The sequence below is a fragment of the Strigops habroptila genome, chromosome 4 (genome assembly GCF_004027225.2).
Source record: "Strigops habroptila isolate Jane chromosome 4, bStrHab1.2.pri, whole genome shotgun sequence".
NCBI lineage: Eukaryota > Metazoa > Chordata > Aves > Psittaciformes > Psittacidae > Strigops > Strigops habroptila.
In genome coordinates, this window is record NC_046358.1 from 33,145,734 (window position 1) to 33,259,513 (window position 113,780).

The window sequence follows — 113,780 nt, forward strand, 5'->3', positions numbered from 1 at the left end:
TAGTTACCTTCCTGATGTAAGCCTCCTCCTCAAATTTGCTAGAAAAGCTCCATTATGTTGAGCATCTCATATAAAAATTTTCTAAATAAGGGAGAGATTCTTTTTCACTTTCATGTGGGAACAACTGAACATGTTTGATAAAAATCTGTGGTAATTCATGCTGGTTACATTTTGTAATTGATCCTGAATGTTCAGATTCAAGTCAGCAAAACGTCTGAGCTCCACCTAGGAGTTATTAAGGTATATTTCAGGTGATGTGATATTTTCAAGTAGTGCAAAAACTCATGGCCCATACGTTTTAGGATGTCACTTTGTCCTTTCCTATCACCTTCCACTTATATATCACATATCTTATCACCTTCCATATAAATATCACATAGTCCTTTTCAAATATTAAGAAATTAAGCTATCTGAAGAGTTAACTGAAACAAAAGACTGTACCTCTCAGACAATAAGAAAGCTAAGGCAGCATTAAATCACTGCTTTTGAAAAATAGAGACCCAGCTGAATGTAAGTCTAATGTCCCTCCATTTTTCCCCAATCCAGAAGAACATCTTCCTTCAAGGTCCTTAGCAGACTTACAGCATTTGTAGTGTGATCTACCTTGAGTGACTCTGCTCCGTGCCCTTGTATTCTTTATTCCTTAGTAATATACACTGATACTAATACAGCACATTGCCTGCCGCAGCATACAGAAAGACATGTGAATTGTGTCTTGAAAGACATAGCTGGAAAGTGGTCAGGAGGGACCTGGAAATTTGTAGCAGAGGTCTACAGTAATGGAAAGAGAATAAGCTGCACAACTTAAACCCTATCGCTGGTCTTCTTGCTTTGGCAGGTCTAAAAGAAAGCGCCTCTGTAGTTCTGCACCACTGTACTTGGTCACATTCTCCAGCTTCATCTCTAATTTCAGCTGGCTTTGGCAGCAGGGCAAGGGACTGGCTTTGACGACTCATACATTTATGTAACTGTCTGGGTGATGTGGATATATTATCACTTTGGCTTTTGAAGGTACTCTCAACTGCCTCAAGTTAGATGATACCCATCAGCACCTCCTTGGCAGCTGGCCAGTGAAAACATTCGCGGGGGCTGAGCCCAGCCCCATACAGAATCTGCCAGGGGCTGGCTGCAGCAACAGCTAGAACTTTCAAAAAACCATCCCTGGTGCCTACAGAGCACAGAGCATAAAAGCAGTGTTGGGCCCTTGCCCTGTACCTGTTAATACTGCGACTGCATCTGGCCAGACGGGTCAGAGCATGGATCAGTCCTTCCAGCACAAATGCAGCTGTCTTAAAACTCTATAAACTAGAAGTGCTGTTTCCTGCTCATCACGTGCTCTGTCCATTACAAACAGGTGCAAGCAAAATTGCAGGTATAGCAGGTGTGATGGGATGCCTCACTAGAAATGTTTTCATTCAACAGAGACACAGAAGTGCTGACTGCTAATCTGCCTAGAGTCAGTCTGTGGGAGAAATGAGATGGCTGACGACAGTAGGTCATATTGCAAATCTAGGAAGATTTATAGTGGAAGATGATGCTTAAGATGGAAAAACAATCTTTCATCCAAAGCAGCAAGAGAGGGGGTAGGAACAAGGCAGCTGAGGGAAATGTGAACTGTGGTCTGTAAGTGCAGCTTCCCATTTTTTCATGTTTGCAGCTGTCAAAATCTTGGTATGCCCAAGACTCCCAGGTTGCACATCATTTAGCATGAAAACCCAAGCAGAAAGGAGCTCTGGAAATGGGTCATAGGTTAGAAATGGCAATTAATGCCTAGGGTCCTATAGCTCCATTACAGGATGAGCTGGGCTGGCTCGTTCCTGCTGTTTTGCTTTCTCTCAAAGCCAGGGACTCCAATTGCCCAGCAACCCTCACGCTAGCACAGGTTTGCCAGTTAGATAATTAGCCTCAGCATGGGAACTGCACATTGACTGCTCCTATGCCATAGGTTGGCCACAACGTAGTTCATCTTCTGTGTTCCTCTCTGGGAGGGCTGAACACAGCCAAAACTTAACTGGAGCCATTTCCTGCAAATTCCACCCAGTTCTGTGAAAAACAACCCTAGGGGGGGAAAAAAGATATTAAAAAAAAAAAAAGAAAAGAAAAGAAATCAAAGATTCGTCTTGTCTGCCTGATGCCTCTCATTGCTGGGTCCCAGAGGGGACATAAGATCACCTCTGAATAGGCTGCAATGTGTAGGGTAATCCCATGCTTTTTCCATGAAAGGTGTAGCCTCTTTAAAGCAGCTCTACTGGATCCTCAGCAAGTCGGAAGCTTGCATGATTTGCAAGGACACCCACTTGGCCACAGAGGAACAGACTACTAAGCAGGAGGCAGTGAGCATCCAAAGTGGATCCTTCCTTGCACAAAAGCTTTTTTAGTTTATGAACACGTGAACGTGTGCCTGCAGGACAAACCGCTGAGTAAAATACACCACAGCACATCTCTGCTTGGCAGTGGCTGCCTGTGTGCAGTCTCCCACCCTGCCAGCTATGTGAGGGAAACCGAGGCTACACATACACACGCACTCCCAAAGGAATCACAGGGTTATCATGCACACAGACCAGCACTATGCCGTAGTTATATGCTGCATATTTGTATTCTGGCATACTCTAGGGTGATTACTTTATCCTAAGTGACAATGTGGTGCCTGAGGTATGTAAGGCTTGTGACGCCACACTATGGATCATTCTGTGCAAATTTTTCTCTACGAATATTTCACTCTCCAATGCCTGTATATATCAGGAATAACTTTGCTGAAGCTAATTCAGTTTTGCTGTGAACCTTTGCACATCATAGCTACTGGCTGGAATGTATGGCAGTAATCAGTAAAAACATTTATCAGCATGCTAGGTAAAACTTTGCTTTAGATCAGTAATGTAGGACATTATGTAGGACATGAAATGTCGGTGTAGGTGGCTCCAGCAATACATTAATCACCATAACTTAAAGTTCCACTTAGTGTGGAGACCCAACAGCAATGTGTAGCAACTCATGATGTCCCAGTGCAGCTGAGCTGGTGGGTTTATTCAGTCTCAAAATAAGTGGTGTTTACTTTGCAGCTCCTGTGCAAAGGTGATCTCCTGGCTTCTCGCCTTCCACAAGAGCTCGTCAGTATTCCGGTATCCAGGGCCAAGTCAGGCAGCACGTGCACTTCAAGAAATTGTAGAGTCTCCTACACGGTATTTTCTTTCAGCACAGTTTTCAAATGGTAAACACCTGTAGTTAAAAAACACCACAAAACCAAACCCCCAAACCACAATACAACATCGCCCACATTTTGGGTCTAAAATGGTAAATCAATTCAAATGTTTCCAAGTGTAAAGTGCAGAGAACTGACAAGAAGGTTTAGCAAATTAAGTTAGCAGGAATCAGCAACCTGGTCTAGTGGAAGGTGTCCCTGCCCACAGCAGGGGGGTTGGAACTAGATGATCTTTAAGGTCCCTTCCAACCCAAACCATCCTATGAATCTATGGTTCTATGACATTGTGTGTAGGAAGACTAATTGGTATTTTAAGTGTAGATTTTTTGTTACCTAACTTCTTTGTTGCTTGGCATCATGGATCAGAGCCAGTAGTATTTTGGCTGTTGTCAGAACTTCATCACAGTTGAGTAGTTGTGATTCATAACAGTTGCAGTCCAAGTGGTTAATGCTGCTGCTTAAAAAGCACTTAAGCAAGGTAGTACTGACAGAATGTGTAACTTGAAGCTACTCCTTGAGCTCATGCCCTTGCAGAGAAGCTCTAACCTTCAGAATTTTAGGGGCTTTTTTTAGCTATTTAAGAATCAGTACTCTGTATTCAAATTATGATTAATTCAGTCTGTAGAGACCTAAGCATTAGGTCAAACGTATACACGTGAAAAATAGGGGTGGTCTCTGCCCTAAGACCAATAATCTTCCTCCTACAAACATTAGAGCTTGCTTACAGCAAGTGGGGTGTGCATTTTAGTAATGGCCAATTCTTCTTCAATAAAAGGAAGCTTGGAGACTCTTCTACATGACAAAGCATTTGGCAACGATGTTGTTTTGAAGCATTTCCTCTTCTGGTCACTTATTTCTACTCCTGTCAGCTCTTTCAGTCTCACTAACACATCTTTTGTGGGGCTGCCCGACGAACCAGATCAGGAAACTGATCCAGGTTAAAAATTAGCCAGCACAGGGGAATTAAAAAAAAGTCACAGCCAGGAACTGGCACAACTGCAAAAGCAGAGCACGATGGCACAGGCACAGAACGAGGACCCAGTGGTATGGGAAGGAAGTGCAAATGCCTGAAATCCTCATTATCACTGAATGCATGGGGGTCGTGAGAACCACGGGGTCAGTGTCTCAGTTAAGCTTTGCCAACCAGACACACGAGAAACACAAACTCTGATGGACAAATGTGTGCCAGCAGAAACCTCTGCTAAGGTGTAAATACATGCAGCACATGGCAACAGCCTAGAAAAGAGCTTGTTGCTTCCTCCAGCTGTAGCTGATCACTTACTGGAAACAGCTCTTCCAAAGACCACGGTGCAGCTGTGTGAAGTGATTTTTTGAGGGGTGGGCTGAATAAGGTTAAGGAAAGTCAATCCTCTAAGCAGAGGAGGCACAAGTGGTGCCTAGAAAATGAAATGCTGCAATATCTGACATGGAGTTTGTGTATAAAAGAGAGAGGGAAGTGCAATTCTGCTAGAGGAGAAGTTAGAGTGTTGAGAGAACAGGGCTTAGTAGTTAGTGGCAGCTTTAGAAGAAAGTCTTCTGACAGGCGTACAGGCCACTGGGTTTTGCAGTGGTGTTCCTTGGCCTTTGAAAGCCTGAGAGGTATGTTGGAGATATGTGGGGACAGGAGTTACAGTAACAAAATAACTATAGTAGCTGGTCACCTGCTAATGTAGTCTTCTGTGAAGATGTGACTTCTGTATTTTGTTTGGAGGAGGGAAGATGGCTTTCTAATGTTGGTAGTTATGTGGCTTTGACTGTACAATTAAGTACATAGTTTTACTGTCCTGTTTAGACATGCCCTAATGAGAAATGTGTATGTTTCAGTTGTTTTCAAACAACTATATGCATCCTAACAGTAAACAGTCTTAATCTGTATTAAAGAAAAACATTTTGTGCTTCCTACTTTGCTTGAGTAAGCACTTGGTAAGAGCAGAGCAAGCCTGAGGCTCTAGGAGTCTAATCACGAAACAAAGCTTCATGCGTAGCAAGCTACTCTGAAGGCCTTGCCCGCTCTAGCACTTCAAGATGAGAATTTGCTGAAGCATGACTGTCTACCCTTCAGAAGGTCGCTAGAGACAAACCACACTGCTTGAGGATGACAAGGTTTGGTCCTCTGTGGGCTGTGAGGTAGGCAGTTGAGTTGTGCATGTGTTAGACCCTTAAAACCGGTGTTAGTGTGCTTTAGTAAAACATATTGTTGTGCTTCAAATTCTAAATGTGAAGGTAAACCTATCTAGAAAAATAGAGATCTGTTGGAATAAGGGTGATGGGAGCTGTTTCATTCCATTTCTGCCTTGCTTAAAAAGTTTTTGGGGGTAATTTAGTCCTGAAAACAAGGGATATTTTTACTGGCTTTTGTTTTCGGCTACTAGTACATTGCAAGCAGGCTATTAGAAGGAAAATGTCACCCTTTACATTATACCTTTTAATTAAAGAATGTTTATACAGTATGTGAACAGTCTTTAAAACTAATATCAGATAAGTTCCATTATGTGTCAGCATCTTTTCGACTCTTGAGAGTTGCTTGCATCCAGAAAATCTTCGGTATGATGTGTGTGTTTTTAACTTCTGCCTCTGCCCAAAGTTTTGGATTGCAGCTTAGGCCAGTTATTGCTTTTTTTTTTTTCTTTGCATGTACACTTAAAAAATAAAAATCTCAAATTTTATTTAAAGTTGTATTTTCTCTTTGGTACAGTGAGTGGAAGCAGCAAGAGCAAGTTAAACATAGAGGTGAAGTTCTAAACTCACAGTGTGCGAACATAACTTCAAGCAGCTTTTTTCCGTGTTAATGTTTTCTAGACTGGCTTGGTTCTGTGTATGCTCATGTTTTATCCTTTTAACACATGCTGTGCAATTTAAAGTTTTATATATATATCCTCATACTTCTGGAAAACTGCCATTTCAGAAATTGGGTCAGAAAGTTAATTTCCTTGACTAATAATAATGCCACATTGCCAAACCCTTCTGAAAAGTGTTCAATGGCTTAGTTTGTTATAAGGAGAAAGTGTAATAGACCGAGTGAAAATTGTATGTTGTCTTCATACCCACAGTGGGAGACTATGCCAGCACAACTACAATAGCAATGTGGTTGTAACAGGTAATGTGGACAAGAGCTATGATGACAAATCTAGAAGGCATGCTGATGGCAAACCTTGTTCTGTCGTCTGTGTTAAGATTTGTACTCCTGTAATATAGTTAAAACCAATTTTTTTTCCTTTATTAACAGCCCCCCTGGGGTCAGATGGAAATAGTTGACATGATCATACTTAACATGCTTTTCTGTTGTTTCAAGAAGTAAGAGATTATAAACAACTGTCAGCAACACTTCATACTAGGTACTCTATGCTTTGCTGCATGATCATAAATGCTTTCAAAGAAAAATGAGGGCATGCTGATACTGATTGGTACTGATTTCCCCAGGTGTAGGAGATCAGATTTACTTACAGTCTGCTTTTGGGAGGCAGAAAAGTAGCTTCAGGTTTTTTTACCATTTTCAAATAAACCAAAAAGCCTCAATTTAAAACAAATCATAAATAAACAAACAAAAAATTAAGATCACAACTGAAATTTATTGTGTTTTGACTCAGGAACAAGACTGTGTTGTTCTTATTTTCATCTGAATTGCTACCTGGTGCCTTTCAGTGGCAATCACAGGTACTTAGCACCTTTGAGTTTCTAGATTCAAGTGTGTCACATCCCTCCCCTCATTAGCAAGTATTTACACATCAGTTATTTCTTTGCAGAATATCTACTTGAAAGATACACTGTGAAGAGCAACCATTAGTACTTGCCTAGAATTTTAGAATGGAAGTACTATCAACCTAAAAATCATACTGAAGAGAATTTATTTCCCCCCCCTTGCCCCCTTCCTCCTCACAGGTTCTAACAAATCTCTCTTCTAAAAGACGTAGTTCTGTGATAGACCAAACAGGAGATGAACTAAAAACATCTCAGTGTCCAAGACCCTTTATATTAACCTAGCAAGCTACCGTTGCAGTAATAAGTAGCTTGATCTGCTGAGGACAATCAAGGGATGCTTCTGGTACTAACAGGACAGAATAATCCAGGATATTCAATGTAGATCTTGTGCCTCTGAGCACAAAGTGTGGGCTATAAAAGATGATTTGTTTGTCTGAAATATTTGAGACCTTGACAGGCTTGAGAGATGGGCCCATGCAAACCTCATGAAGTTCAACAAGGCCAAGGGCAAAGTCCTGCAGCTGGGTTGGGGCAATCCCAAGCACAAATACAAGCTTGGTGGAAAGGGGATTGAGAGCAGCCCTGAGGAGAAAGACTTGGGGGCATTGGTTCACAAGAAGCTCAGCATGACCTGACAATGTGCACTTGAGGCCTTGAAAACCAACCATATCCTGGGCTGTATCAAAAGAAGCGTGACTTCCAGGTCGAGGGAGGTGATTCTCTGCCTCTGCTCTGCTCACATGAGACCCCACCTGCAGTACTGCGATCAGCTCTGGAGCCCTCAACACAAGAGGGATGTGGACCTGCTCGACCAAGTCCAGAGGAGGGTCACAAAGATGCTCAGAGGGTTGGAGCACCTCTCTCATGAAGACAGGCTGGGAGAGTTTGGCTTGTCAACCTGGAGAAGAAAAGGCTCTGGAAGGCCTTATAGCAGCCTTCCAGTACCTAAAGGGGCCCACAAGGAAGATGGAGAGGGACTTTTTACAAGGGCATGTAGTGACAGGACAAGGGGGAATGGCTTAAACTGAAACAGGGTCAACTTAGACTAGATATCAGGAAAATATTCTTTATTGTAAGAGTGGTGAGACACTGGAACAGGTTGCTCAGAGAAGTTGTGGATGCCCCATCTGTGGAATTTTCAAGGTTGGACAGGGCTTTGAGCAATGGGCTGTAGTGGAAGGTGCCCCTGCATATGGTAGTGGGTTGGAACTAGGTGAGCTTTAAGGTCCAATCTAAATGATTCTATGATTCTGTAACAAACATGTATATTATTCCAGTCTAAAAAATGCTAAATTAAGTAGAATCCCCTAAAATTGATACAGCAGGCAGCTGCAATGCTGGGGAAAACCAAGGGGAACAGACTTCTTCAAGCGGCTAACTTGCTTGTTCTCCCTAAGCAGCAGCTGAATTGCCATGAATTAGATGGACCATTAGTCTGGCTCAATGGGGCATTTCTCATGAGGGCTTGATTTTGTTCACAACAATATTCTTTAGAGGCACTCAGAGTTTGTAGTGCTGCACTGTAACCTGGTATTAGTGTCCAAGAAACTGTGACAGGGCTGTGCACACAGGTCTTACCTTCTGGGTACGACTTCCATAGTCTGCTGAGCTACGAAAAGGAGCATGATGCCAGACTGAGCTATTACTGCTGTCATGCCTGTATGTTATTTTTTTTAAATTATTCAGTAAGCCACTCTGAAAAACAGAGAGGGGGTTCCAGGAAAGGAAACTGTAGCTATCCAGAGCCTCGTGTTGAAAAGAGGAAAGGTATGAATGGCGTTCTAACTCCTTCCTGGTATCATGCCAATCACTTCAGCAGTTTCACTTCACAGCGAAGTACAAACTCTGAGTGAGGGATTACTGCCTTCTGATTTGAGGCATTGGAAGTCAAGTCACACTAGCACATCAATCAATCCCTGTAGTTCACCACAGCTTATGGCTTCCAAGGAGGCAGACCCTCTTTCAGTCCTGTTAGCTGTGCTATGCAGGTGGAAAACTCCAGCAAAAACATGGAGTTTGACAGCTGCGAATGGTTAAACTTACTAAACTGATTTTTTTTTTCATCCGGGGCTCCAGCAGCATGCGCAGCAAACAGTGGCTTCATTAGCTGGCCCATGGCAAACTAGTCACATCCCTCTGCAAACTCTGAAGTCCAGAAGGGGAGTGTTTGTTCCTGTAGAAATTAAGGATTCAGGGGAATAGGAGGGGCAGGTCTGCTGTACCCACTAACAAACTCCTTCCTGTCAAAAGGTACCAGACAGGAATTCCTGAACTCGTTACTTGGGCTAATTAATAGGTAGGACTGCAGACTGCAGGTAACATAACAACTGCAGTCTGCACCACAGTATATGTTGAAGATATGTAACCTGCTATCCCTTGTGTATGCCCAGTCAGAATTCAATGTTATTTGTCACTTATGCTTGAGAGGAACTTACCCAGTTGACTTAATGGTGGAGATCTAATGGATGAGCAGAATTCAAAAGTAGTGCTAAGGACCGAGTGAAAGTGGCAGTGGTTAAATTAACTTTAATGGAACAATGGTTGAGAAGATACTCCTGTATTACGTGCCGCTCACAGGTTGCCATAGAGAAAGGGGATAAAGAGAGAGGCTGTGAGGGAAGGCACCAGCGCTTATCGGGCCGGGCAGGTATTAAGACCCCCTTCTTGTAGGCCAAAAGAGAGATTTCTGTCCTGAAGCAGGCGGCTGCAGGTTTGGATTGCCGTGGAGCAGGGTGCTCCCAGGGACCGAGCCGAGGGGAGTTACTGCCTCCCCCTGCCATCCCCTCGTCCTGCCCTCCCGCAGCCGCCGCGGCCGTCCCCGCGCGGGCGCACCGCGGGGCCCTCGGCGGTGCCGCCTCGCGGGCACCGTGACGCCCGGCGCAGAAGAGGCGGGTCTCGGGCGCGGCGGGGCGGTGCCAGACACTTCCGCCTCGGTAGAGCCGGCTGCGCGGGAGCCAGGTGCACTACCCTGTGCAGCTACTTCCGCCTCGGTAGGTGTCATGGCGGCAGGGCGGGCCCTTCACGTGACGACTCCCTGCGAGGCGCGGTCTCGCACGCAGCTCTCGCGGTGCCTCGCCCCCCCCGCTCCGTTCCCCCCGCCCGCGTCCCCCTCTCGCCCTGGCCGCTCGCGCAGCTGCTCAGCTCTCGCTATATAAAGGGGCGAAGCGGGCAGAGCGGGCGGCTGGCGGCGGCGGCTGCAGCCCCAGGGCCGGCGAGAGAGGCCGGGCCAGGCCGCGGGGCCGCCCGTGAGCCGGGGCGGGACGCGCGGGCTCTGGGGGGACGCAGCCAGGCAGGTTTATTGTTTTAGGGGCGACTCCCCCCCCGCGGTTGGGGGCGTCCCGGGGGGCTCGGGACATGGCGAGCTCGACTAACACAAACCCCGTGGTAAGGACCGGGTCGGGGGGCGAGGGGGGCCCCGGGGGCAGCGCGGGCGGAGGTGGCCGGTGTGGCCCGCCGGGCCCGCCGCCCCCCTCCCCCGCACTCCCTTCCTTCCCTCCCGCCGCCCGCCCGCCTTGAGCGGTCCCGGCCCCCGGCGGGAAGGGGCTGCGGGGGGCGCGGGGCAGCCTCACCCCCGCGGTGGCGAGACAACTTGTGGCGCCCGGCGCCGGCCGCCTCGGCGGAGGGGAGAGAGCGGAGCCGGGGGTGGCGGGCGAGGGTCGGCGGGGGCGCGGGGCGGCGGCCCGGGGGCGGCAGGGCGGCCCCGTGGGGGAGGCCGGGGCCGGGCCGCCGCCCGCGGGCCGGGGGTCCGGTGGGGAGGGGAAGGGCAGGGCGGGGGGCGCCGCCGCCGGAGGGAGCCGCCCGGGGAAGGGGCGAGAGCCGGAGCGGGCGGCGGGGGAGCGCGGGCGATGGTGCCCGCTCCGCCGCCGTCCCGAGGCGAGGGGAAAGGGCGCCCGAGCTAGGTTTCGGTTTTGTGGTGTCGGTGGCGGCGAAGCCCAGCCGGGCTCCGCTGGAGCCATTTTATGTTGCTTTGTAAGAAGGAGACGATGGTTGTAAAGCACTTATCCCAGCCCAGCCGGATCGAAAGCCCTCAACTTCTCTCCGGCGAGGAGCGAGGCAGTATTTATTTAAAAAAAAAAAAAAAAAAAAAAAAAAATCCCCTCTCCCCCTGTTCCCTTCTCGTGCTTTCTGCACCGTGGCGGGTGGCTCGCTGCTGCACTTGTACTCACGGAGGTTTGCAACAAGCAGTCACACAGCCCTGCGCGGGCGCCGGCTCCGGCCCCGGCCGCCGCGCTCCGCTCCCCCTGGCGCGCCCCCGGCCGCGACCCCCGCCCCGAAGTGCTGGAGGAGACAAACCCGGCGTCCCGGCGGCGGGCTCGGCCCCCTTGTCTGTGGCTCTGAGATCCATCATGGCTTCCCCCTGCCTTCCTGCCTCCCTGCTCCTTGTGTTCCTCCTCCCTGTGGCTGCCCTGTTTATATAGAGCTATTGCCGCTCTCTAATATAGACTCTGCTCGGATGGGAAGGTGCTTTCCAGCCCCACGTCACCGCCTCTCCATTTAAACACCACATCAGCCTTTAAATAGGGAGCGAGCCGCGGAGCGCGGGCTGGGAGGTGCATGCGTCCGCGGCGGAAGCTGGGAGACGGGCGGCCGGTCCCTCGCATCCCGGCCGGGTTCTCGCCGGGTTTCCCTTCCCTACGCGCCGCCCGTCCCCGTGGCCACCGGCCTGCGGAGCGGTGCTGCTTTCTGCCGGCCCCAGCCGGTGTAAGTGGGCTTTCCTTTGCTTTTATGCATTGCACAAAGACAGTTTTCACCCTCTCCTGCATTTGAAACGGTTTGCCTTTTTTATTTCTTTTTTCCTTTTTTTGTGTTTCTATGTTTTTTTTCCTTTGTCCCCAGCATATTGCTAGCACACATGCCAGTGCCCCCATAAGCTATTCGAAGTAGTTTTTCTGCTGCATGTGAAAAAGATTTTAAACGGTCCTTACCCAGCACATCAAGGAGAGATGTGGTACTTACTTTATGGCGCTTTGCCAAGGTCTGACTACAGCTGTTGCCCTACAAGTAGTATTTAATATTAAAGTTTAGTCTGTGGGTCAGGGGCCACAGATAGTACTCAGTGATTTCTGTGTGTTTCTGGTGACTAAAGCATACAAATATTTTTATTACAGTCGAGACAGGGCGAGGGTTTTAGAATTTTCACTAATATTTAGTTTACCTGGAATATTTTGTATACTGCAATACAGTGTACAAAAAAGAGTGGAAAGCATCATAGTTTTCCTTTCCAAACCTGAAATTTTAGAGACCTGCATGTGAGTTAGGTTCACGCAATTGCGAAGTAGCATCACTGCTTTGCTACTTCATCACGTTTTTTATCAGGACATGTTAGGAAAGTAGTCAGCCATCAGATGCAGGGCATTTACTCAGTAGGATGCATATTGAATGTGTGTGATCTGAATCTGTTAGTTGTCCTTTTGCTTATAAATCTGTGGCTTTTTTTTTTGATTACAAGAAAAGGATCTATTTTCATACATCAAATTGGAGGACTTGCTTTTCTTTTTCGGCCAAGTTTGTACTAAGCAAAATATATGTATTGAATAATCTGCAGAGTACTTGTAAATATCTTTGATTCAGCAATTTACTAGGACTTGCTTTCTCTTGGCTGTATTTCTGTGCTGTCACAACTTCTGTAAAGTTCTCTTGAAAGGTGTCTCTGATTGTTGTGTTTGGAATAGCAAAAGCCAAGTTTAAACCAACCCGGCTTCAAATAGGTATGCGTTAGGTTAATTTTGAATGAAGTAGTAAAACCATTCAATCGTGTGCGGTCAACTTTGTCACATTCAAGTTTCATTCCATAGCAAGGATCACAGTGCTTACCTTAGGGTTACCAAAGATGAATAGGAACATTTTGAAATACTGCAACCAGGTGCTAACTTTAGGAAGCTAGACTTTGAGCCTAATGTGGCAACAGTACCACGTCAGCATCCGATCAAGTCTGAATTGGTAGAAATCCGTTCTTCCTAATAAAGGACAAATACAAGATCTTAAGTTATATGCAGTATAAGATTTTGTAGGTGACACAGGTAATTTACTTGTGAAAGTTCATGGCAAGCTAAAAGGATTTTAATGCTTACAATCTAGATTATGTGTTACTTCTTTTTACGCACATCTGATGTAATTGTGACTAAAACTTGTTTACAGTGTGCTTCTGTAGCAGTCATGTAGCTAGTTTCCATCTCTAACTGCGCAGATAGGAGAATGATTAGCGATATTTCAGGGATAACTGCAGAAGCCACCAGAAACAAACTACTGTCAAATGCACAAAGCGTGCCATGGTATATCTCTCCATAATGTGTTGGTTATTGGAAACCCAAACTGCTGAAATCCCAAGTGTTGTGATAATAATTACAAGGAGATGCAGTTTTTGTACTCTGGAACTGGAGGAGTGTGGGAAGTGTAAGCCCTCAAAGGCATGTGGCATTTCTTAAAATAGCTTGCTGGTTGCTCCTTGGATTTGGAGCGTGTGTGCGTGTGTAGCAGTCTCACCGTACTCAGCATTTTCTTTACAAGATGCACAGAGAAAGTGAAATATAATCGTTTCCTTATGTTCCCAGAGGGGGAAGTACTAGATTTCAGATCTTTTCTATGTGTTTGTGGTTGTATCTAATAAATCAGGAATTTTAATTGTTGTCTTTAATCTATAGTAAGTGTTTGGAATAGTGTTTATTGAAGAGTGATTTGAGTATTTTGCTCTTAAAAGAGTTTGAAGTTTACAGCAATGTACTCTTTATGAGGGAGGCACTTTAATATAAACGAGATGAAAGCATTATTATTTTAATAGCAATCCTTAAAGTTTCCATTATGTTCTCATTGCTTTTGCTGACTGAACGCGGAAATTTATTGGAAAGCTTAACTCACCTGCTATCCCATCTTCAGACCTGTTCAGTAATTGTGTTACCATATTTACTTTTTGAGTAAGCAATATATGAAAAAAATTTTGTCATTCAACTCCAGTCTTGGGTGGTTTGTATAAACAGCTTGAGCATCATATAAATAATGCTTACAGCCAACACTTAGTGTATATCTAAAACAATACAGTGTGCTTCCTTTTCAAGACCAGGGCTTAAGGGTGTTTTGTAATTTTACTGAATTCACCTCTCTTGAAGTAGGAAGAGCATCCTGTGATAATTTTCAAAATTCCACTATGGATGGCTCTTGAAGGTATTGCTGCTCCCTCTGTGGAAGGTGTCGCATCCACCTGGGCTGGATGTTCAGTAGCAGTGCACACAAGGGAGTATTTTCAACCGGACAAGATTTTTCTCAGTATTGTGTAAACATGCATAGGTAAAATCAGACAGACACTGTTTTGTTTTAAGCGTGCAGATGCTTTCTTCTCTGTTCCCTTCTAATTATACAGCCATGACTGTATCATATATTGGGATACTGCGTGATTAGAACAGCATCCAAAAATTCTGACCCATCTTTATATCCTGTGCACTGTGCGGCTCATGTGAAGAGGCACATGCATCTACAAACTGCTGGTGGGTTCGTTAAGCATTGCACTAGACTCACCGCACCCCTGTGGTGCTGTTGTCTTTTGGGGGGCTTAGCTGCTTAGTTGGGCTGTTGGAGGTTGTGCAGAAGGGTGCTGTGTCAATGACAGAGTGAACATCCATGCTCTTAACCTGCCTTTCTGCTCTCTTGCTCCCTTAATGCTGGACACCAGAAACCAGCATCCAGCTGCTTAAACTTGTTTTTTTTTTTTTCCTTACTAAGCAGGGAAGGAAGGAAACATTCCCAAGGAGACTGTTGGACTGTAGGGTCAGTTTGTTGTATCTAAATGTTGATATTTTTTCCTATGGCTTTATAGACAGGAGGCTTTGTAATGAATAAACGTTACAAGAATGACTGAGTATGGAGAAAGGAGAAGGTAACTGCTGGTGGAAATTCTTAGGGTCTGTTTGTGTAAAATCTGATTTGTTAGAAAAGTGGACCTAGTAGAGGATTTAAGGAAAGGAAGATTGAAGGAGAAAATGCGATCTCCAGCCTGCAGGAATTTTGGTTGTAATTTCAGACATACAGGTAGTTCTCTTGACTGAAGTACAGTAACTCACATGCCGGAAGTTAAGCATGTTTATTTGCAAAATGTGATTTTGGCCTTAAGCAGCAGATGCTTTTAATACAATAAGGAACAATATATGGAATAGGTTAAGTAGCATTTCTGTGCTAGTTGAATTGTTTAAGCTTTATGCAATTTGTTTCATTACAGAAATAATAGGACTTAATGTCATTAAGTAGAATGTCTTTCTGCATCTGCTATGAATTAAATCCAAGCGGAAAAATGATCTTGGTAATGATGCTTGGTAGTTCTAAGTGACTACGCAGATTTAAAATACTAGCACTCAAATAGGCTTTGCAAGTCTGTTTTAAATGTCTCTATAAGCATAATTAATTCTGTACTTGAAGCCTGGATACATGAGCATGCCATATTGTTTTGAAACAAAAAAATCTGCAAGTATCTGGCATGTTTTGTTTCTTTTGGAGAAGTTTTGGACATAGGTGCTGTAAATGTTTTCAAGGATGGCAAACTTACTGTTGCTTAAGGCCAGATTTTCTTTTTGTGGGACACATAACAAAAGGATGAATTCTAAGGCTTCAGCTACTTGATTTGCAGCAGCATGTTTTAAAGCTGAAAAGTGACAAACTGATGAAATATAAAATGAAGAAAAAGATAGGTTGCTGATAGCATGTCACTTGCCAAAATGTGGATGTGAGGTCAATAACATAGAGTGGCTCGTTACTGGTTTTTTATTATTATTATTGTTGGTTTTTTTTTTTTCCCCACTGGGCTTTTGTTGTTGTTTGTGGTTGATGTTTGTTTGTTTGGTTTTTTTAGGAAAAAACACTTGAGTATGCCTCAATGCGAGTTTGTTTTAAACACTAAAGACATAATGCACTATGCAGCCATCGGACTGCTTAGTTCTTAGTTCCAGGCTTCCAAATAGGGTCATTTCTCCCCTCCTAATATCAGTGCATTCCTTTATGTTATTTTGTTATTGTTGTGGTGGGCTTTTTTGATTGGTTGGTTTGGGCTTTTTACCATTTTAATGCAAAGATACTCAACTTCTTTTTGTGCTTATAGGCCACTCAGCTTTTTCCCAGGCTAGTACATCATGTGCTGTTATTCACCTCCATTATTCCGTAACATAGGCATAACAATTTCCGTAACATGTCCAATATAATCTTTAGAATGTATGTAGCAAATTCAACACTTCTGGGAGGCATCAAACAGTTTTGTATGCACAAAATACATGTTTCAAGTGCGTGCAGTAAATCTGCATAGTTCCAGCACTGCTGGACTAACTGCATGTGCTTGGTGCAGGGTTTCTATGTGTGGATTGGAGGCACAGCCCTTCTGGGGTGCCAAACCTACTGCACAAGCACAGAATGATTGTTTTTCATATAGACAACGTATCTCGTGTGTGACATCATTTGGGATTTATTGCTTAACGAAGTTAGGGAATGGGATAGAGGAAGAGATCAGCTTACAGAAAGTTGTAGCTACTTTCAGATGAGCTTAAGAATGGCCTACCTGTATAGCAAGGAACAGCGTTGGTCAGTGACATATATATGATTCACAGGCTGCAGATTCATCTGCCCTAATTTAGAGCGAGTAGTGCTGCCTCACAGTTAGATAGCACGGATATTTAAACCCAACCAAAATACCGTTGAGGTTCACATGTATGAGAGGTCCAAGCTGTACTGTTTAAAAGGTACAGCACGTGTATAGTGCTATTACCTTCTGTTCTGTGAATTAAATTTTGTGGTTTAATTGATCTGGTTAAGTATTTTTATTCTCTTCTTAAAACTGTACCTGCATTTTAAAATTCGCAGAATGGTTGAGGTTGGAAGGGACCTCTGGAGGTCATCTTGCAGCATCGGTGCATAAGCAGGGCCGCCTAGAGTTGGTTGCCCACAACCGTGTCCAGATGGCTTTTGAGTATCTTCAGGAATGGAGACTCCACAGTTTTTCTTGGCAACCTTAAGTGAATTGACAGTTCGCTTCACCATTGACAGTGTAGGCCTATAATCAGCATAATAGAATAGTCTCCCTGAAAAATTTTTAATGTGAAAATGTAAGTAATGATAGAAAACAGAAGTCTGTCTAGCCCTATATAGTTTCTTCAGAAATTTCTGTAAACAGATGCCTAAGGAAGAATAGGACATTCACATGAATACTTCCAGTTTTTTGACCCTTTAGTGTTTTTCAGTTTGAGATCGTTCTGAGCTGTATTTGGTTCCTGTTGAGCTAGCAGGCACTAACAACTTTCTTTTCTCTGTATTTATCTAGTATCCTTTTGAACTTTTAACATTTTTTGACATTAGTATTTTGCACACCCTCAGATATTTTTGAATATTCAATATGTACATTGGCAAGCAGGTAACAAATTCACTGGATGGAAAACAATCTCCTTTTCTCTGTTTTGAATTACACTGCTCAGGGCTTGAAAACTCATGCCGTAGTTATGTCGCAAAAGGTAGCGAACATTCCCTTATCTTTTCACCTCATTTGAGCTGATTTATACCTCCTTGGATATCTTAGTCACTTAGAAACGTGCAGTGTATTTCATAATAGAGTTTTCAGAGGGGTTTTTTTGTGGGGGGAAATCTTATATTAATGTTACAGTGATAAGTTTCTTTCAAAACGATTCTGATCAGTTACTCTTCTTTTAAAGCCTAAATTGTACAGGTCTGTAATTGAAGACGTCATCAATGATGTCAGAGAAGTTTTCTTGGATGAAGGAGTGGACGAACAAGTTCTTATGGAACTCAAAACAGTAAGTTGCAGCTTAAAAGGTTTTTTTTTTTAATAGACTGATGCAGCAGTTGGTTTTTTGGATCTGCTACTGTTGTACACAGTAAAAATACCAATTTTTAGTTAGCGAAGCATTGCATTAATCTGCATATCTGTAGCCCCATATAATTTGAACTACACTGCTGTATAGAGAGGTCTGCTCACCTTGATTATTTTCCCTAACTGGCATGTCAAACTTGATATAAACAGCAGGCATCCAAATTCACAGTGGTTTTTGTGTCCCCAAAATGTTGTATCTTAAAAAAAGGGGGGATGGAGAATATGTCTATTTCTGAGGCAGACAATTCTTAAGGTTTCTCTGCAGGAAAAATAAAACGTCTGCTCTGCTTGAGGTTTTTGTCTTTCTGAAGAACGGGAGTTGCATTGTCAGATGCATTGTCAGATTTTTTGCATGTACGGTTTGTGGCTTGCAGAAGTATTTTTTCTGGAGGGTGGTACATAATAAATTGCGCTGTGTGCATCATGCTTTTTTGAAACTCTCAGATTCAGAATTGGTTTACATACGGTGGGTTTGAGCTGTTACCAAGGGTTTAAAAGAAAGGGAGGATGTTGAACTGAGCTCTAATGGGTCTCCTATGGCTTTCTTCAAGTTCTTCCTGAGTAAAAGAAGCCCTTCAAAAGGCAAGGGAAAATGCAGGGGAAAAAAAAAAGGGGGGAAGAAATAAAGTAAAAGGAAGCTGGGAAATTAGGTGCCCACTTATGTCAGCTGTTGAATAAGGACTTGTTCAGAAAGCAGGACGTCCTGCACTCTTAGTATTGAAGTATTAAAAAATGGATGGCGTGGGAAAGGAATGTTGAGTTTGGCTAGACACAGGTAAAGAATTTTTCCGTGAAACCGTGACCTGGCTTGGGAGGTAATGAAGTGAGCACTGTAAGAAGAGCACTGTGTGTCTGTGTCACAGATGTGTTCTGCAAATGATGTCAGAAAAGGCTGAATGAGGGAAGAGACAAGAAGGAAACAAACTATTGAAGAGGAAGGCTTAGGGAGCCCTATTTGCTTGTAGTCCTTTTGACTCTGATGTATTACGGAATACTTGTGTTGCTGTCTGTTTACAAGAGCTGCTTTTTTTGGGAGACATGTCAGCTGACATAAAGAACTGAAGGGCTGGAGAAGCTGAATTTGGCATTGTGATAGAAACTATGTAAATGCTTGTACAGAAGCATGATCTTAGGTATGCTGTTAGTTTCTGTTTAATTGTGTTGTGAGGCAATAGTCTTTGAGCGACTTTTATTGAGGAGTTCCAAGAAGAAATGGCTTGAGGAAAGAATAAGAACATAAAGAATTGTTTTTGTATTTTAAGAGGTAAGAAAGGGAGAAGGTAAAGAAATGAAAACTTGAAGGCTTCTTTAAAATTACCAGTTTATTTCTATTCATGCTTCTATTAGGGCTGTTACAAATCTTCCACACTTGGATGAAATAAAGAATGTTAAAACTTAAGCTTGGGCTGGCAATTCTTATAAGATATTTAATTCCTCTTCTTAAAACATTACCTGTCTGGAGTTATCTCTTCAGTCTGTTGCCTGTGAGGGCTTTTTGGGCTAAGTAGGCTGCACAAGATAAACAGTGAAAGCAAATTCAATTTTGGAGTACTGTCTTTATATTGTTACAAATCCTGTTGAGTAAAAATTGTACATGGAGATTTCTCTTTCCTTTTCCAAACTAGCTGTGGGAAAACAAGTTGATGCAGTCCAAGGCTGTAGATGGCTTCCATTCAGAAGAGCAGCAACTTTTGTTGCAGGTGCAACAGCAGCAACAGCAGCAGCAACAGCAGCATCATCATCACCATCATCACACACAACCTCAGCCACAGCAGACTGTGCAGCAGCAGTCTCAGCCACAACAGGTCCTTATTCCAGCATCTCAGCAAGGTCAGACTTATTCTCTAACCTCTCTGGCAAAAGGCTCTCAAGTTAGACCGACTCCTTAGTATGATCTAAATCTAGGGCAGGATGTTTATCTCATGGATAACATTGTGTTTTGATGTTAACTTTGTTTCTACTTGCCTCTATTTAATGCATCAAGAGAGCTGGCTTGGTGAAAATAACCTGGTATTTGTGTTAGCCATATTCCTCAGAAGATTTTGGGAAAGCGAAATTTTTCTTTTGGTCTTCTGCTGTGTCAGTTATGTTCTCAGAGTGCATGACTTCGAGATTTTGTCAAAAATTCATTAGCAGCTCTGTAATTTCAAGCTGATGCACATATGCAGTTGGCAATTAAATCCTGAGGTATTAACGTGATTAGGAGCAAATTAGTTTAAAACCCCCATATTGTTTAGCATAAGTGGATGCTGGCATGTGAAAAATACTTGTATAAGAGTCTGTTTGGGAGATGGTTTTTCATGCTAGAACAAGTTTCAAGTAAAAAGCATAACGGCTGGGTGGTTTTGTGGTCTTGAAAGATTGCATACTATGTAGGTATATTTTGTCTAGCCATAACAGTATTGTTCCGTATAATTATTGCCTTGTGTATTCTCCATTAGTTTAAGGGAGACGTTAATTTAAGCGAAACATTTTGACCAGTTACAATTTCATTTGAAAACTAAGGTAAATACTACTGGATTTTACAGCATATATGCTGCGTGAACAAATCTGCCATCTACAAAATGCTTGAGTTTTCAGTGTGCTGCTAAAATTGTGGTATAAAATACCTGTGGTAGTCACAGACTTCAGTCTTTTTATCAGATTTCATGGATCAGAACCTCTGTTGTTACAGGCACAAAAGATAGCTATGAGTTGGTTCCCTGGCTGTCTCCCCTTACCCCCAAGCTCCAAGTATGTTCAAAACAGAAGAGAACTAGTGTGACAAGAACTTGTTGGGGGGGGGTGGTGGTGGGGGTGTTTGGTTGCTTTTTTGGTTTGGTGTTTTCGTTTTTTTCCCTCTCTATCTTTCTTATTATAGTACTTTGTATTTTGACTGGACATATCTCAGTTTCGACTAATTTTGAGATTAAGACCCTTAAATGCACGTGGCTTCAAATAATCCAGGTGTTTTGGTTTAAATTACTGTCAGTGGAACTGGAAAAGTCTACTCACCAAGACCTCTAGTGGCTCCTTAGTGGAATAGCTGTGATTTTGCTAATACGGAGATCCACATCCTCCCATTTGTGTCTTGGGGTAGAATAAAATCCTGCTTGTAGTAATACACTTAAAACTGATTTATTGTTGTCCCATGTTGTGGCTTGTGACCAAATGACAGTGTGGAGGCTAAAGGCTAAGTGAAATTAGGATATCAAAAGCCTTTAATTACAGATATGCAGTTTTCTGAATTACTTGACTTCTCTGTTCCATGAGGGAGATGGTGTAGTTGTTCCTTGCATGACCTGGTGCAGTCCCAGAGAGAGGTCAGGACAATTGGCAGGGTGATTCCTGCTGTCCTGTGTGTGGTCCTGGCACAGGGTCACAAGATGTTCTTGGGGCTCTTTTGCCCCAAGGATTTTCTGAAAGTTGGAGAGATGGCCTCAGATCTTGGTGCAGGGTTGTGGGCCTTCCCTCCTCCAAATCTTTTCCAGAAATTCAGTATTCTTAAGTGTCCTTGGTTATAGGATTGGATGGAGAATACCTTGTTGATGATTAGTTTGTTCAAATTGCTCTGTCATTTTCCAATTTGCTGTCACTGTATTAGCACTCAGAACCTGCTTGTTCCACATAGTAGGATCGGCAGGTTATTTGCATAGTTAAGCTATCTATTTCCTTTAGCACATCAAAACTATGTTGTGTTTTTTTTTTTCTGGGGGGGCAGGTGGTTGATTATACTTAATCTGCTTCTGCTGCATTAGAAAGACAGTTAAGATCATAAGATTATGCTGATTAGATGTAACTCAGGCTAACTGCTGCATCCTGTTAACATATTCTTCATCTTGCTTACGTCAGTTTTAAGAGTTAACCACTGGGAATTGATGTTTTTGGAGAACTCTGATACCGGCCATCAGCAAATTTATCAACGTTTCACTAATATCTTTGCTTTCAGAAATATATTTTAAATCTTGCTTTATTTGGGGTTGGAATAGGTAACTGAAGCCCTAGAAATAAGATCTGTGAAGCCAGAATAGCCAGCTTCTCAGAGCTGCTGCTGTGTATTGTCTTCAGAATAAAACTTAGTAATGTCCTGCTATGCTTCCTCGAGCACAATGCTGCCTTAATTGTATGAAGGGACAGTGGGTTCTGCACGCAACAGCCCTTTCTTCCACACATGGAACTGTTCATTCCTCCAGAGCAAGGACTTCTGAGCCATAATGTGTGTTTAAATATGTAGCCAGTCTGTTAATGTCTCACTTATTGTGAGTGAGACTTCTAGTGCCTTATTCCCAGGTACTTCTTGAACTGTTGTTCCCTTGGAATATGTTTTTCTAGAGTAGTTCATGGTGATGCTTATGTCAACTTGATGTGGGTGCTCTCTTCAGACTAGACCAATATCTAGAGTTAGACAGTTGTCCTTTTGTGCTCTATGTCTTCCCTAGTTAAAGTTACCAAAAGTTTATACTAAAGTTTAGGTTAGATATAAGGAAGAAGTTCTTTATTGTGAGGGTGGTGAGGCACTGGGACGGGTTGCCCAAGGAAGTTGTGAATGCTCCATCCCTGGCGGTGTTCAAGGCCAGGTTGGACAGAGCCTTGAGCGACCTTGTTTAGTACGAGGTGTCCCTGCCCATGGCAGGGGAGTTGGAACTAGATGATCTTAAGGTCCTCTCCAACTCTAACCATTCTATGATTCTATGAAGATCAGAGACTGCTCAGTAGCTGTTTCTATTACAAAGCTTGGCTGATGTATGGGTGATGTTCTTTCTAAGTTATTCTGGCTTTGATGTTATTTTGAACAAACTGCATAGTTTTCATGATGAAATGCTATTTTTTGTTTCTAGCAACTCAGCAGCAAGTTATTGTGCCAGATTCCAAGCTTATACCGCACATGAATGCGTCAGGCATGGTAAGAAAAGCAGAAGTTTATATGTGTATACGCTATCATTATGTAAGTTGTTTTGATTAAATAGTAAACAAGAAGTCTGGTGTTAGTCATCAGTGCTTAAAAGTAATTTAGGACACACTTATATAGCTGCCTGTCATCTTTCTGAGTTTTACTGCTGCGCTGGCAGTCCAGGAACAGTAACCTAGGTCTTCAACTTTGATAACAAATCTAGGACTTACTTGATCCTCTGCTTTAAATGTGTTTAACAATTTTTTTTTTTTATTTTTTTTTTTTTTAACATAAATTGGAGTACTGTGGGTATGAATCTGCATGATGATGTGCTCATCATCTACCAACACAGCGCTATTAACTAATGCAAGCATACTGCTTTGTCTAGATGTTGGAAGAATCATTAACTACTCTGGAACATAATATTATATCAAATTAGAGATTATTTATCAATTCACGTCAATCTTGTCACATTAATTTGATTCACTAATTTTTATAGTAGCATCTGAAACGGTATCATCATTTATTCCTTTCTTGCAGTTTTTATCTCTAGAGGTTTATTTTGGTTATCTTACCCTGCTTTAAATGCCCTGGCTTAATTAGGGGGAAAAAAAAAAATTGCTTGCAAAGCAATGAAGACAGCAGGTAATACAAGTTGAATATGTGTATTAAGACTGGAATTCTTACATTATCTTCTTACCACTTTTATGGTAAAAGCACATGAAACTCTGTTTCATGATTAATCAAAGCTGCAGCAGGTTGCTTAGCTTCACTTCTCTGTTACCTGCTGACCTTACTGTAGAAAAGAACCTGAACTTTGTTACTCACACAGCATGATTTAACCCAGAGGCTGTGAGCACATCTACCTTTTCCTTACATGTTTTACAACCATTTCAATGTGATCTGTAACTTCCCAAGTCCAACAGTTAAACTTTGTCTCATTCAGTTAGATCTTATTGATGGGCATTGGAAAAATGAGTATGCCATATTTTAAAACTCTGCTGCTGTCAAAATGTAGATAAATTGTATACCACAGAAGACTACTGTTCAGTAAATAGTTACAGGATCAATTTGGAATTATTATGTGTGGTTTTTTAGAAACATTTAAGTTGGTATTAAAGAATTGATCTGACAGCTTGAATATCTTGGAAGGCAGAGAGTAAGGAGAGTTTATTCATCTGCATTTGTCTGGGACACGAGGATGCAGACAAGCACTTTTCAGTTTGTTTGGTGGTCTCTAATTTTGGCAGTTGTAACTACTGTGTTAACCAGCCAATACGGGGAGTTCATATGTCTTATAAACAGGAAGCGTGTACTCTGTAATAAAATACTTACGTCCTTTCCGGTAGCAAAGAGTGAACAGCCATGGTTCCTTTACAGTAGGGAAAGGGAGGCTTTTCCATAGGCAGCTGAAGTTAGACCCTTGAAATGGAGAAGTCTGTCCTGCTCTGCGAGTTAAGAGCTTAATGCAGATTTTTGTGTTTGAAGCTCACATAATTGTGTTGGAATTCAGTTTCCTTTCAAGTTCGAATCGCTACCCACTGAGAGTCTTCAGCTTTCTCTTCTAACTAGCTGTGTTCAGAGAAAAAAATCAGTCATTCTGTGAACAGTCTGTATGCATATATTTACTTAAAAGAGCTGCGTTATGCACTACTTGAAATGCAGATCATTTACAGAATGAAGGAAAGTGCAAACCTGATTACTACTCCATGTGAAAACAAGACAGGGGAACATGATCACTGCTTCAGTACTGTATGTTTCTTCAGATTTGTAGGCCTATACCTTTAGCTGCTTTAAAAAATTGTAAGTAAAATTGCCACATGAGCAATGCAGTGTTGTATTCTATTAGTAGCTCAGCAGAGGAGGAAAAAAAAATCTGCTGAGCTTGCAGATAAACCAAGAAACCATGTGGACCTATGTTAAGGTGTGATGCTTAGTGATTGTTGCTTCAGTGTTCCTGTTAAGAAAGAAGGAAAATAATTTTTATATGTAGTATAACGTACAGTTGATTAATGCCTGCATTTCAGTAGCTGCAGAAACTTGTGTGCAAACACTGTAAACAGCTCTAAGAAGGTATGTATTTTCAGGCAGCATGTAGCGAGATGAAACACCAGCAATAATGTCTGTGGTTAAAAAACTGTTCTTGTATTACAGAGTGCTGCAGCCACTGCAGCTACATTGGCTCTCCCTGCTGGTGTTACTCCTGTTCAGCAGATACTTACAAATTCAGGTAACTGTAGTAACATTGGGATCAAGCAATGGTTTTGAGGGTGGTTGGGAGAGAAAAATTATGGTTTTACTCCCTGTTATATATTGCTAAAAAGTAGAACCTGGGAATCCACCCTTAGAAGCCAGTGCAATCTCTCCACTAGACTCTTGGACTCTTTAGCTTATTGACTCGGTAGTCTTATGAACCTTGTGGTTCTGACCTAACTGTGGTGTAGGTTAGATTTTGTGCAAGTTTTCCCCACTTTTTAGAGAAGTGCGTGAAGCAAGAAGGCAGGCAAGGGTGATTCATCTAGTCTGCTCAGAATCACCTGGGACTTAACCTCCCTGCTTTAAACATTTGAATATTTAATGGATATACAGTTTAAATAAAATCTAAATGTGTAGCTGTTCTAGAAATTAGAATATTTTCAATTTTTAAGGAAGCACATCTGTGTCATAGCACAGAATAATCTGTGGCTCACATTTGTTACTTTTGTTATGGTCATAATTTTTTTGCATCAGTTACAAATATTTATTGTATCTTTTCTTATAATAAGGGACTAGGGTAGACTCTTCTTTCAGATATACTTAGTTATTTCAGTAAATAGGGCTTGGCATTTTGCTGTGGAGGGAGAACAAGAACTAAAATCAGTCTTTGAAGGAAATGTGTCAAGTTTGGGATTATTTAATTTAGTTTCTTCTCCTCCCACATCTTTCTGATCAGAAATGTGAAAAACTAATGTTGGAATGTATCTTAGCACTTCTTTTTCAGAGGTGGAGGCCATTTCCAAAGGCGTGTGAGTCTTAGATGCATTTTGTGAAGTGATGAAAGGTACATAATGATAAAGATATAGGGTAATAAAATGGAGTACAGGTGTTATGGGAACAGAAAGGAGAGGTGGATAGTAACTGTAGGGATAGATTTTTCAGAAAGGCAACTGCATGATAATATTGCAAAGAAAGTTATGCATAGAGGAATTTCTTGTAATTTGTTAATTAGAGGAAAAAGTGTGAGGAAAGGAAATCATCTGACAGGACCCTGGAAATATGAGTGTCAGTAGTGGGTAGAGGCTTTGTGGTGTGAATACCTGTATTCTTATTTTGGTATATGTTCATTTGTATTTCTATCTGTAAAACCATGTTTTGAAACATGAGTAATGTTCATAAGTGGGAGCTAATATTTAAAATACTGTGCTGTGTTAAAAGATTAGATTTTTGGCTTGCATATGTAAATTTATTTTTGGATTGCATCCTATTCAGATGATAAACAACCATATTTGTTTCTGACACAGCTGCTATACCATAGTATTTTTTCACTGATGAAAGTGAAATGTAAATACTCTCCTTTACTTACCGTTGGTGTTCTTCCAGGAAACAAGCTTCTAAATTGTGATTGTTCTAAAAGTGATTTCTACAGTTGATTAGTTTGATATTTATTTTATTACAGGCCAGATCCTCCAGGTAGTTAGAACTGCAAATGGAGCTCAGTATATCATTCAACCACAGCAGCCAGTTGTTCTACAGCAGCAGGTCATACCACAAATGCAGCCTGGTGGAGTACAAGCACCTGTTATACAGCAGGTAAAAAAAAAAATTTTAATAGGTACACTTGAAAGAAAAAACATTACAGGAATTACTAGAGGGTTGCGTTTTTGTGAGCAAATTGTAATAGAACACAAAGTCAGAAAGGATATATTAAAAAAAAAGAGTTATGCTAAGAAGTGTGTTTTTTAAAAATGCACAATTTTTGAAGTGTTGTTTTCGATGTCACTTTTATTCCTGCCAAATTCTGACTGGCTGCAGTTTAAAATTTCTTCCGTGCATCCCCTGATGACAGCTATATCATAATCCTGGTCTGCATCTTTCTGAAGATGTGTTTATCAGTTAAAATTATGGTGTCACATAACATATAGAAGAAAATACCTAAAGCAAACATACACAACCCCCTTGATTATTTTGGTAGTTGAATCCAGGACGTTTTATGATGATTTTTGTTCAGCTGCAAGCTCATCTGTGTGTCCTGACTCTGTAAGCATTGAGTTTAGCATTGTGTCACAGTTCTGCGATTTAAGCATAAGAACAATTTGTAGAGAGTTTTAAGTTAAATGTTTTATAAAGAAGGTTTAAAAATAATCTTGAATTTAAACATTCCTCTGCTGTGCTTGGAACTCAGGTGTGGCGGTAGTGCTAGTGTTTTAGAATGGAATGAGAGCAGGTTTTCTTAGATTCAGCAATGCAAAATGCGGGAAATTAACACCGAGTAGTGAAAGCAGGTCTATTATTGAAGATAATATTTATCTGAAACAGATGGAATCTTTGTAACTCTCATTTCTTTAATTAGTGCAAGTCAGATTAATATGCTTTAATTGTTTTCTGTGAGTGATGTGGTAGTCTGTTACGTTAGCAGCCACAGTACTTGCAATGATATTCCATCAGGTTTTGGCTCCTATCCCTGGAGGGATTTCCCAGCAGACAGGAGTGATTATTCAGCCTCAGCAGATCCTGTTTACAGGAAATAAAACACAAGTCATACCTACAACAGTGGCTGCCCCTACACCAGCTCAAGCACAGATTCCTGCAGCTGGTCAACAGCAACCACAACAGCAACAGGCACAACCACAAGCACCACTCGTTCTCCAAGTTGATGGAGCAGGGGACACATCATCTGAAGAAGAAGAAGATGAGGAAGAAGACTATGATGATGAGGAGGAGGAAGACAAAGAAAAAGATGGGGGTGAAGATGGCCAAGTCGAAGAGGTAAACTTAACATTATTTCAGAAAACTGGAGCATGCTTGTGTTTCATTTTACCTTTTCTTGCAATATTTGAAAGAAAACTATATGCTTCAAATAATATTATATTCCAGTAATTTTGAGAATATAACTTTTATCCTTGTACTTCACTTTCTTTATTTCCTATATTGAAGTTGTAGAAATTGTGTGTTAGCAAAGCACCTTGAAATGCAGCTGGGAAAGGCGGGGGGACACAGCAAAAACTGCTGATTGTTGTTAATGCCCTTTTAAAAAATTCAGCAGTAATATTTCTGATGTTATGGAGAGGTCAGCCATGGAATTATGGAAACAGAAATAGTCAACTCCACTTGGGGCTGAGTGCATACAAAAACAAGGTGTTATAAAGACTGACAAAAAGGAGAGCATATATTTAGTTCAGGACCAATAGACAGTTTAGTTCAGCATATATTTAGTGACAGGACCAATAGATGTAGTCTGACCTGTATCTCCCTGAGTATTCTGTTGCTTTCTGTTACACTAGAACAAGCCTGAGAACTCAAATTTTATTATAAAGCACCTTCTAGAAATGCACCTGACCTTGATTTAGTGAAATCAGGAGATAGGAGCAGGAGTGAATATTCTTCATGACTTGTTGCATTCTTAACAGTTGTGCTTAATTTAGACTTTGAATTTTCTTGGTTTTGGACTTGAGCCAGTGGGTCTTACTAAATTTTGGTGTGTTGCACCAAAAAGCCGCACAAAAATAAGTTTTATTTTTTTTAAATTGGGGAGGGAATGCTAATAAGCTAAAAGTACTGTTGTTTTAGTCCTTGACAGGAAACTTGGTACTCCCTAAATCTATCCCTAAAATGCATTTTGAACTGTCGGATCAGTTCTCTGCAGCCTTTCCAGTTATTTTAAGATTCCATTTAAAATGCCAGCATGAGAGGCATATGTAGCATTTCACAGTCTCTATTACCCATGTAGTATATGCACGTAAAAATTCTAATTTTTGTCAAGGAGTTACATCAGGCTTTCTGTAGTACCTCTACATTGGTGTCTAATAGAATTTTTCTGTTACAACTTAGGTTTGGTTCCCATCACTTTTCCATTGTATTGAGCAGCATTGATGTCAGTTTGAATGTTGTACTAATTGCCTCATTAAGTATAAGTCATCATGCTTAAATATTAAGTATTCTCTAATAGTGTCTTAATGCTAGCATTCTTGTGGAAATTTTTTATATGCCAAGACTTTATTATCAGCCTGCCAGAGATCTCCTGTTACTTTTGCTACCTGTGTTCATCCACAGTTACTTAATGAGTGGACCAGTTCCTTAAAGCTTTTGAAGTCACTTAAAGTCACTCTGGAAGGAATTGGAACTTTATCTTCTCTCACCAGCATCTCTTCTGTTTATCTTACGTATTTGGGAGTATGTGGGAAGACAAGGATTATACAGAAGACTTTGGGAAAGTTGCTCTGTGTTTATTAGAGGTTGTTTTAGCTTTGAAATAGGTGTTATCTACATGAGACAAAAAAGAAATCCCCAAATTTCTGCTGGAAGAGTGTTAGCAGAAAGAGGAAAAAAAGGAGAGTAATTTTTAAGGGACATGAAGATAAATTCTAGGACTGGAGAAGTTATTTTGTATGTAAAAATCTGTGTAATGGTAAATTTTTTGTAAAGACAAATTGCAATCACCAGAACATTTACAGTAAAAGAGCAGGAATGGTTGTGGTGATAAAATGTTGCTGTGCCCAGAGGGTGGCCTAGACACTGAAGTACCAAATTAAAACTGGTAAGGATATCTTAGGATCGAGCGCAGGAACAAAGTGTATGTACATCACTCATCTGCTGGAAAGCTTGATATTCGCCACCTCAAATTAATTTTAGGTCCTGTAGTTCATACTCAAGACTGTAGCCTTACGTGAGTAATCAAAGTACTTTGATTTTACTAATCAGCATAACTTTTTGCATATGTTTGTTTCAGGAGCCTCTTAACAGTGAAGATGATGTGAGTGATGAGGAAGGACAAGAACTGTTCGATACAGAAAATGTTGTTGTGTGCCAGTATGATAAGGTAAACTACTGAACAGAATCCAAGGGTTCTACTTTCTTTGTTCTTCTTCCTATCAAGTCATAATTTTTAAGTAATATCTTTGTGACTGTGAAGTACAGGTAGATCTGTAAAGATTTTAATGTGAATGGTCATGTAAGAATTACCTATTGTTTGTTTTTTAAAACAAGGTTTGTGTGACATGTTCATATAAACCTGACAATGAGTAAAGCTTAGAAGGATTTGGCTGCATTTTCTTTTTTTTTCGTCATGTCTTTTTGTGACCTTTAGCAAAGGTCAGTCCTCTGGGCTCAGGAGAAGTGAACTATTGTAAGTAAGTTTGTACATTCGCTGTGGTGGTGAATGGAAAAAGCAGTCGTTACGATTTACACTTGTGGAAAACTTCCTTGATCACTAAAAATATCTCTTCTTGATGATGAATAGTTATCAGAGGAGAAGGTTCTTTCTGTGCTGTGTGTTCTTTACTGAAATGCCATGTGGAATGCTTTTGCTTATCTTGCTTTAAATTCTGCAGAGCTGTCTTGCTTCCTCTATAATGACTAATTTCTTCGTGTGTATTTGTCCTTGGAATATGCAAGAACTCATCCATGTCTGGAATTACGTTAAATGTGTCTAGAGGATATCAAACAACTTTTTATCGAGGTGGTATGCGGAAAGATTATTCAATGTGGATTTTCTTTCTTTTGCTATGCTAGATTAATTGGACTATAATGAATAAGGATCCTTTTGAAAGCAGAAAAAAATCTCTAAGTTTGTTGAATAAAAACTCCTACATTGTGAAGAATGGCTGGTTGGAAGATCTTCAGTTATGCCCAGACTCTGCTTAGACTTGTCATCAGATTCAACAGAGAGTTTAAGATAGTGAAAAGTGGTATCAGTATTTGCATCCCAGCAATCTGTCTCCTCCACACTGTAATCCAAAACTTAGTTTCTGGGCAGTTTGTGAGGATAGTGAGGAGCCTCAAAATAGCAGTTTGAAAAGCTTGTTGGGAGCTGTTAAAGCTGAGCATCAGGAACTACTTTGAAATCGTCGTCCTCTTAAAAGTTAAGAATGTGAACTCAGTACAGAACAGTGTCCATCATTAACCTCTAGCACCATGTACTTTGAAAGGACCTCATCACTTATCAAACAATCATTGTTCAGTTTGTCTCTATAAAATACACAGGATTAGCTCAGTTGTTCTGCGCAGAGTTGTCTCTTATATTAGTGTCCAGCATCAGCTGATGGTGGGTGCCTCTGGAACAGTGAGACAGGCAGATTGTGGTGCTCATGTAGAGCATTTTACCATCCTTCTGTAAGCTTGAGTGAGATATACTGGCTTTGTATCAGATGGCCAGGAGTGGATTTTTTCGTTAATTTGTGAGAAATTAACTTGATTGTTTTTGAGTCTTTGTCTTATGGCAAGAAGTTTCATAAATGATGTGTGGAGAATTACCTAGTTTTCATCCCATTAGTTTCATATGATACCTCCTACTTCTTTATTTAGAAGACTGTTCCCTCTTTGCTTTGTTGGTGCCTTTTGTGATATTGCAGACCATCATAACCCTCCTCAGTCATCTCTTTGAAATCAGAGCTACACTTTGCTTGGTTGTTATTTTTACACTTGTGCAAATATTTGATTGTTCTTACTTTCATTCTCCAGATCTGTTTTTTTTATTCTGTATCTTGCTTGGTACAGGTAGATAAGGTTAAGGGAGGATCAGAGGTATTCACAGCACAGGTGAACCTTTGATTTATTAAGTGGTGTAGCAATGTTCAGCAATAGTTCATGTGTGCTTTTGACCCCACTGAACTCAGAGCTGATGTTCTGTGGAGGAGTCTTAGAACTTTGGGATCTTATTCCTGACTTGTAATTGTCAACTTTAAACCCATCATTTTTTCTATCTGTGTAACTTGGAATTGTTTGGGTTTTTTTTTTCCATTGTTACTACCTACATATGCTTTGAATGCCACCATTGTTTTATGACACAATGAGTTAGGGCAGTAACATCATTCTGCAGCTCTTCAGTAACTGTCCTCCTGTACAGTCAGTGACGTTTTGTCATTTTCCAGATGATTAGTGAATTCTTAAACTATGCAGACTCCAGCCAGCACAAATCTCTTCTGGAATGATCTCATTTCTCTGTAGAAACAGTGTTCTTACCCTAGTTTTCCCATCTTTATTCATCTGAGGACCTTCCTCCATACTTCATGGCACCTCACATGCTTCTGATGAGGGATTTTTGTTCAATGCCATTCGGAAGGGCAAGTAGAGTATTGTAAGCCATATCCTTCCTTCTTCATTTATTTGCTGTTGCCACTGACTTTTTAGCTTAAAGTGGTACTACTAATAACTGATTGAGTGCTATGGTCTTATCTGTTCTGGTGCCCATGGGAAAATGTTTGTTGTACATAGTTGCTATTAGTTCTGGTGATATTTTCTAATGTAAGCCCTGCCTGCTGTCTTGAACCAAGAAGGGGATTGTGTATTTTGTTGGTTCCTGACTTGGTTTCCTCGTGAAGTAGCACTTGATTGTATAGTATCTAAAACGGCCTCAGTTCTGCACATTGATGTTTACTCAGTAGGCATAAGATAATTGAAGTCTTCAAAACTACAGCTGTTTCTTATACTTATTTCTAATGTCCTTCAGCACATTGGTCAACCTGCTTCCTGTAGTTGGGTAGTATTTGTTTGGGAATAGGCATAAAGAAAGAAAAGTTACTTCGGGACAGAATATTTTTGTAAAGATATTGTTGTTTTATTCTTATCCTGTGTCAACAGGAATACCCGTTATAACCTGAAGATCCATTATGTTACGGGCTCCACAAATATGGACTCCCTGGGGAGGAAGAATGGAATTAATGTTTTGGGTTTGGGTTGGTTTTTTTCTCACTGTGGGGATGGCATGTGGGAGAAAAGTTGTGAATGTCCCATCCCTGACAATGTTCGAGATCAGGTTGGATGGGGCTTTGAGCAACCTCGTTTAGTGGAAGATGTCCCTCCCCATGGCAGGGGGGCTGGAACTCAATGAGTTTTAAGGTCCTTTCCAACCCAAACCATTCGATGTTTTTGTGATTTTATTTATTCCACCCCCTGATGAATAGGCCAGCTATCTGTTTATACGTAACATAATCAAACTAGCTTTCATGCAGAAAGGAGTTGGCGCAAGAGGTCCAAATAATAAAACCTAGTGTTTGACCCTTTCACGGCTGGTTTAAAACCTTAATCTTTCTATTATGGTGGTTGAAAAGGGATTTCTGGCTTTCAAGTGGAGCTTTGTGGCTGTTGTAATCAAAGATAATTTAATCAAATTAAAGCAGCACAGGTGTACACATATATCTTCTTCTTTTCCAGCCACTTCTAAAAATGTGCTGTATGCTTTGTATTTTGGAATGCCTCTGTGCTTGCATGGTTTGGTGACAGTTGCTGTCCCTGGTTTAAAAAATGAAACCAAAAAATACTACTATATACGTAATAGTTTCTGGTTTTCATAGTTATATGCAGAATTGATTTTTGAAATATTTGTAGTAATTTAGTAATGTATATCTAATAGTTATTCTCATTTTTTCTTGCCCTTATAATTTACTTACGCATTATTACCTATATCTGATACAGACTAATAGTTTAACTTTTTTCCCTGTTTTTAGATTCACAGAAGTAAAAACAAATGGAAATTTCATCTCAAAGATGGCATCATGAATCTTAACGGAAGAGATTATGTATTTTCCAAAGCCATTGGGGATGCAGAATGGTGAAGTTTTAAAAGACAAAACAAAAAAACTCCCTGTAATAAAAGGAAAAAAAAGAAAAGCAGGAAAGGTTGAGACTTGGATGTGTGCTCTAATCAAATGTGTATCTGCACATCAGAAATAAACAATAAACAAAATTATTGGAACAAAGGTAAAATGTGGCAACAAAGACACTACTTCAGATGAGCAAGCCATGGACTGTAGCAGCTATAGCATTGTCTGGGAGCTGGTTTTGTGTGTTAGGAATACCTTAATTATCAATTCTACATACAGGTACCTACAGCTGGTATTTAGCATGTAAGGCTTTGTTCCCCTTCCCCCCTCCCTCCCTTCTTCCCTTGATTTACAATTTTAAAATACTTCTTCCATTGATTGAAGGAACTCTTCCCTTTGATAGATTATTAATCTGAAAATGCTTATTGTGTGTACAAATCTGCTTTGAACACTTCCTTTTGGTAGTGAGGATGGTCAGAATGTTACTTCAACTGCGTGCAAGCTTTGTACAGAAGGATAAGAATTAAGGTGTTAAATTTTAAATAACTTGTATAAGGAAAATATTTTTAATTCTGATATGCTCATTAATTATTATATCTATTTGTTGTTTTCAGTTCAAGTTCCCCATAAACAAGTGGTTGTTCCTGGCAGTTACAAAATGGTAGAATGATCATTTATATTTCAAAATCATTTTAATTTCATGTGATACCTTTTAGGACTGTGTTTTTTACATACAAAGCACCCATAACTCTCCCCGCCATGCAAGTCAGATTGCTTAATGTGTTAATTATATTCTTGCTGTTTGGTTGTGGTTCAGCATCACTGAACTGAAACAACTAATAAACTTTCCATTGATTTTTTTTATTTTTTTTATTTTTTTTAATTTTTTTTTTTAAAGGCTTTGGAGACCTTTTGAATCAAATGTGTAGGTAAATGGCACAATATAATGCATTCCTTCGCCTGCTTATTACATCCATAGTCCAGACATCCACAAATAATTCAACAGACCACAAGAATGATTAAATTTGTAATATAGAAAATTTCATAAAAATTCTAACATCCTGGCTGCAACTCTGTTAATCAAAGATCTGCTTTACTTAAAAGTATAGCCATAAGTTACCTGCAGCAGTTACTCTTTCTAAAGTTTCCACGTGGCATGTAATTTCATGGAGAGCTTCACAGCTTTGAGAACACAAATTTTGTTAGTGTCTTTAGACTGTCTTGGTAACAAAATCAAGCAGTTGGATGCACTAAACCTTGTGTAGTCACTTTTTTACTTGCCTTTTCCAGAGGTGGGGTTTTGTTTTCCTTTCTGAAAAGCAATAAGGTTGCTCCCCCCCTCCTTCCCTTCCGCTCTTTTTTGTGAACATCTTTTTGTCATGCACAGGTTATTCTTGCAAACTCTGCTTTTGGAAATGCAGTTACTTTTCAATGAGGAGAGGGAATGGGCATTATACTTCAGAAAGTGTTGAGGAAGGATTGCTCATGTGGCTCACCGTTTCAAAAAAATTTTATTTCATTGGGTGCTCGGAAAAAGCAGGAAAAAACACAGTGAAGTTAATTTTAACTAAATTGGGAAGACTTTCAGAAGCAGACATTCGAACCATGATTTCTGACCTTTTTTTTTGCTTGAGAATGAAATTTTAAATATTATTTAACAAAGTGTATTTTAGCAGTATATAATGACTGCTCTGATTTTCATTCTCTCTGATTTACTTACCTCCAACTGCATTCATAGTCTCAGTAGTATGTAGAAAACTCTAGACATTGTAAAGAGGTTTTTTTTTCTGTGATTTTGTACGTGTGCTCTCTGATACAGACTAAAACTGCCTGTGGGCTATATCTAGAGCCATATGGTTGTTAGTAAGCCATCTACACATGTGAGCTTTATGAAAAGTTAACGTTTCTTCTAATTCATTCTTAAGTAACGGAATCATCATTTAGAGTACATTTTTGGCTTGGGGCTTCAAGGTATCTCAAACTGATTGGTGTTTGCTTTCTTCCAAACAGAGCAGATACTTTATTTTTTTACCACTGTTGACACTTCTATATAGCTGCAATGAAATCAATACTGTACCAGTTAATTCTTTCCCTCACCTTTTCTGTATCGTTACCAGTAGGTCTTATGTAGTAGACTCCAAAAAAATTCCTGTCATGCTGCACAACCAAACCAATAAAAGGAAGAAAATGCCTTTAGCTGTAGATCCCTTTTTATACTACTGGAACCCGGATTCCTTGTATAACACTTTATTTTCATACATCTTAGTGATTTTTTTTTTTTTTCACTCACATACATATACTAGAAGCTGCATAGCCTTTTTATTTATTTTAAAGGAATAGCAGAACTTTAAAGGTAACTTGAGCTTAGCCTGTTCTAAAGGATGTTAGAAGCTTTCTGAACTTGCACAGTCTCCTGCGAGCTAATTATATGGTATGCTTTTCAGAGAAGAAGTTTTGTCTTCAAAAACAACCTGTGAAGTTTTCGGAAAGCCAGTCAAACATGAACATACCAAACTGTGCTCTTATTGCTGCATCAAGTGTTCCTTTTTTTAAATTAAAAAGCATGTTTTAATTTCATTTTATTGTAGCAGCTTGCTCTAAGAATGTAGTTTGCTTAATTTTATTATTGTACTTGAATTTTTAATTGTGGTTTTAACAATGTAACTGAACAGACCATTTCATTAGGTTCCAAAGAAACCATTCCTTTCAGAGGGCAAGGGATTCCCATACCATAGTTCATAAATGATTATTTCCACCCCACCCCCCAGAAATAGTGGTTTTGGTTGTGTTTCTTTTTTTTTTTTCTTTTTTCCCCCCATTTAAATAGTTCAGTATTATAGAAACAGTTAATGATTTCAAGAGGGCTTATGTTAAAATTTGCACAGTTAATGGAGCACCTTCTTATGATGAAAAAAATGGGAAAGATAACTTCATAATTGTAACCATGATGGCTGATGGAAACTTGCAGAGCAACTGGGCAAACTTGGGAGTGTTGTGCCTTTTCAGTTTGCAGAATACCTGCTTTGCCAGTATGACAATACTTTGTTTTGATTCCTGAGAGAGTAAAATTTCCTGCAGTGCTTCAATCAGAAAAGCAACTTTTTTGCTCTAATTCTGTTGGGGTTTAGTGTGTGCAATCAAAACATCTAAGTTGAAAACAAATTGAAATATGTTTTCTGTTAAGGAGATAATAGAGAAGTTAGTCACGTAAGGAACTTTATGTTGGACTATTTAAATAAAATATGTTTTTATTCCCCCTCAATTGCTGGTTAGCAACAAGATTTCTTTGAGGCTTCATACTCTTGTTCCTGCATTGTATTCACAAATTGCATTTGAACATCATTCAGTTTCCTAAACACGATTTAAAGTGATAATTGTGGTCCCAGTTTATTTCCATGAACATGATACGTGATTCTGAAGCACAGGTTCTAGAAAACAACATGTTGTGTCATGTAACAGATTTTTTCTTTATAAATGTTTATTTCTGCTGCACAATTCGGAGTGTTAAACTTCGAATCTGTGAAAATAATTCCACTGCTTGACAGTTAGCAGTAATTATGTCACCACATAACACTACCAGAGTAAAGGTTCTTAGTTCCAGTGAGAGTTAAAGACCTTGTTAACTAAGTTCATTTTGATTCAATCTCTTCAATTTATAAAAGATTCTTTAAAAAATTAAAGCCCCTCCCCAATTTCCCCCAAAGCAGAAGCTTCCAAGTACAACACAATAACATGTCCAGGAACTGAGCAGTGGGTTTAGGGTAACGCACACTGGATTGATATTGGGCTGCCTTACACAGCGTTGTGGGGTTTGCTGTGTACCACCCCACCCTGCCCATACACCCCAATGGAAATTAGAGTTCAGGCTGCGATTAGTGACTATACAAATGAAGAAACTTGCATATTGTTATGTATTGGTGTCTGGCATTTACAGTCTCGTTTTCCCATTGCTGTGATTGGTTGGGAAATGTGTAAAAAAACCCAGTCCATTGGTTTCCCTGTTGTCTACTTGTTTTCAGGCAGTTCATGCTGTGTGTCTTTTAATTATTAGTTGGTGGATTAGACATTGTGGAACAAAAGGAGCTTTTTTTAACAGGAAGAACTACCTTGGGTTAGCTATATGTACAGTCATCCAATGAGACGTGTTCCAGAGTGCATAGGGTACCAATAGATTACGGAGTGGGGGAATATCCTTTTTTGCTGTTCTGAGCTACTATTGTCAACTGCTGTTGTACATATACTGTTATGTGTAAGGGGGTAAATATATTTATTATGTTTGTAAAATTCATTCTGTACAATTGCAGATCAAGGTTGCTCCTCTGTGATATACAGGATATTATGTTTCAAAGGCCATGCTTGGAATACAATTAGAGAACTTAGTATTTTGATGTACTAAGACCTATTTTAAGTTTAATATTTTGCCTTTGCAAAAACTTTAATTAAAGATGTTATTTAAAAGTGTTTGTCACTTCATTTACTATCTTGCACATGCATTTGTTTAATATATGAGGCTTAATGATTACTATGTAATAACCCTGAAGATTCTGAATTTATTTTAATCACACATAGGTAACTTCACTGTCACCTACATTGTTGAGTTTGCCTTGCAGACCTTCCATTTAACAACATCACAGTGTTATTAAAAAAAAATCACATATTAATCTTGAGTTGCCCATTCAGTTCCATAGGCCAAAAACGCCCTCTCTGAAGATGGATAGTGGTGAGCTGGTATTTTGAAATGTCTTTTATTGATAACTATTTAAAAAATATGTGGCTGGGTGTATTTGGTTTATACTTTCTAGTTTATGTTTTCATTTTTAGTTTGGTTTTGTAAACAAAAAGTTACTGAAATGGGAAACAGCAAGTGTTTAATTTGGATGAGTATATTTCAATAGCAACTCCAAAACAAAGACTTAACATTAAATTGTAAAAATAAAAAAAAGTACCTCGTAACACAAAAAATGTGTCATGTGTGGACACGTGATTCTGTCAAGGTAGGAATGCTTTTCCTTTGTTAGAGGTACCAAATGAAGCAGAACTGCACTGCGGACAGGCCCTCTAGATGTCTGGAACAGAAGACACTCTTGAATCCCAAGAGAGTTGGGATGCTGCTTTACAAGTGCCGGAGCTGGGAGGATTTAATGCCAAGGTAAAGTAAAACCCTTCCTAGCTGGTGATGGAGAAAATGGTTTGGACTAGCAAAATAAGGAAGGCAGTCTTTTCTGGTGAACCGCCTTGGCTTCCTGATTTTTCAAAGGCTTATTCCTATTTTTCCTAGGATCCTGATGCAAGGCCCCGCAGACAGGGTTCCTCGTGTGTCCTGCCGTACCAGTGTCTGAGGTTCTCATACAGGCCTTTCCCCTCAGAGGAACAACTGGCTGACTTCATGTGGGCCATGTGGATTCATCAGGTAATGTATTCTGGGAAACAGTGTTCTGTGCAGTACAGCATTTCTAAAAAGGATGTATCACAGAATTTGTCCTGTGGAAGTGCTGCTTCTAGGTTTTGTTCTGTCTTCAGTTGCTTCCCCCTCCATTCCCCCCAAAAACTCAAATTTTGGCAGGAAGGAAGCTCTTTCCTTGTGAGCTTACCTTGTTTGAGCTTTAACAAAGAGAAGGCGTTAGTGCTGGGAACAATATTTCTGACATACTGTTTTTCATGAATTGAATTTGTCTTTCTAATGTAATAAGTAGTTTTAAAACATTAAAGCACCATGAAGTAAGTTCCTTTGTATGTGTAGAAAGTTGACAAACAGCTTAAATGTGATGTTGATATTGATGTTAAAAATTGGTTAGCTAAAGAAGAAAGATATTCGCGTCACAGATGCTGCTTGTGTGCGTCAAGTTGGTTTTGAGAAGGGGCAGAGGGGAAGTGGAGCAGTTCTTAATTTTAGCAGAAGTTGCTGTTAATGTTTATTCAGAATATCTTTTGGCTTTCATTTTCTGTCCTAAATCATTGTCATATTCTTAAACAGCTTTGTAATTTCTCCCTGAGGTTGCTGTGCATGTAGTGCCATGTAGCCTAAATAACTTTAGATAGTAGGTGGAAAATCTAAAGTACTTCATCAAATAAAGCATGGGGTTTTTTCCGTAGTAGAGAAAGGAGGCATAAACAGAATCTGGAAAGAAGAAAAAGAGAGCACAGAGAACAAAGAGGAAAGTAAGTAGCCATCCTTTCAAATCCACCCCCCCACGCCCCTCCCCCCCCCATAAAAAAGAAAGGTGCAAACAAACTCAAATGTCAGAATACATAAGGAATAATAAAAAAAAAACACATATTTTTTTCCTGGACTTTTAATGGGAAGGTGCATCTGGCAGTATGCCAGCCACTCCTCGTAGTTGCCCTTTATCAAAATACACTTCCTTCTGCTTTATACTGGCACATCATTGCTGGGTTTAATTGGAAATCTGGAGCTTGCTAAAAAATAATTGATCTGTTTTTTCCAGAGCTCCCTCTAGGCAGCAGCAGTAATCCACATATGCTTTAAGTAATTCTTTAACTATAGTCAAACTGAAGTCAGCATTTTACATGCAGCACAAACACAACCTTCATGCTGCTTGGTACTTCAGTGCTATCATGCATATGCCAGTCAACAGTGAGCAGTGGAGAAGACAGGCATGCAGACAGTGCCTCAGAATTTGCAGTGAGAAGCTTTTTGTTAAAACACGTGTAACTGCTTGGATTTGATGAGTTACAGCTTTGCCTTCACAAAATATAGGGAGTGCTGTCACTTCTCAAAGAAAATCCGCTGTCTTTTCAGCTGAAACTGTTCAGCTGTGAGACGGCCAGTGTGGGTTTGGCAGTCTAGCCAGTTATCAGTGTTTGCAACAGGGAGGCTCTTGGCAGCAAAGTAGGTCTGATAAAAAGTATCACAGTAAATACACAAGTAACAATCCAGCAATTCCAATCATTTGTAATGACTGTTCAGTGAGTTGTTAGATAATGCCCGGTGAATGAAGTTGATGTTCACAACAGATTTAATTCCTTAAAAAAGAGAAGAAAAATAGAGAACCTGGAAGAGCCTTCTTATCACAGCTGTGTAGTGAATAGAAGAGAACCAAAATGAGTGTGCTCCTCTTCTTCTAATTAACAAAGCTTCATGAGTTTCAGCTGAACAGCACAGATGTGCAGTGTTAAAGATATGACTTCAGATGACTGCACAAAAGGCTTGGCGTTGCATATAGTCAGGAGAGCACAGAAAGCTCCTGCTCAAAAAGAAGGGTAAAATTCAAGTTGAGTTCAGGATAGCCCCAGTGAGGTCCAAGTCCTGTTATGCAGTTGATGACAATTTTCCGTGGTTTTGAATAGTTACCCAATATTTTCAAGGTGGAAAATAAGGACAGGCAGTTAAAAAATTACAGATTTCCACAGGATTGGTATCCTGTCTAGTCTGAGAGCCTCTTAATTTTTGAGGTATTGTGGCAATTCGGGTAGGGGGTAGGCAGGCAGGGGATAAGACTAGAAGGTTAGAACTGATGGGTGCTGCTGATTAAACACTCTGCATATTGTGACCTCCTAGAGCCTCCATTTGTTCACTTTCAAATCGTGATTTCTAGTCGCACAAAAATGAGTTGGGTCAGGTGGAAGTAACTAAACAGATCAAAAGTATTTCAGCTTTATGCAGGTGCGTTATTGAACCAGTGTGAATTCTAGGTTGATGATGCTGTCAGACTCTCAGTGTGCATTACTTAAGACCTCTTGACCACCTTCTGTTCCAGGGCGTGATGATGGCTCTTCAATACCTTGTTGCCTTAGCCCACAAAGCCTACGTTGAAGTGCAGTATAATATCATATGTTTTCAGAACCCCTGACAAGGGGGAGGGAAGGGAGTGCGTAACAGAAAGGGCATGATATCCAACTAATTTTGTGCCTCACCCTGTCCAACTTTAACTGCAAACCAGAAACCGTTTGGTTACTGAGTGGTTTTAGGATGAGTTGCCTGGCATCTTAAGAAGTCTTCCTACAGTTCTTCATAGCCATCTTTTTTTCTTATTGCTCTGAATATCTTAATATTATGGCAAACTTTGTTCTTTTGCTGTTCAGTCCTTTTTAGAGGTTCCTTATGCACATACTGAACAGCATAGGCCTCCTAGGAAGAACTGTTTATTCCTTGCCACTTGTCAGCCCATTGGATTTTCTTGTTGTCTGTAAGCTTAATTGTCCTAGCTGATGCCAGTTAGCATCTAGAGCTGAGAAAAAGCTTCCCTTGCACCCTAAAGCTTCATGTAGGAGAGAAGCACAATTACAGGCAGCGGCAAGGTACACAGATACTGAAGTCAGCTGAGTTTTTTGGAGCTGGAAGGGTATGTCAAGAGTTAACTCATTTGGGCACTTTGACAGTTTTCAGCAGTGGGAGTTATCTCTCAAGTGGTTTTTTTTCCAGGTATTGCAAGGATCTTTATAGCAAAGATAATCACACACACATGGATGAGAATTACTGAATGTAAAATTTGCCAGCATAAATTTTGGCAAATATGGGTCAAGGGACATTTGCTCTGAGGAGGACCTAGTGGGAGGGAGGGATGTTCTGTAATGTTGCATATGGGCAGATTAGTTATTCTGAGAATTCCTGCAGCGGGGTCTCTACCACACAAACTTTATGCTACATGTTTTCTCATGAAGTACCTAATCCTTAGTCGCAGTGGCTGTCACATACAAGTTAGATTTAGAAAGAATGGAAAAGATCATCAGATTCCAGATTCAGTCTTTTGAAGAGGACCTCATGATTGTTAGGTGATTCTCTGATTATCTCAAATGTAATTAATGATGATTTTGGAACCCCAAAGCTCAGCAATACTACAGCAGTTCCTTTCCATCGCTGCTGCACTGTCTGAGTTGGCCGTTTAGGACATCCCTTTCCCAGCTAGTGGCGTGGAAAAAAACCACAAACTTCTGTCAAATAGTGTGTCAGGTGGTCAATCTTTTTGGCTGTAGGCCAGCCAAGGAGGACAATGATGAGTGCAAGAGAAATAGAAAAACTATTCCAACACCTTCAGAAAAAACTTCCAGGACCTCTTAAAATTTCAAACAAAACATTTTATTCCAATGCTCTGCATTATTTCTAAAGTATTCTAGAGAAAATATGTACTGAATGCCAGCAATAATACATCTTGCTGAGACAGATTTAAAATGGCAAGTGTTACATAAGGGTGCACACAAAACCAAAAATGGCTGAAGGGATTGATCAGAGCTGAAATAGAACAGAGTATCTATAGAATACAAACATTTACAAGAAAAAGTCTGGTGAATAAATTATTTAAAGTCTATTGCGTGGATCTTTCTAATAGCTTTTTAAATATTTTTACCAAGCAAAACACAAGAAAGAATACACAAGACATAAACCAGAAATACCAAACTTTGTTCATAAAGGCAATATCAGAGAATTCTTTTAATAGACAAAATATATGCAATGATAGGAGATAAAAAAGTTCATTCATGTGTAAATATATCCATTGTCTATTAGTAACAGCAAACAGCTGTATTAATTCAAAAGCATACTGCAGTCAATCCAGCATACCACATCTTTCCAATGTCCTACTAGTTTCCACGGAACAAATATTCTGCTTTGTTCTAAGGTAAAAAGAGGTTTAAAATAAGTGAGCCATGTTATTTTTAAAAGCACTTTTAAAATAAATGTAGTCTCTCCTCTCCTTCTAAAAAAGAATATGATTTAAGTTTAGATTTCTTTTCCACTGGTACACTAGTATGTATGAAGTCTGTAGCATAAATGCCCATTAGAACTTGATTGTCTTAGCTGCTGCTGGGATACTAAATAAAGACACTCAGGAAGCTTTTTTTCCCTTTAATGATTATTCCAGTATCGGGAGGGCAAAAGATCCTGGGGGCAGGGGTTACATCTCAACATAACACATTTTGTATGGAACTCTTGGGCATGACAAAAGCGTTCCAAATGCAGCTGTTTCAAGAGTAGGAAGTTTTGCTGATGCACACACTTAAGAAGTTACCTTTATGTTTCTGGTTAACACTGGGTGAGTCCAGATCACAGAAGAGGAGGTCATAAATTATTATTTGCATGGTTTCCAGCAATTTTGGTTTCAAAGTTTGCTGCGAATCAACAAAAAATGGAAGCGTGCCAAGGTAAGCAGCTTGATTTAATCTGTAATGCAATACTGTAGGTTTTTAGTGGTGTTAACAATGACAGAATCTTTTTTTTTCTTTTTTTTTATCATAAGACCGTCTGATAGAATTGGTGAATCTAGGCCCTTGTTTCAGCTCACAGAAGCAGCCTTCGTTTATAATCAGGAATCAAATTGAGTTTTAATTGGGGAGTATGTACATGGCATTTGCAATCATGCAATTTCCTGCTATAGCAGCTAGCAGTTTAAAGGGCTCTACCATTATGTTTTTCTGGATACTACTAATCCATTATAAAAGATCTGACTATTGTATGTTCAATTTAATTACAGTTACTCAAAGACTATAATTCCATTAAAAACAGCATGGATATTACAAAATGAGCTTAAAATACCTACCTGAAGGTAAAGATTCACTCAGTATTCTCCATTCTCAAATGATGAGATGAATGAAATGACCAATGACAATCTTGTGAGCAGTCCTACAGAGCTGGTCTCTACAGCTGACTAAGAACAGGTCTGATCCTGCTGTCAAAACCAGGCACTCGGACCACACAAGTGTTAATGAGCACACTGGTGTAGAGCAGCTCCTACCCTGAACCCTGATGTCTGCAGAAGATGTATGGAGCCAGGCCCCGGTTCATTTGTTTGTGGTGTGTGGATGAATGGAGAACAGCCAAGCTTGATCTTCGTCTGGCCCCATGTAGCAGCAGGTATGGCAGAAGAATGCCTTAGTGCTTCACTGAAGCAAAAGACTGGGTTGTTCTTTTATCTGAGCTTGGATTTCCTTAAACACAGAGTGCAAAGTATGTATCTAAGCTACAGACAGACTGTGGCCAACCAGAAGTTAACAGTATGTTTTATGTAGTGGTACTGCAGATTCCAAAAGTCATACCACTACAAGATGAAGAAATGCTCTTAAAACATGTTAGAGGAGCTAGCCTTCAATTCAGTAACTTGAGGGGCATGAAGTAACCAGAAGGCACAATCCACTCCTTTCCTCTAAATGTAGATTTGAGGCAGCTCAACGTAGCAAGTGCTAAAAAGAAAGTCATTCTAGCCCTGTAAGAGAGGGGTAAGTAGGGGTAGCCATAGTGGTGAGAAAAGCAGTAGTTACAGTGTGTTCAAAGTAATAAAAAACATGCTCAGATTAAATAGTACTGCAGTCAGGTAAAGAAATGGATAAGTGGGAGAAGATTTAGTACAGTCTGAAGTATCAGCCATCAAACTTGACCGGGTAGACTGGTCTTCAAAACAGATTCAGACTAAACTTATCTCCTAAGTAGATTTATCAAAAAGTGAGATAGTGATATTAAGCACACGAAGACAAATGCCCTAATGTTTCTTAGCTCTTATGGGCAGATTCAAAATTAATGATATTGCCTTTTACCACTATAACGGCAATATGAAGAAGCTTCCCACCTCATCCCCTAAACCAAGAACTGCAAGCTTTGTTTTAGGTCGGGATGGCAGAAGCAGAAGGAATCTGTTCCATTTTAAGCCCTGATGGAAGTTTTAGAAATATGCTGTTAGAAAACCGCTTGATCCTTTTGACACAGAGGCAGTTGGCATTTGAGAACTTCAACCTTCATTTTTAATTTTTTTTTTTAATCTCATTTTAATTATTAAACATAATGTCCTTTTTTTAGTCATACAAGTACCCCCAAGTTTTACGCTTGGTCTCCTGCATCCTTATTTTTTTAGATGAGGGTATATTTCATATTTGCTGAGTTTATATAGATTAATTTTCCTATTTAGGTAGAACATTCCCATCTACTTCCAATATTATTATCAGAACAGTACCTTTTGACCTGTAGTGGTAAGATTGTGAGACAGGAGGTTCAATTGAGTGACTTTTGTAAAAGACGACCACTCTGAAAGTACTTGCGGATACCACAAAGGATAGGCTAGGAAAAAAGGATATAGAGCGTACATTATCTTCTCACTCAATTCACTGTATGCACAACCACCTCTTGACCAGATTGTGGCTCTCATACTTTGAGATGTCATAGCTCAGTTTGCTTGCATTCTTCCACAAGAATTTGGTTCTGCATTGTCATGGCAGGAAGGTAATCATTGACTGGGTCTTGAATGCTTGTAAGAATCTGACCTATCCCTCGACTGATTCTTTGCCCATAAGAGCCACTACTGTTTTTGGCTGAGATTGTCTGACCTCTGTAGACTTGAGCCTGATGCTCGCAGATACCAAACTTGCTTAGCAGGATAAACACATCTCTTCGAAAAGCTTTGGTGAAAATAGCATAAAGAAAGGGGTTGGCACAAGAATTGAGTGGGTAGAAGAGTACCAGCAAAATTTTGGAATTGGTGACAGTTATCAGTGGTTTGTTCATAATGGCAGATAAAGCATGGAAAGAGATGGGAGCCATGCACAGAAAGTCTGTGAAAATCAGCACGGCCATACGCTTGGCAATTTTGGTGTCTTTGTCCCCTGACTTGTACTGGGGGTTTCGCACAGTTACATAGATTTTTATATAGCAGGCACAAATGATGACAAAAGCAATAATGTTACATATTAAAACGAAGACTACATAGGCTTCAGCCACTGGTGTTTCAGTGTCCATAGGCAAGCAGATGCTGACTTTGCTATAGCTGCTGACGCCAACCAGTGGCAAAAGGGCAAGAAGAAAGCATGAGAGCCACCCTCCCAGCATGATAACCAAGGCATGCCGGAGGCGAATCTTTTGGTCTGGGCGCATGGCAAAAGTGATGGCATACCAGCGCTCCAGGGTGATCACAGTCAGCGTGTATACAGACAGTTCACTAGCAAATACCGTGAAAAAGCCAGCTGTGTTGCAACCAGGCCCAGTCTGCCACTCTATAGCGTGGTTATAGTACTCTGACCTGGTGTAGAGATCCACTGAAGCGATCAGGAGGAGGTATAAACCCATGCAAAAATCAGCAAAAGCCAAGTTACACATCAGAAAGCGTGGTACAGTCAGTTTATAATGGCTGGTGAGAAGGATGAAAAGGACAAAAATGTTACCTAGGATGGCCAGCAGGTTCACAAACCACACCACGATCCTCAGAAATTGATATCCCATTATATCCTCACAGGGATTAAACTCATCAGGTTCCGGAGTGCATATTACATCTTCATTGCCTCCACAGACAGGATAGTCATAATGACTGTCAAAGGTCTGGATATCTTCCGTTTGAGGGTTCTTGAGCTCTTGGCCAAACCCAAGGTTTCCTTCTCCGCGCTCTTCCAAAAAAATGTAATAATAGGAATTTTCAGGAAAATTTGTGAACTTGGTGTTTTTGTCATAAACTGTATCAGTGTGGTCTGTGTATTCTTCTGCATAATCTTCATAAAATGAACCTCTGAGAGCTTTGACTGATCGTCTCTTACGAAAGCTGTAACTGCCGCTCTGGTTACATGTCAGGTACTCCAAAATTCTGAAAGAGTAGAGGAGGAAGTCACTGCTGGCATTTACAGTCTGACTGGAGTGCAGTGAGTAAACAAAGGGGACACTTCAAAAGCAAATCACCAGGAATGAAAATGTAGCTATAAAAATGGGATCAGGTGTATTTTTGTTATAGAATGTATAGTGAATGATAAGCTTGAGGATTTCTGGGCTTTTTTTTACACGATGTTTTTCCTTTCTCTGTTGCTGTCAGCTATACCCAGTAGTAATTTGACTTGTTCAGCATCCATAATCCCTCTTCCTTTTTGAGATCTACATTCTCTGTACATAACAAGACTTTTATCTACTCTTTATAACTTCTTAGCTAATACAGTATTACTTTCCTTTTCATTTTTGCTCACCAGTCAATTTCTCCCAGAACTTCCATCATTTCAATTTCTGGTTTGTGAATTTTCTGTAGGTGCTTTAGAGCTAACAAGTAGCGTAGTCATTGGGAATCCTGTACCTCATGGTGTGATACATCTGTATTTGTAATCAAAAATTTTTCATACTTTGAAAAAAATTGCAATTTGGCATCAGATTTTTTGATCACTGTGACCCACTGTCACATAACCTTTAGTATTTCTCATTTTCAGGTGTGTAGAATTGAAGATTTCTTACAATTTGAAGTTGCATACAATTCAGTCTGAGAAATTTTTATCTCTAGTAATAGATATGCAAATACTTTTTTCTTTCAGTCATTAAATTGTGCTGGGTTCTTTCTGCACATTCTTTCTGTCCAGGTTTTAAATCTCTTCACTCCTCTTTTATTTCTGTCCTCACTTTCCCAGTTTGTTGTAATTGTGAATATTATTGCCTTGTGAGTTTATTATTGAATAATTCATGTACTTAGCATATTTTTAATATACTATGCATTCCATCCACAAATACCGTAATACTGAAGACTGGGGCTATGTTCCTAAATCAGAGGCTGGATAAGAATTCTCTAAACCTTATTAAACTTTGAAGAAATTCACAATGCATTTGCATTCTGCAGTAGAATTCTGCTGCTTATCACAGTAAGTCATCCTGCCTTTCTCCCTCCTTCCCCCCAGCACGAATCGCTGTATTGCATCAGGACATCTATAAATGTACTTTCTGCCTCACAAAAGCTATCCATACCAGTTCTGATGAGAGGCTGGAAATCCTGCTGAAATGGAATTTGAAATGTTTGTCTACAGGGTTAATTCAGAATCATCTATTCAGAGCTTTTCGATTAGAATGAGACATAAGGCTATAACCCCTCCAAAACTTCATTTTCCAGGCCTTGTTATAGCTCATTCTGTGCTATAGCACATTACACTTTTCTTTTTTCCTTTTTTTTTTTTTCTTTTAATTGTGGGCTCAACAAAAGGAGCAGCTTTTGTAAAAGGTCCTACAAGTTGTTATATCAAAAATTCTTTTTTCTGTCAGTTTGTAATTTCTGTTTCAAAGAATGTCCTTTATACCTTTAAAAAAAAAAAAAAGGTCAGGAAAGTGCCGATAGATATAATTTTATATTAATACTAAACATTGTTTTCATTTGCATACTTTAAAATGGAATACAAGTTAGTAAAACTCACCCGCTGTTTTTTTTCCAGCTCTTGAAAGCACAGCAGTGACTTGGGTATGATAGGTCAGCTCGCATTAGCTGAAGAAATATCTTTACAGGTGGTAATTTCTTTAAAGCCCACGTATTTTTGGCCATTAGTTCTTTGAGGCTTTCTAGTCCTTTGGATGGAAGGTTAGCAATGGCTGTTCTGGAGACGTCCCTAGGTGAAGGAAGAAAAAGACAAATGTGTCAGAATATCCAGCAACTGAATCAGTATTTTTTTTAATTTTTTTTTTCAGATTCTGACAGTAATTTAGGAGTTTCACAGAATTCTACAGAAAAAATCAAATCCAGAGGACGAAGGGATTTCATATCACTTTATTAAGTTCTGATATCGTTCATATTCAGGTAGGATATGAATTCCTTGTGTGGTTTTCTTGGTGTTTTAAAGCTCTTGTATGTAATGCCTCAGTGGAGAATATGGATGATAAAGAAATAGCAGAACTTTTAAAATTGCACGTTTAAAGTGAACCAGATACAAATGCATATGCAGAAACAAATTTAAAAAAAAGTTCTTTTAAAAAATCACATCTTCCATTGGAACAGTGATTTTTCTTTAGACCTCTTTAGACTCATTTTAACCTATTGGGATACTTCAGTAGAAAGCATTGTAATTACTAAATCAATAGTTCTTCATAAACCGAAATTAAACTCTTGTATCTCAGTCCATCCTGAAATGTTCAGAAAATTTAGTATTGTGTTGTTGCTTTCTATTCTTTTGGTACTGAGTCTACCTCAGGAGATGCGTGGCACAGTTCATGGAGGAGGTGGGTTCCCTTTAGAACTGACAGGTGAATGTCATCTGGTCCTGCTACTGTTTTCCACTTATTTTGTTTGTTTTGTCCCAAAACCTCTTCTACTGACACTAGAAGTCAAGATGTTTTCGCAGTTCCACTCTGTAAAGAAGTAAACCTGTAAAAAAGGTTCTAGTGTAGGAACGCTGAGCCACTGTCACCTTGAACACCCTAATAATAAACAATTCAGCTTTTTTCTATGTGTTGTTTCCCAAGAGTGCTGTTCTTACCCCTTAAGGAGTCTCACCCACTGGGGTTTCTTGCAGCTAAAAGAAAATTATTAATAATTTTATGCTTTAAACAAATTGCTTCTAAAAGGTTTGGATTTGCTTTGCTTTTTTCTTTTAATTTGCTTGTGTTTGTTTTTAAATTGAGTTAAAAATTGCTTCCCTGTTCTGAAGGAGGGCTTTTTTTTTCTTTCCCCTAACAGCTCTTTTGCTATCATACATATTTGAATATGTCACAACTAGTTGATTTCAACCACGTAAACTTCTTTTTTGTTCTTCTGGAGTCATTTTTGGTAAGTAATATGTGTTTCTACCAAGCCCCTGAATTGGCTTTTAGAAGAGTCTGAATGCTGTCTGCTATCTTTTTATCTTTCAAAGAATCACAGAATAGTTGAGTTTCCAGATCATCAAGTTTGACCTCCCTGCTGAAATCAGGGTCAGCTGGAGCAGGTTGGTCAGAGAGCTGTGTCCTGATGACTTCTCAGTATCTCCAGGACTGGAGACTCCACAGCATTCTCCTGACAATGTGTTCCAGCATTCTACCACCCTCACAGTAAAGAAGTTTTTTCTTATGTATTTCTGTATTTCAGCTTGTGCCTGTTGTCTCTTATATTGTCCCTGAACACCACTGAGAAGACCCTGGCTCCCTCTTCCCAGTTCCTCCCCTCTCTGCCCTGCCAAGTATTTATACACATTGATAAGATTTCCTTGACTCTTCTCCAGAATAAACATTTCCAATTCTCAGCCTATCCTATGATAGATGCTCCAGTCCCTTAAACCACTTAGTGGTCTTAATCAACTGCTCCTTTTTGTTTTTCACTAATTTCCTCATTTTATAGAGCTCTCCTTCTGAAGCAACACATCTTGGTAAACTAGATCTTGGACTAGATCTTACCAAGACAAGGCTGGCCTTTCAGCAACCCCCATGGGTCTCCATCAAGTCCTCATGGTGGTGGCAGCTACCTGCAGGAGGGGAACATGGTTAAATGCTGTGTGATGAGAGGTACTAAGACTTTTCGGAAGGGAAATAATACTTCACAGATTGCTGGGAGTTCTGTGAAGATGTTCTGGCACAAGTGCGTAGAGAAATATGATCCTGTTTTGTAAAATGGATTGGGATTTCTGAGAAGTCTTGACAAAACTGGACATCGAGGGCTGGTGAAGTAACTAATCTGTTATGTGACAAGGGAATGGCTCTCCTGTATCAATTAAGACAATAAAAGAGTGGGGGAAAGACTAGGAACTGACAATAACTTTTCATACTAGAAAGGACAGGCCAGGCAGACGAGGAGGGGGCGTTGCTATCTAAGTCAGTGATAGGCTAGAGAGTATGGAACTCTGTCTGGGGACGGGTGATGAGGTAACAGAGTGTTTGTGGGTCAGGATCAAAGGGAAAACAGCAATGGGGGATGTTACGGTGGGGATCTGTTACAGGCCGCCTGATCAAGAGGACTCTGTGGATGAAGCGCTCTACAGACAGATAGGAGCAGCCTCACGCTCGCAGGCCCTGGTCCTCATGGGGGACTTCAACCATCCTGATATCTGTTGGAGGGACGGTATGGCCCGGCACAAGCAATCCAGGAGGTTCCTCGATTGTGTGGAAGACAACTTCCTCCTTCAAGCAATAGAGGAGCCGACGAGGAGAGGTGCCATGCTGGTCCTGGTGCTCACCAACAGGGAGGGACTGGTTGGAAATGTGATGCTCCAGGGCAGCCTTGGCTCTAGTGATCACGAGATGGTTGAGTTTGAGATCCTCAGGACAGTGAGAAGAGCGTGCAGCAAGCTCACTGCCCTGGACTTCAAGAAAGCAGACTTTGGCCTCTTCAGGAACCTCCTTAGTAAGGTTTCATGGGATACAGTCCTAGAGGGCAGGGGGGCCCAAGACTGCTGGTCGATATTCAAGGATCACCTGCTTTGTGCTCAAGAGTGTTGCATCCTGACTAGAAGAAAGTGCAGCAGGAGGGCCAGGAGACCTCCATGGATGGACAAGGAGCTGCTGAGGAAACTTAGAGGGAAGAAAGAAGCGTATAGAAGGTGGAAGCGAGGACAGGCGGCCTGGGAAGAATATAGGAGCATTGCCCGAGAAGCTAGGGACCAGGTTAGGAAAGCTAAGGCCCAGCTAGAATGAAGTTTGGCAAGGGATGTAAAAGATAACAGGAAAGGATTCTATAGATACGTAGCAAATAAAAGACAGACTAGGGACAATGTGGGCCCTCTCCAGAAGCTATCAGGAGAACTGGCTACCATGGATTTGGAGAAGGCTGAGGTTCTTAATGGCTTCTTTGCCTCAGTCTTCACCAGCAAATGCTCTGACCACACCACGAAAGTCTTGGAAAGCAAATGCAGGGACTGTGAGAATGAAGACCTTAGGCCCACTGTAGGAGAGGATCAGGTTCGAAACCATCTTAAGAACCTGAACGTGCACAAGTCCATGGGACCGGATGAAATCCATCCGCGGGTCCTGAAGGAGCTGGCGAATGAAGTTGCTAAACCACTGTCCACCGTATTCGAAAAATCCTGGCAGTCAGGTGAAGTTCCCGATGACTGGAAGAAGGGTAATATAACCCCCATTTTCAAGAAGGGGAAGGTGGAAGACCCAGGGAACTACAGACCAGTCAGTCTCACCTCTGTGCCTGGCAAAATCTTGGAACAGTTTCTCCTGGAAAACATGCTAAGGCACATGAAAAACACTGAGGTGGTTGGTGACAGCCAACATGGCTTCACTAAGGGGAAATCCTGCCTGACCAATTTGGTGGCCTTCTGTGATGGAGCCACGGAACTGATGGACAGGGGCAGAGCAGTTGACGTCATCTACCTGCACTTGTGCAAAGCGTTCGACACTGTCCCGAACGACATCCTTGTCTCTAAATTGGAGAGACATCAATTTGATAGATGGACCACTCGATGGATCAAAAACTGGCTCGATGGCCGCACGCAAAGAGTTGTGGTAAATGGCTCGATGTCCAGTTGGAAACCTGTAACGAGTGGTGTCCCTCAGGGATCGGTGTTGGGACCGGTCCTGTTCAACATCTTTGTCGGCGACATGGACAGTGGGATTGAGTGCGCCCTCAGAAAGCCTGCTGATGACACCAAGCTGTGTGGTTCAGTTGATACGCTGGAGGGAAGGGATGCCATCCAGAGGGACCTTGACACCCTTGTGAGGTGGGCCGATGCCAACCTTATGAAGTTTAACCAAGCCAAGTGCAAGGTCCTACACCTGGGTCGGGGCAATCCCAGGCACTGCTACAGGTTGGGTGGAGAAGAGATTCAGAGCAGCCCTGCAGAAAAGGACTTGGGGGTGTTGGTTGACGAGAAGCTTAACATGAGCCGGCTTCAGTGTGCACTTGCAGCCCAGAAAGCCAACCGTATCCTGGGCTGCATCAAAAGAAGCGTGACCAGCAGGTCGAAGGAGGTGATCCTGCCCCTCTACTCTGCTCTCGTGAGACCTCACTTGGAGTACTGCGTACAGTTCTGGTGCCCTCAACATAAAAAGGACATGGAGCTGTTGGAGCAAGTCCAGAGGAGGGCCACGAGGATGATAAGAGGGCTGGAGCACCTCCTATATGAAGACAGGCTGAGAGAGTTGGGGCTGTTCAGCCTGGAGAAGAGAAGGCTGCATGGAGACCTCATAGCAGCCTTCCAGTATCTGAAGGGGGTCTACAAGGATGCTGGGGAGGGACTCTTACTTAGGGACTGTAGTGGTAGGACAAGGGGTAATGGGTTCAAACTTAAAGAGGGGAAGTTTAGATTAGATATAAGGAAGAAGTTCTTTACAGTGAGGGTGGTGAAGCACTGGAATGGGTTGCCCAGGGAGGTTGTGGATGCTCCATCCCTGGCGGTGTTCAAGGCCAGGTTGGACAGAGCCTCGGACCACGTGGTTTAGGGCAAGGTGTCCCTGCCCATGGCAGGGGGGTTGGAACTAGATGATCTTAAGGTCCTTTCCAACCCTTATGATTCTATGATTCTATACTAGGGGAAGTATGGAAAATGAATTGCTATTGGAATATACACATCATTGCAGCAGAGGCCCGCAGAGGCTAGCCTAGTGCTGGTACTACTGAAATATTCATAAACAGTCTGGAAAAAGAATGAGAGTAGCTGCAGCAAAGCTTGTTTCTGTCACAAAGTAATAAAAGGTAGTGAAAGCTAAAGTTGATTGTCTAAAGAAGCAAAAGGGTCCTGCAATACTAAGTGACAAAGCATTAAAATAATTGACATGATTCAATACTGATGAATGTAAAGTGCATTTAGGAAAAAGCAATCTTAACTATACATAGATGACAGTGGAGTTTAATTTATCTAACACTCTGGAAAGATCTTGGAGTCCTCTCTGCAAATGTCAGTTCAGTGCTATTTAGTAACGTTGAAGGGAAATAGAATGCTAAGAATTTTTAGGAAAGAAATACAAAATAGGAGAGAAAAACTTCACTTTGTAAATTTGACTGCCTCTTAAATACTCTATGCAGTTCTATAAATACTCTGTGCAGTTTACAATAAAAGCATAGAAAGCTACAGCAAGGATGATTAAAAGTATCAAGTTGTTTATATATGAAGTAATAAGTAGATAGGACCTTTCTCTTGGGAAAAGCTAGGACTAAAGCAGTAGTAGACTGTAGATGCCATGCATATTGTAAAGAAGGTGATTGGAATTATTTATTCTTGTGACATGAGTTTTGGGACACCTAAGAATGTGAGGCAAGAGACTTAAAAATGAGAAAAGGGATAATCTTTTCACAAAATTGCATCATTAAATTGTGAAAGTCAGTGCCACGGTTCATTGTGCAGGCCAAATGACAAGGTAACAAGAAGGACAATATCCCTTTTTGGTTTTGTTTTATTCACAGTTGAGTCACATCAGAAATGACTGGGTCAGGAGGAACATCCTGGGGGACAAGGGCTTGTGCCTTGGAAACAGCTGCAGAGAGGAGCCTCTCCAGGCTGTGGATGTGTAGGGGATGGTGCTTCAGCGAGCAGAAGGGAGCAGCCAGCCTGGGGCTCAGATGGTGAAAACAACTTCCTGGGAGCAGAGGGAAACGTGTGAAGTCTGTGGCAACTCAAAGAGTGTTACCAAGTGATGTTAAAAAGTCTGAAAGAAAGGTATGTTCAGTGAGAAGAAAGGGCTTGGAAGAATTAGTTAGAAGACTACATAATTTCTATCTATCTCATGGAATCCTTTGAAGTCTTTTATTTATGTGTATATGGGTGTGTATTTTAGCAGTTAGGTACTGCTTAGGTTTTTTAAAAAACTCGTTTTAAACTAGAGGGTTTTGAGGGAAGGTATAGGCACATCTGCCTTGAAGTTCTAGTTGATTTAGGATTAATCATGTTGCAGGGCTGACACTAGGCAGTTGGTCCCATCCATGGGCCATATTAAACACAATGGTTCGCAAGTTTGGAAGTTTCCAAAATCCCCAGTTTGGGAAGTCCCTCAACTGCTGGTATGGTGTCTGCCACCAAGAGGTCTTGTGATGCTATCTGTACCACTGCTATTGCAGTTGGAAAAGCCTCCTGGTAGTCTGGTGATAATTTGTCTCCCCACGGAAGATAACTTCTTAGTTACCCTACCTAGGCCACATTTTGTTAGCGACAAACTGTGTGTCAACTGGTCACAAGGAAGTGTGGGATTGATAGGTATTTTTCTACCTCACAATTCCAATCTTGACGATTATCTATTCAGAATCTACTTCAAGCAGCATAGCACCTGTCTTCAAACTAGAAAGCATAGGATTGAAAAGGTTTTAAATAATAATTACTGATCTTCAGAGCAGCATGAATCCAATTAGTTGGAGTTTGCCAGACTATAGCATCTGTGTCTTCTTTCATACAGAAGATTCATCATCCTAAGTGAATTCTTTGTTCTGTGTCATTGTACCATCAGTCTTGATGTTGGGCTGCTCAGAAAAAATGGGAACTAACTGCAGTTATATCAGCCTCATTAATATCTAATAATATTGTTAACTAATATATTTAAATACAGCAATGTTTACATTGCACAGAAGAGCATCTTGCTACTACTGCTAAGCTATAGCTGGCATACTTAAGGGAATGGGCAAGAGGTCTGATAGACTTGTCAAGAGGATCTGTCTTGTATTGAAATGACTATAAAAGAGGATAGGCAGGAAACTGATAAAATGAATGGTAACGAATCATGAGGACTGGATGGTTTTCACCAAAAAGTTCTGAAGCATCTCACGGAGGTGGTAGTTGATTTGGCGAAAGAGGCGTGTAACCTCCAGCTTATCTCCCTGCAGGAAGGCAGCACATGAGCCACCAACTAATATGATAGACGTGGGGGAAGTCAGCATGTAAAGGGCTTCTGTAAAAAGAAGTCCTGCCTTACAAACCTCTCTGAGTGTTGTCAGTAAGATCTGCTCAGAGTCTCCTGAGACTTCCACAAGGCCTTTGACAACCCTCCACAAAGGCTGATATGGAAGCCAGGCAGCCACACTACTTGTGGGAGACGTCACACGTTTCAGGATTATGGTAAAGCGCTAACAAAATTCATTTCCAGCCTAGACCCACACCAGACTTTAGCATTTAAGTAGCCATAGTCTAGAGCTCACTCAGGTGCTGGGAGTGGTCTGCCTGCGACAGTGTAGAGCTCTACACTGTGGAGCGTAACAGCAACTGAAGTGCACTCAACCAGTTTCAACACTGTGGCTTGTTAGCTGTATTGTTTTTTCCTCACATGCTTTCTTATACATCTCGTGTAATGTTTCTAGGCTGTTGCTTGCCTTATATAAAATTTACATGCTAGATTTAATATTGCAGAGACATTGGAGAGCTCCAGATGAATGTGGGAATAAAATGTATCTTACTATTTAAGAGATGTTGTTTTCTGAACCAACTGTTTATATGATATAAGTGTTAAACATATATTCAGCTGCTCAGATTTGATTTTTATTCTTGCGGGTTGTTATTTTTTGGTCCAATTTTTTGTTGTTTTTATGGAGTCAGAAGTTCCGAACTAGGTATAAGGGATAATAGTCTTGTCAGTAATCTTTTGTACAGCTGGAAACATGCAATTGTAGTATGAAATCAAGTAATAATGATAATTTAAAAAATAATTGAGAAAATGAGACTGAATGCATCACGCTGGCAATTTTTTCCTAATCATACACACATTTCTGAGTACTGCAATACTACAATAGTTAAAAAAGCATAAAATATATAATAGTTGAGTTTAGGCTATCTACTAAAGGATTCTTTAAATCTACAAATTTGCATTGTTTGATTAGCAGAATGCAGAGTGCTCCTGTGGCTCGAAGACTTTGTGCCCAGTGGCAGGAACAGAATGGAATCTCCTAAGGTAGGACCCATTCCTAGACTGGGAGATGATCTTTAAAGAGCACTTCTGCTTTTTAAAGATAATTAGTTACTCACATGTATCTTGTGTGGCAATTAGTAATGTTTTGAATTTGGACTGTATGTTTTGAAGAAGCTGATTGAATAATGAGCGTGATTGTATTTTTGTTGTACTCTGTTGAACTTGTACTCTAGGCAGCAGCTCTTGTTGGATCATTTAGTAAATCATGTCTACTGAGCTGCTGAATCCTAGCCAACATTTCATTTTCAGATGAAGAGCAATGTACTGCCATTATATTGTTAAAATGCTTTTCTAAAGCAAGCATTCTGTGCATACATGCACATACATCTTAACGTACAGCAGTGACAAAGCGATCAGAATTATTGGCATCTGTTCTCCTTTATTCAGTGATCATACTCCACTCTTCCTCTGCTATTGTAAACTGTACATTTAGAAAAAAACAATCAGCTGACTTTTAAATACCTACTTAAATATACCATCTAATTAGGTGGCCTGAGAGCATGGTGAACTCACATAACATAGTTTTTAATCACTGTTGATTTACTGTTAATTACGTGCTATTTTATGCCTTCTGCCTTTGAGAAGCAATACCTCTGTCTGTAATGTCACTATAGTACCATATCTCTCTCTAATTATAAATACTCCTTAGGATTATTGTTAGCCGTGGAGGTACATCATTCTAATGGGAGATGGATAACTGGCTGTTTAGGCTGCAAATGTAGAACATATTCTGAGATCGATGATCAGTGGCAGCTGGGCTAGCACAATAATTAGGAAAGATTAGAAAAACTTAGGGTCATTTGAGAAACCTAACTTGAGAACACAGAATGAGAAGGAAGTTCTTTACAGTTACATATGCATGTCCTAGGAAGTCATCTCTAGCCCTTAAACCAAGCGGTTTCGTGTAGCTCACACACCTTAAAGCTAAGCCCTTGCAGAATGAGCTTACGTAGCAACATTATTATGGCATATGATTACCCCACAACCGTTTGCAAGATGCCATAAATTGTTCACTTGTCCAGCATAACAGCATAACTGGTGCTTTAAATATGCACCATAACTCCAAGAGTCAAAATCTGTGCTGCTTGCAAGCTTTTACTTCCCTTAGACTTAAGATCCTGAGTGTTTTGTTTTCTGCCATTCCTAGAAAGGAGCTTTTCAACCCATCGTACCACCAGTAGCTTTAGAGGGAGGATGTGCAGTGAGCCATATGAGACCCCAAACGAAACAGGAGAGTGCATCTTCCTTTGAGACTGTGTATTTATTGTGACACAGCAGTATCTAATGGAAGTATGGTGTTCACGTAAAGTTACGTCAACTGAAAAATGTCTTCCTGGCCAAGAATGAAATGAGAAAGGGTTTCTCTGGTGCCATGTGCAAAATTAAGAAAAAGGTCTTATTAGCCAAGTACTAATGAAAAAGGCTTACTCAGCACCAACACAGCCTCTGTTGCAGTTCTCTGGCAATGACCCTCTTACTTCAGTGGTAGGTGGCCTGAGCCCTCCTGAAAGCAGTAGTGGAGATGAAATGATCCAACTAGCAGGGAAGAAGAGGAGCAACAGCCACCTCAAAGGCCCCCTGAGCGGGAGGTTTAACAGCCCTTTTGTGAGTTTTTTCAGGTTTCCCTCCTGATCTCTTGACTTCTGCTTCCAGAACACCCTCGTTTGCTCTGCCTATGTCGCCAGTTCTCCTGATGGAGGACCAGGGCCTTGACTGTACGTTTCTTATCCAGGTTGTATAACTTTTAAGTTTTGGTGAGAAAACACTACCTTCTCACTGCTGTCTCAGGGTCTGGCCATTCATGGCACAACTGAGGTTTAACCCTCAGGTGATTCAGTGTTAAGAAGAAAAGTAGGCATATTAGTCATGAACCCTATGCGGACCCTAGGATTCCTTCTGTGATGAATACACTCTTATTCTGATATAAATATGTTGTTTTCCTCAAGAGCAGAAAGTAAAACTGATTCTTACATGGAGTGAGCACTGCCAGCACCACCTGATTTTGGCAGTGGAGGAGCGACTCACTTTCCCCACTTCAGTTCTCCCTGTGTCAGTCCTGTGCACTATGCTACACGCTAGATGATTTGAGTCAGGGAATATGATTCTTCCTAAAGTTCTTAAAGTTTTTCGTTTCATTCTGTATTGTGATTCCTAATTTTAGTGAAGAGTTCTTTGGAGGACAATAAAATCAGACTAAAAGCTAAATTGCATGAAAAAGAAGAAAAGACAGCACTAGAGCTAGCTTTATTCTGTCTAAAATTACTTTTTATCTCTGTTTCAATTTCCTGTACATGTGTGCTATTAGAGCCCTTAGTTTGTATTACAGTTGTACTGCAATTGTACAGTCATAAGACAGATTGTAGTACAGAATCTTTCCAATGAAAAATTGGTAGGAACAGTATTTCCAATGTAAGATGCACGCATTTCTTAAATCAGTTCCCTACAGCACACACAGCTTTCGTTGCTGATATCCTTTTTGTAAACATGTCATTCCCATCCCTGGTGCTCTGCTGCTAGTAGTGGTTGGAAAGAAAGGGCAACCTAAAATAGTAGTATTTTTAAAGCTTTCTCTATTTAATTTTCTCCTACTCACAGTAGAGTTGGTCCACTGTTCACTCCCAGAAATGCATTGTCATTGATAACTTCCAGGTATTTGTTCTTGTGCAGATAGCTGCAGAAACAAACGAAACACAGAGAGCTGGAAATAGTTATCCGTAGGTTGAAGATCATCTTCAGTTAGTTGCCTAAGCAGATTTACAAAAGCAGTATGTATAAGGGCCATCCTATCCCAACAACATATTGAAACATAATCAGTCACTTATTTTTCTGTGTACTCAAGGAATAAAATACAGGCTTGCTGTTTTGAAAATAAATTAAATCCCTCATCAAATAATAAATAATTAAATAGGCAAAAAATTTAGGCAAAATTAAATAGACAAAAACAAAAAGGCAAATATATATCATACACATAAAGATATGTGAATACATACTGTATCTTCAAGTACATATGTGTGCGAATGAGGTTAAATAGATGTTTTTGCTTTTATCAGAATGAGGTGTGGGGAATTAACATTTTACTTACCAGAACACATAATCAACAAACATTAAAATAATGCCCTCCTTGTTTTGAGGTTGATAATAAGTTTTAAGTGCTTTAAAATCTCCATAGCCATGTGGAGGCTCCCGTATACAAATCAAAGTTAAGAATGAAGTTTTGTTATACAAGCAGCAAGAGAGGCAGTGAGAAGGAGGATGATCTGAAGGAAAAAATTATACATGTTCTGTTTAAAAAATAAACAAAATAATCTGAAGTCTTGGGAAAACTCTGAACAATTTCCTTGAGTGGCCAACTCTTTCCTGAAAGATGGAATGCTGCAAATTTCTCCTATGATTACAGGATTGATGTAATCAAGGACCAACATTAATTACCATCACTCTAGAAAGTGACATATAAGGAAGCATGGATTCAAGAAGTCAGGAATTAATAGTTGAGTTATAGGTGGATGATTAAAGACAGGCAATGCAAGGCTACTGAACACTCAAAAAATTAATATAATCCAAGTGGAACAGTCAATGTTAAATTCAGTTCTGCGGTTTTAGATTTTAAAGTGACTGATCTAGAATGAATCCTTTTTTTTTTTTTTTTTTTTTTTTTTTTGATGTGTTTGTAAAATGAATTACTCTTTTACCATGGTCTGAAACTGCTGTTTGAGTCTTATAAATACATGGATTATTATTGCAAGTAATTCAGTCAAGTTCCAAATTGCTTTAGAGAGTCTATGCATTTCTTCCAAGGCTTTTGTTCTCAATGGCCTAATAGAATTTATGGGTTTTGTGGAACGACTTGGGAGAAATAATTGACTTCAGTAGTTCCACAATTGCAGGTCTATAAAGAGGAAGCATAAATTAAACAACCTGCAGGAGTAGCAGAAGCCTAGGCATCATGCTTTTCTGCCAGAGTCACAGTGGACATATAGCACTGAGCAGATTTTATGACATTCTGTGAAGAGCAGATATACACAGAACATGATGCAATGGAAAATTAAGCATTATTTGTATGCATATGGTGCAAGGTTGTTCATCTTAGTTGGTTGTATTTGACACAGAGATTAAAAATGTGGGTTTGGAACAATTGTTCAGCTAAAAAGTACTTCCCAAAACGTAGAAGGCATGTTAATTTCCTCGCTAAAGTGGTTAGCCAGGGAGGAGGACTGCAGTTATAAGCAGCTAGATCTTCTAAACACACAGACAGGCATATGTTGAATTAGCTGAGCAATGAAAAGAGACTGAAGATTAGGTTGCAATATATACATACATACATATACATATATGTGTGCTTGTATATGTTCGTGTGGATACTACACTAATTCTTTCCCTAAGACTGCAATTTAACCTTAGATAGTGTTTTTACTTAGTTCAATCAACTTCTGTCAGAATGTTTACAAGAGAAATGACTTGCAGGCATCAAACCTAGTCATGTTTTTTAACTTAATTTGGATGGCAATTGAAATATTGTGTTGAGATTAAGAATAATCTACTAATTATAATAGTTCCTGGAGGAGGATGGAGTATCATGTAGCTCTCTCGGCTGAGGGGCACTACATAAGCAAGGAGACAGAACAGTCCAAGAATTTTGTTTCTGTACTGTAATGAGAAAGGATCTCTGAGAGAAGTTTGAAGCAAGGCAGCAAAGGGGATGGTCCTACAGCTGTAGGACTTGGTTTCAGAGCAGAAATGCAATGCAACCCATTAAGGCAGAGAACACAGAGCATTGCCAAGGAAAGTTGTCAAGGCGAAAGTATGTTCCCTTGATGAAATTATGGCAAAATGATCAATGCTGTAAAGGCCCTGCAGGACCATGGTAGAAGAGACTCATAGCACCTGTGGCTGTTGCAGGATACATTGATAGTTTTTATAAGTTTTCTGTATAGTGGAAAGGTAAAGTTTGATGGTCCCAGTAGCAAACCACAGATCAAAGCATGAGGCTGCAGTCTAGGAGCAACAACAGGATCCACAGACTGCAATATTATAAGTACCTCAGGTCCAGCAGAAGCAGGAAGAGGAACTCAGTGACATAAGTATGTCCCAGCAGCTGTAAGCATCAGGATTGCTTGACATTTCACCAAGGGCACCTGGTGGAGGCCTTGTAATGCAAGAATGAAGAAAGAGAAGATGGCTGCAGATGATAACCTAAAGCATTGCTCAAGAGAGGACGATGTGGTCCTCAGTCCAACTAAAGAACAGAAACTTTGCAAGGTTTGCAGACAGACTGCCTTATGGAGGTCATGTTCGACAAAGTAGAGGAATTTCATAAAATTTCCAAGTGCAGTTGGCACAGAAATGATAGGATGCCGAGGCCAGACCTATTAGAGAAATTAAATGGAATGAAAGTAGAAAGAATTTGATACTTCTGATACAGGCAATAATACCTCAAGCAGAGAGGGATGTTCGGTACTGTAACAATTATACAACATTTTAAAGCTAGCTTGTGATGTAGCTAGGAAGGCAAAAAATAAAATAGGGCTGTCACAACAGGTTTCAGAGAGCAAGCTGTGTCCATTGTGCCAGTCAGTGGCAAACCTTTCGTAATTGTAAGTTCTGTAACAAAATCCACCATTTGAGGTGGTGGCTGTAGAGATAAGTGAATTGATTTGGGAAAGTGCAGAGAGCCACTATTTTATCTTTGTGCTGGAAGAGTCTTTCAAATTCAGATAGTTGAACTGGGATGTAGCCGTACAAATTAAATAAAGTCAGAGCAATTGTTTCTTGGTGTGGGAAAAAAATAATGTAAAGTTTCTAATCCTGTCCTGGCTGAAGTCAGTGGCAAATTGTCCATAGTGTTCACTGGATATCAGTTTACATTGGTCACCAAAGTGAGAAACGAGAAGTAAATGCATTTTGGCTGGGTTACACAACACGAAGTCTTAGGGAGCCAAGCCAGAGTAACACTTCTGGCATGTTATTCATTGGGCATTACCCATTAGTTAAAAACTAAGTAAAGTTACTAAAGTTCCTATATGGAACTTTACTACTACTAAAGTTACTAAAGTTCCTATGGAATACCTGATTGGTTTATGGAATTATGAATTATTTCATAGTATTTGCTTGCTTTCTTTCAGCTTCTGATTTTAAAATAAGGCAGCAGAGGTTAAGAAACAAGGAAACCAGAAAAAAAAAATTGTTGCCCACACATTTAAATATCACCATTAGATATTAAATGGGTTCTGGAAATGTAACTTGTTAATGTATCTGTGCATCCTATTGGATTATGAAATGTAGGCTAAAGAAAGGGAGAACAGGCAAAAGAGATACGTTTGTAAATGAGCAGCGTTAAGGATTCATTATATGTTTTTTCTGCACCATTGTTTATCTTGACATTGAGCTAAGTCAAGCATTATAAGCAACCCCTGAGTGTGTATACCAAAGCAAATACATTTTTCTGCAGTTTATTTTTGTAATTAGATTTTTAGATTGCACTTTTCCCATTTCAGTAATTTAGACGGCTCTGTAAAACCTCATCATATAAATTTTGCCATTCACTGGATATATGTTTTTAAAAATGTTCTTTCCTCACCAACTTCCTTAGAGAAATAAACATTGGTGCAGAAGCACCATTTTGGAGAAGTCTGTGGAGTGATGCATTTCATTGCGCTTAATGATGTGTTAGAACGAGGGATTCAGGTTTCAGATGAACACTGTTCAGTAAAAGTGTCATCTGGCATTTCATCCTGTTTTTTTACTTCCCTACCTTTACAAAACATATACAGTAATACTGTGGTTTGCAGATTTATTAGGTAGTAGTGCCATTATTCAGTATGATGATGAAACCATTTATGCATGGTTCCAGACCTATATCTGCATTGACTGTTTTGATGTCCTTAAGTTACACAGGTTTTCTAATACTGCAAGACTGGTAGTAAGGCACACTGCATGGTAGAAGGCAGCCTCCAAGATTCCCAGAATGTCTTCTGATGTATGGATGGAACATGAAGTCTTTGAAAAATTTGTCAAAAGTGAATTATTGGTTTTGATTATTTTCCTTTTTTACTTGTTTTCCTCCCTGAGGTCATCATTCAAAACCCATTAAAATTTCTTTCCCTCACTCTTTTTGTTTCTTTTTGCTCCTAGTTTCATCAGGTCCAAAGGACCTGGGATCAGACCCAGGGGAAAACAGGTAACTTCTTCACTGTACAGTGGTAGATAAACAAGAGTTCAAATTAGAAATGTCAGAATACAGAAAAAGAAATATTTGCCTTTTGCATTAACTTAATGATGCTGCTAGAAAAAACAAATCTCCAAGCTTGCACTTAGCAAAATTACACCTTATCTTGGCATATGGTAACCAAACTACTTCAGAAAATTAGTTTAGAAATTTCAGTGTAGTTTATCAAACAGATAAAGGCTTTACCACTGATATTTGGCTCCCTGGTTTACCTTGTAAATCTGGAGTAGTGCTTTGCTCCAAGTAAATGTCATATGATTTAATTAGGATAAAACTCTTTGTTATAATAAACCCTTTTTATGGCTGGTAGATAAAGCCCTGAAAGTAAGCCTTGTTACAGTTCAATTTTTTGTTTTGGGTTTTTGTTTTGTTTTGTTCAGGTTTTTTTGTTTTGTTTTGGTTTGTTAGGGTGGTTTTTTTTTTTTTTACTTATTTAACTAGTGCATCATAGCCAGTCTCTGGAAAGATTCACTTAGAATCATAGAACATCTCAAGTTGGAAGCGACTCATAAAGCTCATCGAGTCCAACTCCCTGCTTGTTAAGAGTGTCATCCAAATGCTCCTTGAACTCTGACAGGGTTGGTGCCCTGACAACTTCACTGGGGAGCCTCTTCCAGTGACTGACCATCCTCTCAGTGAAGAACCTTCTCCTAATGTCCCATCTGAACTTCCCCTGCCATGGCTCTATTCCATTTCCTTGTGTCCTATTGCTGGTCACCAGAGACAGGAGATCAGCACCTCCCTCTCTGCTGCCCCTCTTGAGGAAGTAATGTGTAGACTGCCGTGAAGTCACTCCTCAGCCTTCTCCAACAAAATAAGTGATCTCAGCTGCTCCTTGTAAATCTTCCCCTCGAGACCTTTCACCGTCTTGGTCGCCCTCCTCTGGACACACTAACAGTTTGATGTGCTTACACTGAGGCAGCCAAAACTGCACAGAGTGCTCGAGGTGCCGCCACACCAGTGCAGTGCAGGGTGGGACAACCACCTCCCTTCACCAGCTAGCGATGCTGTGCTTGATGCACCCCAGGACACTGTTAACTCATATTCAACTTGCCATCAACCCAAACCCCCAGATCTCTTTCTGCAGGGCTGCTCTCCAGCCTCTTGTCCCCCACTTTGCATGTATAAGCCAGTTTACCCCATCCCAGGTGCAGAATATAGCATTTGCTCTTATAAGAGCCTCTCAGGATGCTCTTATGGAATTCAAGCCCAATTTAAAATGAAGTATTGAAAATTATTTTATCTATCCTCATTCCTCTGCTGTATTTAAGAACTCATGATGAAGAAACCTCTTTACTCACAAGATGATTGCTAGTCAGGCTCTTCAGCCAAGCCTCTGTAGGGCTAGAGTAAGGTCTGCCAAAGTGGATGGAGCCTCTGGAATTGAGATGTTTTCTGTGTTAATGGTTGAGGCAGATGATTTTGGATATGGCGTAAAAAGGATACTGACTCACTTAAGTATTAGTTTCCAGAAACTATAATAAGAAGGTGAATGGAAAGTTGAATGGTTGCTTTGTGTTTTTGAGATGTCCACCTCTCATTCCTCGTGCAAGTGACCAGTTCCTCTGAATTGCTTCCAGCACCTTACACCACTCTCTTTTTTGCAGATGAGAAGTTTCTGTGAAAGGGCTGCTACCATTATCAGTGCTACACTTAGCAAAATAATCTGTCGTGTAAGTAAACAAGCATAGTTATCTTCCAAATTGTCTTAGAAATGTTACTGATCAAAAGAAATCTTACTGTAGCTTCAAACCAGAACAAAATTACACTGGAATTACCTGCCATGATTTGATTTCTGAGCTATAAATAAATATACATCCCAAATGAAAGTACACTGCAAAAGACATTAGGTGCTAATATTTTTATTGCTGGCTGAAATTATTATCCTCTTCTTGTTCGTGAAAAATAATTAGAATAAGATATATATTTAAGAGCCTGCAACAAGCATAGAGGGTTGGGTTTTTTGTTTTTGTTTTCCTGAAAGAAAAGAATGGTCTGTTACTTACATGGCATCCAGATTTGTCCCATTAAAAGCATGGCCTTGGATGCTGGTAAAACCATTATTGTAGAGTTTGCTACAAGCAAAAAAAATCCAAGATTAGTGTATTTTTGGTTGCTTCAATACCTGAATACCTAACATTGTATGTATCATTTTTTCTGGGCAACAGCACATTTATGGATGGGTTAATTTTAAATCTCTTGAAGAAGCAGCAATTATAGTGCAAGGTCAAACAAATGCCCAGCAGCATTCTTGAGTGTAGTTGAATAAGACCACCATGTGGCAGATGTGCCATCTTCTACTTCTTTTTACAGCAAAGAAAGAACTAGACTAAAACACATTGCTATAACTTTCTCACCCTCAAACTAAACTCAAGGAAACAAAATTCTGCTAGGACTGATTAAGGAAGGCTAAAGCATCTAATACCTAGCAAAATAGCTAGGATTTTACTATCAATCAGGCCTGCCTGAATTTTTACAAATCGTTCTTTTGCTCCCTTAGAGGAAAAGGATTTTTTTTAGAATTTCTCCTAGTTCAGTTCATAGAATCATTTAGGTAGGAAAAGACTTTTCAGGTTATCATTTTCACTCCCCTCAGCCCTTTCCTGCCGTTAACATTGAGTATGACTTGCATAACTGAACTTTATTTAACAATTTTCTTTCAAATACGACACTTCTGAAATTTGCCACCCATTAACCTTCATGGTATGCGTCCTTAGGCTGCAAAAAACTTAGACACAGTTCTAACCATGCTGTAGCTTTACAGAAGGAGAAATCTGCAACCTTTTCCTATTGATTTTTCTCCAATATAACCATTTACTGGCATCAGGGTCATACAAAAGCAAACCCACTTTGGTCAAGCCAGTTTAAAGAAAAGCAGCAGGGTTAATTGAAATCACTATCAAAGTAAAGGATTTAGGCAAATTAGATTATGGATACTACCTGTCTATGATATTTCTCTTTTGCAAAATGCTAGAGTAGGACAAGGATTATTTGAGGTTTTTTAAAACATTTTACCATGTGCTTAATAGAGGTAATTGCCTTGTGACTTAAACTGGAAGAACTTACAGAGTTAAAGATTCATTACAAAGCCCATGGAAAGCATTTGCAGGCACCGAAGTCATGAAAGGATTATCTGCAATTTCACTGAAAAAGGAGACGAAACATCACAATCAAACATAAGCCCAACAGAGCTCTTCCAGAACAGTTTTATTATTAATTGTTCTCTGCCTTCATAATAAATAAAAGCATATAATAACTTGTTTAGTTTATCTAAGGTCAGAAGATACATGTGTGATGATTAAGAATTGAGCATGTTCCAGCATCCAGGAAGTGAGCTTGTGAAGGAGATGGGTTTTACAGTCCTGGTGAGGTGTGCCAGCCTGTTTGGTTATAGTGGTTAACAGCACAGTCAGGTCGCTTGTCTTAAAAGCCAGAGAATTAGCAAAGTAAATAATGTTGCAGTGTCAATTAAGCCAGCCCAAGTGACTTCAGAGGTGAGATCTGTCTCTCTAGCTAGGCTAAAACAACAGGTAATACATTATTCAGGACAGAGGCATTTCACTTCACAGAACTGAATTTAGCACAAGTGAAAAAACTTATTATGTGATCTAACCTAATGATCCTTCTCAACTCTTGTCTGAATGAGTATTTCACTATCTGTCGTTTCTTACTTTTTATTCCTGCTCTGTAGTCTTAATAAATACTAGGTATCTTCACCAAAACTGTTGTCTCAAAAGGGACAAAGAAAAACTAAACAGATTTACTATGACTAAACTGGAAAAAGGAGAGAGAAAAAAGTAATTTGCCTTTTAAGCTCCTTTTCTATTTTCTTTATTAAAACATTAATTGTATGAAGCAACATAATAAGCCTTCACCAATATCTTCCTTAAAATGTGAGCTTAGCCAACACTGAGTTTTTTAAAGGTGTAATAATAAACAGTTGCTCTCAAGATTGTCCAGTTCTCCTGCTCTTGGGTCTTCCGTGCTCAGGATTGGGTCAGAAGAAGGAAGGCAGATAGCCAGTGGAGGTTACAGTTCAATGATACAGGAGTGCGGTGAAGAGAAGTATCAGAAAATGTGCGATATAAGCTCAGCATGCCAGCACAAATTTGTTAGAAGAATGTCGCTAGGATGACTTCATGTTAGCAGGTTGTATATCAGATCAAGTCCTGTGTGTCACACTATTCTGACTTTAGACTAATTTAGGTATTGCACAGCCATTACAAAAACAAAAACTAAAAGCAAAAGGCTTGTAAAAGTTGTGTATTGTGTGCTTTGGCTAATTCAAGAGAAATGCACTTGTGTGTCCATGCCTTTCATCCAGGTCAAATGTATAGCATTATGTGACCTGTCATTTTCCAGATTTGGTACTAATTATGATTTAAATTTAGCTGGAGAAGTGCTTTGTCAGACATATTTAATGTTTTTCTCCGAATCAGAAACCTTCACTATAGGTTTTCTTGGGATCTGAGGGTGGCAGTGTTTTAACCATCTGTGAGGACAGATACTTACAGTAAAAAGTTCACATCAGATGAGTAGATTTTCGTGAGGTCTGGAAATGCTTTGAGTCCAGTATTAAAAATACCACTGAATGAGAGAAAACAAAAAGAATTACATGTACTGGATCACTGAACAACAACAAATAATGTACTTAAAGCACTCAACAGTGCAGGACAGTTATTTCATCTTCCTATTGTCAATCAATTAATTCATAATCAACTGTCAAAAATATAAGGATGCAAGTACAAATAAAAAAATCAAAATACCAGATTTATGATAAATTTAGATAGAATCTAAAAACTGGAAACACAGAATAATAAGACAGCTGATCAGATCTGCACAGCAAAGTAGCCTATGAGGTGGATAGGGAGAAAAAGCCTTTTAACTCTGGATTCACTTGGGAGATTCAGACTATTAATAGCCTGGACCCCCCAATCCACTATCTTTCATTGAGGCTAAGAGCTTAGAAGGGAAAGATATTTTCAAACGTAAATACAGTTAATGCCCCTTATTTCTGAACTCATATAGAGTGGAAATGAGAAAATATAGTTCTCATTTTTTAAAACTATTATCCTGAAATGAAATTATTTCAACTACTTTCTTTATATTGCTTTCAGATCTATAGGAACAATCTGGAAAAACCTTTCCTTCTCACCACTACCCCCACAACAGAGTCTCATCATGACGCCACTTTTTAAAGTCTTCTAAACATTACTCAAAATCACAGAAGATATTCTCTTCTTCACCTCTCTTTCCTATGCTATAATTTTAGAATTTCCTGTTTTGGTTACTCTGTGCTGCTCTTTAGAAGCTTCATGGGAATACAGAAAATTCTTCAGGATTTCTTTCTGCCAGAGATTACATGAAATCAAGTGTCTATAGATAGTCTTTCACATTTAGCTGACAGGTATGTTTTAAACCCCTGTGTAAATATATAGTAAATATAAAAGATGTGTATATCTCTGTTGTGTTCCTTCTTCCCAATATTCCCTACAAAAAATACAGTAAGGCAGCACTTACCATAAGAAGAAAGCTAGCTGTGGAATTTTACCAAGGAAACACTAGTGTATTTCAGACATTTAATGTATAAGAAGAATGGCAAAATTGCTGATGAACTGTGAACATGTTTTCCTTTCTTGAAAACATAGTCCAAGTTCCAACCCCTACCCTAGCTGGCTTTCTGTCATTAAAATAAAGCATCAGGGAAAAACATTGCAATCAGTTCCAAAATGAAATGCAAAGAAACAAAACTGCTATAGTGTAAAGAGCCATCCGTGAGGCTTAAGTGCCAACTTGCTACAGGTGCTAAATACTTACAGGTATTTCAAAAGTGGGAGGTTCTTAAAGGCATCTGGGTCTATGTAATCCAAGTTTCTAAGATTTCGAATTTCACTGTAAAAAAGGGAGGAACATCACCACACTGATCATTCATATTTAATTATTTATTGTAACAGAAATCAGCAATGTTAAAATGAAATATCAGGGACCTGATTCCTGCAATGAGCTTTTGTAATGGCCAACGCTAGCTCAAGACCTCTATGCATGCTGAATAATCTTACAGCAATGAATTATGTGCATGTAAAACTGATGTAATTAATCGTTATACTACTGCTATTACAGTGCTGTATTAAAATATTCTTTGTGTCTGTTAGCTACTTTGAACAGTACTGCTTCTGTATTTAAAAGAAAACTTCTCAATGTCAGTCTCTTGCTTCTCTCAAATTAATTTATTAGTTATGTAGCTATCACACTCCCAACAGTGGAATTTGCTCAGCTTTAACTGACATGCTTTTCCGTTACTAACTACATTTAAAATGCTGAACTCATGAGCCCCCTGGTTAGATATCCTCTAATATCTAATAGTTGTGGGCCAAATATTCCAGGGAAAGGCAGTCTTCAGATCAAGCTTCAGCCTGGAAATGTATAGTGCATCGGAGTACCATAAAGTCATAAGGTTTTGGCTTGTTGCTATTCATAGTATTCTGCGTAAATGATTGTATGAGGGTACCAAAAGTAAGAATTCAAAACCTGCAGATGGTACAAAAATTGAAAGCACAAAATAGTGCAGTGAGATTCAATCAGATTTTGATTTATTAAGTAACTAGGCCATGAGAGGGCATGTGCTGTTTAACAAAGGCAAATGAAAAACTAATTAATCTGGGAATAAAAGATTTAGAACTGCCAGATGAGACAGTTGGCACTGTAGTCAGAGAAAAGCTTAGATAACGTGAATGAAGAAATCAATATGATTTGACTGAACATTGGGGAAAAGGTTTATGTTCCCACTGTTTGATTTCCTTGAATTGGTAATGCTGCGATTATGGAAGAATTATGCTTTAATATACACTGTATTTATATTTGCATTGGTGAATTGGAAAGATTGAAACCCACAGATTTAGAAAGTTAAGGTTCCTTTCAAAAGCAACTCTAGGAAAACTGTTAGTAGTTTTAGCTGCCTAAAATGCAGATAAAGCCAAAGAGTGTACTTAAAAATTCCTAGTACGCTAGTTCCCAGGTATCTAAGTGTCTGTGAGAGCTGATTTTAAGTGACTTTTGAAGTGGAACTTTGACACACCCTATAAATACAACTTAATCTTAGCATACAGTGCTTAAATTCTGCACCCAACAGCAATGTAACAATTCTGAGTCGTTCTGGGAATTAAGGGTTTTAAAGATATAAGAAAACCTAAGACAATAGGCATCTCTCTTGACTATTGATGCAGAAAGGCAAAAGGTGCCCTGAACAAATATTTCACTTCTCAGTCCCAACTAAAATTACTTAGAGATGCTTGTAAGAAAAAAGGATATTGCTACCTACCTACGAGACAGGAGAATTATTTGTGGCATATTTACAAAATTATTCACGTTACTTTCCAAACTATTTAGCTTCTGCTTTATTTTCAAAAGTACATAAACCAATTAAGAATTGGCTTATTTGTGCTTTAAAGATGAACAATGTTTTAAATTTTATTTCTGGCACTCAGACTAGTAATTAAAAATATACTAGGTTCACAATCAAACCATGACCTGGCTGTCCATGAATATCAGCTCAGTTTTGCTTTAAAAAAAATCCACCTTAAAAACTTTAACACGTAATAGATGTGCAGAGAAAGTCTCGTTTTGATAGAAAGTCCCATGTCAAGACTTACAAATAACTATGAATTTATGTTCAGTTATAAAGATAAATATTTAGCTCAAAACCCAAATTAATCTAAAATGAAACTAATAACTATTCAAATATTAGTCTAATGAATTAATTACTGAGATGTAATTTCACCAGATAACTTCTAGAAAGGTTAAGCTAGTTAAAATCCTATATGAACTTAGTAACATTTTAAATAGCACATTTACTTAAGTGGTGTATAAATTTCATTTACCAGACATATCTTTCATACCTGCCTTGCAATATTGACACACCCCTGAGCTTGTTCAAGCCCAGAATCCAGAAGCTCCAAATTTGTCCACAGAGTCCCTGTATAATCATGTTATGCTGAGATACCTATGAAGACTGAGGATATCCAGGTCAGCAGTTCTGAAATACTTTAAATCAGGCTTTTTTGGGGGGACCCCTCTCTACCTTCTTAGACTTACTTTGCCTGTAGCTTCCTTGACTTCTCTCACTTATATATGTACTTCCGTTTATTCTCCTCCTACAGCCAGACTATCCATGTTATTTCATCTGCATGCACCTGTCAAGCCTTTGCATTGCTAGCACCAGAAAATTGGCTCAGGCTTCTGACAGCCTGTTTATTCCCTACCTCCAGACTGCAGCTTTTAACAAGATTTTTTCACATGGCACAAAATTTCAGTGCCTTGAAATTCCCTGCAGGTATACAGCAGTCCTCCAGATCGCTTCTGTCTCCCTCTCCAGTTGCATCTCAGATATTTCCATCATATCACCTCTCTTTTCTGCAGCATTATATCCCACGACCTGGCTCCACAAGCTGTCCAAGTAGGGAAGTGCAGCCCTGGCCTGAAGGCTGGCAAAGCTGCCCTGGCCCTTAGCTCCAGCTCACTGCAGAGATGAAGAGTGGTCCCCCACCAGCTCTCCAAATGATGTCACATATATGAGGGCATGCCACTTGAACCATAACCTTTGGCCCTGTTCCCAAATGCTGAGAGGGCTTTTCATGTAGTTGCACAAGAGGAGAGAGCTCTTGAAGTGAGGACAAAAAGGGAGTAGGGAGAGATCTCAGAGGAGCATGAGCAGAGTCACAGAGAAGGGAAAAGAGTGAATTTTTCTGGGGTTTCTTCCACAGGAATGTTTTCCTGAGAAACAATGACCTAATTACAAAAGCTTTTTATTGAGTGTAATGCTACCAAGCTGCAGCTCCACTAGTAAGACAAGTGCACAGAGACATTGACTGCTAATCGGACACTTTCAGAAGTATATCTGGAAAAAATAAATATGCCATTGTACAGGAGAGAGAGTTCTGAATTTGTAAGCATGTTAAGTAAGTCTCACAGACATACTTAAAAAAGGTAAAGACAAAAAGAAGGAACAAGAAAACATTGTGACACCAATTTAACACAATTTGGGAAAAAACCCCGCAAAGTCTTGGCTCTGATTTTCATCTTCATAGAGTGTGAATTTGTCATTAATTACAATCAAAATGAGATCTGAGCCATTAAAATACAGCAAGTGATCAGTATCCTTAATTTGCAGAAGTTGCTCGGCACTTGACAGGCATAGGTTCATAAAAATGACCTATGCTTAAAGAGAGCTGAAGTCTGGAAGGAACAGAAAGCTGGGATAGAAGCACACAAACTGAATAAGGATGAAGAAAGTGGAGCACTGAAGATCAAAGCTGGAGCACTCTAGCAGGCTTGGCAAACATGGATGATGAAGAACACAGGATGCCTATTCACATGACATTTGACTCAAGCCAAAGCAATTAGTTCCTCCCTTCCACAAATACTGAATTTTCTCCTAAGAACTTCTTATGTTTAAAACAAAATGTTTTTAAAATGAAACTCTGTGTGTAAGTTTAATTTAGGGTAAAAAGATTATTTACATTAAGCTGCACTTCATGAAAAGTCCATGAAAAACAACTTATGAAAATTAAACTCTGTGAAATTACTTTTAAAAACTGTTGGAGTAACTTCAACCTCCTTTAAAATACCCTGTGATAGTCCTTACCCGATATTATTTTAGCAAAAATACTATGCAAGGGGAGAACATCATACAAACGCATAGCACAACATATACATTTATCCCTGAATAATCTTGTTCTTTGGAAAATAAATCAAACCCAACAATGATAAGAGTTAACAAATCAGAGGAGTTATGGAAGCAATTCAGAAAAACAGTCAAATTTATAAATTGCTTTCTTTTATGGCTTATATGCAACTGCCTAATTTGCCACATGCCTGAATATTCCCGAATTAAATAATACGTGTGCCTTACTTCCAAACTGATTTTAAAAAGCTGGTAAGTGCTTTTGAGTGGTAGAGGTAGCCCTTCTTTGTGGGCTATCTGCAAATGTTTGGGGTTTGCCTATAGCTTCTGTGAGTAGAATTCTAGTGTCTTGTCTTGGGTAGTATTTTTGGCTTTTGCAAAAAAATAAAAAAGAAAAAATATATCTATATCTTGTATGTCAGTGTACAGTTTCTTTTTTGGTAGTGCCTTGTGAGAAATGTAAGAGGTGCCACATTACCATAGCCGTTGCATAGCAGTTCAGGAAACTTCCTCCACACCGTGCCCTCCCAGCAGCCTGTGCCGTAGGTCCCATGCATTTAGATGCCCATGAGCTCTGCTTACTCATCCTGGGCCTAAAGCTTCCTAAAGCATGGACAGCACATCCAGGCCTGTGTTCTGGCATGAGTGAGATAAAGCAGTGGTTTTGGACCTTGCTGGTGTGCTCTGGCCTGGCTTCAGGGGAGCCATGACAAAGGCATGCTATGAGAAGGAGTACTGGCTGTCCCCCCAGGCAGGAATATAAACATGCCTTGGAGGTGGTTAGAGATTCGAAGAGGGTAAGAGAAAAGGCTTCTACTTATATTTCCTGACAACCCTTTAGGTTGTAGCAAGTAATGCATATTAGGCAGTGCTGCTGAGCACATCACAGTGCCTTGGGAGGCACTGGCAACACCAGAGCTCCATCTGCCACTCCTTCAAAGTAGTCATAGAATCATATCGTATCACAGAATCATAGAATGGTTAGGTTTGGAAAGGACCTTAAAGATCATCTAGTTCCACCCCCCTTGCCATGGGCAGGGACACCTTCCACTAGACCAGGTTGCTCAAAGCCCTATCCAAGCTGGCTGTGAACACTGTCAGGGATGGGGCAGCCACAGCTTCTCTGGGCAACCTGTGCCAGTGTCTCACCCCCCTCACAGTAAAGAATTTCTTCCTAATATCTAATCTAAATCTCCCCTCTTTCAGTTTAAAGCCATTTCCTCTTGTCCTATCCCTACTTGCTCTTACAAAAATTCCCTTCTCAGCATTCTTGTAGGCCCCCTTTAGGTACTGGAAAGCTGCTACAAGATCTCCCAGGAGCGTGCATTTTGTGGAAGAGCTCATGATATTCAAAGGCTTACATTACATTACCTTTTTTAAGATCAGTTTTATGTTATCAATTAAGATCCCAAGGGAGATTTTTCTAGTCCATTCTCCACTTTGAATCTAATAAAGGAACAACAGAAAACAGCTATCTAGCCAGCTAGCTCTTTTTTGCTCAAACCATCCTCAGAAGCCTTTTTATGCCTATGATTTAAAATAGACAAGGTACTACACTGCATATTGCATAGAAGAATCCTGCAATGACCCAAGATCATTTTATCTTTAACGTCTAGTAAGGTGAACAACAAGTACCAGATGAGGAATTGTTAGTGCATAGTGCCAAATAAGCAATTCATTGCTTATAAAATGTGCTGCCGATAAATGTTTCATTAGATGTTCATGTGTGTTAAACAAGAAATCCTAAAGACACAACAACTGAGAAAGAGGAAGAGAGAACAACAGGCAACAGGCCTGGAGAAACCATCTATAGAAGAGGAAATGGCATTATAACCAAAAATATGTACCATTATCAAACCAAAGCCTTCCCATGAAATTCACTCAGGAGTATTATAGGAGCATGTTATTGGGCTGAACTAGGGCTCAGGATCCTGGACTCTACTTCTAGCTTTGCCTGTCAGGTACTCTTAGGAGAGTTACTTCTACTTTCCAACATTAGTTGTTCTCTATTCATAATAGTAATATTATCTCTTTCATTTTTATTAACCTTTCTGTTTCACACTGTGTAAAGTAAAAGTGAGAAAAAATAATAGAAAATAGAGCAGTGTTAGGAGATCATCTAGTTCAATCTTCTTATCTGAGTGAAGATTAAATAGACCTGTGGAGTTTCTGATTAAACAGCCTTAAAGGCCTCCAGTGATAGCGACAACCTTCCCAGGAAAACAAGACTAGTGTTTACTTATGCCAGCCATGTGAAAACATTTCCTAGAGTCTAACATGAATCTTGCCTAATCTAATTTAAAGGTATTATTACTTTTGCTTTGTCAAACATCAATATGAAAAAGGGTTGTAGCTTTCACCCCTTGCAACAGCCTTAAAAGATGTATCTGCCTCTGGTATGTTCTCTTTCTGGGCACAGAAGTCTCTCCTCTCTGTCAATGTTTTCTGGATCCATGATGACCAACAGCGCTCTTCCATGGAAACTCTGCAAACACAAATCTCTGAAATATGATAAACTGCAACTCAACTGAGCTTTGCAACACTGGCACACTTTCCATTCCCTCATTTGCATCAGTAATGGAAACATGGAAGATGTAGGATGGATTCTATGAAGTTCTATTCAATACATTACTTCTCATTTTGACAGGGTACTGTTGAATGACAAGAACTCCCTGTATGCAGGTATCCTACCACTTTTGTAACTGCCCTAGTGCATCACTTGGTGAGGACTGGTCAGAACAAAAAGGTGTAAAAACACTTCCCTGAAGCCTTTGTCCATAACATTCCCATTCCATCTAATAACCAGATAAAGACTCTTCATTTTACTAGTGCACTTCCAGAATGATTACTGGTTATTCTTCGTATTCAAGCTAGTGCCATTTTGCTCTGTGCTTTTGTCCTTCTGATTTTATTTATACTACTGTTTTACACTTACCTTCAGTAATTTGACAGAAGCTATTCTTAGTTACCAGTTTATTTCAGCTTGCCATCAAGCTCGTCATGTAGTCCCACATAATTTTCACTACACTTTCTTACACTTCTATGGGAGGATACAGGAAAGCAAGGGAACCGAAAAGATGTAGGAGAAGAAAGCACAAGTCTCCTCTCCAGATAACAGGAGACTGACTCCGTATTATGGAGAAAGGAAATGAGAAAAGGAGTATTTAGCTACAAAGGAGACAAGATTGATAACTCAAACATCAATATATGTGTGTATATATGTTATTTCCACACATCCACAAATTTATTTTATCACTCCATTTATTTATTTACAATACTTACATATGAGTTACTTTACTTAAACCGTTGAACGAATGGGCCTCCAGACTCTGAAGTGTTTCATCTATGGAGATGTAGCTAAACACCATCAAACAGGAAAAGAAACAAGTCTCAGATCTTGGCAAGCCATCATTAGTGCCTGTCATACCATTTTATTTCTCTCATCCAACTGCCACAACACTTCCAGATACAGTGTCAGGCTTCCAGATGCAGATACAGACACAGACAGTGTCTTAGGGAAGAACTTTTAACAGAGTTTTGCTTTTGACTGATGCCTGAGATGCACACTATACTGCAGAATACAGTTAAATCAAAAAAACACAAGAGTGTTATTAAGTAGCAAAAGCAAACATCCATATTTCACATCTCAGAATCATATTTCTTTTCTTCTTCCCACTTAAAATCACCTTGGAGTTCTCTAAGGGGATCTAGCCCTCGGGTAAATAGGCATATTTATCTGTATCGAATTATTAAAAAGGAAGGAAAGGAGCAAATATGGTCCTTGGGCCATCATTGCAACAACTGTCACAATTTCTCTAGAGATAAACGGGCCATCAGAGCAACTGAGGCTTCGATATTGCTGAGGAAAAAAAACCCCACGTGTTCTGACATTAATTTAGAGAGAAACTCTAGCCATACAGTGAATGTCATAAAAGATGTAAGGAGTAATGTGGCTCAGAAGCAAAACCAGACGCCAGGCTTAAGAAATATTTGCACACTGTTTAGACTGAGTAGCATTTGTACCACTAGTGATCTACTGAAACATGAGAAAATAGTTCTAGAGTTGCTCCACCATCGTTAGGAGGATGATAATACTGGAACTATCTCTTCAAAATACCTCTTAGTTTTAAAATTTATTAATGTTGGAATAGCATTTAAAAGATGTTGTCTTGTATTTTAATAACTTTTCTAATAATATTTTATATCATATTTCTAATCTATAGCTCTTTTAAAATAACTTGAATTCCCTGTATACTCTTTATCATTAATATTAAAATATTTAAGTACTTTTGTTACTCTTGATCAAAGTTACTTAGTACAGTTTGTAATGTTTTGCATGGTTACACACACCCTGAGCAACCTGATCATTATTTTAAATGCACAAAATTAAATTGACTAGAAGAGTCTTAGACACCAATTACAGATGTCAAAATCACATAAAATGTAATAATAAATAGAAATAATGTATCATATGCCTTATCTCCTTTTTAATCAGTAGACTTGTGAAGACCTGTAATCATACTTAACTTAAAAAATACCAAATTACATCAATACTTATTGGGTTATGTTCCCTAAACAAAACAGAGAAGATTTTTGGCATTCTATTTGTCCAGTGACAGTATTAGGAGTGAGTAATAATAGTAAATAGCAAATTAAAGTATTAAAATATGATCATTTAACCCAGGAGAGCTTTTTAATACAATCAATTATGGATCAGATTCTTTTTTTTGGTGGAAATTTTAAAGAAGATAAATCTTTATTTCTTTCAGTGGATATTAAAAAATATTTAACATGCTATAAAAAATTGGGAAGAATACTTTATGACCAGCAAAAAAAAAAAGACAGCTCTAAAATCTGCTCTAAAAACCAGCAGATGACTAATACCACTAACTGTTCCCAGGGAACTTATGTCCTCTCCATACTGGAGCTAAAAGCATATTAGCTGAACCAATTTTAACTCTTCTAACATGAGATTTAATTTTTATTGGTCACTTTGGGAGATGTATTCAGCAGTGTTTGAAAAGATACTGGAAAAGTAACTAGTTGAGACTGTATGACTAACAGATTCTACTGTAATATTGCTTTTACAAAGCTATTTACCTGTTCCAAGAGGAAGGAAGATAGTAAAAGAGGAATATAATAAAGTATTTCCAGTCTGTACCTCTGTGATTGAGTATTGCAGAGGTAGATGTTTATGTGAGATGTTTTAATTTTGTTTTCCTGTAAGCAGTAAATGTCTATTGCCCAGGAAATTGGAGTTTCAGTCTTAAAAAAAAAAATTAATTATGCCATTTTAACAGGCCCTACATTTTAACATACCAAAAGACAGGTTATATCAGTGACACATTAAAAAAAAGTTGTTCTGTATAGCAAACAGCTATATAAACCAGCTTGACAGAAGATGAAATTAAAAACGCATAATAAACAAACTCTGCATTCTCCTGCTGGGGCTAGGAACTAGAGAGTACTCTTTGTATGCTCCGTGATCAAAATGGGTCACCTTATATCAGGCAGGCAAATGCTTTTTTCTCACATATGAGAAGAGGCAGAAGAGTGGCAATGAGGATTCCGCCTTCCCTCCCTCACCTCTACAGCCACCACGTCCCTTCCCACTACACTGCATGTCACTTTTTACTATACTGCCTAGCTTGGGGCTGATGAAGTTACAGTTTTATAACTTTCAGTGTGGAACAAAAGTGACGAGGAAATGGTTTATTTTCTTTGTGTGTTGACCTTCACTCTTCTGCTTCATTAGCAGATGTATTTATGTACATCAATTAAACCACATCATCACTGATGACAGGGAAATTAGTAGTTTTATTTGCTTCAGTGTCATCTAGATAAACACCCAAAACCCACACAAACACATTAAAAATGACTTATGAGCCAAGAATGTCAAACAAAAACATGTATTAATGTTGCATAAGCATTTACTTCCAAGTGTACAGAGTGCTTCCAAAAACCTTTGGGCTGTGGTTAATGGACACATAATACAACATGTTAAATGTAAGAAATAAAAATCGTAGCAATCAGAACTGAAAGGAGTTACATCAGAAGAAGAGGGAAAGCATCTTTAAACTCCCATTTTGAAGGTGTGTTACAATTCAGCACCTCCTTTCACTACCAGCTGTGTTTAATTTGCAGGATTTCAAAATGCCTTCAACACCCATCGCAAATACAGTCATAGCTTAAACACCAAACATGCAGCTTTAGAGAAAGTCTGTTTGCAGATAACGCTTTAATCACCACTACCCATTCAGAAACAGCCTGAGAACACAGGACTTGAAGCAGATCTGCATGTGGCAGTAGACACAAGGCTTTTACAAATTCATAAATATTACCATTTGAGAATTTTAAAATCTTAAGTGTGTCTAAGCGATGGATTATGTGTCACTGGAAGCGAAAGACTTGACATCCTTCCATATTTAATAAAACTCTGTTTTGAATAAAGATTATCAGGTTTATATGTGACACTATAGATCATATGAGGGACTTTCTCTCCGCGCCCCCCCCCCCCCCCAAATAATAGAAGAATACACTATCTATCTGATTAAACTGACATGGTAAATGAGGCTACAGATATTCTAGAACAATTACTTATAAGGATTTTAGAAAGTCATTACTTTGATATACCTGGATGAAACTGTAAAATATAATTAGGCGACCTTTATGTCCCCCCCCCCCCCAAAGTCCTGTTTCACAAATTCTTAAGTATTTGTCCATCTCAGCCATTCAGCCAAAGCTCAGCTGAAGTTGAAACTTGCAAGGAATGTCAAGGTCAACAAGAAGAATTACAGAGAGTAGCAGAGTGTATTACATTAGTAATAAAAGGCTGAGCAAGAAAAATATGAGCATCTTGCTGAATGAGGTAGTTAGTTAATAATGGACACATCAGGCTGGATAAAGCCCTAAGAAATCTGGTTGGACCTCATAGTTAAGCCAACTTTGAGCAGGTGGTGGACTAGAGACCTTCTGAGGTCCCTTCTAAATTTCATGGCTGATTCTAGGGAGTGAGTTGGGAGATGATAGAGAAGTTCTCTACGTCAAATATCCATGCACAGGTTGATAAATTATGAGCCAGCCACCAAGAAGAAGAAACAAAGATGGAACAACTTTGTCTCAAGACTGCTGACATCGATGAGCAGTGCAGTGCAAGGGGTAGCTACTTTCAATGGGACAAGTGTTGATGTGAAACATATAGGTAGAGGCTGCTGGTTGTGCATTTGTGGATTGTATCAGTGCATGTGTTTACACACAAAGAAGTGACTCAATGCAAATCTCTCCCACATCGCACAAATACGAATGTTTTGGTGGAAGTCCATCCCTAGTCTAGAAATGCCACAGGGCCTCTGATGAAATGAGTTACAAATGATGATGGGAGCTGGAAACAATTTTTTAGCCAGGCCCAGCAATAGAATATGTTCATTTGTTATGAATGAAACCATTTCTCATGTTTTGCAAACTGAAAAAAAAAAAAAAAAAAGTTATGACCTTATTTATCACTTCTACTTCAATAAAGGTGTGCTCTTATTTATCCAAAAATACCTAGTACGCCTTCCCACAGATAGTTCAGATTATAAACAATGGGATTATTACCTGCAGTTCTAAAATATAAGTGGTGGGGTAGCAAAAGTGCAAGAATATTTTCATTTCAGAAGATTCTACACAAAGACAGAATTTTGGAGAATAAAAGTGATTTTTAATAACAGAGCTAAAAGAATAGTATCAGAAACAGAACTTACATCCTAGAGATGTTGGGGAGATTGGAAAAAGCATCACTTGGAATTGTTCTTAGATGAGTCTCCATAAACCTCCTGTAAAAATAGAAGTTTGGCAGTTAATATCCTTTGGTAAGCACAAATTAATATTAAAAAGTCCTTAAAAACTCCAGTTCTGCTCCAATACTTCTATTTGTATCTTCTCTTTTCCCAGTGTTTCCACCTTTGCCTCATTCCTATTCCTGTTTCATTATGTGGCTTGGTTTGCTGGTCTGCTCCCTCAATCTAAATTACAACCTTCTGCATCATCTCTCCTAGGAGCTCAGCATTCAGTAGTAATGATGGACCTTCTAAAGCTCCAGAGCATGATCAGCAAACATATTTTCCCATTGAAGGAAATGAAGTATTAAGAATTTGAGCATACTTTTAATGATTTCGAGCTCCACAAAGATGCCACATCCTTTATTCTGAGTAAGAAATTCAGGTATTCCAGTCAAAATTGAATTAGAGCAATTGCATGCTACCTTCACAGAATTCTCCATATACTTTGTAATAAATACAACATTCTTCCTCCCTAAACTTCTGATGTGCGGATGGCATGTACATTGCTGGTTTTTAGCTTAAGACCAGTTAAAGATGCACTTCAGGAGAGAAAAGAATTATGTATTTTACCCATCTGCAGGAGGTTTCAGAAAGCTAGGCAATATTTAAGGGTAAGGTATTTAAGATACTTATCAACAGCAAAGTTCTTAACAGAATGAATCTTGAGCAAACAGACTCCTCCAAAAAAGGAAGAAATGCTTTGGAAAAATAGCCTATTTAAACTTACAGTTACAACCTCTCATTGCTGGATGAGGCGATCTTTTGTTTACCACTACATCTGGGAATACACTTGCATATTTTGTAGTCAATGAATAGTCTGAAGAATAATCAAGAACAAATGACAAGCTTTTCCCATAGCTTCTCTTTAAGAATAATTCAGTAGAAAATAAACAAATTAGGATGATTTCCTAATTCTGTTTTCTGTTTCATGATGTGAAGTATCTGATTATAGTAATTATATTTGGTTTACAGAGATTAAAATATTATCATCTTAAGATTTATCAAGGTTCTGGATCTTGCATATAAGAAATAAAAATATCTGTAGAAATTATTAAAAATTCCATCTTGAGTAATAATATAAATTAAGACAATGTACACTACTGTCGTCACAGGGAAGGCTCTGTCTGCTTCTCAGGTATACTTCCCCTACTCTGTACACTTGCCACAAGAATGAGCAAGGAGAACCTAAAGACTTCTATTTTTCCAACAATGGATTGATGTTTCTCCTGACTTCAATCCACCCAGCTTCCACTCTCACCGAACCCCCAACAAGGGGAATGCCAGTTGGTTCAGAGGTACACTTGCCTATTCCCCTCCACCTGTAGCACGTTGACACCTATGCCAGTCCTCTCCCATCCTACTCCCTCCTCCACTTCATGCTACTGCTTCCTTCTATTATCACAGTCCTAAATAAAGTATTGTGAAAAGCAGCTGCTTAGTCCAGCCCAGCCTGCTGTTGTGTTTCAACATCTGTCTCTATGTCCAGGCCTTTGAGATAGCTTACAGTGATGACTGAGGAAGTTCTGGTTTATGAGTCTTACAGTACAACAGAGTGAATGAGGGACCTTGGCAGGCTGGAGAAACAGGCCAACAGGAAGCTTGCATTTTCTCCTTGTTGAACTCTGCAAAGCTCTGCACCTGGGGAGGAACAATCCCGTGCACCAAGTAGAGCCTGGGGGGCTGACTGTCTGGAAAGCAGCTCTGCAGAAAAAGACCTGGGGATCCTGGTGGACAGACACCCAAGTTTAACATGAGCTGGCAGTGTGCCCTGGCTGCAAAGAAGGGTAATGGTATCCTGGGCTGCATTAGGAGGAGAAAGCAGTCCTAAGGCTTCTCCCTGAGACTACTGGAACTCAGAAGCCAAGAAAAACAATCTTAAGTCATTTCTGGCTATTCAAACTCACTTTTAACCTCTCTTATATCCCTCTGGTCCTCTGTTCACCTACAAAATGCTGACTCACATGACAGTTACTTCCCATCACCACTCATTACAGAAACTAGCACTTAACCTATCACTTATGCATAATTCCATGTTCCAGAAAACACCATCTGAAGTCTCTTCTTGACATCCTGCTCTTACATCAGACATTCATCCCTCTCCGTTTTTATCAGATAATGAACAGTCAGACCCATCATTCGTGAGGTACATATGGGCTAAGTAAACTCATATTAATCTTCTATTGACATACTTGAAATTTGCACATCCCATCAGAAAAGGCTGTAAATTCTTGATAGTATTTATGAACCAATTATATAAAAGTTGCTGTATTATGAAATGACTCTGCATTTATAAATTTCTAGACAAGGCTCCTGATATCTCAAGAATAGGCACAATGAAGAAATGTAGCCTTAAATAAACCACATCTATATTTTGAGTGAATGGCTGGTAAACTTATTATGTGGGCTGTAAGTGGGAGTATGATATTTCTTCCTATCTATCTGCTAGAGCTTAAAGATACACCAACAAATATGACAAAAAAACATATGGGGTATAGGATGTGTTTATAAACATACTCAAAGAATTGGAGACAGTAAAATATAAATAGAAAGAAATCTTAGGCAGAAGAAGGGAAGAAACAGCCCATTTTATGATAAAAACTCATTTGTGAGGTGAAACATATCAAAGATTGTCAGTAAAGCTAAAAGACTCCAAGTTCGTGTAATACACCTACTACATAAAACAACACACCAAATGCATGTAGCATGTACTCAAAGAGTAACTGATGTTTGTTAGCTGCCATTCTTCAACTACCTGCAGTCTTAACAGATTGCTGACTGAGTAATCTGAGTAATCAAGTAATCACTCTGGTCAGTGATTATGCAGACCATAAATTGGAGCGAATGTAACAGGCCTGGGGCCAGGGCCAAATCTTAAAACTAACCTTTGTGCAGAATCAGCTGCAAAGCTTCCATTCTCTCTGAGTTTTACAAACCTGTGGGCTGATGCATTACTGCTATTTTAAGCCACCTCCTAAATCAATTTAAAACTTTTCAGGAAAATATCAGCGCTTCAGTCCCTGTTTGCCAACTGTGAGTCTGTGGGTAATTGCTAGTTGGGGGCCACAAGGCACCAGTGGTGTGTTTCTACACAGCCTTCTGGCTGTGGGATGGACAGTAATTCTTAGGAGTGGGAAGAGGACAAGTTGAGCAAATTCTCAACCAGAGAAGTCTGTGATGGATCAAAAATTCGAGTAATTTAAATATACTAGTTTTATCTCAGCTCAGTCTAACTGCATTTAAAGATCACAAGCTTACCAAATGTGTTAAAAGCGCTCTCCAGGCTGGGAAAGCAGCAAGTTTTGATGTTTAAAGCCAGAAACAAGAAAGGCAAAACCAGGTCAGAGCATCCAGCCTGCTGGCACTAACCATAACATTCAATGTGACTATATGAGGAACAATTGAGAATTCATTACATTAATGGCTTCCTGACTTGCATGCATTAGGAATTTTCTTTAAACCTTCATGTTTCAATTTGAAATTTAGGAGGTGAGTCCAGTATCCAGCCAGCCACCACATCTTCATGAAGAAAGTAAGCTTTTTCAGAAAAAAGGAAAAAACTTTACTGGGAAAATATGCATTATTTTTCCAAGTGAGAAAAAAATGTAACTATAAGCACTTACGTATGTAATAGGCTCACTTAATATCCTTTCTATATTAAGGCAAAGACAACGCGTATGAAAATGTTCAATGAAAAATTTAATGAAAAAAATGCTCCTGTGCTACCCTGAGTACTACCATTTATTCCTACCTTTATTTTCTCATTCCGATTAAAAGCTCTATTAAATCCAGAAAAAAAACTTTAGTCTTCTTTTCATAAAATCTTTCAAAAAGAAGAACCCAAAGTCTGAGGTCATGTACACTGCTAACGTGCTATCAACATTTGCAAAGATACAAAAGAACACAAATCACATTTTTGCTAAATGAAATGTTTTTAAAATGGCAAGAAAATGTTTCAGAACAACATTTCAAGTTTCTTAGGGTGACATTTAGTTTGCATTTCTTAGTCTCATAGGTTGGAAAGCTGGTTTGAAATCTTTAAAATTCTCTTTCTGTTTTGATACTTACACCAAAAGTTTAGCTTGTATGTTCCTGAAAGACTCTACATTTCATGTATCAAGAAAATGAAACCTGAACAACTGGTAAGAAACTTATTAGACCGCTTGTGCAGAACTTTGCATTTTTGCTTTCCTCTGCCGCAAACATCTGTCATCCAGGAATGTAAAAAGTTTCTTGCTCAAAAATCAAGTACTACAGATACTCACCTAACAACTGAAAAAATCTCCCACTTTGACTCCCTTCTGATCTTCCCAAACAATCCTTAGCAAAGGCTGTTTATCAAAATTAGCCGTGTTATTATCATTAATGCGGAAAAAAAAATAAATTAAAAAGACCTCATATACTACAAAATAATCTGTATCTGCATAGAAACATCCTGGGTTTGACTGACTTAGAAATAAAGGCACACATAAGTGGAGGCTGTGAATTGTTTAAAATTAAATGTATTTGCTTCATTTTAATAAGAGTACAGTATCAATGGACAGAGCATTACCAAAGCTTCTGGTAGATAATAATGTTATTTCTCCCTTAAGCACTGTAGTTCTAGTACTGATAAGGACTGATTCATTATTAGTGATTTGCTGTTCTATGACAGTTACTCTAGTGTCCTATTTGATACTGCACCAAGGAAGTCTGGTTTTGGGGTGGCTGGTGCTTACAATCTTATCATTTAGGAGCTACCCAACTGTGAATGAACATTTTGTTGGTTTTGGTATTAGTCACTATCACTGAAGAGCCGTAACAGTAGGCAGCTTAGGCCAGGCATAAGACAATAAAACTAGAATCAGCCCTGTAAACTAAGCAAGTAGCATTATTGCCTTCAGTATATTCTGTTCTAACACAGTAATATTTTTGTTATTTAGACTGCACTTTAAAAAAAAAAAAAAATCTATAAATAGTAATCCATTAAAATACGCAATTAACAGCTGGCTTAAAACAAGGTAAAAGTAATAATAATAGAAATAAAAAGCAATTTCACAAAATATTCCACTAATAAACAAAGCCATAATTACATCTCAGAAGCCAGGAGTTTCTCACTTCCCCTTGTGCATTTAAGTCAGAATTACAGCATAGCTGATTTTTTTTTTTCATCGAATGTTAAAAACAATTAGAGACAAGTCCCAAGGAGTTACAGAAAAATTCAAGTGAAACTGTTTATAATCACAGTTCTCTTATAACTGCATACATGCACAAGAATAGAAACTGGCCTATGACTTACAGAAGTCATATAGAGCATATAAGGAGGTTAAACAAAAAAAAACTTTGATAGGTATTTCATTCCTTACAGGTTTTCAAACATGTGATATCGGCGAATATCAGAACTACCTAGCAACCAGGAACAGAGAAACACCAAGAGATGTAGAGGCTATTTCATTTGGCAGAAGCTACTTCATTTCTATTACTGCCTTGTGTTAGAGCAAAAAAGTCCAGGGAAAAATGTAGGATTTATACGTCCTCTTCAATCACACCTTTTCATCTGATAACTAGCACTAACAGCATCCATTATGTAGCCAAAATACTATTAGAGTGAGAACTTACATATGTAAATGTGAAAATCTAAAGAAAAAAAAACCAACCCACATTTCTATTGCTCTCTGGCTTGCTAATTAAATCACTTGAAAGCTTTATTTCTCATTGCTGATGAATCCTGACTGAGTGCTAAAGTTCTTAAAACAGCAGGAAGGCATAAGTAATATATAACATTTATGGAAAGCACTGGTCTTTTAAAAAGATTTTTACAACTGCATTTAGTTACAAGCTTCTCAAGATTTTGGGGTTTGTGGTGGGGTATTGGGGGGTTTGTTTGTTTTCCAAGCCTGAGATTCTGTTCATCAAGACAGGGCAACAACAGAAGGGTGTCTTTCCTGTCACCTGTGAGAGGCTGGGGGGAGGAAGCATTTCTTCTTTGAAGAAACACTGATTGTGACTTCTCCTCTCCTCATTCTCGGGCTCCATTTCACACATAACTGAGCCCTTTTATACACCTTTCTGTCTATTTCCCCTTTGTTCCCCTGATTCCCTTCCCCTGCACATTACTGTATCTGTTTGCATAGTTTCACTAACACCCCCACACCCCACAATATTTTTTTTGCCAAGTAACAAGTGATAGGACAAGAGGTAATGATCTTAAGCTGCACCAGGGGAGGTTTAGATTGGATATTAGAAAAAATTTCTTCACTGAAAGGGTGATCAGGCATTGGAACAGGCTGCCCAGGGAAGTGGTGGAATCACTGTCCCTGGAAGTGTTCAAACACCATGTAGAATCATGGAATAGTTAGGGTTGAAAGGACCTCAAGATCATCTAGTTCCAACCCACGTGCCATGGGCAGGGACACCACACACTAAATGTTGATGAGGCCCTCAGTGACATGGTTTAATGGTGGTCTTGGCAGTCCTGAGGGAATGGTTGGACTTGATTATCTTAAATGTATTTTCCAACCTAGTTGATTCTATGATTCTATACCCAGGACCTCCAGGTTTGTATCCTTATCAGTAAATAAGTCCAGGTTTGCCCCTCTCTGAAGTGATGCCTGCAGTTTATTAATAGCCAATCAATTTATGTGACCGATCAGGCTGGTTTTTTGTCATTATTTTGTCATTATTGTTTCCCTGTGAGGTCTGTGTCTCTGTACATTTTCTTTATTGCCACTCTTTTCCTCAGCATCCCATTTGACAGGGTCCTTGATCAGACAACCTTAAGGGAGCAGACACTCTCTCCTTCCACGTACCCTTGCAGATAACTTGTGTGGTTGCTCTGCATAATATAACACAGAATGATTTGTAATACTTTTAAATTTTGCAATTCTGAATCCCTCAAAACAAAATAAACCCCTTGATTTTCAATCTCCTTCATTTAATCAAGAAATGAAAACTCAAATACCCCCAATCCTAGCTACAAGTATTAAACTATTGACTTTAACTACTTATTCCAATGTCTATTGGATTAATTCAACATTCATGTTGCATTAGATTTCCCAAATCTGTCCTGGGAAGAAAGCTGTACAAAGTGTGTATGCTTAAAATACCATTTATTATACACACTTTTGCCCCATAGTCTCATACTTTTTCTTAACACTTGGTCATTTCAGTGCACAACAGCCTACCAAAGAACTCCACCTTACATATAAATTCAGAAAACAAGTCGCTTCTCTTGGATGAGTACAAGGCTTGATGGTTTTTTCTTCCTCTTTACTATCTCTCAGAGTCTGAATCCACTCACTCAATCCTGACGGTTCCACTGTCCCTTCTCATAGACACAGAAATTGTCAGTAACAGGGGACCTGACCTCATGCTCCAGCAAAAGGCAGAGAAGGAAACCTTTGTCACTCAGTTGCAGCCTCTCTGCAGCAATCCCTGCACCTACTTCGAAGTCCTAAATAAGGAAGCAAAAAGCATCTACTAGGCCATTCTGGCACTGTGTGGACATTATCTTTTAGCAGGAGCTGGAGGCAAATAGTCAGTGAAAAATCCACATGAAACCAACATTGTCCTCAAATATGAATGGTTTCACATTTTCTATATTGAGAAATACAGAAATATGTCTAAACATATATATATAAATAAATAAATATATATAGATAGATATAAATGATTTTAACGACATCCTCAGCAATATCTGTGGTATTACTTCAGTAAGATCTGTTAGGGAATATATATTTTACATACTTAGCCTCTTCATTTTAGTCTGTCTACAAAACATAATAAATAAATGGGGATCATCCAAAGATTTTCAGATTAAAATGATATAATTTATAATTTAAATCATGGCAACAATAGCTACAGGTATTTTAATGAACTCCTCTCCACAAAGATGGGGTTGGGGAATTGACTATATATGAAACTAAGTAAGAAATTTTACACGTTAATCTTTCTGAGAAAATTATAACAAGCAATGACCTTCCAGCTTTTACAATAACCACAACAGCTGAGATAATGGCTAGGTAAACAATTATTGACACATTAACTTCTAGGCTTTTGTATCCAACTAAACTCAATACAAACTAAGCAAACAAAAATATTACCATTTTAATCATTATTATTCTGAAATAAATGTATTATAGTCTTTCGGTGGTGCAAAAATAGCTATAAAAAAAGGCATTTCACATAGTGAAATGCGTGCTGAGCTTACCAGAAGACGATCACCACCTAGTGTCTAATACTAGTATTACCAGCAAGGTAGAAGCAAGGGAAAGAGTCAGACAGCAAAATAATTAAAAGTAGAAAACTGTTTCTGACTATGCTAGAAGACTACATAGCTACTTTCCTATAATTAACTAGCAGTCCAAAAGAATAACATTAAGTATACATCAAAACTGGCCCAGCCCTAAGAAATGAAAGAAATACTAGATCCTTTCAAAATGAAAGTGTGCAGGTCAGCATTTGGGACGATTCTGTACTGAAAGTAAGTTCTTAGCACTAACATATCCTCTTCCTACAAACTGAGGTGCATATGGACACTGTCAGACTGACAGGCAAGAAATCAGGCTGGTTACTTGCTAATTTATAGCAAACATAAACCACCAATCCACAATGTTGGAGCTTATTTTTGTTCAATTCGTAATCACCGACTGCTTCTTGCTGGATTTGAGTAAACAATGAAGACTTTACAGGAAGCACTGGCCCTGCTCAATGTTACCTTCCATTTACCAGCAAACCAGTATGTTGCTAATGTTGTTTAACAGATTTCTAAACTGTCAGGGCTGAAGAAAGCATTACATTTAAATGCCTACAGGTCAGGGGTATTTAATCCTAAATAGCTGAGGTGGGTTGTGAAATATTGAGCTAAAAAAAAACAAACCACAACAAAACCCAGGAATGAGTGACAGTAGGGGACCAGCAAGACTACTGAAGATCAAAATAATAATTTTTGAACATTGAATACAACTTGTTTTCCATTGCTTATCAGTCATCGTGTCAGTAGCATTTCTTGTTTGTTTGCAACATTTAAATTTCGTGTCTCATGGCACGGACAACCAGCAAGTGCTGGGAACTATACAAGTACAAACAAAAAGCCCTAACCATTCTATGATTCTATGATTCCCATTCCCAGTAGAAACTAGTATTACTTCACTATGCTTTAACTACACACATAGCTTGCTCAACAGAAAAGCAAGGGGACTGCAAATAGTTCTTCTGTAGATGCTAAGAGGTTCACTTAAATGAAAATACCACACATTGTCTCAAAAGGCACGGGTGATATGGCAGGAGAAACTCATTTTTATCTTTTCCTTGTCTGTGGAGATGACTAGTTTTGATCAGCTTCACAGCAAAAAAGTGGTTTACACCAGACTTAAACCCCTCTATATTTGGAGAAGATTTTGACAGTTGTTTAACAGACTGATTCTGTAAGTGTTACATACCACAGAATCTTGAATTGCTACTGCAGTCAGTTTTCATTACTTTGTTTTCTTTTGACATTAAATTTCCAACCCATTACACTTCAGAAGCACACAACAGCCTTCTCTTGAACTGAGAAACAGAGCTTATTGACATAACTGTAAAAGGAAAGAAAAATACTAAATTTTCAAAATACTGTAACTACAAAGCAATTGTGTACAGAGCATTTTCTAAAAAGCTCATAATACTATGTTTTTTGTTATTATCAGTTAAGAAAGCAACTTTTCACAAATCTGATTCATACAGGCTTTTTAGATATTTGCAAAATCAATAAATGTTTGATATTTTCCATAACAGGGGTTTACAGAACCTCAAAACAGTTGAAAAAAGATGATTATATTTTGAAAACTGGACCATCTCAGGAAGTGGTTTAAAAAAAAAATTGGGGAAAAAAAAAAAAAAAATTACCTGCCTTCATCGCTGACTGCAATGCAACATTCTAATATGCAGTTTAGATAGACTACTGTCAAATGCTGATCTGCCAAATCAGGGATGAGAAGTATGAGGCACAATCTCAGTTCCTCAAAACCTTAACTTCAGGCATGTGCTTTTGTATTCTGCTTAGCCCTTACACATCCTTATGTTCACAGGATACACATTAAAAAGTCTCAAAACCCCCAACTATTTATGTTGTGATGCTTCTAACAGCAGCTTGTTAGCCACACTTAGGTGCCTCTTAAGTCATAGCCAAAATTCACAGAGTAGAAAAAGTAGTTTGTTTCACTCAAGGCCTCATTCCAACACCAAGTCAACGGGAAACAATAATGATCAGCATTTTGCAAAATCCAATGCTACAGACTCAAGCAATGATAGATCCTACAGTAAATTGGTTACAATTTAAATGTCAATATGGATAATGAGCTGCTGACCCATACTAAAATAAGACTAGTTCTCTATTCATCTGAAGACAGTGAGTGCGATCAGTCTCGATCAAAACAAAGCACCACAGAGTAATTTTATGGAAATCTTTTGAGCTTGTTTTGAAATAAAAACAAAAGTACCAAAGTATGCAGCAGTTACCTCTAGTGTATATATATATAATATGTTTATTTCATTACATATATGTATGTAATGAAAACCAACATTTTAAATGGCAATCTTTAAAGAGCAAGATTGAGTCACACAATGCAGTAAATCTGAGCTTTTTTTTCATGAATAAGGAGATACTTAAATATACAGTTTGAAGAGCCAGTAAAGGTAATGAAACCTAACACTATAACATATCACAGAATCACAGAACAGTTTGGGTTGGAAGGGGCCTTTAAAGATCATCTTGTCCAACCCCCCTGCAATGAGCAGGGATGCTTTCAACTGCATCAGGTTGCTCAGAGCTCCGTCCAACTGGACCTTGAATGTTTCCAGGGATATGGCATCTACCACCTCTCTGGGCAACCTGTTCTAGTGTTTCAGCACCCTCATTGTAGAAAAATTCTTTCTTATATCGAGTCTAAATCTCACCAATAAGCTTTCAACCTGCTTGTGGCTATTCTTCAGAAACTGCATGTTAACTGTATAATTATGTATAATTCAGTAAAGAGTTAAACTACCTCGATGGCACAATTTGAAAACTCTTTTAAGCCTATCTGTCAGCCACAAGTAGTAAGATAGACCATAAAGAGATCATCTCTGCTCTGACCTCTTATGCCTGTCACTCCTCTTTTTAGTTTCTTCTGTACATTTCACTGGATACCTAGCTTTATGCGCTTAATGTCTTCTGCATAATGGCAAAAATTTCTGGACTCCAAACAACCAACGATTTCAATCTTATATTTTTCTGTAGAAACAGTGCAGTTCTCTCTTCTGGTTTTGCCTCTTAGCCATGGTATCTAAGAGGAAATCCCATGGATGAAAGAGTACTTCATGCCTAGATTTCTTTCTGACAACTACTAATAAAAAGAATACTTTCCCAAAACACTGGCCTACCTGGCAGCATGTAGTGTGTCTGCTGGCCACCTTTCCAAACAACCCATTACCTTGCTCCAACTGCACTGGAGGAGCATGTACTCCAAATGTGATAGAGAAGAGCTGCATTTCTGAAATGAAGCTAAGAATCTATAAATAGCTGCTAAGAAAGTTCAAATGGGATCATGAAATTTCAGAAAACAGCAATCAGAAGAGGTTCACTTCCTTCAAGGAAAGAGAGTAAGAACACAGTGTAACTGCTGGCGACTATTGTTTCTAATCAGAGGACCACTAAGTGCCTATAATTGCTGCCAGCTGCTCAGCAGAGGTTAAAAAAGGCAAGCTGAATGTTAGGAATTATTTAGACAGAAATATAGGACAAAATAAAGACAATTGTTTTGCCACTAGTTGTGTATATATAGCACCTGCAAAAGAATGTTTAAAAGTACAGAATGACTTGCATACAAAAAATAATTACACAGCAGCCACCAGCCTGTGTTTCTCCAGATCCTCCTTTTTGCCTTACTGGAAGATGTGCATGATGTTTGCCTTTTCCAGACATCATTAACCTCTCTTGATCACCATGATCTTTCAATGATGATAGAGTGGCCTCAAAATGACATCAACCAGCTTCCACGTCACTCTTAAGTGCATCCCATCTGGACTCATAGATTTCTGCGTCCGGTACACTTCTGCTGATTTTAGCTAGGGTAGAGTTAATTTTCTTCATAGTAGCTAGTATGAGGCTATGTTTTAGGGTCATGCTGCAAACAGTGTTGATAAGTCAGGGATGTTTTAGCTATATTACCCCACCAGTGAGCAGGCCGGGGATGCACAAGAAATTGGGAAGAGACACAGCTGGGACAGCTGACCCCAACTGACCAAAGGAATATTCTATACCATATGGCATCATGCTCGGCATGTAAAGCTCGGGGAAGAAAAAGGAAGGTGCGGGATGTTCAGAGTTATGGTGCTGTATCTTCCCAACTGCTATGTGTGATGTAACCCTGCTATCCTGGAGATGGGTAAACACCTGCCTGCTGATAGTGGATGGTGAATGAATTCCTTGTTTTGCTTTGCTTGTGTGTGCAGCTTTTGCTTTACCTATCAAACTGTCTTGATCTCAGCCCATAAGTTTTCTCACTTTTACTTCTCTGATTCTCTCCCCCATAGCACCAAGGGACAGTGGATGAGTGGTTGTGTGGGGCTTAGTTGCCAGCTGGGATTAAACCATTATAGTCCTTTTTGGAGCCCAACATGGGGCTTGAAGGTTTTGAGGTAACGACAGATTTGATTGGAATGTGCTACATCAAATTTATAGCTCTTGTTGCTCTTTAGCTTTTAATTGACAGGCTTCTGGGCTTGCCACGAGCCTTGCTTGCCTTACTTTGTATTAGTCTCTTGCTTGTTAGTGGCTGCTTTTCGCTTTTGCTGCTTGTACTGTTTATCATCTTACTCAGCTGTGCCTGGGAACATTTTGATAACAGCAATGGGGATGCACCTGGGCTGGCAGATGGCCAGGGCATTGCTGCTGTTTCTGTGCTGCTGTACTTGACAGGCTGGAACGTGAGTGTTCCAATCGAAGGGACTGTGACCTGTGGATGAGTCTGTGTGCAAGCAGAACACCCCATAGCGTCTGTGGCCGTGAAGAAGTCCACACCAGAGCAGGTACATATTGGAGCATCTGTGGCTATGTCTGTGCAGGTATACCTCCATGCTGGAGAAGTACATCTCAAAGCATCAGTGGCTGTGGAAAAGTCCATGCTGTAGCAGGTGCACCTTGAAGCATCAGTGGCTGCGCATGAGGTCATGCTGGAGCACCTTAAAATGAGTGGCCCTGGAAAAGCCCAAAACAGAGCAGGTACACCCTGAAGAACCTGCAGCCATGGGTAGGGCCATGTTGGATCAGCCATCTGCTGATCCAACATGGTCAATGTTCAGGACAGGATCTTGGATGAGATGGAGCTTTCTCTATGACCCAGTACAATAAATTTTAAGTTTTATGCTCCTGGACACTCTAAGGCGTTAGTACACACACTTGTCCCCCAGGAACTAGTGAAGTTAGCTGTTTTCAACTCAGACCCATCAGTCAGAAAGGAGGTGCCCACCAATATACTTTAAAAGATTCCATGTTAAAAAATGCAGTTTTCTCCTTACCCATTTAATTACGGAGTTTCCACAAATTTTAATACAAACTAGGACTATATGAAATACAATTTTGCTGCAGAACCTCTCTGAGTGGTGAAATTCCTCTCCCTTCCTCTACAAGGGCTGATGCAAGTTGGGAAAAAGAAAAGTCTCTGTCACAAGAATAGAGTGAACAAAGGTTAAAAAAAATGAAAGTCTAGAGCTTCGCATAACATTAGAAAAAAATTCAATTCCTTCAGTTACAAAGAAAATTTATTCTAGGACTTCTTCAGAAGCTATTTTCGTTACAATGTTTTGTCATACCTGAACATGACCGCATGCATTCAACTGAGGATGAGACAGTTCTGATCACAACTTTGAAATTCATGTAGCCCTGGAGAAAAGGTTTACTCCTGATATAATTCTGAACACGTGTATCTATACTGATTACAAAATCACAACTCTAAGCAACAGCATTACCTTTTTTCTTGTGGTCAGGAACAAAAATTGGTACCATAGACCCACAAGAGGAGAATCTTTCCCTTTTACACCAAAATGTCTTTGTTTTCTACCTAGCCTTTCTTTCTTGCATTTGCACATGATTACAGCATTTTTTCAATTTTTTTTTTTTTTTTTTTTTTGTTTTGTTTGGTTTGTTTTGTTCATCTTCTTTATTTCTCTGTGAGTCTGACATATGGATTGTAACGTTGTTGCAGTACAGAGGCCATTCTCCCAGACTGTGAAAATGTTTCAATAGGTCCTGTTTGCACTACAGACTACTTGAACCACGTCCCTTTAAAGAACTCTTTCTATGTTTGTTTGGGAGTAAGGAGGGAATTTGATTGGAATATGACTAGCTGAGCAGGGATTATAGAACAGCATGCTTTTAGCTACTAATTTTCTTTACATTTCAAATGTGAATTAAGAAATTTCCTGCTGTTCCATTTGAATAAAAAAGTGACATCTGGTTCAGTGAGACAAAGAAAGTCTGAGCTCGTATGTGACAGAAAGAAAACAGGATTTAAAAACCTCAAAGGGCTTTATAAACAGTCAGAGATACTTTAAATTCAGAAAGATCTCTGAAACCAAAATTTTTTGTACATATGACAAACACTGAAAGCACATTAGGAAATGTAAAGAAATATTCATAATAATACTGTTAAGTCCTTCACCAAAGGACTTTTAGAAATAAAACTACACAGGAAGTTACTTCAAAACTGCTTGAATTTCTACTGAAAATGCACATGAACAGTAATTTTGGTTTCGTATTTGTTTAGCTTAAATGTCTTTCATTAAAAATCACAACAGTGGCAAAGGTCTATCTTAGGGAAAAAACCACAACCCTATTCCAGAAATGTGCATGTATTATATACATTATTGTACGTTATTATATATTATATAGCTTTCTACTGCCTTACAGATACCCATGTTTGTCTATATCTGTATGCAGTCCTACGTTACTTTTGCAGGGAAGAACTATTAATGTTCTATCCTTGGACAATGCCCACAGTTATAGGATTTTGGTCCATATATTACAGTAATATAGATAACGAATGAAATAATGAATGTAATTTGCTTGATTTTTCCTGTTTGAGGAGTGTAAGGAATGAGCTGGAATTGACTTGTGGTGATGACAATGCAAGTTAAGTACAGATAAGTACGAGAAGTACAACTGGTATGCAAATGGATGTTCAAACCCCGCCTTTTAACAGGGGATTCAGAGCAGTACTAAAAATCCAGTGGTAGCCTTTCAAGGACTTTTTTCTCTGCCTGTCAGATTGTCTAAAATCCTCAGTGAAGGACAACAGGAAACTAACAAATGCTGGTACAGAAACCTGGTCAGTATCCATGACATTTTTATTAACAATAACAAAAGCAATAGTGTACCAGCCAGTATTTCAGACTGTACAGCACTTCAGGTTTAGAAAATTAGATAAAATGCCGAAGATGGCAAACATGGTACTGCAATGCTGTGCTAAGGCTGATAATACACAAGTAAACAGATGTATGTCTTGAGACTGATCAAAGAGAACACATTCAGCAGTTTCTAAGGTGGTATGCGTATTTGTATCTTTACTTAGATCTTCTCTAAGAAATAGTTTTCACTGTTATTTTCCAGCATGTATAAATGTTTATGTAAAGATTTTACACATTAAAACAAATTTGTCTCCTCGCAATGGGGACACTTCAATATACAAGGAAAATCTTTCTTGGCGGGGAGGGAAAGTCTAGTTCATTTCCAAGATTATGACAGTTTAGATAAATACACTCCACATAAATTATTGGTTAAAATAGGAAAAATATGAGAAAACTAAATGAAATTCCACAGGAATTGGGTTAAGAATTTAGGCTGTTTAATATGCATTCATAAATGACCTGTAAAAAGGTGGTGAAGAGTAAGGTAACAATGTTTACTCATGCTAGGAAGTTATTAAGGTAGTAATGCTAAGGGCAGATTGTGGAGGACTTCAGAAGGCTTTTGTAGGATTGAGTGGCTGGTAAATAAAATGGTAAATGAAATTTGGTGTCAGTAGATGAAAATGATACATGAGGGAAAACCATACATAGATACTTTCAATAAAAATTACAGGTTCTAAGTTCATCATTTTCACTCAGGAGCAGATCTTGGCATTATGTTAGATCTTGACATTAATTCCATAAAAACATGGATTCAGCTCTTAGGAATGGTCAAAAAAACCAAACCAAACCCACAAATAAACCCCAAACCAAATCAAATATTGGAAAATACTGGGAAAGTAACAGATACTTTTGTCACTGTACTAACTTAGGGTCTGTACCTCGAATACCTTTTAGAGCACTGTTATTGTGACTTGAAGTAGAAGATTTACTTAGAAAAGGAGGAAATACAAAGAAAGAAAGAAAGAAGGATGATAAAAAGTACAGAATGGTTTTCCCAAGAGATACTGGGTAGCCTAGGACCCTTCACTCTGGCTGAGGAATGGCTAAACAGAGACATAATAGAGGTCTACGCATCAGGAAGGGCAGGGAGAAGATGGAATTGACTGTTTACTCCTTCAAAAACAAGAACAAAATGCATATATATAAAGCTAGAGGGAGACAAGTTCAGGAAATTAAAAAATAAACACACAAAAAAACCAAACCAAAAACTGAATACCAAAACAAAAAAGGAAGTGTTTCTTCATACAGTGGGAAGCAGACCTGTGAAATTCTTTGTCAAAAGACGTTGTAGATACAAGAAGCTGCTATAAGCTCAAGGCAAAACTGGATATGCAACTGAAAGACAGATCCACTGAGAATTAAAAATTTGGCAAAAAGAAAATATATTAATGAACAGGCTCAGGAAATTCCTTCAACTGAAAAAGGTGAAAAGCTGGGAAAATATTAAGAGAGTATCACATGCGCTTGGCCTGTTCTTACCCTTCCAGTCTGTCTGGGTACCTCCCAGGTATAGAGTACTTGGCAAAATGGGTCCTTCATGTCAATCAGCACAGCTATTCTTATGTTCTTAATGTCACTGCTGTAACCTAATAAAATATTTTTTTCTTATTTAGATGAAAACTCACTTCACTTCTATGCCTCAATTAAATGTATTACATTAAGTGGTGGAATTCTTGCTAATTCCATTGTTTAACCACTAGAAATAGTTTAATGGTGTGTTTTTCAGTAAAACAACCTGACCTCTTCCTGACCATGCCATGTGAATTATTTTACATCTAGGAACAAGTCACTGACAAACAAAGAGCTGGAACACTTGGGGAAAAAAAAGAAAAAGCAGACAATGTGCATTGAAATAGATGAGCAGAGAATAAAGTGTTTGTAAGAACAGCAGAATACAAATTTTTTCTTACAGGTTAGGTTGTTCTCAAAAGCAAAGACTTTGAAAATGACTTAAGGGTTATGCTCAGTGGATAACTGATTGGAGGTCTATGCCCAAAAATGTTTAATAAAGCATATGGGTATTTCAATTCTAGTGGTCATAGTTTCAGAAGGAGGTAGAAATGTTGGAGACAATTCAGAAAAGAATCACAGATTTAAATGAAGTATTGAAAATATGCCTTACAATGGAAGACACCGTGATCATAACTTGTTCAGTTTATCGAAACAAAAAGGAGCAATTTGATCATGTTAATAACTATGAGAATGCAAGGGTCTCTCACCTGACAAGTAAAAATGCCACAAAATCTAGTGGCATAAAGCTACAGTTGCCCAGATTTCTACCTGGGAGAGAAAGGATTTATCCCAATTATTTACTCCAAGGTAGTTCTGGCACTTTTCTTAGGTGCAGTTCAGAGGAGCAAAATTAGAAGCCTGAATTTCTTGTAGTTGATACAGAGAGTGGCAATTCAGAGTGGCAATTCAAAGTGCATAAATTCAGTGCCTAAATACGCTTCCCTACTTTGGACAGCACAGCAGTAGCCACAAACACAGACAAAAAGCAAGGATGATTGAGCATGTGAACAAATTGTTAACAGTTTTAAGGGATTCTTTTTGGTATGATTCTTTTCAATAATATTTTTAAACAAACAACATATGATTTTTCTACCCCCCCACCCAAAAAAAAAAAAAAAAACCACAACAAAGAGGAGGAGCTCTAATTAACCATACCTGTTGGGAAGTTTCATGATTTTATCATCCAGAATGTCAGACTAGATGTTCCTATGAGACCTCTTGGACTTAAAATCTATGCCTCTACCACTTATTAAGAAGGGAAAACAAATGAAGCACACAAGCTTCAAGCACCTACAATTTTATTATAACATGTTTTACCATGATTGTTCATAGACAGTGAATTTCACTTAAACAGTTGTCAGAAAGCAGTCTTTTTGCTACAGTTAAATAGCAATAGATTATAAGCCATTCACAACTCAAATATTGTTTTTGCAATGTAATTAAGATGACATTTTACTGAAATCATATGAGACAAGTTTCTAAATGATGTGGTCAAGAAGCTGTGTTATCAATCTTTGTGAAGCTAAACCAGTAAACTATAGGTGTTAGTCTCCCTGCAATGGATCTGTGTAATTCCTGGTTACTCTAAAAGCAATTACATTCACTCAAAGCAAAGTGTAAGTTTCTTGTATTTTCAGCTGCCAATAATATCTCATGGCAAGCTATTGAGGAGAAATATCAGGATATAAAACCGGCATGTATTGATGACAGCTCATTCATCAAGATCACAGCACACATATGAGCAGCTTACTACAACACCCAGATTAAAAGAAAATAGAGAGAGCCTAAACAAGGAGCAGCCTACACCCAGACTGTTTGATGTCATAGTTCCAAGTAACGGTCCTTTGACAAATTCCCTGTATTCTGAAAATTGGTTTGTTACCACCTTTTTTTCTCCTTCCTTAAACCTGCTGTCAATCCATAAAACAGCTTTCTTTCCTATGTCTAACAGCTAATTTGTCTCAAGTCTTTCCTAAGGTCCTTCCTGATACTTTTTCCGAAAATATGAGTTCAAAAATCGACATATTCAGATGTTTCTGATTCCTTTGAAGAACTAACATGCATATTTGTGAGGCAAGATTTCCCTTTGTGAAAACCACTGAGTCATTTAGGTTGCAAAGGACCTTTGACATGATCAGCTTCAATGATGAAACTAATACTGCCAAGTCCACCACTAAACCATGTTCCTAAGCACCATGGCTACACATCTTTTAAATAGCTCCAGAGTATTATATCCAAAGAGTGGAAATTTTAAGGCATAAAGCCTACAGTGGAGACATACTATACAATTCAGGTACTGTAAATAGTAGCAGAATAGAATCATTGAATGGTTTAAGTTGGAAAAGATCTTTAAGTTCAAGTCCAATAATAATCTAACACTGCCAAGTCCACTACTAAGCCGTGTCCCCCAGTGCTACATCTACACATTCTTTAAATAGCTCCAAGGATGGTGATTCAACCACTTCCCTGGGCAACCTGTTCCAATACTTGACAACCCCTTCAGTGGAAAAGAAATTTCCTAATATCCAATCTAAACCTTCCCTGGCACAATTTGAAGTCGTTTCCTCTTGTCCTATCATTAGTCACTTGGGAGAAGAGACCAATACCCCTCTCGCTCTATTTCCCTTTCAGATGGTTGCAGAGAGTGATAAGGTCCCCCCTGAGCCTTCCTTACTCCAGAGTAAACACCGCCATTTCCCTCAGCCGCTCCTCATAAGACTTCTTCTCCAGATCCTTCACCAGCTTCAATGCCATTCTCTGGACCTGCTCCAGCACCTCAATGTCTCTCTTGTTGTGAGGGGTCCAGAACTGAACAGTTCCCTGAGGAACACCACTTGCGACTGGCCACCAACTGGGTTTAACTCCATTCACCACCACTCTTTGGGCCCAGCCAACCAGTCAGTTCTTTACCCAGCAAAGAGTACTCCATCCAAGTGTGTGAACAGTACACTCAATCCAACCAGATTGATTCCTTCGTATTTTTCACAGTCTTCCAAAGAAAACAGACCTAGCACCATTTAGTTCCCAAGGTGTTCCCTGAAGTACTCTTTTTAAGGAATTATGCTATACTTGTGACCTTTCATTCCACTGTCATCATGGTTGTTTTAAACAGTAAGTTACATACCACACCAGGTAATGCAGTAATTTCATTTTTTAATGTATTTTGAACTCTTTGAAAAATATTATCTGGTTTGGGGTAATTAATTCTATTCAAGTTTTCAATTTGTTTCAAACAAGCTTCAGTTCGATAGAAGTTTTTCAGACTAACTCTGTTTTGTGTTTTAAAGACTATACTGAGTTTTTATGATATTACAAGTTTCTTTTGTACAAAATATTTTTCTACTGAATTACTCTAAGTTTCCAAAAATCTCCTCATTTATGCATGACTTCCATTTTCTGAAGGGTGCCCTAATAGCTTCCTTCAATTGTCTGTTTAACCATGTCAGTGTTCCGCCTGTTCTTTTAGACTTTCGGTACATCATTAAAATAGGGATAATAATTATGTGCTTATATTGCAAGGTTATTTATGAAGATGTATTTATGAGGCTCCATGCTTAATTCTGAAGTAATGAAGCTTATAAAAAGATCATGATAGAATTACCTGAAGTCAGAATATCTCTGAATTTCAGACAATTCCTAAGACCAAGATTTGGGGGAAAATATTTTAAATCAGTTTAATTTATATTCAATCTAAAGTAAAGACATCATCTCCTTCAGCTCTACTTGTAGGTTCTGTGAACTCAAAATGCTTTAAACTTCTCATTAAGCATATAAAACATGTGGATTCCAGTGATGCAGTTATTACAGGTAAAAACGTTAAGTCCCTACACATTTTGTTCTCCGGTTCAAAAAAAAACATTTTTGGCAGTACGTATTTATGAATATGCAACATATCATTGCTATGATATTTTAAATATCACTTTGTAAATGTGTAAAATATGTTACACAATTTCCACGTCTCTTTTACCAAAAGCTGACAACAACATGGAGAACTAAACAGTCCAGCTGATTCACTACACCTTGTTATCCTGGTATTCACACATGCTCATCCTTAACAACATAGTAAATATGACATATGTCAGGGGTCCTTGCCACCGAAGGGTGAGCTACCTTGCATTTATTGAAAAGCAAATATCCTAGAGAAGATGCAGAATTGCAGCTTAATACCTTATGTAAAGAGCACATTCTTAAAGACTGCACTATTTTTGTGTCCATTTATCTGCCAGTTACACTGTCCTCCCCTAACTCCCTCTTGTCCAGTTTCAACCAAATTTGATTATGGCGATATGAAAATAGCACCTGGGTAGAGGATAGAAACCTTATTAGCTTCCCTTCTGAGAATAAAAAATAAAAAAAAAAAAAGAAAGGACGAAAAGCCAAAATTCAGCACTCACACAGCTCTGAACTCAGGAGATGCTGCCTTCAGTATAATCTTAAATATATTGGTTTTAGGCAGCAGGTGAGAGTGCTTATGTATGGGAGGGAACACAGGAAACTACCCCTGGCTTGCTATAGAAGGTATAGGGAGGAGATGAGGATATTGTCAGCAAGCTGAGGGGACATAAAACTGACCTGAAAATGTTGTGTATACAGCTGCTGATGGGAGAAGAATGTGGCATTTTCAACAAAAAAAAAAAAAAAGAGTTTTTGCAACTTCTATTAAACTTGTGGAACTCATTGCCAAAGGATATTATGGATGTTGAAATGGGCTCAAGAGACAACTGAAAAAGGCAGAAACACAAAACTATAGAGACACAGAAGAATGATCCTTTGAGGGCTACTACAGTGACAAAGCCACACCTAGAAGTTTAGAAACTTCCTGTAGGTAAAAATAATTGAAAGTGAAATTGAAATGAAGAGTACCACATTTGACTTCAATATGTAAATACCTAAGGAAAATTATGAGAAGGGAAATCCTGGAGACAGGGTACTGCATTAAATGAATTCCCTTGGGCTGATTTGCTATGGCTGTTCTCAAGTGGTGGAAGACTTAAAGAAGGGTATTAAGGATATTGGGGATGGGCAGGGGATTTTACGTTATTTTAGTAAGCATTTGCAGGTGATGCAGAGCACAAATATGAAAGAAGCAAAATTTTATTAGTTTTATTGTCAAAAGAAAATTAATTGAAAGGAATTAGTAATAGATTCATAAAATCAAAAGCATTGGCAATGTGTTGAGCTGATGCTAGGATAGTGATACCATCTGAATATTTCATCACAATGATACCAAGAAAAATACTGCAATAATTCAAGCATTATGATGCAAATATATCTTCGGACAAAGATTCAGTGGGGGCTTGGTGAGCTGTAAGTATATGTAATTCTTCACAGCCATTAATCCTCCGCTTCCTGGTGGATCTGCTCACACCGAAAAGCCAGGGTCTCCCTTTGCATATTCCACCAAATGTGGAGGAGATTATAACTCCAGCTGTTGCTCTGCTCCAGCACTGTGCTGGTGGAAGAGAAAAGCACTGCCAGCCAAGGGGCTGGGACAGGAATCCCCTCAGTACCTGCATGTAGTGCCACTGCCACAGCATGAACGAGGACTGGAGTCAAGGATAGGCAGAGGCAGAAGCAAAGGAGGGTCAGACAAGGGTGAAATGGTGACAGATCAGGCCAAGTGTCAGCTGTGCAGAAAGAGGCATGAAAAATATTACAAATGTCGCAAAAATATTGATACCTAATTTCATATTTTTTAATACTGTACTTCCATGCCCTTTAGAACTGCTTGCCTACTGTAGTATCATATATAATCCTTAACTTCAGGCAACAAGACAAAATTTGCCTGTAATTCCAAAAACCTTTTTCTTTCTACTTATTTTGTTTACTCCACAGAAAAGGGAAAAAAAAAAATCTTGTACTGTACTAAAAAAAAAAAGCATCTCCAAGAACAATATCTGTGCACTCAGGTGTTCCGGATAAGTACCTGCATGAACTATATTTGGACAAATACATTAAAAACTATTTAAAGCAAATACACTTTTCTGGCCAAAGTTAATGACATTTTAATATTAAAAGAGTTTGGAAATAAGTGTTTTTTGTAATTCCTTGTAAGTATGGCTTGTTTAAAAAAAAGGCTTACACCAGGCTCTTAAAGTAGGGTAGGGAAATGAGAACACTCCTGACTGAATAATTGGAATGAAACTTTAATTGGAGTTTCAAGATCCTGTGCACTGAAAAGAGCTCATCATCTCCAAAAGCTGGCGAAGTGTTCCTAGACTCATCAGTCTCTTAGCTTTACAAGACCTACAAAACTGAATAGCCACATAAGAAAGTTTTAACATCGGCAATCTTGAGGTTCATGTATAACCACCTAGAAGCAAAGTTACTTTACATAAAGTAATAAAAGTTTCTGGATTTGGGGAAAATTGTAGAGAGTTTCATCACATATTGTGCAGATATGCACAGCTACGTAATTCACTTCAAAGAAGTGTTCATTGTTCTTAAGGTTAAGAGAAACTTCAATTATTTTGGAGACTTTGGTCTTTAACTCAGAACCGTTGCCGGTTTTAAGGCAGAAGGATGCAAAACATGTGGTAAACAGGGGTGCACACCTTACAGTCTGTCAGGAAAACTCTTTGCCTTATTTTATCCTCCACGAGCAACTAAGTCAGCCTGGAGCATCTGAAAGCACTCTGGACAAAAAACATACAAGTAACTGTTATGACTCCCATATGGAGGGAAAGAAAGGTTATTTGCCAAGAACAAGGAACTACGGAATTAGGTACAGTCCACCAGGCTTCAGCAATTCAAATAATAACACAGAACGAAAAAGATATGCACCTTATCCAGAAAGAAAAGTGCAAACTGAATTTTTTCTTTTTTTCTTTTTTCCTTTTTTTTTTTTTGTGATACGAGCTGTGTTTCCCTTATTTCCTTACACAATTTTCCTGTTTGTTTTCAAATCAGACAGATTATAACAGCACGTTCTACCTTTTCTACCGTAGAGTATAAAATCACAATTGAAATTTTCTAGAATTTTTTCTGATCTTATAATGACTATTGTAGGGAGCACACTTCTTGACAAGTTTGCAGTGGTCACCCCAGTTGGTACAGATGATTAGAACATACTCAGACTAAATAGAAAAATATCTGTCAGCTGTGTTTGTTAATTACTTTTTCAATGGAAATAAAGTTTTCACTGGGTGTTTTTGACTTTTAAAAGGTGGCTTATAACCATAGAGTCCCATCACAACAGGTATTTAAAACACTAGAACTCCAGTAGCAGAAGTGGTTCATTTGTGAAGCTGTATCTAGAGAGGTACTGCTCAGCCATCATACTAGCAGTTTTCAAGGAAAGTATCCAATTCTATTAAGTGATCTTACTGTTTGTATTAACTATCTTAAATGCCTACACAAACTATAAACTGAAACTGCTTTATTTTCCAGCTTTTCATAATAGATTTCAAAGAACATATTATGTTACATACAGTAACATTACTGCAATTTCAAACTAAATAAACTGAATGTACAGAAGTATAGTAACAAACAAAACCCATATAATTTAAAATCTTATCAACTGAAATACTACAGTCTAGTAATAAAAAAAAAAAAGGCATGCATAAATAATGGAAATAGCAACATTTTTTCTCTGTATTTTTAGGTAAATGATCCATTTTCTAAGCCTTTACTTTCAGGTGTTAAAAAATCCCGAGAAGTCCATTCAAATAAGTTCAAATAACAGTTCACCTTTTCAAGTATGAAAGTCCTGAGAATCATTATCAAGACATAAACCAACCAACCTGTTACTGTTTTATCTTGAACTTAAATCAACTGATTTTGAGTTTGTTTGTTTTATTAGAAAGTAATCTACTTAGAAATGTACCTTCCCTTGGAGACCAGAAACATTTTGTGCTCTATGAGAAAAAGTAAAAGCCAGGAGTGATTCAGCTGCTTAGTTATAGCTGACTGGCAACATTTCAGTTTCCCTAGAATATTTATCTGATATATCTCTACGGGGCTGAAAGATACATCACAGGATGTACCTTCGGACTGGCAGCCCGAACTCAGACAAGATATTCTGCGGTGCCTGTAATGGTACTAAACACTTAGGTTTGAATTGCTCTGTCACTTTAGCAAGCTCCGAATTTGCTGCTCTGTCCCATACTCCACACTTTTGTTTATCTGAAGTACTTTGTCTCCCAGACAGTATATTAGGATTCTTAGTTCCCATGGATTCTTTTTGTTGGGCTTTGGCAAAGAGGCTGAAAGTGCACAGAAACTTTCGTGGAACTGTTTGAAGTAGCACATCCAACTCCTTTTTTTTTTTTTTTTTTTTTTTTGAGTACAAAACTGTGTTTGATCTCCCCTTCTTTTCCCTCACCCGCTACGAACACGCCACGCAGAAGCCAGCCTTCCATTCAGTTTGCCAGTTTGCCCACAAAGAGCCCAGTGACGAATTTTCCCACGTCCTACCCAGAACTTTTAAGGCCAGGACAATCTCCCCTTCCCATCTCAGTAAGGTCTGAGCCTCACTTTTCCTACGTCTCCCTGACACACATGGAGCCTGCACATTGCTGTTCCCACTATGCTGTACTGCCCAGGTAAATGACAGCACTTCCCCCTCCACACACACTATGTCTCCACCAACTCACAGGGCAGGTGCTCAGAGCATCTCCTGCTTGCAAAATACGAATACTCACAACCGGCTACTATCTCCCCTGAACGATCCCAACGTACTTACAGGGTCTGAGTATCTTCTGGAAGGCTGGGAATGAAGTGGATGTCCCTGCAGGTGATTTTATAGTCATCCCAGTCGGAACACTCGCAGAAGGCTGAAGGACATCTCTCTGTGCCGTGGCTGCACAGCACCAGCACCAGCAGCAACTGGAAGGCTACCGGGAGGCTCAGCATCTTCCTCCGCCCGCTCCCGCTCTGCCCCTCGATTCTCCGAGGGGAAGAGAGGAGACACCAGGACCGCAGGGGCAGAGCACGCTGCCCCGCCGGGAGAAGCCGCTCGGGAAAGGCGGCACCTTTGCTGAATGACACCGCCTCCTCCCTCAGCGGGGACAGGAAAGGTCTCACCAAACCCTGCGCGCTCTCTCCTTCGGGCACGCTCCGTTTTCATGCCCTGGCCCCCGCGCCCACGCCGCCGGTCATCCCTCCCTCCTTTTCTCCCTCGCTGTGGCTCACCGCCCCGCAAGGACCGGGTCCCCCGCTCCTCGGCACCCGTCTCGCGGGGTCTCTCGGGCCTGGCCCCCAGCAGCGCCCGTGCCCCAGAGCCCGGAGAGGCAGCGCCGAGCCCGGCCCGCGCCGCCCGGGACCCGCCACCGGGCCGGAGGGTCCCAGACCCCGCGGGGCGCCGGGGCCACCTGCCGAGGACGGCCGGGACTGCGCGGGACCAGCGGGCTCCCGGTCCTGTCCGGGACAGCCGAGCCCAACCAGAGGGGGCGGCGGGAGCTGCCAGATAGGGAGCTGGGCACCGGCTCCATGCTGCAGCGGGACGAGCCCGCCGAGCCGTTTTCAAACGCGGCAGCGCGACGTCTTACCCAAACTCACCTAGCATTTTTGCAGAAGGGAGAAGGGCAGGGGGCTGTGTAAGCCCAGTACTAACTCACTTGTAAAAGCAGTGAACTTAAAACAGATCTTTACACCGAGTAAAAACTCAGTAACTGCAAAGCTGATCCTAAATGTAAAGCAGATTAAAAAAAGGCACTGAAAATTCAAAAGAGTAATTTTGAAAATCGTATGATAGAAAAGAGCACAATGAGGAGGTGAGAGTAACATTTTCTACATTATCAGAAAAAATAAAATCTTTTCACCAAAGAAAAAACGGAGGAAAAAAATATCTAACCTTGAGAGAAAGAAGGTCACTTGAATAATTGTCACTTGAAGTAGCAACCTACTCCGGTCACTGTCACGGACAAAGGTTTACAATGGACATGGCACAGAAGTACCCGCAGTGAAGCATTTCTGTGCCTGACAGACAAACTAAAGGCTGGAAAACCCTGGTTAACAGTCATTTATTTCTGGGTTTCTTCGTAAACAGATAATACTCTTCCTAAAACCAAATATTTAAAAGTAGTGAGAGGAAAAAAAGGTATATTATTATTTAATTTGGTGAAGCAGTAAAGAAAGTTCTTTAACACTTTGCCTCAATTCCTTTAATTTTTTTTTTATTTTTTTTTTTCCAACTAAATGCTGGTGTTTTTTCCTTCTTGCAAATTTTGTGCATGTGTAGGAATACAAGAAGAAAAATATCAACAATATGTCAGCAAAAATGTTCGTTAGCTTAGGCAGAAGAAACTTGAGAAAGTAACCTACACACAGTAAAAAATTAGACCACAATCTTCTTGGATAAATAGTTCCCCTCCAGCTAGATCAGAGTTATCCAAAAGTTATGAGTACAACACATCTGACATTATTTTGATAGAACTCTTTCATTTAAGTCTTTTCATTAGTATGTGTTTCATAAATATAATTAATGCCCTTAACACATTTTTTTAAGGTGAGCAAATAATACTATGTCCATAAAGAAATATAATATAAATCCTGATCTTACAGACATATGTTAGTGCTTAAATCTCATGTACGTGAGGAATCCCATCAGATACATTTATTCTGTTTAGGATAGGGGTACCTTTAGGGGGTTTCTGATGAGGAGACAAGGTGAAGCACCAACCAGAACTTCACACTGCATTGCATGGAATTCTCTTGGGAATGGTGGGTGTCCTGTGCCCCACACAGTCATGTCCTTCTGGCACACTGCTCATATCTGTAACTCACCCTGCTGCCCCAAAAGCCACCACCCACCACCACTTTTTGGTGTCCACATCAATTTGTCTAAGTAAAAATGAAACCGTAGGCAGACCACTGAATTTCAAGGCTGTTGAACAAGAGAGCTGCACACTCCACTGTGGCACAGGCAAGGGAAAACCTGTGACTCAGTGTTGTCAAGTCAGACATAGTGCTCTGTAACTGTTCACCACTTTGGTTAGTGCTCAGGAAGACTCCGGTACTGTGTAAACCAGACTGAGTTGCCGGAGGCTGCTTACCAATGTGTTCAGGCTTGCCATCTCTCAGTCATGGGATTGTGTTCTTTCCCAGCCAAGGGCTAGTGACAGATTTCATGAAGAAGAAAGCCACAAGATAGTACAGGTTCTGAGCATGGAAGAACACCTATTTCTGGACTGCTATCCCACCCTGTCCTGTCCAGTGCCATCCTGTTCCCTGTGGAAGCTAGCCACACCGTATCCTGTGTAGCATAGTAATTCAGGGTCAGCAAGGGTAACATTACCACAGTTGTTACAATCCACAAAACACCCTACTGCTTAGTCTACCCCCTCTCTGTTGTCCAAGACATCCAGGGTAATACTGCCTGGCATACATTATGCATGGCCTGTCTTCCTGTTTTGGGGACCATAGACAAGATACATATTCTTATCCATCTATCATATCAGTTGTGGGACACAATTGTATCATAATACTCTAAATCTCTGAGGGCAACACATAGGAAAGGGGGCTGAGGTTGTGGTGAAAACTCAGGGTTCCTTACAGCGTGCTCCATACAATCCCACTGAGCCTTCCTAGGTCTGGAAACAACACCTCAGTGCCCACCCATCCTGCAGGGAGGCACTTGCCGGGATCTTCAGGACTTGCCTCTTTATTTCCTCTCATGCTGTTGTGGTTTCTATTTTATGTTGTGGTGAAGTGTTCAAAAAACATGTAGGTGAGGCCCTCAGTGATATGGTTTAGTGGTGGCCTTGGCAGTCCTGGGGTAATGGTTGGACTTGATGATATTAAAGGTCTTCCAACCTAGTCAATTCTATGATTTAAACTGCTGTAGCCACCCAGCCATAATTTTTTAAAATGAAATGTCCATACATCAGAGGCCAAACAAAAATTAAAGTTTAGTGTAGTTAGGCTTGCTAAAGGGAGAAATCAGCCACTTAACCTAATATGCTACATGTTACAAAATTCAGACAGTGCTACAGCTGCCTACAGGGTTTCCCCAGGTTATCAAAGCGCCCTGCTCGTTTTCTTGTTCTTACTGCCAAAGTATCCAGCCTGTCCTGGGGACACTGTATGCTGTATTAGCAATAGGACATCAAAATCTCAGTTCCTTTTGGCTATGGCAAGGAAATATTTTGATTGACACAGGCTGACACCTTACAAAGCCATCTAGCAAAACAAATGTATCACCAAAAGAATCTCTGTCTTCTTTTGGTCCAAGTCTCTTAGCTGTCATGAGTCTATTCAACACCTCATTTCCAGGCAGCACGTACAAATCGTAGTTGTTTCATCCAGCAAACATCAGCTAACACTGTCCAGAGGCACCTCATCCACTTCGAGCAGCAGCATTAAAATCCTCTTCCAGCTTAATCTGTTTTCTCACAACCAATCTTGATGACCTAATACAACTTGGAGCACAACACAGAAGTCCTTACTTTTCATGACATGGCCTGGTTAGAGGGAATATGCTAGGGATGTGTATCCCCTCTTTAGTGACAGTACTACTGGGATGATTTGTTACAACACCTTGTGTGTACTCTCTTGAAACCCCTCTCTCCGCCAGTTTTATTCTGACTTCATTGTTACTTTTTATGTGTCACTGTGTGAAGACTAAGCAAAGGAATAATAATTTTATTGGTGGGCAGATAAGTAGTCCCAAGATTTAAGTAATTTCAGTGGGTTTTCATAAATCAAATCACACTCCTTCGTTTGGTGTACTAAAGGTATCCTTCTGCTACTTACCTTTACTAATAGGCTACTCTGCATTAGCTACTCCATAGTAATTGCATTTCAGGGTCTTAAACTAGAGGAAGGGTAATTTGTTTCACTGCTCTTTCACTGAGTGCAAAGTATTTTGAGTTACCTTTTATTTAGCAGGAAAAAGAGCATGCATATAGAATGCATATAGATATTTGCAATAGAAGCTTTAGCATGGCAACTGCTCTGTGGCAGCAGTGGTATTCCAGAAAGTGTTAATGGAAGAAATAAGTATCTTCACACTGTTTCTAAGGGATCAAAAATGGTAACTGTAAAAGATCACAGAATGAAGAAACGGCAAGTCTGATGCTGAAGTAGATGATCTTCCGAGTAGATGTCAAAATAAATAAGAACTGTGTAATACATGGTTTCTGGGCTTGAACACTGAATGAGAGAACCAAGAGACTCCTCTCATTCAAGGCCTGATAGGCTTGAAGGAAACAGGACAGAATATGTGACTTCAGCCTGGGAAGAGTTCCAGGACTGGGTGCACTGCCTCCTGGGCTTCTAGGCTTTGCTTGCACATCCTGAACCAGGAACATCAACAGCAGGAATTTGGGGAGAAAAAGGACTATTGCTACCATGTGGTGTTTCCATGGCAAACCACGGGCACTGGGTTTGCTCCGACAAGTTATGCTCTAAGGAAGATAATGTTGTTTACACTGTAGTTTCTAGCATGTTCAAGGAGTCTGCTGGTGAGAAGTCTGCAATCACAGTTTAGTTGTTTCACTCTGTCAGGGCTCTGCCCTGGCCAACTTGGCCACCTCAGCACCATGCACCCTCTGTTACAGCTCTGGGGCTCCGGGTTAGCTCAGGGCTGTGCACCCAAACCCATGCCTATTTAAAGTTTGAACCCCTTCCCAGCCTGATGCCTGCAGCCCTGTCTTGCTGACTGGTTTTCCTGGGTAGACTCTGGACCTACATGGAAGGTATCGTCTCTGGTCTTCTCCCTAGTCTTGTCTCCTTGATAGAACTTGGACCTACATTGTAGTCTTGACTCCAGGTGTCTCTTGTTCTTTCTGTATGGACCCTGGACCTGATTTGATTCCTTGCCTTGCTGGGACTGTCAATATCACCAACCCAATCCTGATGGGATGCCACAGGACTGTGTCCTGTTGGCAAAGTCACTGTCTGTGCTGTGGCCACACTTGGCTCCCACCTTGCTCATAGAGCAGCTCGTCAGGGCAGAGGGCACTGAGGAGCCTGACTGGCCCTTCCTGGCCTCCTCTAGGAGCTCTGCCCAGTGTGCCCACAGCCAGGACTCCATGTCAGCCCCCAAGGCCATCAGTGTCTGCCCCAGCACTGCCATATTGAGGCTGGTCTCCAGCTCCTCACAACCCTGCCCTGCTTGGCCATGTGGCCTGCTAAGCCTGGTCTGATACCCATCCTGGTCCAGCCTCAGCTCATCCCAATTCCCAGGGAGGTGCCCTGTGCCTAGGGTTGGGGTTGTCCCGGAGCCCCTGGGCTGCCCAGCTCCTGGCTGGGCTGGTGCGATGGAATGGGCTGGCAGGTCCTGCCTCTGGCTCCAGGTGGATCCCATGTGGCTCCTGGCCCTGAGGGAGCTGCCAGCCCTGAGGTGCCATGCTCTGGCTTCTCCTAGACAGCTTCTGGTCCTTCTGTTCAACATTTTCCTGAACAGGCTGGCAGATGGTGGAATGAAAAGTATGTTTGTAAAGCTACAGATAACCGCAGGCTAGGGAGGTCTGTGAACTCTAGATCAGAATATAAATTCAGAAGAGAAAAACACAAGCAGCTACATGCAGTAAGACACACCCTGCACAGCAGAAAAAATTGGAATACTGTGCAATTATTCAACTTTACTTTGCATTTATAGAGTTGCCTGGAATACTTTATCTGTCAAGAAGGAAGCAGACAAACAGCATAATTCACAGGATAGTAAGGAAAACAGGAGGTTTAGAAACATGAGCTGTGTTGAAGGAACGATGGAACACAGTTGCTTAGCTTAGTCGAGGCTGGAAACATTTCAGGCTGTAAAAAAGAACAATAATCAGTAGTTCTGACCACATCAATTCTGAAGCATTGTAACATCTAGCAGCTTAGAGTGACTGGCAACTTTCCACCCCATGTAGAACATTCATAAATGTTCCTTTTTTATACACTAAAAAATATTAATGTATTAAAAGTACAACCAACATGTGTATATACACAATTATAAATATAATCCTAAGAACAGACATTCAAAATCCTGTATGCCCTGAGGACAGAGAAATGAAGCAGTTTTAATCAATGGATGTGGTTTATGCTCTGATCCTAATAAGCAAATAGGGAAGAAAAATCAGTAGTAAATCTGCAGTATATTGCAGATTTCTTTTTCCCTGGTGCTCTTTCAAAGACCCTGCACGTTCCTATTAATTTAAACATGGCAAAAATTGACAAGCATATTTTTCCACTGTTACACTCCCTCTAGTGACTGCCACGATCACTCATTTAGTATCTATCTCAAGCACTGCAGGGCTCAGAATTCCATTGTTTTGGGGGTAGTTAAAAAAAAAAAACATTATTCTCATCTGCCAGATTTGCTATGGCATCTCAGGTATCTTTGCACTGCTTATACGGTTTATACACAAATCAGATAAACCACAACAGATTCTAACAAAGAAGG

General features: G+C 39.5%; 2 protein-coding genes across 6 annotated transcripts; one reads left to right on the forward strand and one right to left on the reverse strand.

Moving 5' to 3' along the window:
- Positions 1–9,867: 9,867 nt before the first annotated feature.
- GTF2A1 (general transcription factor IIA subunit 1) lies at positions 9,868–37,814 on the forward strand. 5 transcript variants are annotated; one of them, XM_030481636.1, is made up of 9 exons: positions 9,868–9,888; positions 17,572–17,673; positions 19,376–19,580; positions 22,568–22,632; positions 24,775–24,850; positions 26,276–26,409; positions 27,265–27,585; positions 29,546–29,635; positions 33,261–37,814. In XM_030481636.1, exons 2-9 carry the CDS (start codon positions 17,659–17,661, stop codon positions 33,366–33,368), a joined length of 1,014 nt encoding a protein of 337 aa, XP_030337496.1. In that variant the 5' UTR covers positions 9,868–9,888; positions 17,572–17,658; the 3' UTR covers positions 33,369–37,814. The 5 variants fall into 5 exon arrangements, with proteins under 5 accessions (XP_030337496.1, XP_030337492.1, XP_030337494.1 ...); XM_030481632.1 differs by lacking the exon at positions 9,868–9,888 and adding an exon at positions 9,982–10,282; XM_030481634.1 differs by lacking the exons at positions 9,868–9,888; positions 33,261–37,814 and adding exons at positions 9,982–10,282; positions 32,395–32,424.
- Positions 37,815–45,456: 7,642 nt separating this feature from the next.
- TSHR (thyroid stimulating hormone receptor) lies at positions 45,457–107,302 on the reverse strand. The gene is made up of 10 exons (XM_030482222.1): positions 107,133–107,302; positions 81,458–81,529; positions 76,998–77,072; positions 69,854–69,928; positions 68,549–68,623; positions 67,103–67,180; positions 66,043–66,111; positions 59,408–59,485; positions 48,438–48,626; positions 45,457–46,867 (listed from the first exon to the last, which is right to left on the reverse strand). The coding sequence occupies exons 1-10, from the start codon at positions 107,300–107,302 to the stop codon at positions 45,457–45,459; spliced, it is 2,292 nt and encodes a 763-aa protein (XP_030338082.1).
- Positions 107,303–113,780: the final 6,478 nt, after the last annotated feature.

Coding starts and splice junctions, on each gene's coding strand:
- GTF2A1 (XM_030481632.1), top strand. CDS start 10,253: ATGGCGAGCTCGACTAACACAAACCCCGTG. Junction 22,633..24,774: donor ACATGAATGCGTCAGGCATG/GTAAGAAAAGCA, acceptor CTTGTATTACAG/AGTGCTGCAGCCACTGCAGC. Junction 27,586..29,545: donor AAGATGGCCAAGTCGAAGAG/GTAAACTTAACA, acceptor TGTTTGTTTCAG/GAGCCTCTTAACAGTGAAGA.
- TSHR (XM_030482222.1), bottom strand. CDS start 107,302: ATGCTGAGCCTCCCGGTAGCCTTCCAGTTGCTGCTGGTGCTGGTGCTG. Junction 69,929..76,997: donor TTAAGTAAAGTAACTCATAT/GTAAGTATTGTA, acceptor CCTTTTTTACAG/TGAAATTCGAAATCTTAGAA. Junction 66,112..67,102: donor TGTAATGAATCTTTAACTCT/GTAAGTTCTTCC, acceptor TTTTGCTTGTAG/CAAACTCTACAATAATGGTT.